The sequence below is a fragment of the Tympanuchus pallidicinctus genome, unplaced genomic scaffold (genome assembly GCF_026119805.1).
Source record: "Tympanuchus pallidicinctus isolate F22 unplaced genomic scaffold, pur_lepc_1.0 scaffold16, whole genome shotgun sequence".
NCBI lineage: Eukaryota > Metazoa > Chordata > Aves > Galliformes > Phasianidae > Tympanuchus > Tympanuchus pallidicinctus.
The window spans coordinates 5,041,551-5,155,348 of NW_026294679.1; the positions used below are offsets into that span (position 1 = coordinate 5,041,551).

At 39.5% G+C, this 113,798-nt stretch overlaps 3 protein-coding genes and 1 long non-coding RNA gene across 7 annotated transcripts; 2 read left to right on the forward strand and 2 right to left on the reverse strand.

Moving 5' to 3' along the window:
- Nucleotides 1–22,894: 22,894 nt before the first annotated feature.
- Nucleotides 22,895–44,529, reverse strand: SEC23IP (SEC23 interacting protein). Its single transcript, XM_052676621.1, is given in 19 exon segments — nucleotides 22,895–27,668; nucleotides 29,015–29,109; nucleotides 31,164–31,326; nucleotides 31,565–31,750; nucleotides 32,696–32,798; nucleotides 33,289–33,444; nucleotides 34,072–34,278; nucleotides 34,462–34,557; nucleotides 34,880–35,050; nucleotides 35,637–35,755; nucleotides 36,404–36,612; nucleotides 37,096–37,237; nucleotides 37,674–37,763; nucleotides 38,070–38,190; nucleotides 39,405–39,494; nucleotides 39,743–39,936; nucleotides 40,136–40,331; nucleotides 40,618–41,147; nucleotides 44,043–44,529. Coding segments are annotated over 18 exon segments (3,342 nt in total). The 3' UTR covers nucleotides 22,895–27,668; nucleotides 29,015–29,027.
- Nucleotides 44,530–45,096: 567 nt separating this feature from the next.
- Nucleotides 45,097–57,151, forward strand: MCMBP (minichromosome maintenance complex binding protein). Its single transcript, XM_052677394.1, has 15 exons — nucleotides 45,097–45,146; nucleotides 45,256–45,391; nucleotides 46,166–46,306; nucleotides 47,040–47,132; nucleotides 47,998–48,157; nucleotides 49,419–49,570; nucleotides 49,828–49,928; nucleotides 51,644–51,813; nucleotides 52,681–52,804; nucleotides 53,589–53,706; nucleotides 54,099–54,264; nucleotides 55,466–55,599; nucleotides 56,171–56,335; nucleotides 56,686–56,774; nucleotides 57,025–57,151. Exons 1-15 carry the CDS (start codon nucleotides 45,097–45,099, stop codon nucleotides 57,149–57,151), a joined length of 1,926 nt encoding a protein of 641 aa, XP_052533354.1.
- Nucleotides 57,152–59,235: 2,084 nt separating this feature from the next.
- Nucleotides 59,236–97,242, reverse strand: INPP5F (inositol polyphosphate-5-phosphatase F). Of its 3 annotated transcripts, none has more exons than XM_052676618.1 (20): nucleotides 96,974–97,242; nucleotides 82,825–82,905; nucleotides 76,446–76,582; nucleotides 75,570–75,698; nucleotides 74,832–74,999; nucleotides 74,491–74,547; nucleotides 73,264–73,462; nucleotides 72,780–72,959; nucleotides 72,416–72,483; nucleotides 71,950–72,074; nucleotides 70,735–70,812; nucleotides 70,162–70,282; nucleotides 68,578–68,706; nucleotides 66,996–67,113; nucleotides 66,261–66,459; nucleotides 65,647–65,718; nucleotides 65,487–65,560; nucleotides 64,224–64,352; nucleotides 63,425–63,512; nucleotides 59,236–61,894 (listed from the first exon to the last, which is right to left on the reverse strand). In XM_052676618.1, exons 1-20 carry the CDS (start codon nucleotides 97,068–97,070, stop codon nucleotides 60,760–60,762), a joined length of 3,384 nt encoding a protein of 1,127 aa, XP_052532578.1. In that variant the 5' UTR covers nucleotides 97,071–97,242; the 3' UTR covers nucleotides 59,236–60,759. The 3 variants fall into 3 exon arrangements, with proteins under 3 accessions (XP_052532578.1, XP_052532580.1, XP_052532579.1); XM_052676620.1 differs by lacking the exon at nucleotides 96,974–97,242 and adding an exon at nucleotides 91,091–91,104; XM_052676619.1 differs by lacking the exons at nucleotides 76,446–76,582; nucleotides 82,825–82,905; nucleotides 96,974–97,242 and adding an exon at nucleotides 76,047–76,339.
- An 86-nt stretch (nucleotides 97,243–97,328) lies between these two features.
- On the forward strand, nucleotides 97,329–112,820 carry LOC128077686 (uncharacterized). Of its 2 annotated transcripts, XR_008205129.1 has the most exons (4): nucleotides 97,329–97,478; nucleotides 97,708–97,880; nucleotides 108,040–108,099; nucleotides 110,632–112,820. It is a non-coding gene; the product is annotated as an uncharacterized LOC128077686 (long non-coding RNA). The 2 variants fall into 2 exon arrangements; XR_008205130.1 differs by lacking the exons at nucleotides 97,329–97,478; nucleotides 97,708–97,880 and adding an exon at nucleotides 101,623–101,862.
- The last annotated feature ends 978 nt before the right edge of the window (nucleotides 112,821–113,798 follow it).

Genomic DNA, 113,798 nt, shown 5'->3' on the forward strand with positions numbered 1-113,798 from the left:
TGCTTAGTTTGAGAATAATTACTTTTAGCAAATCTATTCAACAGAATAGCTGGGGCTGAGCAGGGCATTTGACAAAACTCCATCTGCTCCTGCTTTTGGGTAAGGTGGAGGTGACAGGACAGCATCTGAGCATTCTCTCTCCATGAAAGTGAAAAATAGAATGATACAAAGAGCCTGAAGAACAAAAAATTAGGTTTTAATATGATAAATGGCAAATTCTTGTATTCTGAGATGGGCCTAGTCGTTTTTGGGCTAAAAAGAAAACTTGGATTGCTACAAACGTTTTTTTGCTTCAGTTTCTTTCCCCAAAAGCTAACACTGTTCTGGGGACAGAAAATGACTGAAAAGGGAAACCAGGGACATTCTGTAGACTTCATCTTTTAAAAATGTGTTTTTTTCATGTCATTGAAAGTTAACTCGGACCAGTTCCGGTTTCAATTATTTGATCTGTCACGTAGACATTTCCTAGTCTTACTTTAGTAAAACTGTTGTTTTTCCAGAAGAAGATACAGTGAGCAGAGCATTTTATTGGCTATAGCAGAGTGCCTGGCAAAATCCAAACCCATCAGAATTACAGACAAGTTTCCCAGTACTTTTTAGATCTCTAGATTTGTCATTCAGACTACCTTGCTTTCAGTGATGGATAAAGTAGCAAAGAATGCAAGGCATAAAGGTTTCCAAGAAATTGCAGTAACGATTGTGTGCAGTGCTGTGATGAATACATAAAGGCAAAGCAAATAAACATAGTGGAATAACGTTCCTGAGAGTGTTTCATATGTCATATTGCATTTAAATTGATGGAAGGTGCCGTGGAAAACACAGCTTGCTTTGTAATTGCATACTGATCGTTAAATTAGAAAATATTGTTACTGAGCATATTATATTTTGCCTATTTTAAGCAGGCAGTTACATTTATGTTTGTTAGATATTTTTAAGTGATTACTTTTTAAAACCACATAACTCATTTTTGGCTTTTGCCTTGATTGCATAAATTGACAATCATTTTAATTTAAGGGAAAAAGATTCCGACTTCAGACAAAGAGGGCAACATTTCTGGCAGCTGAAACATCTCAAATGGAACTTTAAAAGCTGCATATTATTCACCCTGTCATTTCTCTTTACTTCAGCGGAGAAAGTTTTTTGCTCTTTAATCCCATTAGCCCCACTGAAGTCACAGGCTGGAGCCTGCACCATCTGGAGCCAGCCAGAGCTAAATGAGCAGCTCTGCTGCACTGGCTGCTCTGCTGTGCAGCCCTTCAGATGCGCTGCTGTGCAATTTAAGCAATGTTGATCTTTAATTACTCACACAGAAAGCAGAGAGAGACGACAGAAGCAGATTCCACCTTCCTCCCCCTCATCTACAAACCCTGCTCTAGGGACTGCCAGCTATGATGAAGATCTTTCCCCATCAAAGGTATTTTCAGTACCAGGATTGGCTGTGTGCTGAGTACGAGCTGCAAACCCCAGCAAATCCATCAGTAAATCCATGACTAACTGGGACAGTTGGGACAGTAGCTTTGTCTTGGTTGTAGCCACCTAAGCCCAGAGTTGGGCTGGGTGCCTGCAGCCAGCAGGACTGGCCTAAGCAGGAATTGGAGCTGGGAGCAGAGATGAGTGCAGGTCTTGGGGAGGAAGACGTGTGTGTGGTTTTGGAGAGGGTGTGATGGCACATGAACAAGGCATATCAAACTGCAACAACAAAATGCTTTCTACTACCTGGTTACTCTTCGAAGATTTTCCAATGAGGTATAATAGCAATTCTCTCTAGTTTGCAAAATTATTTTTCTTTCTCTTTAGTTTTATCTTCTAAATTGCAAGGGAGGACAAAACCCACAGGATAGTGCTGAGTGAGAAACAGCAGAAGTGCAGAGGAAGGACCAGTGCCACTATGCCATGTCCAGAGCCTGAGCTATGCAGTTCCTGTGCCCCCCACATGAGTTACCCTTCCCACACTCACTGTATTCAACACATATGCCACTGCCCAACACTCACTTCTTCTGCTCTTCCATTTCAACCCATTGCATCCCTTGTCCCATCAGAGTGGTTTAGCTTCCCGTTGCTATATTCTTTCTCCAGTCTGTTTTCTGGCTGAATTAACCACTTGTTCACTAGAGCCACAGAATCATAAAATATCCCAAGTTGGAAGGAGCCAACAGGAATCATTGAGTCCAATTCCTGGCTCCACAAAGGAATACCCAAAATGCAAAGCCTGTGTTTGAGAGCACTGCCCAAATTCTCTGCTGAAGCAGATATTTATACTGAGAGAAGAAATAGATAACAGTTTACCCATAAGATTTTGGACTTCTCTTTCACTGTCTCTCATTCTATGAGCACATAGATGGTTTTGCCATGAAATCAGTTTAGTTATACTTTACAACTGTACCATGTCAAAATTATCTTCTCTAAATCACCAGTGCAGGAACACTGATCTATGTACAACAGATTCCCTTTCCTTCTTTCCTCTCCTCCTCCCAATTTGTAATGATTCTCTACTTTGCTGTCAGGCAGCATCAGAGAAAAAAGTTGCAGTTACACTTTAGGATTCTGACACTCCAAGGATGCATCCTTGTGTTTCACTTTTCCACAGTCTCACTTGGCTTCCCTGAACTTATCTATTACATTATTCCTCAGAAGCTACCAGCCTCAATTCTGATTAAAGGTCTGAAGAAGCATGGTCCAGCTTTGAGAGCTTACTAATTCTACCAGCTTTTCTAGTCTCATAATGTAATACTAATAAATCTTGTTTCTTTCTTTCCTTTTCTATTTTTCTTTCATTTATTCCATTTTCCTTCAGGAACAAAATATGAAGCTTTGCTTTACTGAATTTTCACAGTTTTTCTAGATCTTCTTCCCCAGAAGTTTATCCCATTTGTTTTTTGAATGATGGATAAAAATAAAGAAGGAATGAAGTGAGTGTTAAGCTCTTCAACACTTGTTTAGAAATGAAGTGTGTGCTTTCCACTCTGTCTAGTGGCACAGAGCTACAGGGCCAACATGGGACAATGGCATGGATGCTCTCTGCAGCAGGATGCTCCTCATGGCCAGAGCATCACTTTGGCCATGTCTAGAAGTAACCAGGCAGCCAATTTATCCACTGAGCTGGTGGCAGGTGCTCTCCTGGCTTATGCCATCAACAGCCATCGGCCAGTAGCGTTTTTATAGTTAAGATTACTGCCAGCTATCCCAGAGGAATTTCATTTGGCACATATGTCCTCTTTTACCATCTCTATTTCTCATCTGCCCCCTTGCCAAGAGAAAATTATCTCTATGGGACTCAGATGAAAAAAAGGGGAGATGAGTTTTCAAAAAAGAGGTATTGCTTTCATAATAAGGGCTTTGGGAATTTATTTATTATTTAAAAAGAGGTTTAAGTAGAAAAGAACGGTAAAAGTCAAGATGGGAGAAGTAAATACTGCTTGAAATATAGATGCTTTCAATCTTGTTATTGTCATGAGATGATAGGAACTTATTTATACACCATTAGTATTTCCTTTCTCTTTTAGCAGCAGTTTCCTGCTGTGAAATGTTTGCTTTGGACTGCAGGGGAATCTGCCCAGTAAAGATGTGTGAGGAGGCAGTGTGTAATGGATTACTGCCTGCACACACCCAGACAGGGCTCTGCCTTGTGCAGTGAAGGCTCAGGAAGCCCTAAAGCTCAAAGGCCCACACTGCAAACAAACCCCATTAAAGGGACAAAACCTCTCCCTAGCAGAGAATCGCATCTGAAACTTTGAGTAGCCTGCTTGTAGACCAGCCGCTGATTTATTTCAGATGCAAACCTTTTCTCCTGTGACAAATGGTCTATGTGACACCACAGGCACCAACAGCCATCACATGGTAAGCAATGGATGACTCCATGCCTACTGTCCAAATTCCAGTTTCAGGCCACAGCTTCAGAGTGATGCTGTAGATCTGCACAGCCACAGAGGAGCCTAGAGAGAAAACTTAGAGAAGCTAAAAGGTTTGGCCAATTAGTGTTTAAATAAGCTTTAACGGAACAGAAACAGGGTTGCACTAGATGTTAATTTGAAGCAGTTTTGATCTATACCTGTACACATTTCTGACAGGAAAAGGAGAGCAGAGGACTAGTAGAAAGGGAAAAAATACTGAGTTGATCAGTGGGAAAGAAAACAAAGGTAGAACATGGCTTTAATGCAATAAGATCTATCGGGCCGAGTTGAAAGTCTGGCTGTGGAAAGCCAATTAGTGCACTGAATTTGAAAAGCACTGGAGTTAAATATAGGGAAGATCATCAAAGAGAGATGAAATATGCAGGCATAAAAGTGTTGCAGTCAAGTATATGAGATTTTGAAGAAATGAAATGCAATAAGAATTAAATAAAAACAAGCTCCTATCCTGTAATAAAGGGAAGGAGGTTCTACAAATCATTACTGAAAATTAGCCCCAGATTTATCTTTAGTTTTTCAGGAGTAAGAGAGAGAACGCAGCAGCAGGGTAACAGGCCAATGATAGATTGTGAAACTAAAGAGTAAAAGCCATGTATCTATGTAGTGTCAAACATCAAGATGAGTTAAGGTTGAGTTTACAAGGTCTAGCGCTACAAACACCACAAATAAAAAACACACCATTGAGAAACCAGCTTTCTATTTAACCTCTTTTTTGTTCTTGAAACATTAATGAGCAAACAGTTGAGTTCTACTATGATTGCAAGGTTCAATATTCATCTTTTAAATGAATAAAAAATGTTTTGAAAATGGTGACCCCTGTTAAGGAACTTGGGTCCTTATTGTGTCTGAACAAATTGAGAACTGCTTTAAAATAAATATTGAATGTAGGGATTATTCTGTGTTTAAAGTTTTCATCTGCTGACATTTATTCAAGGAAATCAAATGGGTGTTTTGGTCTCTTGGAGAAAAGAAGCTTCTTGGCACTATGGCAAGCTTTCTCATATTACAACTGGAAACAAAATCTTGCTTGAGTTTCTGGGAACAACTCACAAAGTTATGCTCAAAATCTCAATATATCATGAGAAAACACATTGGCAAATATTTACACTGAGTTAGAAGAGCCCTGAATTCAGAGTCAGGGAGGTTTTGCAGCCACAAGCAGCGCATGGCAACCAGGCACTGTGTCAGTATGCTGGGTAAACTTTGTGCTGTAACAGCCTTCCAGGGGGTGGGCATGGAGATCTCTGGATGAACAGAACGGACAAAAACCCTTGTGTGTGAATCTGCCATTAGTGCCTCAAGCTCACCTATTGCTCTGCTGAAATCTTCATGGAACAATTATGCTGGGGGATCATCCAAGTATTATGAGCAGAGAAGCTTGTAGTAATAAATAAGCTACTAAGGAGACTTTTTTCCACCCCTCCGTTGGTCTATTTTACATTTCAGTGGCTCAGAAAGTTTTTAATGAAATGCATGTAGGTATTGTATTTTTCTAGCCTAGGGGAAATTATTTCTGTGTTTTGAATAGTTCAGTGCTGCAATTTGAGATCCATGTTTAATATGCAAGAAGAAAGTGCTTGAGCATCGTGATCTAATTTCTATTTTTCAATTCTATCTCACTCTTCTCAATATCAGCCTAAAAATACTTGCCCGTATTTAAAAAATTAGTCACTTAGCACAAGTACTTTATATTTCTTAGGCAGTCAATACCCCAAGCTAATGTCAACATCCAGGATTCCTGTCAAGCTGAAGTTCATCTTTTAGTTTAGCCATTATGTCAAAAAGCTCTGCAGAGGATGTGAAAATGTGAGATCCTGTCCTTCAGATGAGGATTTGTTCTCCCAGATAATAAAATTTGTACATCTAGAAGCTGGCTTGGCAATGCTTATTCATGGTCCTGTGAATACTAAATAGGTAAGAAATCTAAGCACTCATCTTAATCTCTAGGATGTTTTATTTTTGAGTGCTTAATCTCTGTGGATCTAACTGCTATCGGAAAGGCTTTGCTCAAACTTTTGGGTTAAGACTGATTTATGTGGCTAAAATAAATTATATGCAACATATTCCTCCCAAACTATTATTCTTGTTTATAATTCATTGTGTGTCATTTCTATACTGGAAATAAAAAGTATACATAATTGGAAGCAGATGCTATCCTTTAATTTCCAACGTGAATTCCATAGAAGTAAAACCAGCTTTAGTACTATCTGAAATTATAAGAACATTTATGCTATTATCTAGAACTGTTTGTTCATCTATTGGCCTTTTCCAAACCTAGGCACACCCTTTAAATACCACTAAATCTGGTAATGCTGCTTCTAATATGGATCACACCCAGGTAACCAAGAGCCAGTTCCAGTGAAGATCTCCATTTCACACAGATTTCTGCTGATTAGTAATGGTCAGCTTCTCAGAAGTAACTCCACAGTGATCCAACTCCATTCTGCCAAGTGCTCCCCCCACCCTGTCCCAACAATTTCTAGGGAGCAGAAATCACATAGGACATCACTAACCAGAGCAATTACATTTCTCACTCATCCATCCTCGCTCTGATACACCAGAAATTGTTTTTAAATCCTGGCTTGGAGCTAAAATTGCATCATGAAATATAGAAGAGCTGGCAAGCTGCAGTTTGTTGTTCAGCACAACGAACTGGGAAATCATAATGCACTGGGTGTTTCACTTCCAAATGAAAGCTGTTCCATGAAGATCCTTCAGACTGAATAATTGCTAATTCTAGCTTTGAGCTAACAGTGATGGAACTGCAGGTCAATGAATACCTGAGTGGTCTTCATTGCTAACTGTGTTGTTCAAAGCTCTACGTGGGTCTGGCTGAAAACTGCCAGGTAACTACTGTATGCCCTGGCCATGGCTGAAACCTCAGATATTTGGTTCTGCAACTTCTCAAGTGTTCTTCTATAGCTGCTGATTGAAGACTGTATTTAATTCCTTGCCCATATATCTTTTAAATTGTTCCATGCACAGTGATTTCAGAAGTTTCCTGTTTTTCTGTGACTGGCTTTTTAATCATTAAAGCCTTACATTACTAATAAACACACTACTGAGGTCTGTGTTAATTTTCTAAAGAATTTACATACATGTGTGCTTACGTGTATACATCTCTCTGTATACGTAACTTACGTGTATACATCTCTCTGTATACGTAAATATACACACACATGCAGTAAGAACATCAAATATCTCTGGGATGGAAGAAATTCACTCTCTCCTGGAAGTCTATTTTCCTGACTGAATTTCCAAGCAGCACTGTTTATTCTAAACTCAGTATTAAACTCACTGTATTTTACAGAGCAAATAAAAACCATACCAGATGGCTGGCCAAGGCTATTACAGACTGCCATTACTTTCCACACCCACCTGTCCCTCCAGATTAGGAAATATGACTGAAGAGTTGGTTTTCCTCATATGCTTTCATTGCAGTGCTGCCAATGAGCAGATGATGCCTCGCAGTTATCTCTGCTGCCGCTCGGTATGCTTTGCCTTGCTCTACTTTCTCTTTCCTCAGAGAAGAAAGAAGTGAATTATAAAGGTGTATGCCTGCTCAGAGCAAAATAGGATCCAGTTGGGAGTGTAATATTTCATCACAGGACCAGAATGTGGATATGGCAGAACTTGTAGGAAAAAATAATAGGTTTGAGTCCAAAAACAGACGTGTGCCAGTCATCTCACTTCTGCAGTCAACTGCAGGTTTCATGGTTTCATGTGATCTGAGATGTGCTGCTCTGTGTTCGTTTACAAAATAGACACAGAGGCAGTTGTAACTGAATTCTCAGTAACTTCGCCAGTTTCTCATAGACCACACACTTCCATTCTCATTACCAGTTCCTGCCCTCCCTCTACCTGCAGCTCTGCAGAACATTGATGCACAGCATCACATCTCTTCCAGAACATGAAGGAAAGCCCTTAGCATTCTACATATGCTCACCATGCACATTCCTTGGACATTCCAAGCCATGTTTAAGGCTGGAAAAGCCCTCTCAGAATTCCATGCCCAACCCCAGCCCACCCCACCATGCCCACATCCCTCAGTGCCACATCTCCACAGGTCTGGAACACCTCCAGGGGCAGTGACCCCACCACTCCCTGAGCATTCTGTGCCACTGCATCACTGCTGTTTCTGAAAAGAATTATTTCCTGATGTCCAACCTGAACATCCCCCAGCACAACTTAAGGCCATCTCACTTAACTCCTCATTTTATCACCCAAAATGATCAGCAAATTAATCTGCATCCAGCCCTTAGTTCAGCTAATTGCTATTAATGTGCAGTGTGTGCTATTACCCTAAAGCAAGTGGCAGCTGATGTGAGTTAGCGTGTGTTGGTGTTCAATAAAAAGAGATCCATTTCAAATCATGTCACATTTGCTAGGGCTACGTTCCCAGGCAGTTAGTACAGATGTTGTCACATTCTAACTCATCTTTTCATGAGAGTTTAGAGGCCTGCTTCATCTGTCTTATTTTCCCTGTCTGCACAGATGTACACATGAAACATAATTTTGTCCTTCTTTTGCAAAGTACTCTAAATGCTATTAATTAATTTCAGACTGCGCAGCTGGATTGTAAGCCCTGTGAGTGTTACAACTGCTTTACCTTAAATCTTGCTCCACAGAGCACACAAACACACTCAAGTGCTACCAATCAGCAAACATAAATACAGCAGTTTTTGAGGAAGAATCTGGAGGAATTTGTGTACAGAAAAGCAATCAATTCCAACACACATAGTAGTTTAATTTCTATCATGCTGACGAGGACTCATGGACCTTCTGGCAGAATGGGGCTTCTTGTACAGCTTGGGGAGTCCTGGAGTGGTTTCTGAGCTATGGAGAACGTGGATGATGGTTAGCAGGCTCAGTGATTTAGTGCTTTGCTAGCAGGCAATAGCTGCAGAACGCCCTCCAGGTTCTCTCTCCTCCCTGTATTTGTCTATTTAATCTTAAATTCAGACAGTCAGTTCTAAGTTACTGCATCACTATGTAGGGGTGGAGAAGGACAGGGCCCTTAGATTTTCTGAATGAATTATTTTATTACGTAATTTGAGCAGCCCTGAAGTGACCCCAAAAGCTGTTGTGGTCACATGGAACTGTTTCACTTAGTGGAAAGGCAAAAACAGCTGCCAGAACAAAATGATGTTTTAGAGGGCTCAGATGTGCAAATGGATGATGGATAATTAAAGTAATCTCGGATATTTGTTATGTCTTGGTTTATATCCCAACACTTCTCTAGCTGCTGAGCTTGTGTAATTGGAGGATTAATTACCTTAAATTTAGCCTAAAAAGTAAGTTTTTCTTTTAAAGGACTCGGTTAGATTCAAGGAAATACAACAGTGTGTCTAAATGCAACTTATTCTGCAGTAATTTATCTGAGGGATTTTTTTTTTTCCTCTTTTTCCTACCTTCCCCATTTTGCTGTGTATTTGCATGCTAAAAGCACAGTGATCACAAGAGCCACTGAGAGCAACAGGTTACCCCTATGGGCATTCAGCACACATTGAAGATTTTTAAGCTCTTCGTGGATTCTGGCAACAGAGTCTGGTTGAAATCACCCCTTTTTATTCTTTTTTGAGGGTTTTTTTCATCATTGCCATTTCTTTGGTAGCCATCCCAGCTAATTAAGACAACAGAGCTACAAAAAATTCTGCTGTGTAAGCATCTACTGCCACCCAACCTATGGATAAATCATAATTATTTTGTTTTCATTCATATTGATTAAAGACCTGAGAACTAATCACTGCAGGATATATCACACATATATCAGATATTGATAGTGGTTTTTCAGCATGAGGGCTAAGAACACATGCAAAAACTTGCAGAATTAACTCCCAGATAACTGAACTCAATGTAGAAATCTGCATAGCAAGCCATGGGTATACGTTTAAATCAGGGCTGCAATGGGTACCTTTCATTTGTGTTTCTGACCTTGTTCAGTGGTGATGGGTCATAAGCAGTGAAGAATGTGGCTTAACTTCCACCTGTGCTGTTTGTAAGACAAGGAGTAAGGCAAAAGCAGTTATTCTTTGTTCATGAATTGAGTAGTTTCATCTGCGAAAATGATGGTGGTAAATAAATGTGCAATTTCACATTGCCACTGTTAGAGTGACTTTTCAGAAGAGAACATCATACTTAGATTGAAAGTATCTCTGTCAAGTAATAAATATTAAACAGTGTAATTTTACTTATAGTTCATTTGTTTTTGTTTACTGCTTCTAGCTCCCTTAGAAAGTGCTGAGGAGCCACAGCCTGCTCTGGCATTCACCGAAGCCGTGGGATGGATTGTCATTGACTTTAATGGGGTAAAAGTGATCCCTTGAAAGGCAAGTGTTATAAAAAATTTAAATTGTGTTTTTTAATTCCCTTTCTATCGAAAAAAAATCTTTTTCACATGTTTCTGTGAATTCAAATGTCTTAAAAATAACTATAGTGTAGCCAGTGACAGCTGAGTTTAGAGACAGATACTGCATGAAAGCAATTAAAACCTTGAAGTTTGAGAAGAAATCTGACTGCCTTTCATGTTCAGAAGGTCACCAAAGTGAATTTGAAGAGAGTGTGATAGAAATGAATGGCTTTTAAGTACAAACTTGACACAGAGCTCGTGGATTTTGACAGTGAGTGTCAAATAATTTCTGTAGAGCTCAAAATACTTCTGATTACTCAGGAAGAAAAATATCATAAGAATACGGAAGTGCCTCTTCAAAGTTAGATGGGGGGAATAAGCTTTAATATTTGGATTAAGCTCATCCATGCAATAAATACCAAGCAATTTTTATTGTGGAATTTCCAACCCAGCAGAAGAGGCAGTGCTATCTCGGTGTGCCAAAAAAATGCTTTTGATAATAGCAGTGACCTTTAAAGCTCTAAGGATACTGAAAAAGATAACATCAGCTTTTAGAAACTATTTGAATTCAAAGAAATTGCTATCACACAGAACTAAGAATTGGTATTACCATTCCTCTATCTTGCCCAACCAGGCAATTTAAAGCTGCTGCTGCTGCTGCAGAGGGAGCCTTACTTCACAAAACCACAAAGCAATGTTCATAGTTTCCCAGTAAGGAGAAAAAAAGTGAAAAAAATTACCATGGCAACAGAAAAAGCTTGTAATCTAGAAGGCTTTACAGAGGCTACACCTAATTCTGGGCCATCATCAGCCATGAAAGGCCAATGACTGAAGGCTGAATCTAGTAGAGATTTTTCCACTCTCTCCCTTTCTTCCTCCATTTGCCCTCTCCTAGCCTTTGTCACAGACAGCAGTTCTTTTCACTTACCTATGGGGTTTCTCATTTTTCTGTCACCAAAAAGCAACATTGTCTTTTCTTATTCCTATTAGTCCAGCAGACAAGAGAAAGTTGGAGAGTAGTGGTGAGTCCCTTGATAGAATGCAACATAGAACAGAGCAAGTAAGCAAGAAGGCTGTCTCCTGTTACAAGAAGAATTTTGTGGAATTTTATAACTTTGCAGTTAGTTATTTGATGCTGCACTCTTTCTATTACTGGTGATACATCTAGTATAAATAAACATAAAGCCATTATATCCACTTACTATAAATAAATATATTGACATATATTGAAATTGTGTCATTAAACATTCAAATGGCTGTGAATTTGTGATTTTGCCACTTCAAATATTTTTGTTCCTTTCAGGTAATCTTGCAGTGCTTATCTTTCTTTAGAAGTAAATCTAACAGCAACAGACCACAGTTTCGCACCTTCTCTCAGGCAGCGACAAATTGAAACTGCAAAAAAAGGGTTCCTACGTTCAGATAATTCTGCATTCAGAGAATTACAGAAAATCATAAAACACTGAATCATACAAAACAAGTTCATAAGAGAGCTCAAGAGACAATTTAGTCCATATCCTACTTTGCATCAGAGGAATTTACAGAAATTAAGTATCTATAAATTGGTAAAAAGTGGCCTAAACTGAATTTACTGAGGAAAAAAAACAGAGGAATAGTTTTCATGGGAGAATAAGGAGGTTAAACAAGCTGTTATTGTGATTTAACATTTCTTATCCAATGCAGCAGCATGCAAAGTTGATGAGAGCCCCAAATCCATACTGTAGACATGAAACTCTACACAATTTCACATTGCTCTGAGCAATCCTCTAGCAATGCAAATTGCCTATATAAGAAAGTGCAACATCAACATCCATGTACCACGTAAAATAGTCAATGCCTAGATTGGAAGAAACCTGATTCTTTTCCTTTTCTAGCAATACTAAGTAATTGCTTCACTCAAAAGCATAAAAGATTGCCTTACACTTCTCAAAATATACTCAACTTTCAGGACACTTGAATCAGTTTCTAAAAGAATATGAGCAAACATGAGGAAAAAAAAATGACAGCAATTACAAAAGCCCAGATTATTAAATGGCACTTTAAATGAATCAAAGCTTCTGTGAGCATCGCTCTTGACTTCAGAGCTTTTAATTAGGTCTTGTTTAAAGTATATCAAAGAACAGATGATTGTCAACATTAATAGACAGCATGAAACCATTAAATATTAGTCATCTGTTTCTGATCTGGCCTCTCTCTCCAGGAGGAGGCAGCATAAGGCTAGACTAATATACCCAAGTGGACATGTCTGTGGATGTTTGTTTTCAGTCTGCACAAATGGCATCTAGGAATGTCTACAGAAGAACTGTTTGCATGTAGTCGGATCTTTGACTTTTTCCATTCTGTGGGCACGCATACCCTCCCCTCCAAATGTAACATATCTGAAATAAAATAAAAGCCAGTATCAATCAACTGTATGGAACTCATTCTTTCTTTCAAAAGACAATATTAGGTAAAAGTCTTTGGAACAAACTACCTGAAGTAGAAAGCTTTAATTCCAGGGCAGTATTCTTAATCCATTTTCATTTGCATCAATGGAACGGATCCTTGAACGGATCCTTCAACTTGCTCCATTCCTTATTCAGTTGACTCAAGAATTCTCAGAAGAAAAAACTGGTTTGAAATATTTCTTCAGAATGAGAAGTTGCTCTTTGATTCTCCTTCCCTTATTAGCTATATACTCCATTGCTGAGCTCTACTACTGATCCTGTAGGTTTAATCTCTGTATTATAACTTAGAAGAAGAGTTTTGCTTAAGTTTAATCATGATTTGTATTCCCTTGGTTGAATTTTTTTACTCCTGGACTTTTTATTGGGCACTAAATTAAGCAGTACATAACAACAAAGTCCCTTTTCCCTTCAATATCCTATAGATCTTAATGAAGCTCTGCTTAGTAGCAATAACTTTTCTCCACGCTAATGAGAACTGGATGTGTCCTGACACCAAAAAGATTCAATACTCGGGAGTGAGAGATCTCACAGTAAATGCTGAAGACATTTCTCCCTACCACTGCTGGATTTTTATCCTGTGATTCATTTGTATCCCATTTTTTTGCACAAATTATGTATTCCTACCTTCTGAAGTGAGGTGCACAGTGTACACGTGTTCCATGCAGCTAGGGTTGTGATATCTCAAGTCAATATTAATGCAAACAGAAGAGCCATTCTGCAAAAGCTGTTCCTAGGGGTAGATCTGATGGAAGATGAAGTGTCAAGTGTCACCTTCACTGGTGTGTGGGGCTACTTCTTTCAGCTGAGGGAAAAGAATTATTCCTTTATTCCACCACAACACTGTGGAGATTCTTCTTCCTTCAGAAAGGGCTACCTGAGCCCTCTCTGGCAATAGAAGCAGCAAGATAGAGACAGATAGGATGAAATAGGATGGAAGAACAAACTCTGTAGGTATTGTCATGATAGCTCACTGTAACAGTCAAATGTAGAGCTGTAGTTTTTGTTGCTTCCAAATTGCAAAGAGGTACATGGCCTTTATTTTTGTAATTGAATTTCATCCAAAACACTAGGATTTAATTGGCTTTATTCACTTTATTATTATTAAATATACATGGTTCTGCTATAATGATTAAAAAAAAAGATTGGTTTTAGTTTTGGTCAGTTGTCCTGATAGGGAAAATTGGAGCAGGTCTTGCTGTTGTGTTCCAAGGTCACCTCTTACCTGGGCATGCTTGATCCATGGCAGTATCTGGTAGAGAGCGCCCCAGTGTTCTAAACAGCCTCTGTTCTTATTTCAGTCACAGCAGGGCTGGACACAAGCTTTCTTGTTTCCTTTTTCCTTTCTTCAGCCACTTGCTGCAGTTGTTCAGATCTGTTCGTGCTGTCAGTTGCAGAGTATGAGAAATGAAGCTCAACAGGTGGCAGGATTGCTACTGGCAGCCTATCTGTTATCATTAGTGGGTGGAAGAAAAACATTGCTCAAGTAGTTTTTCTAAAGAATAGCAACTGATGGGTCTCTAATCTCTGTGCATGGCATGGGTCTTAAGCAAAGCCTTGTGTTAAATATATGTCAAATTTTTTGCCTGAAGAAATACATTCAGAGGATGGAATACATAGCTGAAGGTTTCCTGAAATTGTACTTATTTGGTATCTATTTAGAACAAAATACATCTGTGTCAGTGTAAACGTGTTCATCGTGTCAGTGTAAATCAAGAGGAATGCAGTGATTCCTACTGAGTCACACCAGAAGACCAAAGACATACAATAAACACGTCAGGATTTAGCACAGCAGAGCTAAAATCAGCTTGCTAGAAATTTTAGTGTTGTTAACACAAGATACTGGGCTTCTTGGAAATGCAGTATCACAACTTGAGCCCTAGACCCAACAGTGCAAGTGTAAGTGGCCTTCTAGGACAGAATCTTACACTCTGAATGAACCAATGTTTGAGTTAAATAGTAAGGGGAAGCATAACTCTAAATGTTCAACAAATCCATGAAAATAATAAAATCATCTGCATAATGCAGTGCATTTATAAGCATTGTAACAAAATTAATTAGCTGCTGCCACTGGAGAAAATGGAAATATTGTATTTTGCCATGTGAGACACTTGATACAAGTGGTATCACTTACCAACAAAACTGAAGTGCAATCTGACTGCTGAAGAATAATGAGACAGAATGTTGCCATTATTTTCCTTCTGTTTCCAAATCTACTATTTGCAAATGAGCAAATACTTCGTTCCAATGCTGGATCTGCTTTTAGGTACTCACTGCAAATAACCTTCCCTTGTGATACTGTATGAAGGAAATACCGAACCCAGGTTGGAACATCCATGTGGGCTGTCTCCTGGACTCAAGTACACAGAATTGCCCATAAATAACCTACGGTGATGAGAAAATGGACCTATTTGAAGACTAAGAATCTGGCATGTAGTCATGTTCCTAGGTTGACTTCAGAGCAATAAACTGAAGACTGGTTCCAGATGAGAAGCCATCCCTGACTGCTTTAACTGCGTTATTTGTATAATAACCCACGCAATTGCAATAAAGTGAGCAGTAGCAGGAAACAAATCAAAACTATTTTGGGAGTGAGCCATTACCCTCAATTTTCAAGCTGAATCCCAAACCTTCGATGTCAAGATGCAAATTGCCAAAGTCACCTATGAATCCCGCCTGCCAGAGCAGCAGGCTGCTAATTCAGTTCTGCTAAGACCACTGCAGCTGCAAATCTACTGCTGAAAACTTCTCCCCATTAGTATGCTGCTCTGGTTTAAATGCCAGCAGCAGAACACATAGTATATGATGAATTTAGAGAGAATTTCAGAGTAAACTAAAATGAGCCATCCTGGGTGGCGGGTGCATTGCTCTGAGTGTGACAAACATTCATTATAGCAAATCACCAGTTCCCTAAATACCTCCCCCTCCAACTTTAATGATACATGGGTACATCATCATAATCATCCAGGATATTTTGCTATAACTGCTTCATTTTAGCCTCATCATATATCATATTGTCTGAGTTTGTGGTGGCTTCATACTTGTTCATGTTTAGGGGCTAGAGAATGCCTTCTTAGTACTGAAAATTTGTCCCAAAGTCATAACACCTCTGAATATCTGCAGTGGAGTAACTGAGCTGCCAAAGTTACTCTTGAAGAAAGAAGCCTTGCACTGACTTCCCCAGGTTTACACCTTCGTAGCCTGAAGAAACAATAGGTGTACAGATGGAGCTGGTGTACAACTTAGCAGTCAACAATGTATCAGACACAAAAAAAGCCACAAAAAACCATTAAATATTATAACACCTGAACCAAACATAGATTATGCACGAGAGTAGGGATTTCTTGTGTTTTCTTGCAAGTAAGAGACCACTGAAATCAGGGTGGCTGTTAGTGGAAGCATGATAGTTACATGAGCTCTGATTGTCCTTGGGATTCATAAAGCCATAGTCTGTAAAGCCAGAAAGGATTATCATAGCTTTGGTGCAAGCTGCAAGACTTCTCCAGTTTTAACAATACCTTTCCTCTACAGAGGACAGCTGATCTGGACTTTCAGGCTGAGCTTGGTGAAAAAATCTCCGTCAATACTTAAAATATCATTCCAATGTTCAAAAATAATTTGTTAATAATGTGTCTCTGACTTCAGCCTGGCTTTGACTCCAACAGGCCAAATATTCTCATCCTCCTTCATCATTAAGCTTTGAGACGCAGTGCTGGATTCTACTCACAGGGTTTATCATTTACAGAGAACTTGCAGAAACAAACTTGTTATTAAATAGATTTTTGAAATCAAGACCTCATTCTCCTTAGGAGAGGTGTTGAGTTAGTCCCAGGTTCTGAAAGAGCTTCTTCTTTTGTGACCAGGGAACTCTTACACCTCACCTGCTGTGAGAAGAAAATGGAGCAAGGAACAGTACTTCAATTTTCTGCCTCTCTGGAAATAGGAAAAAATATCAGTAGATTCTAAGAATCAGTTCCTGTCTGTATTGCTGCTCATAAAAGTGAGTTCTCAATGGTCACATACTTTCAATAGTTCTGTCTTTAACTCTTCAGTATCCAGACACCGGTGGGTGTTTTTCTAACACAGCCATAACTACTTTTAAGTTCTGTGAGTCTCTCCATGTATTGATTTTCCTAAGCTTTAAAGGAAGTCCAGGGACGCCCCACCTTTCGAAAATGGGAATGGCAAAGCAAAAAGAATTTACTTGCTTTACCTGAATTGCCCATGAGTTACAGATTGGCTGAAGGAGCTCTGTGGCCCAACAAGGCACAGCTGAGGCCAAACTGAAGACCAGCACCCTTGTAGCATCATCTGGCCAGGAGGTGATGTGCCCAGGCTGAGCTTAAATACAGACCCGGACCCACCAAGATATTGTCTGAAAGTGGAATTCTTGCTCCTATTTAACCAACATATCTGAAAAATAAGTTTTGGCTAAACTTTTCAGATCTCCATTTATAAAGGAACTTGATGACATTATAAAGTTATCTAATTCTTTCTTGCATACAAAGATTGGATTTCAAAAGTTTAGATTGTCAGTGCTGTCACAGCCACTCTGTATAGATGAGTTTATAGCCTAATGATTCAGCTGTGCTGGGGAGATAATACGCTGTGCTGAGTGGTAATAGTAGAAGCTGTGCTTTACTCATCAGTGTTAATGTATTTCAGTAACAATTTCTTTCAATACAGTTTGAGAATTTTATCCTAATTCGTTAGTCGTGCTCTAATGAGGTATTTTGAATGAAGTTCAACTTTCATGTGCATTAAGTTTGTTGTCTTAATTAGACCAATTGCATTTATTTAATATAAAAGCTTTGGATTTAACTTTATACTTTTTTCAAGAATACATTCTAACTGCTACATCCCAAATCTCATGAAATACTAGAAATGCCACAATGTTCTGCATCAGGTACAAACAGAGCTGTCATGCAATATTCCATTTCTGACCAAAAAGAAACCCAACAAGCAAAAGAGCAGACCAAGAGAAGAAAGAAAAAAAAGCAAAAAACCTGAAGTGGTTACTGATGGGCAACAGAACTGAGCTCAGATTGCCATGAATAATGTTAGTTACACGATGTGCCAAAAGACAGAGCTACCAAAGGGAATGATTGTATGATTAGATGTAAATTGCAATTATGGCTGGTATAGTTCTAGGAATTAAATGCTGCTAAGCATGGAAATTAAGAAAAAGGATAACCATTCTCATTTCAAACAGAGTTTTGTTTTTCTTGGCATCTTATTTTGTGGCAGCTTTCCCGCCTATAAATTATGGATTTTTATTTATTTTTTAATGGGCAAGTGCAAAATCTCATTAAAACAAAATCTACCTGTGCTGCTGATAATATTACATGTTATTGAATCTGAAAGAATTTTTTAAAATCTCATTTACTCTTCAGTAATTTACCAGTCACACAATGGATGTACTGGAGAATAAAATTATCTGTGGTTACCTGGGATGTTATGTTTTAATGGGGTTTTGTAACACAAGAGGTGCTTGGAGAGGTCCGCAAGCAAAAGTTTAATTCGTTTCACTTCAACAAAATGAAAAAAAACATTAGAAGAATTTAATCAATATTAGAGCCTGTGAAAATGTGTTCTACCTTCCCTCCCCAAAAACCCTAAATTATCTGAAATTAATAGAGGCAGCTGCAGTGCTTGAGAGAGAAAATCTCTGAAATCAGCTTTTAGTAGCAGATATAACAGAAGAACTATCTCAGTCCTTCCAAGTGTAATATAATGGCATCCAACAGAAGCTGTGAATGGAAATGGAAATTCAACCTTAGGCCCAATCCATGTAAACTCCTAGTAGGTCTCCAGGCAGCAAGAAACCCATAAGATAGGCTTGGACTTTAGAAAGTGTTGGGCAGTGCTATAGGTAGCACAGAGGATGTACAGGACAGCAGTCACCTCACTCCTCCAAGCTGCAGCCCAATGTGATGAGATACATGCAGAAAACAATGTTTAATACCTAACATTTGGGACACCGTGGTATCATGAAATATGAATCTACTATAAATTATGGGCGATGTTATTCTGTGTGCTCGGAGGAGGGACTGCATAGCTTTCAAGTAGGCTGCTTGACTCTCTGCTTGTAGTTCCATGTGGAATTAAAGCTACAGGAGAACAATATGCCCATTTTAGGTTTTATATCTCACACACAAATGATCTCACTACAAGGTCAATTTTGTGTACATCGTGCTCTCGTGGATTGTCTGTGTTTGCTGGTAAGTTCATTTTCTGCTTCATCAGCTTTTGCTTCCAAGGGATTAAATGTCCCTTACATCTCCTCAAGAAATATGACGGAGCGTGATTGCATCTGGACGAAAAGGATGAATAAATGGAATGGCTCTTACCTTTCCCTCTCTTATTTCTGTGTTTCCCAACAGGTTGCACATAACAGCAACTAGCTGCCAGTGCAAGTGGGCATGATGAGATCAGAACCAGCCCACTGGGAAATTCTGCTCTCCCCAGAATGTCTGAGGGCAGGTAGGTGCTGCTGCAAATCCAGTGGTTGCATTAGAGCAAGATGTTATGGAGCATATTTCCCTGTGCAGAAGGAGATAGCATCCAGGATGATCCTGTTCAGTCAGGTTCCTAATGTAGGCACAGGAAACGTGAAAAACAGATGACTTTATATTAGAGTTTCACTATTGCTCTTTCACATTAGGATTCTCTGACAGGCCTGGGCTTTGTGCCACGCTGGATTCTGTAAAGAATAACAGTTGTTCTCAGGCAGGACTTAGGGACATCCAGTTCTTTCTTTTGTAAACTGACTGTTCCAAGGGAAGAAGGGTAAGAACTTTTGGACAGAACTGGCTCTCCAACAGCATGGCAGGCCAGATCTGAGGTTCTGCCCAAGCGCTGACGAACTCCTCAAGCACTTTGTCTGCCAGGAAAAAATAACTCCTGTCCAATTGTCCTTCAATTCCTGACACCAATAATCATCACTTTGTGTACTACTCACCAGTCAGTGCTGGGCATGACAAACAGCCATACAAACACATTCAAAATAGACAAAACTACAACAGGTTCTCTGTTGTGTATCTATGGACAGTATCCCCCAGTGCATTATACCACGGGATCAGCAGGGCCCTAAGAGCTGCTGTTCCTTTGCAGAGGGAGCAGCAGGGCCATCAGGCTGTCCCCTGTCCCATCTCACAGGCATGGTTGTCTGCTTCCAGTAGCTGGAGCACAGCACGGACAGGGCTGTGGAGGCTGCAGATAGAGCCAGAGAAGGCTGCTGTTAACATAAGTCCTGCTTTTCTGCCTAGAAGCAGTGAATGGCAACACCCAGTCTTTGCCTGAGTACATAGCTCAATGCAGAGCCGAGCTATGTGTAAGCGAATTCATGTTTTTGCAACCTGCACGGGATGTATTCACAGCACTCTCAGCACCAAGGTCTCCTTATTGGAGAGAAGGGTATCTCATGAACACACTCTGCTTGAGAATAAAGCATTGTTATCTTTTGTTAAGAATGCTATTTAGAATCAGTCTCTTGCCTATATTAATAATGACACACTAATTGAATCTGGAAACTCATTGCTTAGAGGATTCAGGGTTAATAGCAGTGCAGGGTTTGCTTCTGCTGCTGGCAGGTATTGTCTGAGCTCTGCTGTTACAGCAGAAAGCTTCACCACCAGTGCTAGAGGGGAAGGCCTACAGAATCTGCCCTGAAATGTTGTAGCTAGAAAAAATTTTCAGAAATCCCTTTGCCTCTTCCTTTCTGAAGGAGTTATTTCTTGGACAAAGATTGGGCGTGGATTTTGTTGTCCAAAAGTGCACATGAGGATAAGAAATGAAAAATTTATCATCTTTCTGTTCTAGGTTGCGACTGGTGCCAGGAGTCAATCACCAGGTAGTGGGGAAGGTCAGATGGGGACACTTTTTCACAAGCTAGCCCTTGTCAAAGTATTGGCAGCATATTTTTAAACCAGACGTGACTGTGTGCCAAATGGTGCACAAGGCACGAAGAAGGCTGTGTCAAAACCTTTACAGACCATGCTGCTTGTGTTTGTCTTAGGAAGTTGTGTACATGACTCCCTTGGTTTAACAGACACTTAGACCACTCTTTTCTTTCCCCTCTATAATCCAATGGGATTTTTCAGTCACTCTGTTAGGTGCCTCAAAACAACGTCATCCAAAATCACCTCTTCACAGAGACCTCAAACATCCACCTCGTCTTCACAGTTCTGGAGGCAGCAGCTCTCTAACATGTCTTGGCAACAGGTTATGTGTTCATTGCATTTGAAACCTGGTGTGTTCCCAAAGGAGCTGCTCTCAAAAAAGGCAAGCCATCTGTCCCTTCTTCTGGTGTTTTTTCTCTTTCCACATCCACATTTTAAAGCAGAAATAATGTTTTCAACTCAAAAGCGTAATTTAGTCTGTAAACTTTAGATTTGTAACGATTAAATCTAGTTTAAGCCAGACAGTGATGTTTTTTTCCCTTACTGCTGATAGGAATTCCTTCTTCATGTGGCTAACGACTTGCACATTGCTGCTCTGGCACTTGCAGTAGTATGGTGTATTTTATCACCACCAGCCCTCAGATCTGGACTCCTGCTTTTCCCAGCCAGATCTGCCATCACTTCCAAGAGCCATTCTGCTGAATTGGCCTCTCACTCCCAGGGAAATTTCTATTACAATATGCAAGATAAATGTGGGCAGTGTAAACAAAATGTTGCAAAATATTGCTTTGATTAGCAAAGTGCTGCAAGAATGCACTGGAGAGTCTGTTATGTATGTAGGCAACAGCAGTGAATAGCAGTAAAACGAAAACATTATTTCATTTCTCTGCAGACACCCTGTTTGTGGGCAGAACCAAGGCCATGTTGCTGCCTGACTCTGTGACCAAGAAGAAATGAGCTCTGACGAGATGCTGCAACTCCACACCAAGCAAAGCAGGCTCTATGAATAAGGCTTTTCTCACTGCAGAGTAAGGGCATAAGAAGCCCAGAACATACAGGAACTGTTGGGCACATTTGGAAGAAAAGGTGGCAGAGAGCAAATTGTACAGCCTGACTTTTACTTCTGACGCCCTGAGGGATTAGCACATTTAATGACAGCAGAAATACCTGTGGAGATGTGGTCCTCATGGCTGCAGTAGGTGGAGGGACAACGTGGTGCTGGTAGCTGGCTGCCCAGCTCTCCCACCAAAGGTGTCCTCAAAGGAAGGCTCAAAAGCCCATCCATCGATGTTCATCCATCCAAGAGCTGCTCAGGCACAGGTCCTGCTGGCTGCAGGGACTGCCTTGCTCTGAAGGGTTCAAAAATATTACCCCCAATTCCATTCTACATATTGACTTTCCTACTGATTTGCAGTGGTTAAAGTTGTACAAGTTTTTCTTTTTTATTTTCCCCATCAGCTTCAATTTGAAATGAATTTGGTGAGCATCATACTTCTGACATCTTGGCAGGCAGAAGCATTGGATCTTACATGCTTCTCCTTGGGGCTCTGGCTGATGTAACTCCATCGTAATATCATAGGCATACAACATAATTCATTTCCATATATACATATATAGGCTCAATGAACTGAAAATATATGCATAGGCTCATTGAATTTATGCTGGTTTTGAAACACATTTGTCCTTCCTACCAATACTCAAAGCTTCACAGTTGGCCAAGCACATTCCTGCAGTGTTGTTAGCCTACAGATTACTTTAACTTGTACTTAGCTGAGCCATAATTGCTTTACCCTCATTGCTTCCATTACAGCATCTGATATGATTAGCTACACCATTAATTATCTTGTACTTTAACTATGAGCCTCCTGCTGAAAACCAAGGAAAGGTCAATGCACATATAGTGAAAATCCTGCCCAACAAGATGCATTTATCAGCAAATTAAGCACATTACACACTCAGCACATGCATACAGTCCAAAGGATTTTGCTGGTGTGCTAATGATACCTGTTGTTTTACTAAGGATATCTGCTGCTGGCTAACACTGCTGGTCTCTGGACACTGTGTGGCTCAGATCTCCCACATGCTTCAGCATACAAAAATCCTTTATACTCTACAACAAGTAAATCCAGTTAGGCAATGCAAAAGATATTAGGTACATATTCCATTCAACACAGATACTTCTCAAGTGATGCTTGGATTTGTTGATACACTGATTTGATTTTTCACCCTTCCATTAGATGTGCCCCGTGGTCTCCTCACTTTAAGTAAGTTTAAGGAACAATCTCAGGCTGCGTCCTATAAATATTTTAATAAGTTTCATTTGGTTTATTTCAATATAAACTATCATCATCAACTTCTACTTCCATATGTATTTTTCACAAGTTGACACAACTTCTACTGCTCTGCCAATATCTGCATGCTTTCAAACATGAGCAGCATGGCTGGAGGTGTGGAAACTGTTGTCTGAGTTTTCCCAAGTAGATGCCACAGACTGAACACCTCACACTCTCTATCCACATCATCAAATGAGAGGAAAAGTGTTTCTTTCAGTTCACACACACATCATACATAAGTATCTATACATGTATCTACACCTGTTAGCCCATAGAGTCGCTGTCTCTGTTCAGCCACCAGTTTCTGTTCACAGCTTTCTCTTTGCAGTGCTCTCTAAGCAGGTTCTCTCCTTAGAGAATTTCCCAAATCATTCAACAGATGTCATTATATTTCAATCAATACTGAAACTTGCACTGTGATCCCATTAGCAAAGGATCTTCCAGCAGCTTAAACCACCTCAATGTGTACAAAGGATGGTCTGAAACTCATTATTGACAGGGCACAATACTTAAAAGCATCAAAGTCCCTTAAGAAATCATTTAGCCAAAATACCTTGCAGACAGTGCTGCCCTCATTAAGGATTTTTTTTAAGTAATTTTCTTTTACGTTATGTCTGAAACTTTATTTTTGCACTCAGCAGAACCATCATTATTTTCTCTACATCCAACTCCACAGAGAAGCTAAGGGAAAAAAAAAAAACAAGAGAGAAAGTATTTGTCATGACATGGCTGTGCTCCTTTTTCCCTGAGGCTGCAGAAATCTGAGATCTGTTTCTCCCTTAATTCCCTTCTACAACCTGCAACCCATCTCACTTGTGAGAACCTCCCTGGAGGCTTATGGGAAATTCAAAGCTGTACTCTTAGTCCTTCACAAAGATGGAAAAGTGGGGAAAGGACAAACATATCCAAACACAGATAGAGAAAAATCATGAAGCCGCAAAGAGAAGAATAACCAAATGTTTCACTATGCCCAGAACAAGCCTTAGCTTAGGAAAACGTGACTTCTGGCAACCAGGCTCCTGCTGGAGAAGCTCACAAGCAGTGTCTGAATCAACCCTTTCCCTGCTCATGCATTCAAAGCAGTCTGGGGCAAAATTATTGCTCTGCTTGCATTTCTGAGGCCGTTTTAACAGGACGAAATTACAAATTATTTGAAGATTTTTGTGGCAAAAGGAGAAATACAAGGTCAACTGCTTTTCTTTTTTTCCTTCTGCCAGATCTTTGTTCTTGTTGTCATCCTTAAACAGACACTTCACATTTGATTGCCTGAATTTGTATGGATCTGAAGCTATTTTATTGACATATGAAAGATACTGTTTTTATAGCCTTCATGCATAAAAGGAGTCTGGAGAGCTCCAGGTTTTGAAAGTCATCAGGCAGAAAGCACCATTCCTCATGCACATGGAGAGCTGCACTTTAGCTTCAAGGTGCATCACATGGGGTTCTCACACCCTCCACACAGCTTAGCTGAAGTGATTCTGCAAGCAAAATTGTACTGATGAACAAATCCATGCAGGTTATTGAACGTTCTCACTTATTTGGGCTTTGCAACAACAAGGAAGGAAACAGAAAGGAAACAGAAGTTTTCTGTGCACAGGTTGCTTTTTGAGTTACCAATTCTGAAAAGAAGCGCACATGATACAAGACAGTCAAAGGGATTCTTGGGTTTTACTACAGCTTACAATGCAGCGAGAGCACAATGTTCACATAATTCCATTACTGGTCATAACCCTGTGCACAGGGTCAAGGAGGCCTAAACAGCTCCTGGTTTTGATCCACCAGCTCCCAAGCAGCATTAGCAATGCTCAACTCTTCAGCCTCGTTCCATGCTCCAGCTGGGAGGCAGCCAGGAGCTCAGTGGTACCCACAGCCCAGCTCCTGCTTTCCTTCCCCTCCTTCCTTTCACCGTGGCAAACTGAGAGCTGCTCTTTATCCATTCTTTAGAACACAACTGCTACCAATCAAAGCAAACAAAAACCTCCCTACCTCTGTAGAAATGAAGAGTGAACAGGTATGTTTGCAATTTTATTTACACTGGAGTAGATCTACTAGCTTTTAGGAAGCTAATCCTGATTCACAGTTAGGAAAAATCAGAGAGCAATCCAGAGCCACGCTTGTATTTTATGCTAACAAGTGCTGTTACAAGAGTCTGGAAACAACCAGCAGGCTGCTCTTACTACATCAAAGCAAACTGTCAATAACTTACATGATTTCACTTAAAAGCAGATATGCCAAGAACGTATTGAGTACTGAAATCAGACCACGTACCTGGAGCAGGTATTTCTCAATTTTTCATCAAGAATCCATGGAATGCCCCTACCTTTTTTGTTTAACATTTAGGGAACATATCCTAATTCAAAGCTGATAAAAAATAAATGCAATCTAAGAACACTTGCTTGGTCAGAGCAATGCAGCACTTCAAAGGGTGGCTCCAGAGTGCTCACTCCTGTTAGGCCTGAAGCCCAGCTCTCCACAGACTAACGCTGTCACTGGCACCAAATGCTGAGAGTTAAGGAAAAATGAAATGCAAGACTTTATTATTCGTAACAAGAAACAAGATGACATACAGAGAGGAACTGGGGAAAACATTGTTATGAAAGCATCACTGTAGACAGAACTTGTAGCACATTTGTCAAACTGCAGACACAAAGTTATAAATATTAATTTAACATTCACTGGGAAAAAAAAATATATATGTATCAGGACAACTCCAGAAGCAGTTACTGAAGATTTCAATACTATACAAAACGTCACATAGCACAAGCACAATTTGACTACACTGCTTTTACAAACAGAAGTGCTAGGAGAGGTTTCCAGAGGGAGGAAACGCTGCCAGCACAGACAACAGCTCCTGAAGCAGAGAGGCAGAAGTCAGCCCTCTTTGCTTGAGTTAGGCAGAAGTATTTTCAAAATAATTCTGTTTTCAGTGAAAGATTCAATTTCCTTCAAATGGGAATCTGTTGGAAAAGCAGTGCATTTCTTAGAGAGGCTCTGATTATGTTTTTTTTTCCCCTTAGACTTCATTTATAAACATTTGCACTGGAAAAAAACCAAACATACAATCAAGCCACAACCCTTTTTTTTTTCTCCTCTATTTTCTGGTTATTTTCCTCACACAGAGTTATTAATCTTCATGCTGTGTACTTTCTTTCATTTGTTGGCTTGTTTTAGTTTTGTGCTTTTAAGATACATATATTTGGATTTACAGCACTCTGCGTGAAAGGAGATGCCTGGAATAAAGTGTTCAGCCTTGAGAAGCCAACAGGAAAATCCCATTGTTGTCCTCAACTATCCCATGAAAAGGTGCAGAGAGGACAGAGACAGACTGTCCTTGGAGATGCACAGAGAGGACAAAAGGCAGTAGACAAACTCTGCCTGGGAAATGACAATAATATATTAGAAAAATATCTTAGTAATAGTAGTCAAACATAAGAATAGAGCAGAATCACCAGACAGGTGATGGAACATCATCCTTGAATAAGACCCTAAGCCACATAATTTAAGCTGGCCCTGCTTTGAGCAGGGGAGTTGGACTAAACCTCTCCAAAGGCCCCTTCCAACCTACTCTGTGAAGAAATACAGATTTTTTGCTGTAAAGACCCATGGGAAGTATTTATAATTACAATAACTAAAGTATTTACACAAGAATGTGTATTTTACATATACTTAGAAAAAAAATACTGCATTTCAAAATGCATTTATTGCAATAGCAGAAGCAAACAGTCAGTAGTAAAGTTAAGTTATTAAGAAAAGCCACAATTTGCATGTAAGCTGAAGCTAGAAGAAAGCTACAGAAGCTCAGTGTTCAGAGACACAAACTCATGATTATTACATGCAACCCTACTCATCTCAACTTCATTAAGAGATACACAGACTGGGCTGCTGATTTAGACCTAGATTATTATCTCATGTCCATATGCTTCAGATGCCTGTACTTCCACTAAGTATTTTGAGAGACTAAACTGCAATGTCAAGGTAAGTATTTCAGTTCTCACAAGTGCAGCCTAGTTTCACTAAACTATCAATCATTTGACCAAAACGTGGTTTTAAACTGCTCTTTTCCAGAGGTGTGAACACTGAACTACCAGTAACAAACTTCTAACTTTCTTGAAATCAAAGGTTCATTTCTACTTAAGCAAAAACAAACAAACAAACAAAAAAAAAACCAGCAGAAACTTAAAAAGATCTTTATAAAATCTCCGTAACACTTACAATAGTAAGGAAAATTATTCTTGTTGCTAGTTTTTCGTACATAGGAACAGCTCTGTGTAATCTGTATTAAAGGTGGTTATAACTGCAGTTCATGTTTTATTACTAAAAGGTGGACCAATAAACACGTCAAGAAAAGCAGATTATTGCTGTTTCTCAACAAGTCCTTTTTAACAAGGACGTGCTGCCTTGGTAGACAAAGCATGTTTGACAGTCAGCTGAGTTAGGAGGGAGAGAAGTAATGATTTGCATGCCAGAGGACTCCTCAGTGATCACTTTATATTTGGCAGCTGTACAATTTAACTGATTTATAAGACCAAAATCATGTCATTCCATTCATCTCTTGAATGACGGGGCTGATCTTTTCAGAACTAAGTTTGCTTGAAGCGACACAGGAAGGCAGAATCTGAGAGAGTTCTGGACTGCAGGGAAAGTCTGATACTTATCCTGCCAGCTCTAACTATGCAAATAGCAGGTGTTCTTTGAAGCAGCTTTCACCAGGTCTGTCAGACCAACAGGTATGGCTGTGCAGAGAAAGCAGAACATGTATATAAGAAAAATGTGAAATATATCAAGTTTTGTATTCCTGTAGTAGCACTAAGAAAATGAGATATGCCAACATTCAATTCCAAGAGGATTCAAAAAGATCTATAAAAATCCATTCTCTTTTCTGATCAGTTTCTAAACACAAAAACCTCATGAAATGTACTTGTTTTGGACACAAAGAGGCAATTACAAAAAGAAAAAGCTTACAACTGCTCATAGGATGTCATACACTATACACTCCAATTAGCTACTAGATCCTTATGCTTCTAAGTTATCCTACTGTATTCAGAGATACTGGTAAAGATGCTTCGTTTGTAGCTGAGCTTTTAATATGTTGATGCATTCCCCCAAAAGTGGAACATACAAAAGGAGTTACTACTTACTAAAAAGGAAAAGGGCATAGTGACTTAAATCTTCCAAGTTACACAGTGGAAGATACTCCTCTGAACATAAGGATAAATTGCTAGTGGTATCCATGCTTTAATAAAGAAGGACAACATTCTCATTTGCAAGAGAACTTTAGAAGGGTCTCAGCATTTTCAACCAAGTAATCAAATTTGATACAGGAGATGAAAACACTTCCACAAAAAATGTCTTCAGTTCACATATTAGAGTTATATCAAACATTTCTTTACATTTCTTATATGAAGCCTTTTATTACTGTTACAAGAAGAGCAGCCTAAAGATGACCTAGAAATAAATCATGGTACTCATATAAAAGATTCTTTTTTAATACCATAAGTATTATTGCAGTGAGTAGAAACAAACAAATCCTGGTAGCTACTCACTAATTGCTAGTGCAACTGATTCTTGCATGTCATTTTAGCTCAGTTAACACTACTGACTCAGTAACTTACTAACAAAAACATCGTAAGACAAAATGCTACACAAACATACTGTACAGCACTGCACCATAAATGAAACCTCATCATATCCAATATCACCAAGTTTTCCTATACTTCACTAAACATTCACTGAACAGCTGGACTAAGAAGAAATAACATAATAGAGACCACATTTCAGAGCTGTGCTGGCAATTATCGCCTCATATCAAGAACTCTGACATAAAATAGCTTTTCAGAAGGGAAGAGAGAGCACTTAAAGGTTTCTTCTGCATTTAAACATCCAGGAATTGTTTTTTCAGATCAAGATGACACTTTGCAGCTACCTCCTTCGTAATTTAAACTCCAGAGAAAAAAGGGAAAGTAAGGAGATCTAAGCTGCAGCTGAGTTTGTTATGAATATTTATTATCTTAGAATAAACTTACAATGCATCTATATACAGTGTATCTATGTATTCTATCTTACAATAGAATAAACTTACACGTATCTATGCATCAATGTTGTGGCTGCTCAGGATTGATATTCATAGTCCTGTATATTTCTTTGAGAAACAGCAAGGCAGTGTCTTCAGATTCCCTATAAAGTATTACCAAAAAAAAAAAAGTTAATTTGGCACGGATCACATTCTAACCCTTGGAATACTTCATCCCCATCCCAGTTCATGCAGACTGTTCAGAGAGTTATCAGCCCAATCTCTTTTGGGAATGTGGCCTTTCTTCTATCAATCTCCTTTCTGAGTCACAACTCTGCATCAGCTTTACACTTCCTCTGCAATAAGCCAACATGCTTACCTTTTACTGCTGCATTTTCCTTTCTGTGTTCTCCCTAACTCTCACTACACTGCAGTTTGAAATCCCCTTCTCCATCCATTTCTTTGATGTTATTCATTTGGCTTAAATCTCCTCAAACAGCCTATCACTCCTGCCCAGTTCTATCAGCAATACTCTATTTTTCTGCTAATTGGTTTGTGCTTTCTTGTTGATAGGCTGTAACAAACATCCATAGCCATCTTCTGCACCTTACTTCCAAGGAAATGAAAGTATTTTTCGTGTCATTTAAAGACTAGTATAATTCAAGTGCCATGTTTCAAAATTGTTTTTACCAGCTTTTCTTAAAATCAAAGCTTCAGGTCATCTGAATTTAAATTCAGGAAAAAGAATTGTCCGTGTTATGTCTATAAAGCGTTATATAAGCACAAAAACCAATACCAATCTAAGAGAATAACAACCACTGTAAAAACAAACAAACAACAACAACAAAAAACCAGCAACACAGTTCACCAGGCAAATTTAAATGAAGTTCTAAAGCTGCAGGAGTAGCTGCATTAGAGTTAGCAAAGACAACTTAGCCAGAACTGCGACCCTCCAAATGCAGCGAGCATCTTTTACAGAAAACCTGTACAGCTAAATATGCAAGCCAAGGATCTACAGACATTTCCAACAGTCTACTATGGAGATAGCAACCACATTTCTCAGTGTTCTCTACTGAACAAGCAAGCAAACAAGCAAGCAGAGGGATCAACATGGAAGCTCTGAACCCTGCAACACACAGACTGTTTTTTTAAGGCATTTCTCACCACCTCCTGAGGAAGAAACAAACAAAAAAAAACTCACATATTTGGGTCATGAATGACCAAAAAAACCCAGATGTGGCTAGATATGCTTTTAAAATTCAGCAGTGACTGGCTGCCACCTTGTGGAATAAAGCTCCTTTCCTTCAGTTTTAACTGCAAAGCAGCAGTGCCACCACTGGGTCTCCAACTGCTTGGGAGCTCTGTCAGAGCAAGCCAGTGCTTGGCTGCACTGCAGCTTTGATAAACCTTTCTGCAGGCAGTTAATGATCACTGAAGTTGTTGCAGTATTACCAGATACAGCTTACACACCCTCTGTTCTACCATTCCATAATCTGTGTATTTTCATATGTGCTTAATTATAACATCATCCCTTTGAAACATAATCACTTAAAAAGCAGCAAGTTCAAATGCAGACATGGCAACAGCATAATGCAGGTCTACACGATGCCAAAATCTGCACCTTTTCTACAAGTTGTTCTGTATAAGAGCAATCACTGTCTACAAGTGGTAGATCACAGTCATCCAAATGTACAGGAAAACCTGCTATGCCTTTTTCTTTGCTTTGTTGAGCTTTAGCAGCACAGCATCAATATCTGATACTTTCACTTCAACACAAAGAGGTAATTAAGTTTTACTATATACTGAAGTCTAACACAGTTCCTTCACAAATAGTTATAACTGAAAAGCTACAGATGGCAAAATGCTCATTAACTTCTCCCTTTAAAAGGATTGTACTAAAAGTACGTGCTTTGACTTTCAAGGTTCAATAGACCAATATGCAACATCCTGATAGCAAACAGGACTATAGAATTGTTTACATTGTGCAAATGCAGACTATTGTACAATGAAACTAGCTAACAGGAAAATCCAGGTAGGACATCTTGAGAATGACATCCTTGAGTAATCATATATTCTCTCTGCCTTGACATTTGACTTCTCTCCATTATTTGATCATCCAGAATACAACAAATTCAACTTCACAATACAGCCTGAGTGGGAAGAAAACATCTTTCCAAATGGGAGACCATTTCAGAGTGAAGTTATGAGGACCTCTTACCAGTAGCACAAATGACTCTGTAAAGCAAAAAGGTATTCATTGAAGCTTTCTATTGGTTTTTCTTGTAGAACATAATCAATGCGTCGTCCTCCATTCAGCATTCCAACCTTCACTGTAAAATCCTCATCTTTTGGAAGGTCTGGACTTTCAGTGATCTTTTCAGCTACAATTAAAGATTTTAAGATTTTAACTATTTTCAAGCACAGCCTGCATAACTATAATTATCACTCCTTTTCCCTGCTACAATTTCCAAGCACTTGCAATTAGACAATTATAGCAGTCTCAACTGACTAGGATGGCATTGCATAAACCAGAAATTCAACAGCAAGTGCTAAGATACTCAAGCTTCCATTAACTGGAAAACAATAAATAATAAAACCAAAAAAAATGTGTCCACATACCTTCTACCACTTGCTTTTCCTCTTCCTCTTTAATTTGGTTAGCAACTTTCTCCAGTTCCGCTTGTAGCTGAGTTGAAGACGTATGAGCACGTGCAAATTCATTGAGGGTCTGCCACGCGCTCTTCAAAGAGCTGATAAAACCCTGTTTCAGATCAGATCCCATTCGAGACAGAGAGTCTTTCAACTCTAGAAAGAGCATCACAGCAAGAATATTTACAACATTCAACTAAAACCAGAATTATTAAGCCCCATTCAACAAATATTTCAATTACTACCAGAAACAGGCTTGTTATGTCATAAACGTGTTTCTTGCACCCTTACTCTATTTAAAAGGATGATATAGAATTAGTGCATCATTATTTCTCACTAAATGGGTTAATGAACTAACACAATAAATGTGTTAACAGCAACTAAGTTGCTATTCAGTACTGGTAGCAAACAGTGAACAAGAGAGGGCTCTCCCAATAGCTCCTCTAACACTCAATTGGTTGATGGTTTAATGGTTAGATTCACACTGCTCTGTTACATCAGGAATCAGAGTTTTCCATGGAACATTCACCCAGATCTAAGAAAAATCAGTCTTTCTTGTAAAGAGATAAAGACCATATTTTTTTCCTTTATTACATACATTTTAAGAGTTGCAAGCTAAAACATTCCTAAGCAAGTACCTCGTCTAGCCTAGGAAAACAGACTGATTCTAACATACCATCCCTAAGGCACAAATACTACTGAATTTCTCTATCCAAGACCCTGAATGAAGATGGACTTTCAAAAGGGCCCTGAACTGTAGCACTGTTAGCTGAACAGTAAAGCTGACATTCTTTAAGTATGCAAAATTTGAGTCACCTTAAGTCACCACTTGTACTCCTGAGCAATAAAATCCCAACCCCTGCATTGGGAAAAAAACCTGCATTTTTTTCCCTGAACATTTCCAATACTGAAAAGACTGGTTAAACATCTAATGGAGGTCATCTGGGACAAGGTAAAAAAAAAAACAAAACAATAAAAGCTACCTAACAACACAAAGACAGGCACCTGGATACACTGTCTCCTGAAACTGTATGATACTCTATTGCCTCAAACAAGGAAGTTGGGGGTTTGATACATAGTTTACATAAGTTTACTTTTTACCTAGATGAAGTCTTTTTCTGCCTTTGTGGTGTGGAATAAGAACTGGTTTTAAACTCAAGTCTTCAATGATCATTGGTTCTATCCTGTAAGCTACTGGATCAAGCTGTTAAGAAATAACAAAGTGATGTTAGTTATCTACCAACCTGCCAATGTTTAATTGCTAATCAAGACAGGACAGAAAAAGACAAACATACTGCATTTACAACACCTGTTAGAATTTTTTATGTTTCCCAGAATTTCTCTGGAAACTAAAAAAAGCCTTGTGAATAGCTCAAATAAAACATTTTTACAAAAGCATGCTGAAAAGTTTGAAATTAATGAAGGAAAAAAACCAAAAACTTTGGTTAAGCTCTAAAAATGAACAGGACAAATATTATCAAGCCATACATAGGCATGGAACCTGTGAAGCCAACTCTACTTTTTTTGTAGTAAATATCGTAGGTATCTGGAATAAATATTCCAGATGGGTTATTATGTTTTTTGAAAGTGTACCTAGGGGGAAATGAGGTGTAATGCTCTAAATTAAAAACTGAGCATTCTGTATTGTGGTTTGCATCAGCTAAAATCCAGACTCAGAAATACTGCTTACTCACTGGATGATAGATGTTGAAGAAACCCTTGCAAGTAGGAAGCCTGTAGTTCTCATCAATCTTCTCCAGTCCTCGTACAGTTAGGAACACACCAATAGGGGAACCAAGAGCAAAGAATGTATCTGGTTCAAAGTCCAGTGCACTGTAAACTACTGAAACCTATCAGACAAAAGTCAGAAAAATAATCACTCAGTACTGCCAGCTAATTGATATAATGCTTAACGAGGAAGGAAAAACAAGCCATGTATTAAATCAAACACATGCTGACAGGTACCTCCAAGACATTTCAGCTGCACTGTTCCATTCCATACTACAGTGTTGTATATGTGTATTACTATAATGTGATTTTATTATTTTTTTTAAAACTTCACACTATAGGTAGATACAGAAAAATTAAAAATTGGTATTTATTTGAATAGGAAGCACTCAAGGCTTGTTTCTTGAGTTAAGATTAAGTACAACTTAAATATAACAGCATACATGAACCAGTTTAGGCCATCCAGTACCACAGCATTCTTACCATTCTGATTTTGGAACAGGACACTCATTGGTGAAAGTAGAAAAGTTAATTGCATTGGTATCTTCACTATTATAGTGTTTTTCAGTAATCTGATCCACTCTCCCAGCACTCACTCTCACCAAAAGTTCCTTGCAAACATAACATCTGCACAACTATCAAGGGATGCAGCTCAAAGTCATCAATGTTGAATGAATGAAACAACACACAAAAACAAGCAAAAGGACAGCACTGTTCCAGATAGTTTGTTTAAATTTATGTAGTCTCACCTGACCAGTTCCAACTTCAAAATACTCATAGTCAACGTTCATAGAAGAAACAGATGCACCAACTGGAAGCTTCCTCTTTGAGTGCTGCTGACCAGACTCTGAAGGTGAGACAGAAGTAACTGTTTCTTTTGCTTTCTGAGAAGCTTCTTGTGTTTGAAGCATGGCAGCCAATGCTGCTTTCTTCTCTGCTGCAGCTTTCTTCTGTTCCTTTTGAGACAGGTTTCAAGACCAGAAAAAAACAAATAAATATTTTTTCCACATTTATCAAAATTCTTCCAATATATTCATGTTGTTAACAAGTGTGTTAAAAAGCAGAAGTTACTTAATAGCAACAAAGTCAGTTACACTTGCTTAACAACTTTTTATTTCACTCCTGAAAAGTGTATTTACCTGCTTGGCTGCTCTGTCTTTTACAAAATTGGCTATTTTCTTTCTTGGTCCAAGAGGTATCCCCATTTCCTTCAGGTCATCAATTGTACACATCAGCTTAATAACAAAACCACAAATATACACAAAGTACACTTAATAACTTTTCTAGTAACATATATCACTTCTTACTGGCAAATGAAATAATTAAAAGACATTTTACAAAGCTACAGAAATGTAAGAATACAAAACATAGTGACATAATATAATTGGAAAAAAAAAATCCAAGTCATATAATATTTAGTCTTCATGTCCAGCATTAATTATGTTCATGACTACTTTCATGCCTGACAGTATGCTGAGGCAAAAGAAGAAAACAGCAAACAATAACAAATCCTACACCCTGGTATAACCCCCATGATCCAACTGAACATTATTGTACCAGAGATTCCATGTCAATCCGCTCCTTTTCAAACGTGCTTGCGTACTCTGATAAACTCAGCATCTCCAGAGTCTTCTGCAAAGTAGGAACATCATCATCTACTTCAGGCTCACAAAGGTCATCACCAGAAGTGGTAATTGATGAGCCCAAGGAACTGGTATCTTCAGTCATCTTAAAAGGACAGCATAGTCACATCAGACAGTAACAAGTCAATACACAGCAAATAAACACAAATTCTGTTAATTGCTCTTAGAAGCACTCATGCTATATAAGCTTTGTTAATCTAAGCTCATTTTAGTAAAATACAGTACCAGTTTTCTGTTAATAACAGACTAAGAAATTATACATTTAAAAATTACTGAAACAAGAGAAAGGTTGCTTGAGGTTTTGAACACTTAAAAACGTATTTCCATTAACGACCAAACAGCCAGACACTGCATCAAGCTTGACAACAAATAGATTCATTCTTCTCCTCTTGGAAATCTCTCAACCACTCAGGTTTACAAAGACAAGTTATGCATCCACAAGTCCAAAGATAATGCTCATGATCAAATACCACTACTTGGAACTTCAAGGAAAGGCATATAGTTTGTACTGAGATTTGACAATGTTTACAAAATGGCACATTACCATTAACATGTCAAAACATACCATCAAAACATGCAATACTGTTTCAGTCAGTGAACTCTGGCCACTAGAGAAGAAGATGCTAAAATTATCAGATCTAATTGCCTGGGAAGATTAGCATGCAAGTTACCTGTTTATCTTGAACAGGCACATCCTTTTCAGTCCCATTAACACCAGAGAAAGGTTCAGTATTTACTGATGAAGCCAAGTCTTTCTGGTTAGATAATATGTCAAACAGAATTAAGGAACCTGGAAATAGAAATTAAAGTTGCCTTAAGAACAGTTTTAGATACTTCCTGTGCCAAAGTAATCAGTAAGAATTAGATACAGCAGTTATAGCAACATACAAATTGACCAAAAAAAAACACCAAAAACTGCTGAACTTAAATACACACATACTGACATAGCAGTAAAATGCAAACAAGATCTTTTTCATCTTTTTCTGTTCAAGTGGAATGCAGTTGCCAGTATTAAACTACCTTTTAATCATCTTAGACTGAAGATGGATAGATCTTACCAAATGGAAGGAAAATCCCAGCCCAAACCAATGTAAAATAACTTTTATGAAGTCGTATGTTGTGTTCCAAAAAATGACCTTAGTTTTACTGAGTGGGTTACCTGCCTAAGACGACACTAGATAACCAATTAACTTTTAAACTCTGATTAGATATTAAGTCCTCATAAAGAAAATTAAGACAGGTCAAACATACATGTATGCCAGAGTTATAAACTTTCTTGCAGAGCTTTATAAATGCATCTATTGAGAAGGGTTTTATTTTTAGTCTGAAAAACACGCATGAACTTTCAGATAAGTTCAGCCTTCTGCTTCACAGAGGTTCCACTTCCCTTCATGTAGGAATGCTGGTTTTATTTTCAATCAGTGCCTTCAATAATCACCTAAACTGTGTCCAGCCACAGAGACTCCTCCTTTGAAATCTGGATTGCGACTCATGAAAAGTGCATACAGGCGGTTCATTTCCATCCCTACTTTATCCACAATCGTCTGACAGTAGGTGGGGCTGTTGTAAAACAGGATGTCGAGCAGGGTTTCGTTGGTGAAGTGGCGCAGGCGTCCAATCGATGGCAAAGTGATTTTTTTGATGTTCCTACTCAGAACAGAGAATCGTTAGAAGTAGAAGATAAGTAGTTTGTTAACTTTTGAAACAACAGATGGCAGAGCTGCAATCTAAATACTACAGGAGGGTCTTTAGAGATATTTTCAATAGCATGTAGCTTTCTGGCCTCACTGCAAATTCATACATTAGTGCTCAAGGAACAGACAAAGGGCTTGGTGCCTTCCTCAGAAAGAGGACCCTGGTATCTCCTAGAGTCAGACTTGAGACTGCAGGAAGGCACAGGAGAGACAACTATCCACTGTGAATGAAACACACCTGTTGCTGTACTACACATTCACTCTCATAAGTGTTTCATGTATCAATTGCATTAGCCACTCCCACAGAATCACAGAATCACAGAATCACCCGGGTTGGAAGGGACCTCAAAGATCATGCAGTTCCAACCCCCCCAGCCTCACAAGCACATTAATTTCTCTAGTTGTTTCTACAGAAAAAAAATGAACATACACTCACCTGTCCACACCTGTTGCATCTCCGTGCAGAGAACTATGCCAGTGAACTGGAAGGAACTCCACCCTGCTCACTTTACCTTCCTCTAAAGATTTCTTAAAGTGAGTCTGCAGCAACTTCAGAGAAACGGTTCTAAAATCATCAACTGTAGAGAAGCAGAGCAATGAAAACCTGACAGTAAAGGTATTCAAGTAGTACACAACTACAAGCATTCTTTCTTCCCCCCTCAATTGCAACAGACATAATCAAAATACAAATTAAGGGAACTGCAAAGTGGAAAAACCTTTCCAAGAATTACTCAATTATTATTATTATTTTTTTAAGTGCCTTTCTTGTAAGCTTCTCCTTATCTCACAACAGTGCATTTTTACTCTAAGATCAGACCACACACAGCCTTCTTAGCTCACTCAACTGCCTTAAATAAATGAATAAACCCAAAGAAATGCACACACAACCAAACATACCCCAAAATCCACTAAAATTTTTTTTTTTTTTTTTTTAAAGACATACTTATCTGAAAGATAAGCTATCTGCACTCAACAGTTAAAAATAAAACTGCAATTGAACAAGGGAAAACGTACCACATTCAACAATGCTTCTAAATCTCAAGTCACACACAGGCCCAATGCCATGAACCATGAACACCAAATGGTCAACTTGGGCCATTTCTCCTGTAGAAAAAGAAAAGGAAAAAATCACAGTACCAATATTTACTACACTAGTGAAATTTAGAGTCAAGCATTCTTAAACTGCTTCAAAAGCCTATTACATACCATGGTTCAAGATATCACACAGTCCACAAGACTGCTTTGATTAGAGAACAACATCAATGGATTGCAGCTTAGATTATGGAGCAATTCTAACCTTTAGACTCTACACATGAACAGCGTTTTGCTGCTCCACTCACTGTCATCCAACTTTTGCACTGAACCAAACCCACTGCTCAAGATGCAGCCCCGCATACACTAATCACATACCATCAGGTATTTCATCATGGTCATCATCAATTCCACGTTTTACTACCCTTGGTCTTGCCTGACCATCTTGTGAGGTGCCCCATTCATCTGATGTAGCAGAAGGTTGGAACTGAACTATAACCTGAGAATGAATACATTTACCAGTTATAAATACAAAAACAAACAAAATCAATGAAAAACACAACCTTTTAAAACCCTATGAGCTTCTCCACAGTTTTTCTTAAATGAGACTCTAGACCCTGAATTAACACAGATAATTCTCATTAGCTTGAGAAGCAACCAGATGACTTACACTGAAGTAAAACCACTAGTTGAAGGTGCTGGCTTGCTCTGCAATTCCTAACAATTTCAATTCCTCAGACAAGCATTATTAAGGTGCCTCTTTCCTGATCCCAGTGCCACTCTTCCTTATCAGTTGGCTATTTTTTGTGAAGAAACTAACTGTTCCCCCTATTTACAATTATTCCAATTTAAGGCAAAAAAAAATTGATCAGTCCTCATCAGAGAAGGAAAACATTTAAAAGGAGCATAAAAACCTTAGAAAACAATTAATTCACTAGCATGACTGTTTATAGTCACTAGCACAAGTGTCACATCATATTTATGACACTAAGAATTTTAAGTGCTTCTTCTCTAGGGTTTTTCCTGGATGAAACTTCTTAACCTACATTAGTGGTAATAACATTCTTAACCTACATGTGGTAAATGTAGGAATAACTGATTCTGATAAATATTTTTTTAATTTTATGTACTACTGCATCTGTGATAAGAGAACAGTTAACAACACTGCACAGTAAGTCTGAAGTCCACAGTTAAATCACACGACACTGCTAGCAGAGCATTTACAGTACAGAAAAGATTTAGTTAGAAATTCTACTTCCTCGTGGCCTAGAAATAGCTGCAGTGGAAGACTTTGTGGCTAAAATATTCAAGCTAATTTTTACTGTTTGATTAATGCTCTTCTTCCCATGAAAGCTTAGCTTTAATTAACCTCAGACAGTCTCTACCAACTGGAAAGTAATTTAAATTACCTCCTGCTCGCTGCCAGTTACACTTAGCAAATATTTCAGCCATTTAACCCTTGTTCTTTCTAAGTACCAGGATGCACTGTATTTTAATCAGGTCACAGCACATTGAAACATGAAGATTTTATAGCTTATTTTATAGAATTTTAATAGAAGACTTTATAGTATATTACATATTACATTTTTATCTTAAACGCACACATACTCAAAACAATTAAGAAGTCAATTTTAAGCAAAACTAACACTGCATTATTCTTATACTCATTCAGCCCAATGCATTCTGCAAGAACCAGCTGCCAGAATCTATTACCTTGGGATTATGCATAACAATTGTCTCCCCATTTGGGAATTCAAGTCGACGATGCCATTGATTTGTAGTTACAGCCCTTTTATATTCTGCCTGAAACAGTAAACAAGTTTAATTGAGAAATCTCATTTCATGTCTTTTTTGGCCATGCACATTATCTGTAATGTTAACATTAGAAGCTACATAGTTGTACCTACACTATGAGTGACATGGCTCAGTACACATGGTGGGGATGGTTTGAGGGGTGGACTAGATGATATTAGTGGTCATAATATCATAATATGATAAATAAAAAGTACTTCCAAGTTCTTCATGAAGCTTATGTAAAAAGTAATACCTACCTCCAGCTTATCACTAAAATCCTCAGTGTAAGGAATAAAGCGGCTGTCCTTCTCTCCCTTATAGAACCACATGCATCGTCTCACTTCTGAAGGCTCTTCTTCCCAGTAAACAGCCTTCCTCATTCTGTCATACAGGTACACGTCATAGCGCCCGCCATCAGTGCTCAGAACCACGCTCTCAGGATCAGGCTGGACTGTGACACAAAAGTTACCCTCAGTTACAACACGAACGCGTGCATTCTTTTTTCCCCTCTCATTCCAAGGCCCCAGTCACTACTGTGACTGACACTAAGTCATTAAGGCAGATATTTATATCATAGAAGTTTAATATCTTCCATCTAGTTCCTTCTGCTCACCTCTGAAGAAGATACGATTAAAATCTTTATAACTTACCAGAATTATAGACTTCCTCTAGTTTTGCAGAATCCAGAATGCTGAATGGCATCCATATTTGCTTGTCTTCCACTTCTTTACAGTAGAACCAGTGTGGCTGAACAGGCTCATATTGGTTCTGTGGCAGAACAGGAGGTGCTTGGACCAATGGACCTGCAGGCCTGGGAGCTCGGAGCTGTGACTGAGACTGAGGAAACTAAAAAAAAAGGTCTCTCTCAATTTTACAGTTGTTTTTTTTTTAAATAGAATTAATTCATCCTTTGCAATAAAGAGCACTGTGAGCCTTTATTTCTGTTTTCCAAGAACATTCTCTTTCAATCAGAAAATAGTATATAGACAAGTTGCCCATTGCTTATGTTTTCGAAAACTTGCATGTTTCCAATTACAGGATTGATCTTTAAGGTAAAACACACAATTCAAAAAGGAATAGAGTCTTAAATTGTTAAATTCTGGCAGCACCACGTCAGGAACAATTTACTTACCTGTGTCAATGGCCCTGGAGGTGTCTGATACATCTGGACAGGTGGGACAGAGGCTGGTGGGTGAACAGGTTGGGTTGACGCGTGACCCTGCTGCAGTTGTGGCGGAGTAAGGTATGGGTTGGCTCTGCTGCTCAGGGTGGTGTGGCGATAAGGATTATAACCCTGCTGAGATGGAAGAGCAGAAGCATTTGCAGGTGGGGGACAGCTCTGTTGAGGAGTCTGATAACCTGCAATTCCCACCTGTGAAGTAGGTGGAGGACCAGAAGAGGACTGTGACTTGGGAAGCTGTGGAGAAAAGGCATTTTGCCCATCCTGTGACCCAGTCACAAGAGGAAGTGAAGTTGGAGGCCTGGAGAAGGCTGCTGCTCCAACAGGTGGTGCAGAAGATGTTAAGGGCAGCTGCCCAATGCTTCCAAACGGATCGCTGCTACTGGACACTTGAGAGAAATAGTTGAAAGTCTGTGGAGGATTAGGGCTGGCAGAAGTCTGACCCAAGAAGCTGTCCTCTTCGCCAACATCTGCAGAATCATCTGCAAGGACATACAAAACAAAAAGATGTCCAGAGAGGTTCCAACAAATCAGCACATGTAGACAAGATGTTCTGTAATGTTACAAGCTATTTCCAAAACTCTACTGGACTATATGAAACCAAAACTATTATAAATCTTATATATCCTTGAAGATTAAATGTGCCATAAAGTTAAACAAAGGATGCCAAGGTCATTCTGTGTTCATAAAGCAACAAAAACTAAAATTTTAAATAAAAGACCAAAGTATAACTTAAATTAGGACCTTTCCAAGCCACCTTGTCAAAGAAACATGCTTCCATGACACTAAAATCCCCTTCAATCTCCCTTATGCCTACCAAATACAGGAGTGGGTTTGCTTTATTTCCTCTTGCTACAAAAACAGATTCTAAGAATAGGACCTTACTCTCTAATGTCTAGGCTTCCAATATCTCACTTAAAAGTAGGGATTAAGGACATTCCCAAACTGACTGTGCCTACTGGTGATGGCTCTTAGTGGCTTAAGGCCATCCTCACCTGACCATCAGCAATGCCCTCTCTCAGTTTCCCGCTTTATTTGCAAGGTGGCCAAAACTCATCACTCCAGTTTCTCTGATAAGCCAGATTCATCACAAGCAAGAGTTAGTCCAGTTCTGTCTAAGAACCTTACTGTAAATTTGTGCAAGAGGTGAATCTCTGGTACAGAAAAACAAGTCACCATCCTGTGTAATTGCAGGAGAGAGCTTAAAATCCTGTCATGTCTCTGTTTTTGCATCTTGAGAAAGAACACATACCAGCTCCCTGTCAGTTTCAGCTTTCTGCTTTGCACTGATCCAGTAGAAATTGGAAAACCAAGCAGTTTGACCTGAGTCCAGCAATAGACTCAGCTGAACGTTGAACTGTCTGAGTATCATTGCCTGCCTGCTGAGGAAACAGCACCTTACAAGCACCCAAAGCAATTTATTGGAAGTCATAAGAGCATTGTTTCTGCTCTGGCAGTCAAATAATCCCCAGACAATGGGGATGAATCCCCCTTTACTGCTTCTCTGCTCCTCAATCCCCAGGCAATGAGAGACCAGCATCTCCAAGCGGCCGATAACAAACACCTTTACATCTTTATCTGCAGCCAACATCACAGGAATACAGAGCATCGAGGGAGCACTGGGGAATCCATAGAGAAGTCCCTGTAGGAAGCTGCCGTTCTAGTTAATCAATCAGAATTGATGGCAGAATTTGCCATGACTAAAATGTTTATTTACCAGTCTTTTCTGATGACAACAATTTTAGGCAAGCACCACCTGAATTTGCACCTATGGTACCACTTTCAAGAGCCTTTCAAGGCCTTTACCAAAACCCTATTCATAAACCACTTTAAGAATATTTGGAAAACTCATTCTATCTGTGCATTTCCTAAAAGAATGGACAGACAAAACCATATATATATACAGTTTTCAGATACAATCTCTACATTACCTTTTTTGTAATTTGCACAAAGTCCATTGAAACACATGCATAGACAAAGTGAAGCACTTTGTACAAATGAAAAAGAAATCCTGCGATTCTCCAGCTGTGAGAAACAAGGGCAGTATTCCTCTCACATTCAGTGACTGTGTGACAGCCTCCTGTGTCACTTGCAGACTGCCATCTGACAATCCCTAGTGACAAACGTCCAAGTCCTCATTGGGAACACTTCCTACAGTAAGGATGTTAGTTAGTTCATCTGAACCAGAGAACACATCTTTTGTCTTCAAACCGTACGGCACAAACCTCTTACTGCTACTGACTCTTCGAAATGCAACAGATGCATTCATGCACACAGCCTCCAAACATCAGCTTTCACATGGATGTCAAACAATTCCTGACGTAGATCCTCAAAACAGTTCAGGATTCAAACTCAAGGGCTCATCCCTTCCTGCTTCACACTGTGATTCAAGATGCAAACTGCTCTATGCATCCAGGTCCTTGTGACAGCTGGCTAGTCAAGGTGAATGGGAGGCATGACAGAAGTAGAATATAACAGGATGCCCCTCCCTTGAACGTGGCATAACCTCAGTAGATCTCCAGCAATTAATTTCACTCCAGTTGCAAAACTATGAACCTTCATCCAATCAAAAATTCAGCAAAAAGGAGAGCGCACAACTAATCTCATCTTATTACTGAAATCCCATCAACAGATTTCCTTCCTCGCCAGGAAGCTGCCACGTGAGAGCCACTCACATAATGCTAATTTCCAGACCTGCACTTAAGAACTGTAAGGACTGTGCAAGCTCAGTTAGTACGTGTATCAGCCACCTATCTTAGATAAGTAGGAATGATATTTTAATGTCCTTATTCCCTCTCTCTGCCCCTGAAAATGTGGATCATCTAAAAACCATTCTGAAGCCACACTTGTCAAGCATGTTTGTAAACTCACAGTGATGTACTGCATTCTTTTCCCTAGCTAAGGCATGTCAGCGTTGAAATCAGCGTTGGATTTTGAACTGAGTGGGGAATCACAGACTCATTAAGGTTGGAAACGACCACCAACACCATCCAGCCCCCCCAGCAGGCCCATCCGCACACCGCTCAGTGCCACAACCCGCAGCTCTGTACTCCCACAGCTCTGTACACCCACAGGCTCAGCGACCCAGCACTGCCCGGGCAGCTGCGCCTTCAAACATCCCACCTCAACCTTCCCTGATGCTAAATTAACACGGAAATCTCAAGTTCCTGCTCAGCGCTCTGTATCCGCACGAGGAAAATGAAAGATGACGTGGGATTGGCACACGCTCAGGGAAGATGAGGGTCACAGCGAGACAGGAGCTACCGAAGGGAAGCGCAGTTTGGCCGAGCACAGCACGGAATCCCGAGCACAGCGGGACGAGGAGCGGCCCCTCAGCCCCACACGCCATAGCGCCCGCCCCTCACAGCACCCCATACCCGCCGTGAGGAGAGCGGGGCCCGGCGGCGCGGCCGGCGCCTGGCTGACCGGGATGAAAGGCACGGTGAAGTTGAATTCCGTAGCGGAGGAAGCGAAGAGAAGGTTGGTGCCGCCACCGGGCTTCGCCGCCGCCATGGCTGCGCCCCGTCCACGTCCCTTCCCAACGGCAGCCCGGCCCCTTCCGCCCTCATCCCGCCCGCCTTTAAGATGGCGGCCTCACGAGCGGGTGCGGCAGGAGGAGAAGGGAGGGGCGAGAGGAAAAGGCGGGTTCGGATCGCGCCGCCATTGCTGCGGCCGCTCTGAGAGGAAGAGGAGGAGGAGAAGGCGGAGGGCGGAAGTCTGCGGTCCCCGCGCTGGGCTGGCGAGCGGGAGTCGGCGGCGGCGGGGCGCTGGGGAGGCGGCGGCGGCGGCCTTCGCCCGCTTCTCTCCCGCCATGCCGTGCGTGGCCGACTGGCTCAACAGCCCCTTCAGCATCGTGCAGGGCATCTTCGGTGAGCGCGGGGCCGGGCGGGGCCGGGATCTGCCAGGAGCGAGCCGGAGGGAGGGCCGCGGGCCGGTGCCTCTTTCCCCGCCGGGAGCGGCGCGGGGCTGAGGCGCGGCGTGCTGCCGTGTGCTGCGGGGCGGCGGCCGGCCGGCCTGCCTGCTTGTGCCGGAGCTGCGTAGGGCTGTCCCAGCTGGGCGATCCGCTTCGCAACTTAGCATAGAGCAAACCCACGTGTGTTTTTCGGGGTAGCGGTACTGCTGCCGTGCGCTCCTCTGGCAGCAAGAAGTACTGGAAGCGAGACCCGAGCGCGTGGGTTTGGAGCTGGAGGCAGCACGGAGAACGAGGGCTCTTCTCGTGGAGAATGAGGGCTCTTCTTGTGGCCTTGGCCGTGGGGCTTGCTGCTCGCTGTACCCCCATGAACGCTAACGCTGCCATAGCTGAGGCTCGGTGCTAGGCTTGATCTGAGCTAAAAGCTCGCTGAAATAAAGAAAACTTCCTCACGCAGCAGAAAGCGGCTCCTCCAGTCGCACGTACCCGGGAGTGTTGCTGTCTTTCAGAGCCCTTCTGCGATGCCCAGCCTGTGTGTTGTTTTCTCAGTTCGCCCGAGGGGCGTGGGATGGTGAGCTGGGCACAATGTAACATTCATAAAGTCGTCTAGAACTCAGCTGTTTGCCCAGAATGGGGATAAATGTTTGAATTGCTTACTGTGTTGGCACGGTGCTGAATAGGAGCCTGTTGTGTGATGCAAATGTTGATGGAAACGTGCCTTGTTTTGTAGCCCAAAATACTCCAAATTCCGACTGGGAGAAGAAGGTAACTGACTACTTCAAAGAGAAATTAAAGGAAAATAATGCTACTAATTGGGTAAGACTATTATTCTCTTCGAGTTACACAACTCTGAAGTTACGCTCTTGTACCTCCTAAGCGTTGCAGTGATATATTTTTAAGAAGTTCTTCCTTTTCATGATATGCACTTCTGAACGTTAGGCCTTTGTGATGATTATTTACATTTCAGTTGCTTTAGTCTGTATGTAAAACAAGATGCAAATTCCTGACTGATACTGCAGCAGCCACAGTCCTTGGCTCCAGTGTGCTGGTTTGCCTTGGGCCCCACCTGCTGAGCGCTGCCTGCTGGTGCTGGGATCCAGTAGGTGGCAGGAGCTGACAAACACTGTCATATTTGGAGGCCAGGCCTGTTGGTCTGCAATAAATGTACACAGGAAGTGTTCAAACTGTTCTTCTTTCGCGTCCTTCTATCATAATGCTGCAAAATTCGGGTGGGTTGAAGAAATATCTGCTTGGATATTCACGTTTGAGGAAGAATAGCATCTGCTAAAACTTCTAGAAGTTCAGCAAGGGAAAACCATGCTTTAGATTTAAAATAAAGTGTACACACTTGAGTTCAAATGATGCTTTAGTGTAAAAGGCTGACAAAAATGGCATCCTGGAGCACTGTTAATTGGATTGAAACAACACTTCAAGGTTTGAGCCAAGCAAGTTAGCAGTGGGATATATAAGATGATAAGAAAGGGGCAGTGGCAGCATTTGCAATGTGTTTGTTTGGGGTTTTTTTTGCTTATTTCATTGTGATACTTAATGCTTATATGGCAGTTGTTTAGGAAAAACTTTCTTTTACAGGTCCCATCGCTGAATGATGTTCCTGTACATTACCTGAAACCCAACAGTCTAGTGAAATTTCGCTGTATGGTTCAAGATATGTTTGATCCTGAGTTTTATATGGGTGTATATGAAACAGTTGACCCAAACACAAATGCACGTGTAAGTGATATACCGACTTGTTACTTCTGTAAGTGCTTAACATTTTCTTCTTCCAAGTCATCGTATTTCTCAACTTTCAGAGCTAAAGCTGTGGAGTCTGGCATTGTCTGGCGGTAGCTTATTATATAGCATCAGTAATATAACAGTATTTATAGTTCTCTTGGGAATTTGGGGAATAAATATTGCTTTAAAAATATATATTTTTGAAGGACTTAAGTGCAGTAATTTAGATGTAAATCATATTCAAGCTGCTGGCACAGAGGGAATGATTGCATTGTTTTTTCCTTCTTGACAGGTTTTGCATTTTGGTAAATACAGAGATGTGGCAGAATGTGGGGTAAGTTACACAAGTTATATGCATTTTGGGATGAACTATTAGTTGAAAAGATACAGTTTATGAGTGCAGTGTAACTTGGTACTCACAGTGGGCTCCTGGAGATAAGTTTCTTAAAACTGAAAGTTAATCTCAGATTAGGACAGCAGAGTATTCCTAATTGTTTATCTGCTTTCGAAGTTCAGCACAGTTGAAGTCCATTCTGTTTTAATTAACATTTGTTCTACTGGGTGGGGTGGGACAGAAAGCACTTCAGACTGTTTAGATTCACTGTTTCATAGTATGTAATCAGGCACATTGTGAGTTCTGGCTAAGTAGCTGAATGTGTGAATATTTAGTTTTAAACAGGAAAGACACTAATCTGGGTTTTTAATGTTGTTATTTCTATTGGCATTCTAGCCACAGCAGGAAATTGATATGAACTCCTCACAAACAGTCACCTTGGAAAGACAGACATTCTACTGCGTTCCGGTGCCTGGTGAATCAGCCTGGGTGAAAGAAATATCTTTTTTCTCTGAGCTAGTGCTGTGCTATGCAAACATTATCACCAATTAATTTGTTAGCTGTAAGGATACAAATTTATGGAATGCTTCTTAGTTTTGGGGTTGTTTTGTTTTTCACTTCAAGGGAATCAGGACAGGTAATGATTGGAAGGCTCTTGAAAATTGCTGATAATTCATATTTGTGCATCTTTAGAAAATGGGAGACTCAATTTGAGCTCTGAGCGTTCACTGATGTTTTCTGGTGAAACCAAGACATTGCTACATAGTAAGAGTCTGACAAAAGCCCTTGTAGAAACACTTGCAGCATGTTAGACAGTAATTCTTGGAGGGGATATTTTGCATTTTGTAAAATGAGCAGAATTTGATGTTAAATCTGATGACTTGGTAACTCACATTTTGAATTCAAAATTTAAGAAAACTACCTGTCATTGGCACAGAATGCCAATAGCACTTGAATATGGTGGGGTTGTTGTTCTTTGGTGAATAGGTGATCGCTAGGAATTAATTTGGGGGGAATGTTCATGTCAAAATCTTGCAGCAGTGGAAATTTCAGGTGAACCTGACTGGTGTGAAAATGCCTGAAAGTCATTTCAACGTTTGTACATCGCATGCTAACGAAAACACCACTATATTAGATGTTGCAAAACTCATTTATACCTGCAGCACAGCTGGCATCTCACAAGTACGTCAGCATCTGCTGTGTATTTCTTTTCTAAGTAGTCCTAATAACTGCATCAGGTAGTCTTGCTTTGACAACCAGCATGTTGCCTGGGCCTGAAGAAACTTCTAATACTTTGTTCAAAATAGGAGATGACATCAGCAGAGCTTACTTCCCCTGAATTTTTCTTGCTGAGTGTGGTGTTGTCCTTAATCCTCAATTTTACGCATATATCAGTGCCAGCCAAGCTCGAGTTAGTCCTTCAACATCCTACACACCAAGTCGCCACAAGAGGAGCTATGAGGAGGATGAGGACATGGAACAACATCCATCTAAACAGAAAGAGCAGCACATGGGTAATGGTCTTACTGATGACTAGATGTTAAGGCATTTTGCCAGGCTTTGCAGAAATTCAACTTTAGAAATCAAAGTATTTGCAATTGCTTGAATCAGCATTGGTTAATGCAGCCTCTCGTAACCAACTTGGTGTTTTTGTAGACATCATCAGTGGCTTAAGTAATGAGGGAGACCTTATGGTGTTGGGCATTGTATATTCTATGGCTTATTGGTTTTTATTTCCCACAGTTAATAATTCCTAAAATAAATATCTTGTTCAGCAGCACTTGTATGCTGCCTTTTCTGGGAGTTCTCTTTTAATTTCTAACTGTAAAGCATGTTTCATGGTAATCTTGAGAAAATGAGTTTCTTTGGAAGTTACTCTTTAAATTGAGGCTGGACTGCATCTTAATTGGGTGCTGCTTTGCTGCAGAGAATACTGTATTTCTGAAGAATACCCTCTAGCCTCACCTTCTTCTTTTGTGAGACTTACAGATTCATAAAGGAGGCAGATTAATACCAGATGCTTTGTAGCATGCTAAGGAAGGCTCTTAGACCTTCTCAGAGGATGATATTTTCAAACAGTCAGTGTTAGGATGGTGTGCACTGCTTACTGATTTTGCGGATGACTTGTGAACTGCTGTTTTGTGGAGACACCAACTGGCATAGGGGCCTCCTGAACATTTTGACACCTTGTCTTTTGAACAACAGCAAATGGTTAGTTCAAAATGATGAATCCCATTACAAGGAAAATAAGTGGAAAAAGTACCTTCTGTTTGGTCTTACGTGGTCATGAGGTTCACTTGCTGCATTTTTGGTTTTTCTGTTTAAATGGATGAATTGCAGAGCAGGTTTTCATAATGTTTCTTTACTGCTGAAAATCTAAAGATGATTAATGCGACCTGCTTTGTTGATGTATATTCTCACATCTGTGATTATCTGTTTTTCAAACTTGATATGCAGAAATGTATTGCCTTTGTAGACCTGCACAATTTAGAAGTGTTTAATTGATGGGGTTGAAGCATCACATGTTGAAACTGATGTGGTTTGATCATGTTTGGAGTTTTTAAGACATGCAGATTTTACCCACTCTCCTGTTTATCTTGGTAATGTAAAATATGCTTGTGATACTTTGCTACTTTGAGTCAGAATATCCTTTGACAAATATGCTCTTTTTTTTGTTTGGCTTCTTGTTAAATTAGTGTAATTCTACGTTGCTTGGTGCAGTGAGTTGTTTACTTTGCTTTTCTATTAAGGAGTGTGTGAATCCTTTGCTTTCAGGCAGTGGAGGTGATAGTCATGGATGTGGGGAGCCGAAGAGATTAGAAACTGAAGCTTCTGCAGGACATCATCTCATTTCTCCCAACTGTTCACCTCCTCTTGACTTAAATTTTCCATTGCCAGGGGAGAAAGGACCAGCATGTCTTGTAAAGGTAAGAAAAGTAGAGTGATGATGAGCACAGTTATAAGGCAGACAATCTGAAGTGGCAGGGGGAAAAGTCTGTTACTAACTGCTCAAATGTCTGGCAGAAACTGGCTTCTGGATATTTGTTTCTAGGATTTGCCCTCTTAAGCAGGAATTTGTGATGGGAAAAAGAAAACACAGCAGTACCTCTGTATTGTGCTTGAGCTGGTCTTTGATTCTATGCTGTCTATGAAACTTCTAACACTGCTTCCTTCTCTCGGACAGGTATATGAGAGCTGGGATACCTTCAAAGTCAATGATGTTCTGGAGGTGTATGGTATTTTGTCTGTGGATCCTGTGCTGAGTATAGTGAACAACGAAGAGAGGTAAGGCTTGGGTGGCATGTGGTTCTGAAGTGAAGTACATTTATGTTAATATGCCAATTATTTTTGTTTGTCCCCTTAATACAGACAGGGAAGTATGTGATACATAATATTCACCTCTTCAGTTGTTGCCTAAATGCTTGATATGGAAAGCATTAGATTCACAGTCCTGTAAACTAAAATCCCTTATACTCTGAAGCATCCATGGCCTTGGATTCATGATGCATGTTTTCCTACGTTGTTACCCAGTCTTTAAAGCAGAAACTATTTCTGTAGCTAAGTTCTGTACGCTTTCATGCCTATTAAAATCTCAGAGGCTGAATGAATAGTGAATAAATAGGGAGCAGTTTTTGAGTAGGCTTTAAAAAGATAAAATATACTATAGTTAATACTATACTTTTGTGAACTGTAGAATACTTTAAATTTAAACTTCTGTCTCTTCATAAATGTGGAATGATTGTAAATAGGGTTGGGTTCATTTTCTGCTAATTAAGGTGTATTATTATACTTCTGAAGTTTCTGGTTTCACCTTCTGTTCTGTGACTACTTGCTTGAAAAAATGCAGTTCTAAGCAAATCAATTGTAAAAAGAATCTTAATGACTAATCTAACAGAGATGATACTACTAATGCCTTGAGCAGTTGTGCTTCAAGTAAATTATTTGTGTTAGTGACTTTGTTTATCCTTTTAATAAATCCAATATCAAGAGTGCAGTATGAGTCCTCTATAGTGCCAGCTTCTTAAAAGTAACTCAGCCTGGTCAGCTGCTTTTGGCTATCAGCTGTCTGACAGAAAGCTAATCCTGCACTGACAGATCAGTTGGTGTCATACAGTTATTTATTTGTTTTCTGCATGTCATTCTATCACAGATAAACAACGTGGTGGCATTTAGCAACATCTTGAATGCAAAGTCTAAACAAAAGATTTTTTCTTTGATAGAAAGAGACAGAGGGTTGTTGGAGAGGTCTTGAAGTAATGAAGCCTTTCACCTTAAGGCTAGTAAGAGTTCATCAAATTTGTACCAATCCTTGCCATCATACTGTACAGTCACCTTTAGATTTTAGTTTGTACATAACAAATGAAAACAGCCTGAAAGGGATTTTGTCAGGCACCACTGAGAAGAGCAAACCTTGTGTAACTGAACTCTCAATTCAGAGGTAACACATGCAAGCTACAGTTGAAGTACACTCAGATTTTTTTTCTCTCAGCTGCCAATACAGCTGTTATGGGGCTGCCTTGAAGCTCTCGTTGGCAGTGCCTAGAACCTGGCAGAAAACAACAAAAAAGTAATGCATCTTTTCTGAAAAGTTGCTGTATGTATATAATATCATCCATATTTGCTGGACAGAGCAGTGTGTAACGCTTGATGTGAAGTTGCATCTGATTAAGTGGTGCAGCAAACAATGTGGTCTGTTTTGGGTGGTTTTTTTCCCCAGGAATGTAAGAATCCATTATCCTCCTGACACTAATAGAATCCAACTTCCTCTGTCAAGCATGCTTTGGTGTTTCTATCTCACTGGTTATAAACTGTGATTTTTGTATTTGATGTTAATAAAAACCCTGAAGACAGTTCCTATAGTTGGAATACAGAAGTTACCAAGAGTTGGGAATAGATGTTGGGAAGAGACATGCTGTGTTCATGCCATGGTTCCAACAGCTTGTGCTCAGGTGGAGAAAAATGTTTGGTGTATTTTCAAGTCTGCTTGTGCCCTTTCCTAGGGATAGCTCAACCCTGGATCCTATGGACTGCATGGACACAGCAGAAGAGCAGAGAGTACACAGTCCTCCATCCTCATTAGTCCCCAGAATCCACGTGATTTTGGCACATAAATTGCAACATCTTAATCCATTACTGCCTGCTTGCCTTAATGAAGAAGAGAGTAAAACCTGTGAGTACACTTCACTCTACACACTTGTAAATGTGCAGTTTGCTGGTACATATGGACAAGGATTTCTTAGCTCAGAGACAAATGCATCAGTATTAGATTTGTTTTTAAGTTTTGTGGAAGTAGAAGAGCCATTCAATGCCACAGACAGCTCAAAACACGAGTTTGTATTTATGTGATGCTTATGCATTGCTTTTTCTGAACTAAATGTAAGTTAAATGAAACCTACTTAGCATCTACAAGCTCAAAGACTTCACCAAGCCGTTTGGCTGTAAGATTCCATTTGCTTTCAAATGCAGTAGTGAATTGCTGGAAAACTATATCTCCAAATTAATACTGCAGTGTAAGTAAATATATGTGCAACATAAGGAATCATAATGCTGTGAGAATAAGCAAAAACAGTTCTGAAGTAACTGTGTCATTCTTTGTGGCTGATTTAACTATTAGTTTTCTTGTTAAGTATTGCACGTTAACAATGATGTACTTCATCCCTTCCTTGCAAACATTGTATTGGTTGTTTTGAGCTCTGCTGTGTGTAAGGGGATTTTTTGTTTCTGATTTGGTATGACTATGCTATATATCTCAGAAATTAGACTCCAAGCATTATAGACTTCTGCAAAAGTATTGTTTGCATTTATAACATTATTTAATTTAATAAAAAAAAAAGTATTTCAAAGGAAATGCTGTGCAGCTGAAGTTACCTGAATCCAGTAATTGCTTTGTGGGCAAACAAATGAATGTTTATTTTTCTGTCTTGGAGTAACCACTCTTCTCCATCTGATTGTAATGGAAAACAAGCTTCATGTAAAGAAAAGTGGGGGTGAAGAAGTGCCCATTCTCTGACATTGTTGTCTTCTGCTCTTTTATCAGTTGTGTCTAATTTCATGTCTGAGCTGTCACCAGTTAGAGCAGAGTTGCTTGGGTTCCTCACTCATGCCCTCTTAGGAGACAGTTTGGCTGCAGAGTACCTTATATTGCATCTCATCTCTACAGTGTAAGTATTTAGATGTTCGTCTTTCAAAAGACATTTCTTTTTTGGGGTTCTTCACCATTCTGTAAGTGAACATCAGAAACTGTTTATTCCAGCAGTACTTTGTCCAGATAGTTATCCTGTCATAGTGGGCAGTATTAGCAGACTGCATTCTCTGGAATACCAGAAGGTTTTGTTCAAAGGCCAATTTCATCCTTTTGGTGTTGCTTTGAGAGCTGGAAAAAAATCTCCTAGATAAAAGTTTAAACAGAGGTACAATATCAGTACATTTGTGTGCACGCACTGTTCTTGCTGGCTGTGAACGCTCTGATGCTTGGATCACACGGTAGTTTTTTTCCTCTTATCACAAAAAAATGTGAAACTTGTCAAGAACTGGCAGAAGATGTACAGTAAGAAAAGGGAGAGGAAAGCTGAGGGCAGGTAGGGGAGACGAACAAGCATAGTCAGTAGGGAAACTGAGCAATAAGAAAGGGAAAGCATGGAGTATTTGCAGTAGAGCAGAAGGAAAATAGAACATATCACAAGCACTATAAATGTACTGCTTTTGTACAATGCTGCAAAGCCTTCCAAAGCAGAGTTCAGTCTAATTTAGTTCCATGGGCACTGGAGAAGGAGCAAAAATGAGCCTATTATTTATGTATATATCAGTACTGAAATCTCCTGCTAGCTATCAGAGATTGATCACAGATATCACTCAAACAGAGCAATCTCTCTTATCAAACTGAGCGATATCTCTGATCACTCCGTTAATCAGATACTTCCCTCACCATGTTTCTTTTTGATTTAGTTACGCGAGACGAGATGTGCTTCCTCTGGGAAAATTCACAGTCAACTTGAGTGGATGTCCAAGGAACAGCATCTTCACAGAGCACATCTACCGCATCATCCAGCAGCTCGTCCCAGCTGTAAGAATAACATCAGCGTTGCAGTGTTTTTAGTTGTAGATGTTGGGGTAATTGGCCAAAAGAAAGAGACTGTAACTTATTAAATAAAGTTGCTGATCTCCATCTAAGGGGCAGGTAAAAGTGGAGATGTCCTAGTTGTCTAAGATGAATATGGAAACAGGTCCTCTCCTCGTATGTGTTGAACTGTCAGACAGATGCATCTACCTTTACATAACGCATCCCTTCTTAAGCCTTTAGTATTTGGATGTTTGGAATAAAATGTGTTCTGTATTATGGCAGCAAATTTTATTTTACTTCCTGTGGAGGTTCACAGTTGCAGTTCCTGCTAAAGAAAAAATTACTTACCAGAGAGGTGAGAGGAGATGTGTGAGGATTTTCTTTTCTCATTGCAGTCCTATCGCCTCCAAATGACGATTGAAAACATGAACCACTCACGATTTATCCCACGCAAAGACTACACAGCTAATCGCTTGGTCAGTGGAATACTGCAGCTCGCCAGCAACACTTCCCTTGTCATAGATGAGACTCAGCTTGAGCAAGGACAGCTTGACACAAAAGGTAACTTTTTTTATATGTATGTATTTGAAGAGAGTGGTGCTAACTGTGTCCCATGACAAGTTTCTGTTACAAAACAGCTGGTGGTTTCCATATTCTGTTTCGTTGCTTGAAGTAGAGCGCTGCTAGTTCTGCTGCCTTCTCAGACAATTTAATGCATGATCTCTCAGTTTTGCTTACTGGAAATTTCTGCTGTTTTGCTCAGAAGTGCTTGTATGGAGTCAGAACGAGTAGCTCTACAATTAAAAGTCCTACAGCTATTTTTTATTTTTTTTCCCCCCGAGAATCCCTTTATTAAGGAGTACTACCTGTCCCAGACCTCAGGTGATCTGCAGTGAAACAAAATGGTATCTCATTTGGTATGATTGTGTCATAGAGTGCTCTGGGCAGCGTGTCTGACGCTTGATGGAAGAGGCTGCTGGTTTGAATGAGTCTTCAGACCGCATTACCTCTGAACCATTACAGGCGAAGAAGGTGGGGGGAGCATTCACTGCCTGATGCTTTATACATTTACTGTATATATGAAAACCATCCCATGAAACCTGACTTAAATGTGGGGCACACAAAATTAGCTAGTGTCTCATAGGAAAAAAGGGTGGTTCTGTCATTTCAGCTGATGTAGTGTTGCAGAGTGTGCTTTCTACAGAGCTTTAAGTAATAACCTACATAAAAGAGGAATTGTGGTACCTTCTAAAGCTCAATAACTGGAGAATGTATAGCATGGCTACATGTGATGTTTTGAGGAAAGACTAATGTCACTGGAAGTGACTTTTAAAAGAACAGTACTACCTTCATGAGTCTGAAGTGTAATGCTGCAAGACTGCTGGGCCTCCTTAATGAGTGGTTGGTGCTCTGTCCCATTGCAGCTCAAAGTTTGGCAGAATTAGCCAGGTCGAGATTTCAGGTAGACACTATTGAAAAACATAACTTCTTTTGAAATTATTAATACTGAAAGTTACTTATTTGCTTCTGAGCCTTTGCATCAGGGAAGGCTGTTAAACTGGCTTTACTCAAGCAACGAAACTTTAGTGAAGAAAATATTTAAACTATTAAAATTCTTTTCCTTATTTTCCAAACAGAATCAAGATAACCACAGCATCTAACAATTAAATGCTGCTCGTTTAAAAACATTGGGGGGGGGGAATCAGTTTGAAAAAGTGGTCCAAGTCAAAGCTGTTAAGAGTTTTTTTTCTTGCTCTTCTAGGTGTGCACAATGTGAAAGCCTTGGGTAATCTGATAACTTGGCAGAAAGTGGATTATGACTTCAGTTACCACCAGATGGAATTCCCATGCAATATTAACGTTCTTATCACCTCAGAGGGCCGATCGCTCCTACCGGTATGGCAAGATCTTCTTGAATTTGGGGAATAATTACTGTTAGTAGATATTTAAAAACACTGAGCACACTGTTCCAGGGACAAGGAAAAGATGCACGTGAAGACAGGAAGACTGTCTTATGAGCAGTGATGTAAGAGAGCCACCTTTCTTGCTTGGTTGAATACTGATGGCAAGGTAGTGACTGAAGTTATCAGCAGGCATTACAACATTGGGTAGAGCCTGCAGGTAGACCACTGCTCTGAAAGCTTCATTGTAAAACAGCTTCAAGAGGGGTTGGGTGTATGAATAAAGAGCAGTTTGTCTGGAATTGCCCCTTGAAAAAACAGAGTAGCCTAATGTTACGTGTCTCTGACCACTTGCAGTCCAGCTTTATAAACTGAGAAACTGTGCACTTGTCTCAAAGGGAAACTGACTTATTGAATAAAACTCCACGCTGGGTTTCACAAAGGGAATTGTTAAGTATTTAAAGAAGGAATTGTCTTGCCTAAATTCTGAGCCTTTTGCCTTGGAGGTTAAATCTTGGAGTAGAAAAGCCATATGAAAAGGGATGATGTGTAATTTTGTTTTCCAGTCAGATTGCCAAGTCCAGTTACAACCACAGATAATTCCACCAAACATGGAGGAGTACATGAACAGCCTCCTAACTGCAGTGCTCCCTTCTGTGTTGAACAAATTTCGAATTTACCTAACTCTACTGAGACTGCTGGATTACAGCATATCTGATGAAGTGACGAAGGTATGGAAGATTTCACTAGCTGATTTTCAACTCCATCAGATAGAAAGTGCCTTACTATGTTACTGTACTTGCTCATTTCTCTCCCGGGCAGTGACTGTTGGAAGTTCTTTAAAAAGGAAGCATTTTATTGTCATGGATATGCGTGCCTTCAAGGGTTTGTACTCACGAGTGCTTCAGTGTATAGAGTTCATACACATCCTGCTTGCTAAAACTCATTTTGAAAATAATTATATTCAAAGATGAGCAAGCCTGTTTTTATCCAAGCTGATTTCCTGACGTTTCTCCTGTAATCTGAGGATAGTTGTGGTGTTTGAATACTGAAGTCCTTTTGTTTGCTGTACTGTTTATAGGCAGTTGAAGAAGACTTTGTAGAAATGCGCAAGAATGACCCCGAGAGCATAACTGCTGATGACCTGCACAGAACTCTGCTTGTAGCAAGGTGGGTAGTGCTCTTAGTTTGGATGGAAGACTTTGAAGCAAGCTGGAGCCAAACTCATTTAATGCTGACACTTTAAGGCAGGTGTGTGAGGAATCTTTTTCCTCTGTTTCTGTCAGTTTCTTAACCAGGTAGAGTTCATCCTCTGATTTCCAGTTTCTGAGATACTGACAATTCTTCTTAAGCTGCTTTAGGTTACCAAATGTGAAACCATCACCAAGTTCTTCCTTAACTGCTGTTTCTGCTCATCCAGGTTCCTGTCCCTCAGTGCAGGGCAGACGACGCTGTCAAGAGAGAGGTGGCTGAGAGCAAAACAACTGGAGGCACTGCGTAAAGCCAGGCTTCAGCAGCAAAAGTGTGTTAATGGAAATGAACTTTAATGTTTTGTGGATGTCATGATAAAAATTTGTCTAATCCTAAATGAAACCCATACTAAGATTGGGATATTGTTTATACCAGTTTTTTTGTAGATAATTTATACCAAGATATTATGGATATTTACCCTTGCAATCTGAACACACTATCTCTGTTCAGCCAGCTAAACATATTTTATGAAATTTTTTTGGAGCCTGTTTTGTAATTGAGAATTGGTAACACTGAGCAAATGATTTGATATTAAAGTTTAATACTGAATTTGTGTAAGCTCATTTCCTTTAACAATAGGAAAATGTAACCCGTTGCCCTCATAGCAGGGGTAGAGTCTGCTTGGGAATAAGTATGGTGTGATTCTTCAGCTGTGTGAGTTGGAGGACCAGAGGCTGCTGCTGAGCAGTTTCTGTAAGTTTAACTTTGGGCTTTAGGCAGCCAGGGCTCTGCAAGGTGTGTTGTTGCCCTCTGAGCAGCAGAATAATCTGATTCTCGTGCAGTATGAAGAATCAATTTAAAATTAGCTAAGATTCCAGTATGAAATTCATCCTTACTGTACTTAAAGACAACTCTCACTAACCTACCAGTCCCTCTCATGAGCTTTACACTTCAAACTATTTCATACAGGGACAACTGATACGTAAATAAGCCACATCTTACTATATTAGTATGTTATTAATAATGCAGGGTTTGTATGAATAATATCAATTAAGTACTAAGAATGGTCTCTATCTTATACTGTACAGTTTGCACTGATGGTCACAAGAATCCCCCCTGCCCTAATATGATTTGCAGAACTGGTGGAACAAGGGTGGTTTGAGTGAAATAAATACTGAACTCATACAGAATAATCCATAGAGATGGTACAAGGGTAGGGCTTCTGCCCCCATGGAGAGCTTGAAGTATATGAATCACAGTTAATTCTAGATAAGACTAAATATTCTTTTGTGAACTTCACGTTAAGCCTAAGCCACCTTACTTTTTGAGTGAGACAGTGTTAACAGGAAGCTGCTAGTTTATTGCCTTTTCTGTTCCCAGCACAATGGTAGCTGCACAGCAGAAGCAACTTGAAATTGTTTTTTTTTTTGTCTGCAACTTAATGGTACTCAATTATAAAAAGTTTTTTTTATACACTTTTGACTTCAGCCAATATTGTTTTTTCAGCTTAAAGATGCGTTTGTCTAAAACCTGGCTCCACTCTGGGGAAAAAATGCAAAAATACAGCCTGTAAATGTTCTCTTGATGATGATTTTGTTATGGTACTGTCTCTTCAAGAAAACAAGACAGCTTATAGAAGTGAGCTCTAGTGTGCAGTGTCACATGGCTGCTTCCTCTACTTTCTGAAGCTGCTAGATAAGCTCGGCAACAGCAACAAAGGCTAGTGAAATTTTCAGGGTGGGTGTATGGTATGTACACTGGAGAGTGCTGCTCACTTCATAGTGAAAGGTATGGAGGGAGCATGGAGAAACCCTGTTTTGGCTGCACAGTTGCAATGAGGTGTTTTGTAGCTTCCTTTTCCTGTTTGCAAAGCCTTGAGAAGGCTAGCCAAGGCAAGGTTAGTCTTATCACTTTCAGACATGCCCTTACCTCTGCCTTGGTATCAGGCCTCCTTGAAACTGAAAGCTATGTCAAGCATTAAGAGTATGTTAATGTTTATCACGCATTAATTGACAGATTCTGAAAGCGGTCAAGGCCAGGTCGGATGGTGGGTGCCATCAGCCCCCAGTAAGAGTAGTAGAAGCAGATGAGCTTTAAGGTTCTCCCCAAGCCCCTCTGTGCTTGTATGAATGCAAATATTTGCATGGGTCAGTTTCTCTTTCCTACCAAAATAATGACAAAATTTCTTCCAGCTACTACAGCTTTGTGGGAATTCTCCCTCCCCCTGAAGCTGTGCAAGTTCTGTGTCATTTTCAACAGTTTCTTAGGAGTATCTATGACTTTTCCCCTTCAGGCTAATGTTGTAGCACTGCAGCTCCAGGAGAAAATGATAAAAGGTCTCTGCCAGATAAAGGGTCAAAGCAACCTACCCCCTCCTTTGAAACTTAACATTCCAGACTTACATAGTAGCATGTACCTTGATAACATGCAAGGAAGCATCTTTGGGTTCTATTTTTTTTTATTAAAATATCTCATATATATTGCTTACATTAAAATACAGCAGTAGTTTAATTTTAAATAGAGCCACAAGTATAGACACTCAAAAAATCCCAAACCCACATCACTTCAGTAAAACAAATAAATAAAGTTTCAGACAGTTCAGTTTAGATGAAGGTCAGACGATGATCTCAGATGAACAAGTCCTAAGATGCTGTACTAGCCTACCCATGACACTACTTCTAAAAACACCACGTGCAGCCTACCTACAGTACATGGACTAGAACAGAGAGGCACTGGCTCTATAACAGTGGTTAGAGTAGGTAGAGTTACGAACCACAGCATAGCGACATCTGCTTTGGGGTAATGTCCTGCACTAGGATGGCAGTGCAAGGCATTTCTGGAAGAGAATAATCTTTTGACGCATATATGTGCTGTTTGGTGTTTTCCTTTTAAACCTGGTTCCCAGCACGAGTGGAAGGTTAGCCTTATTCTGCAAGTATGCAAAGCTTGAGCTGGTAATGAATTTGGTTTTGATTAGATGATAAAGACAACTATGCTCTGATGTCAACGCTGACTTTATGAAACATTTGCCTTCTGTTTTAAAGGTTACATCTTTCCAGCTGGACAGTTAGAATATACAAGGAGAGTGACAGCATGGGGGGGTCACAATGCTTGAAGTTCAGGTATCTGGCTGGTCTTGTGTTACACTAACTCAAAATGTGAGCGTATTGTCACTACCTAGAATTTGGATAAAGGCTGTGGAACAGCTTTAATCTGGAAAAAAAAAATAGAGCATTTGCCTCACTTCCCTTTACCTCAAATCTACAAGATAAATTTGCACTGCAGGATTGCGGATATTTCAGATTGTATCAGGATATCATATCTTTACTGAAAGTGGCCCAGGCAGTGTGGAAAGAAAAGAACAGTGAGAAGTCTTAATTGCTGATTAACATAATAAAATACAAAAACAAAAAACAAAAAAGCACATTTCTCATTGTAGAGGCACAATTCATAGAAAATTGCATCTAAAACTTCAATGGAAACAAGTAAAAATATTAGTCCAAAAATAAATAACATGTAATCTACTATTAAGAAGTTATTTTGCTGGTGCAGTGCAAGGTAAGTAAGGTCACAGAAGTGCAGTACAAGAACCATTTTAGTATAAATATTCTCTACATAAGTCAGAAGAGCTACAAAATTAATCCCAAAAAAACACCTGTGCAACAGATTTAAGATAAACAGCATGCTTACTAAGTCCCAGTGTCTAAACTACCTGTTCAAACATGATTTACCCTTCTTTTGTCTCAGCTGCCTAAGGGAATTCTGAAGCCAGAACCAAATTCATTTGCATCTCTTGCACTGTAAACAAGTTATCCGTATTTTTGATCCCGTTATTCATTAGCAGTTAATGCTACAGTGAACTCCAATATAGGGTTCTTGGGTTTTTGTTGGGGTTTTTTTTAGGGTTTTTTTTTTAAGTATTGGTATATTAGAAGCCACAACAAGAAGAACACTCCATTAACAACTAAATTTGAATTATTCGTGTCTGACATTGTGTAAACATTTCTTTCAGTTCTTTTTGTTTGATTTCATGTAGAGCGTCTGATTCTGCAGGGCTCTTCTGGACCTTTGCCACAGCAAAATTAATTCCTTGAGTCAGTCCTGCTTGTGTGATGTTAGCAACCTGGACCATGGAACTGCGAATTTTAGCAAAAGGAGATACAGCTCTGCTGCTGCTACTGTCAGCTGGAGAAGGAGTTGTGTGGAGTCCTGTCTCAGGGATACCAGAAGCAGATCCTGGGCTTCTGTGAGATTTAGTAAAGTCAGTCCCATCAACAGCTAAGAGCTGAGGATTTGGCTCAGAAGACTGTACATCCAGCTTGGATGGCCTGGAAGGAATGCCTGTGGTAGTTTCAGTCTTGTTTTCTGCTTCCTTACACACGTTATTGCTGGTTTCATGTATTGCGTGATGTGGCTCTTGAGAGCAAGTCTCCAACTCCAAAGCATCTGACATTTTATTTTGAGCATCCTGCACAAACCTCTGGCAGTACACATCAATAGGTTTAGCAAATTCCATCTCTGCACTGTCAGCAGAAGGTACAGGTACATCTTCACAGTCAGACTGGTTAGCTTGAGTGACATGAATCTCAGTTGGAACATGGATGCTGATGTTCATATCAGTGCTGCTTACAGACTGGGACCGACTGCCCAGCCGTGGAGCTGAGGCAATGATGCCACAGCTAGGCAGCACGTAATCTATCTGCCCTATGTTCTCTAGGGAGTCAGTTAACTGGTTGTCCTCGTCAGATTTAGAATTCGTCAGAAAATCATCTGAGTGGAAAGAATCATTATCTGACATTTCTGTATCAGATTCAGCATGGACTTTAGTATCTACTGCTGGATTCTCCAAAGTTTCAAGGCTGCTGTCTGATTTCCAAAGATTAACTTTCAAATTCGGTTTTAAAAAATTAACTTTCACTTCAGGTTTGGTGAAGCTGCCTAACTTCCGAAGATTGCTGATGTTCACGTTGGATTTGGTTTGTTTCACCTTCTGATTGAGAGACGAAAACTTGCTGAGTAAGTAATTCTTGCCTTGTGCCAGGGACCCTCTGTTCTGAGAGCGAATGCCAATGATGTCTTCGTGAGGTTTGCTGCTCTTCCTGGAAGAAAAACCAATCTCTAGTGTCCAACTAAGTGCATTTCATCTATAAACACCAAGTATTCACCATTTTCCAGTCTATTTCCATAGAGATTGGCACTTTACATAAACTGTACCCACATCAAAATAAAAACAACAAGAACAAAGGTGTGACAGAACGGCATTCAAACAAGGCAAAAATACGCAAATACTTGTAGTTTCAGATGAAACTATTTGATGTCTGTGTCCTTATAATTCCTACTCTGTTTATGATGCAATCTATATTGAGATTTAGGAAAAAAATAAATAGATCAGTATTTAGGGCCTGTAAGCAAAATTTTCTTGCTTCTTTTTCCAGCTGAGCAGAAATTGAAATGATAGCCCAGTAATCAGATGCGTAAGAAAGTTACTGAATGCATGCTCTGATGTGTTGTGCAGCACAGCAGTAAACTGTCAAGCAAAAAACATTTTCTAGCTCATGCAGTTTGAACTGGAATGAACTAGTAAAATATATTAAATATCAAGTAGCTTTCCTCTTATTTGTACTCCACTGTTCTTTTTAAATGATTTCTAACACCTCACCAGTATTTGGAGATACAAAATACTTTTAAGTTGATTATATCTCATTAGACAAATTATCCAAAAGAAGTACTTTAGAACTGTCCTCTAAGTGAGCTTGCAAAAATGAAAACTGATGTGCCATTCTGATTAATACACAGGTGTTCATTAGTTCAGATTCCAGCCATCTCAGAGAACAAGCTATTAACTCAGGCACAAAAGTCCATATTTCTTGGGATAAGAAATTTCTGTTTTTAAAGCTTCATACCACAGTTCTTGCGTTATCTGTTTCTAGACCATACATTTAAGCAGTTTATTTCTTGTAGGAACAAAAATAAAGCCTTGGACACTTCACATTAACTCAGACTAAATACTTGCATCCCTACATTCTGGTGTACAAGACATTAGCAATTTTTCTCTTTTCCATTTTTGTTGCTTTATAAAGAAATGTAAATTCTAAAAACACCAACTCTCACACTGTCCACTACTCTAAGACATTCTTAAGAGTTGAATGTTATCTCTTCTTCTATCAACGTTCTTGACACAAGACCCAAAACACTATCTGGGGTTGTTTAACATTTCAGATGATTTAATCTAAAAATATTTTTTTCCTAACTACAGAACTAGTAAAACACACATCAAAGTTCAGCTAGGAATTAAAATTCAGACTAATCATGAAGCACTCAATTTGCAGTATGTTACTTACTTTTGATAACAAATATTCCGTGTAGTCACAAAGGTACAAAATAGTATTCTTGTTTGTACTTTTAAGAAAGCATCTGTAGATAGCAACCACTGAAAGCATGATAACACATTAATATCTGGATCTAGATGTGCTACTTCCTGGTAGGTACTTCCTAGTATGCTACTTTCTGGTAGGACTCCTACTAGAAGCAGGATTCTTTCTTTTAGGTAGCACACATTTTACTGTTGTAATCTTAGCCACTGAGGACAGCAAAGCTGGGACAAAGATTTGTATGATTAAAGCACTCACCTCTCCAGCTTTTTCTCAATAATAGGCACATCCAATCCCATTGCTTGCTTTGTGATTCGCAGCATTTCTGCTATGCACTGAAGAGTGTCTGAAATCCAATTAGCAGCCTGTCAGATTTAAAAACTTGACATCTCCACATCCCAAGATCTAAAATCAGATTATTTTTTTTTTTGTAACTTAATTAAGGTTGGGTTTTTCCCCCCCTATTCTTTAGAGTTGTTACACTCAAGTTGCAACTGATTAAAAGCTTACAAATAAATCTAAGGAAATAGATGCTACTTAAGCACTGGGTGTAAATGAATCACTGCCATAATACATTTGCAGAAGGAACACATACAATTGCACTTAATCTAAATCCTTGACTAAATTCAGTGCTCCAGGTAAAGAGTGATGGTTTTCCCTATTAGAGTTTCTTTTATTTAGTTAAACAAGAAGCAAGAATGTTTCTAGATGTTGCTTTCAGTAACTAAACCAATTTCTTATGCTCATTAGGAGCCAATATGAAGTCTGTTTTATCCTCATGTCTACATATTCGTTACTCCAAAATTGGACTCTTCATTCTAGATGAAAGTATTGCTTTAAAACCACATCTGAAGCTTATTTTTCCTCTGTTAAAATAGTCACAGTTCAGCGTACACACAGGACATACAGCTTTCTTCCCCTTCCTCCAGTAAAAGAGTTAGTTATATCAAAACAACCTATGGTGGATAAATTTTAACAGCTATGGAAAAGGTTTTCAGAGGAAAGCTGGTATAATTAGTACACTTTCACATACAAAGCTTTTACACAAGAAACAAACCTTTTCCATCTTCATCTGGGTTGCGTACCACAGCTCGAAGGGTGTGAAAATATCCACTTGTGTCCTTGTACTTGTAGTGCAGCCTCATGCAGGAGAACTTGGGTTTGCCAAAGAGAGTAGGCTCAGGCCCTGAGAAAAAACAAAATTAGAAATACCCTTGAATGGAATAATGAGAAAGGTATTGTGGAGACTATACCTAAACAAGTAAGAAACACCTTCACGTTTTGTTTAAATAGCATAGGCATTTTAAATGAAAGGTTTTCCACAATAACTAAGTTATCAATTACTTTCAAAGAGCAACTGGACTTCACGCAATTTGTTATAATCCTGCCTGTTTATTACAGACCATCCTCTCAGAGAGGAGAAAAATTCTGCATCTATTCCATCCTATGTCCTAGGAAATGTTTCTGAGAAGATTAAAGAGAGAAAGTTACGTATTCACCAATAAGTTTCACAATTTAAATCAAGTACTTCAACTTTTCAATGCACTTCAAAGGTGCATTGTTCCTATCACTGGACAGCTGGAGGTGTTAGGTGTTTTTAGCAAGGTATTTGCTCTTGCTGTTTCAACTTTAATTGGTAAATCAAGGTGTATTGTGGAAATCCACAAGTGAGGCAGACTTTTCCAAAGAATTCTTAGGAATTCTACACACATAGTGAGAGTTACAGCAAGGAGGTGATAAAATCAGGAGGCGTTCTGTAATGGATGATTGAACTTCAGGAAGGGGGGCAACAATGGAAGTTAATCAACATAAAACAATTCCGAAATAGAATTTTCCTTATCAGACCGTACTGAAAAAGAACAAACTTTAAAAAGCTATGAAACAGATCTGAAACACAACTGAGAGACAACTGCTGTATTTGGATCAAATAAAGAAGTCCACCAAATACACATACCTGTAACTGATTACAGAATTTGATTAATCAGTTACTGGCATTTGAGAGATTCATTTTGCTTTGATGAATTGATGGTGTTGGCTTTGGTGCTCTGGTATTTTTTTGGAAGAGTTTGAGAGTGCATTTTTGTTGCTGCTTTGGAGCCCTACCAGGGATCAAAGCTTCCATTACAAGCAGGACCAGAACAAAAGATTGTGAAAGAACTCTGGAGTCTTATCAGCAAGAGAGCAAATGTCTAGGATGCACTGCACAGGATGCAACACGTGTGGAAGCTTGCTGTTTCTATTCAAAGCAAACTACAGATGCATTAACTGGGCGAGCTGTTGTTAAGAGCATTCAAGAAACACATGCATTATGTATTCTTACCTATTTCTATTTTTTCCAGTGCTTCAAGGCTTAGCCTTTGGTACTGATTCACCTTGTCAATTTCATCATCATAACTAGAAAAAGAATCAGAGTTTTGTACTAATTTGAAACAAAGCTAGTAAAAGTAAACTACACAAAGTAAGAGAAGCTGGTAACTTACTAGGCCACGTAGTAGGCAGAATTAGAAAGCAACAGCAGAACATCCACATCTTTATGAGTGGCATCAATGAGACTGAAGGAGGAGAAAAGATAAAGTTTAGCCTGCAGAAGATCTGACCATTGTTTATCTATTATACTTCAGCATACTCTGAACTCGATAAGGAGACTGATCAACGAAATCAGAATTTATTTATGCTCACTATCATCATGAAGAGCCACCTAGGATTGCCTACTACTCATCTATTACACCAGAATTTAACACGATCCAATGAATTTGAAGTCAAGTTATTGCTTTGTAGAGGAAGAATAAGGAAATACAGATCAAACAGCCCCTTCTGGAACTAAGGGGAGTTAAAAGTCCTGTCTACCACATTCTCCACGTATAGCCAGATGATTTTTCAGAAAACTCAAGCACCCACCATTTTTATGGCATCTGAGATAAAACACAAGGTTTCTAAGACCTTTACTCTTACAACTACTCAACTGTAGTTCACAGTTGAACATCTGCACTTGTTTAACATACCAGTTATCAAAGTTATATAACTTGTCAGAAGTAATTAACAGAAGATGTGATAGCAGCTGGTCAGTTATGATTGGTCAGTTCACTCAACAAACCTTGGGTCACAGTCAATAAGTGCCCATCCTCCATGGAATTTTTCATCATCTGGTAAAAGCAGTTTCATGTAGCTCTGCAACAACTGACTAATTAATTCCTGATGGCTTCTCAGATTCTCTCTGTGCAGGGCTTCATGTTCTTTCTCTTTTGTAAATATGGAGTAGAGATCCTCTGTTACAGGGATACCCTGCATCAAGTCTAGATATAAAAACACAAGATATCAGTAAGAAGCTGCCAACAGTTCAGCAATATACAACAGTAGTCTGTGAATTGCTTTGTCAGTTCCTCCAGTGGTTCTTAAAATAGTGAGCTGTAACCTTTTTTGCTGACAGAGGACAAAATTATACCTACAGAGTTCTCAATTCAGGCAACATTCTGTTCAGAAAGATTAATTAACCACTTTTCAAGTATCTACAATTACGAAAGCTTTCTTAAATAAATTTGAACCTTCCTTTGTTTAAGAGATGTCACAAGAGAATTAATGCTAAAATTAAGTTAGGAACAAATTCTATAGTGATTTATCCTACATATTGCATATGCTACAGATTCCATGGAACTGAGTTGTGTTTAATGTCCAAATGCTTGTTTCCTTTGGTGTCCACTGCAAAGAAATGAATGTTATGTATGTATACACACACCAGGGGCACATAGAAAAAGCAGTCAAAGATAAAGCCAAGATGATTCTGAACAGACTTCAGCACAATAATCTAGCTTAACTGAAGTTTTATCCTTACCTATGACTGCTTGCCTATAAGCATCCCTGAAACGATTCAGGTAATATCTGTTTGCAGAATTTACTCCATCCTTCATTACTCCTGCCAGCTTTCTTTCACCAGTCCTTGTGAAGTCACCCTGTTACAAGAACATGCAAGTCATGCACACACACAGCTTAGAAGCAGCAGACTTAGCTCAAAAGCTTTGGCATCTGATACTCCAGATTGAACAAACAACAGCTCAGCAGTGATGTTCAAGTAACTATTTCCATAGACAAGTTGAAAATAAATGTTCTTAGAAAAGCAAAGTATTTCTCGTGGCATCATTTGACTCTTCAGGGAATCTCACACTTTTGACAGAAATATAATTCTGTGTATAATTGTAATGGAAAGCTAATCAGATAAATGCCCCCTAATATTCAAGCCAGACGTTCAATAGCTCAGTTTGGGATGCTCAAACATCTCAAAAAAATTGTCCTTTATCAAACAAACATTATTGAAACAAGGGAGCTTACTGAGAATGGTTTGCTTTTTTTTTTTTTTTGCCTCTGCTACTAAAGCAAGCTAACTTCAACATACTGAAAGAAAACAGTAGATAACCACACTGCCTCAGAAACAAATTTCTATGCCTTCTTATGCCTTCTGTGATCTAGAAGGTGAATAAGAAGCAGCCTTGGTAGTCATACCTCATTAGAGGATTCTGATTATTTTCAGAGAACTTGAGAACTGATATAGAGTAGTTCTAAAAATCCTGATAACTACTATTATGAACATCAAGTATATTTCACCTTTAGTTGAAAGAAATCTCACAATCAAAATGTTAACCCCAATAGTGGGTAGAGATATCCAGCAAGCAGAAGAACTAAAAATTTATGCCTGTAAATCAAGTTTTACCTAGTTAAAGCCAAATACTAGTAGTAAGACAAGAGTGTTGGGCATTTTTGATTGCAATAAAAAGACTAGTGTAACAAGATTTAAAAACAGATCTAAATGTAAAGCATTCCTCCTGCATAGATTTTCTCCAGTACCAGATAGCAGGAATTGTTCCAATGGAACACACAGGAAGTAGCTTCAATTCTACGTCTGTGGTTTTTCAAAGTCATCTAAAAGCTTAAGGAGTGGACAGGAATGGACTTCACACCTGATTCTTTTCTTGTTAGATCGTACTACAACTAATTAAGTAAACTTATGGAACAAAAACTAAATTGTTATCATCCTACTATGTACAGTAGCCTGATATTAAGTCGCTCAGAGTACTTTTGAAGTACCTCAGCTGTGCTTAAAAGTACTCTAACTCTGCTTACTTAGAAGTAAAGCATATAATAAATCTTAAACTCTTAGCTCACCTAAGAGCAATGCATCTAGACACGAAACTAACAGAATAAAGTTATCTAGAGCCAGCAGTTCCACAAGACACCTGGACACTCAAGCCTTCCTCAGCTTTAGTACAAAATGTTCTTCTGGTAAAAGGCCACAATCTCTGCCAGGAAGACAGAGTAGGTGGATAATTCTTCTTCCATAAGACAACAGCTTTCCATTGGAGGTAAAAACTACAATGTAGCACACAGCTCCCTAACAAAACAGGTAACAGTTGACTCTTTACCTTCAAGGCTGCTGTGCCAGCATACTGCCGGCTTATGGCATCCCCGTTGTTTGCCCATATTATCTGGTAGATCCTATTGCACTTCACCGGCAAAGGCTGCTCTGGAGGCATCACACCCAGTTTTTTGAGCTGGAATTTGACATACTTGTTAATATAAATCCTTCTTATGGAAAATATCAGGAGAACGTGACCTGCTATCCATGTTAAAGTTCTAAAAGGTTAAACAAGCTAATTACTTTTATTACAAAGGTACTCATAGAGTCAAAGGTTTGGAAATAAAGTGGAATCTCTTTCTAGTTGCAAGAAAAGAAGCATGCCACAAAGATTTTTCTTGTAGACACTAAAGCCAGTATAGTCACTCCATTTTCAGACTCACTCCTTCCCCAAAAGAAAACTTTAATGGCAACTTGGCATGTTGTGTTTATAATTAAGGCATGTTCTTCAGAGCACCCAGTACTTTCAGGTTTTCCCAGATAAGTCTCAGGTATAACAACTGAAGTCCACATATTAAATTGGTAAAGCTGTAGAGTTTCCCATTCTGAAATTAATACTATTATACGTAACTGCAGGAGACACTAAATGTTAGACCTACTGCAGTGATACCTGGACAAACCTCAATTTGCAACTTAGAATTAAAAATGCTCAAGTATGTATGTTCGCAACATAGGTTAAAATTGATACAAGGCTATTCATTTACTTTGCAAACCCTATTAAGTTCCCAACTGACGTAAAGTTAATCCTACAGTTCCTAGAAGACACAAAGGAAAGATGCATGTAATTGTAAATATGCCACTTCCCGTCAATCAACTCCCAGTGTTTTCTCAGTTATGAATTGATTCTTAAGTGCTTTGGCTATAATTTGGGAAGGACAGAGCACATCATAGCTAATATCACAATAATTATTTAAAAAGACCTCCCCATGTTCCGTGCAATCACCTATTTAGAAAGATGGCTTTTGAATTTACATTGGTAATGGAAATAGAAACCTGTTTATTATCTGCAAATAGCAACTGCCAGATAAAAGGCTTAGAGCCATTCAATCTTTGTATTTATGGAAGGCCCACCCTATTTTCTATCCCTTGCTTAAGTACAGCCAGATTTGTTCATTATTTTAGAAGCTTCAGTGATTCCCCCAACCTACGTTACATTTACAAGTACTATTACATACTGGAGAGGGCAGATTATCAAACTGTCTGGGACACTAACTTTATGTTATGGCACATTTCAAACTGAAATGACTAAATCCAAACAAAAGAACAATCAAGATGTGGACAGTCCCTTCCTCTCTGAAGAAAGAGAGTAGGCACCACTGTTTTCAAACGATTTTGAGTTATATTAGCAGCTTCATGGCTCTCCAAGCAGTTTGCAAAGATCCTTTCCAGCAGATGTTAATTTAGCTTTATTCAATAACAAAAACTTCACTGAGCTGCAGGGGTTGGAAGGGACCTCAAGAGATCAAGTCCAACCCCGCTGCTAAAGCAAGTACCCTGGAATAGGTCACACAAATAGGTGTGTTTCCCTGTGAATAATAGCAAAACTTTGAGGAGCTCACTACTTAAAGAAAATGACATTAGTTATACATGCCTGCTGTTCCATGACCACTCTTGCAATAGCAGCCTGCACTACGTTGGTACGATCCAGACAGTCCATGCAGTTAACTCGAAAAATTCCCTCCTGTTTACAAATCACACCAGCTTGATCAACCCTTTCAAGATTTAAAAAACAAAAAATTCAGTGAAAGCAGTGTAGTTTATCAGCCCCTACAGACACAAAATTTTACACATGGACTGTAGCTCGATTTCACTCATCATCACACCATGTGATGCTCAGTTTTAATTATCATTTCTCACTTATTTGAGAAAACACTGTTTTCAACAGTAGGGTTTTAGCTCTAGGTTTTATGGGTCAAGCAATGAGCATTTTCCATAAATGTAAGAAACCTTAGAAACGTTAAACACAGTAAACCTCAAGGAGAAAATAGAACCTGAGAATTTTTGCTGTCAGGTGTATAGAAAAGTAATGCTTCTGAACACTGAATACAGTGATGCACAAATTTGGAACCACAAAACATACAGTTAGAACAAATTCAAGGTTCTGAATAGGCACTTGTCCCCCTGAAACAACTTAATACAAGCTTGAAAACAGTTAAGTACCTACCAGCACCACTTCATGTCAAGAATAATGTCATGAATGGCATCAGTCAGTGTTTGAACATTTTCAAACTTCATTCCTCGGCTAAAATACAGAATTTCATACCAGTTAGTTTGAACTGAAGTAGTGATTTTCTTTGGCATTGCAAGTAACAGAAAACAAATGACATGAAGCATTTAGCTAAGTGGGAGGTAGCAATCTGACAAATGCTGATTCTATAAGGAAAAACAAGTATGCAGCTATTCAGGCATGAGAACCGTTCTGTAATATTTATGGCAGAGTCAACAAAAATGGATCTGAAGCTGGGATAGCCTGCCCTGCTTTTCCAGCCATCCTATAATAGTAACACCTGCAGACACACCTTCTGACAACCTCTGCCAAGAGTTGTGCTTTCAGTACCCCATTCACTTATGCCATGTGAACAACAGTACTCATTACTACAGTTCTTGGAAGAAAAGTAAGCAAACAGAAATGAAAACTCATTGCTAAGTGTCAGTTCAGGATGTTTACAGAGAAAAATGTGACCTTAAGGACTTTCAGTACTTTCCCCTTTCCCCACTTTCAGATAACATCTTGTAGTGACAGACTAGGTCAATAAAGATTTTCCAGGCCAGATCCATCCCTTATATTAAGTTCGGAAGCAAAGAGTAAAGTGATTTTAGATAATATATTTGTCCACAACTGCAGTCTGCTTGAGGGAAGCAGGAAAAATACGTGGTTATGCGACAGATCACATGTAGGGGCAGGCCACACAGCACTAGATCATGCCAATGTCAGAGCAGAGTCATGAAAACAGCAGCTATTTGTACTGCATTAAAGTAAAATCTTGTGTATTTTATTAAATAATCTAAATATGTGATGGGTTCTTCTGGAAGAAAAATACCTTATAGCAATGAATTACATGCAGAATGCTCAACTGTTAGAAAAGCAGGTCAGCCACCAAATCACACTTACAGCATGTAAAGAAACCTTTGCTTTATAAAGCACAGCAACATTAAGTTTCACATAACAGTGCATATTTAACCAAGATCAGTGACAAAAATCTACAAAAAGCAATGCTTGTTAATCCCAACTTGAACTTTATACATTGCTTTACACAAGATATTCTCCCTATTCAAAAGGAAGTGCGTTGCACATGCAGAAGTCAGAAATAACAGCTTTTCTCCACCCTTTTGTTCTTTGGTTAATAAAAAATGCAAAGCAATTAAGCATGTTTCTTACCAGTGCTCATGGAAGTCAAATGAAACATAGGTCAAATTTGCATTATTGTACAGAAGAACTTGTTTAAGGTAAGCATCTCCAATAATCTTCTCTCTGCCTGTCTGATCCACCAGATTAATAATGACCTGTTCAGAAATGTAGATTTAACACTTGCTACCCTTTGCAATGTGACTCATATAATGCAGTAAGTAGTACAAGAGTCAAAAAAAGATTTGTGATAAGCTATTGTCTTTGATAAGTTGTACTTGAGATCAAATAAGTTCTAGACATTAGCTGAACGTTAGCACAAGAGCTATAAAATGCTAAGGACAGGTATATAAAAGCAGGCTTAAACATCTTTGCAAGTTACCACACCTGTCAGGTAACTCTAAACTGAGATAAGATTCTATTTACGTAGCATCATTCCGGTAATCACAAGAAGCATGCAGAAAACCTTTTGTGAGCTATTTCACCATGTCACACCCACCTGCTTTTTGTAATTTTTCAGCTGTTCCTCAAAATGTGCACGAAAACAGGACACTGTTTCATTTTCACCTACAAAGCAGAGCAGTCTTAGACAAAAACAGTCTGTTCAGCGTAAGTTCTCTTAGAAGAATTAATTCATACTCAAATCAATACTCAAAGACAGCCTTGCTTAAAAACAGCACAATACATTCTACAGAATTACTTTTGTGGTCCATCATGAGTTCTATCAGCTCCAACATTGCTGTTCTACTACTACATTTTATTTGAAAAATCATTCTTCAAGTTTGCTTTCTTTTGCCTTTGAGTTGAGAGCAGGGTGGTGTGGAAGAAACTCTGATTTTGAATTATTCCACTTAAAAACTCACTCTTGTCCAGACGGGGCCGTGGGTTATATCTATATCCAACTTGGCTCCAGAAAACAGGCACAGAGCCTCTTGTTTGTACAAACGAAAGAGTATGATTATGGACATGAATCAATTGCTCTGTCTCAACATAATTTGCCACATTTCCATTTTTATCAACACCTCTTCGCTTATACCGCATTCCTAGGAAGAACAAGAATAACAATCAATTCACATTTTGAGTATTAAAATGGCTAAATCCTACATTACTGCTTTTTTTTTTTCATTCCCATCCCAACTCTAAAAATAAAAATAAAGGAACTCCATTCAAAGCCAATGATCAATGGCAAGAGTTTCTCTTATAGGTTTCAAATGTAAGCGTTCTTTATCAAGATGGAAATTCTCAAAACTATCACTCCCAAGGATACATTTGATGCACAATAGAGACTTCCAAAGCTTAGTTTCAGTAACTGCTCTCCTATAAGTGGAGATGGGTACATTTCTTTACCAGCTCTGTGCCGACTCCGTCGTGAAATAAGCACCACGAGGAACGTTGGATGAACATCATCTACACAAGTTGATTCCTGAGGTGGCGTTTCAGGACTGCTCTTCTCATCATCAGAAGATTCACTGTAGTTGACTACAAGTTCTTCAATCTGCACAAATCCTTGTATGATGGGCATAATCCAGAAGTCCACTTCAGTATTCTGAAGGTTACACCAAAAAAAAAAACAAAAAACATCACATTACATCCCTGTTGGTTCTACATTGTCATGCCCATTATTTCTCCCATTTCTCATTTATATACAGCTGCTTCACATCCCCTTCAATTTTTAAATAGCTTTTGTCATATCGTTGTCTTATTTCTGTAAAAGGTATCAGCATTTTTCCCTATTAGTTGGAGGACTTTTAAACTAGGAATAAGATAAAGAAAGCAACTTAAGATTTTTTTTCCTCCTGTGGAAATGAAGCAAGATAGAACAAGGCTAAGCAGAAATTTTTTAACAAATGAAGACAGATACAAGACATACAGTAAGGTGTCTGCTAGCATCTTTAAAAGAACCTATTATTTGGCCTAACCTCAAATGGACAAAGTAGTTACAGTTCACTATTTTATCCAGGAGACCGTATGCTGAAGAAAAAGAAATAAAGTATAGAATCATAGAATCCTAGAATCACAAGGTTGGAAAGGACCTACAAGATCATCCAACCATAAGTAGTTACTGTATGTCTCTCTTCAATTCTGTTCATTAGTCAGGAAACCTCATCAGCTTTATCTGCTCTGAAAAGAAGTTCAAAATAACTTGTTCCACACTACTGTTTATGCTGATCAGCTATTCTTTGCAAGGATAAAAGCAGTATTCTCCACTTCAGGAGATAAAAATCATTCCATCATTTAAATAAGAAAAGCTTTAGAATAGATCTGAAGTTTACATTCACACAATAGCACAAACTGGCATATCACAGCTTATTCTGCATTGTTTATTAAAATAAGCCACCTAAGGTGAGTTTATTTGTTAACTAGCACGGAACATGGGCTAACTGAAAGTTTGGCTGGAGGAAGAAGGGAGCATCACTTGCCTGGTAGGTCAGTTGCAGAAGGCCAGCTCTGATTGTGACCAATCTAAACATGTTTTTAAGTCAACTTCTATGTGGCCTTAAAATACACATTGTAACTGAAATTCTTTTTAGAAGTAGTACTTACAAAAAACAGCTTTTGTTAGAAATAACTTACATCAGTGACGATAAGATCTTCAATCATGTGTTTGTTCCAAAAGAATCTGTCATCAACCTGTTTAAAACAGAGGCATTTTTTGCAACAGTATTCAGAAATACTCCTAGCAAAGACACCAACATTATTGACCACAACTGCACATACAAGTTCAGCATTCACTGCTTTTGAATATAACAGCTCAATTCAGAGCATGCTGCTAGAAACTTTTACTTCATTCTCATGCATTGAATCCAGCAATAGGGCAAAATCTTCAGTTACTGTGCTACCTGAGGGTGTGATGAGTCAAGTTTTGACCAGCAATTTTTCCATTATGTGTGCAGTTCAAGATGTAGAACACTTACTTTTCGCCAGAGTGGCAAGTCGGTTTTCTCACACGCACTCTGTCTCTGCACAGAATTTGTTAGATCATAGGTAAGGCTGTAGTAAAAAGAATCTGAATCCATGAACATTTTGAATAATTCCTCCAACAGTCTCTTCTCCAACCTCTCTTTCTCTTTGCTTTCTTTAATCTGAAAGGAAAGTAATGGCTTTATGTCTTATCAAAAGAAGATTCTAGCCACATTTGCAAAATATCATTTCTAAACTTGTGAAACATTTTCTCATTCTCTGTTCTAATCTTAATATTCTTTAGATTTTTCAAATCCAAACAACAGTGTCAGAAGTGTTGAGTTTGTTGGGTCTTTTTTTTTCTTCAAGATGGTATGAGGTTCTCTGAGAAATGGCGTGCCAAAGTTTGTCTAGCTTTATGGTAGTACATATACATGCAGAGCATCTTGCAGAAGTTTAGAAACCCACTAGAAACAAGTCTGGGTAAGATGACATTTCATTAGAAAATGCTCAGCAATTATATGGTTACAAAATATAAAAACAGAAGAGCAACAGTGAAGTAATAAAAAATGAAATCAAGCTTAAGACAAGGTAGATATACATTTTAGTCCTACAGATTCTCTTTCCAGGTCTTACTACTACTTACTACTTGATTACCCATCCATCATAACCTCTGAGTTACCAAATAAACATTTTGGAAGGAAAATAAAATAAAATAAAATAAAATAAAAATAATCAGTAAAAAGCCTTACCTTTTTTTTATTTGGAGCAGATACATTTGATTTAATTTGTGTAAGAGTCTTCAGCAGAAACTTTGAGTCATCTGGGGACTGCGTAATCTTCTCTGGCTTGTTTATTCCAAAATGGTGCTTTTTACAAAGCTAAGTAATAATGATATTGAATTAAAATCAATATATACTCTGCATAAAATCCAATGAAATTTTAATTAAAGTCTGCGAAGTCCACAGACTTGGGGAAGAAGCTCTGTAACACAAGAGGAATGTACAGATTTCCATCTACAGCATAATTCTCTTCCTCCTTTTTAAAAAGCTTTTTTCCCCTGTGATTGTTTGTCTGCTTCTATTTTACATTAGCTGAGTATCCAGACCCACCTCAACTTATTACCAAACCTTTAAAGTGAATTAGTATTATTCAGTTGAATGCTTTTAACCATTCACTTTATGAAAAAGAAAAAAAATGGAAAAAAAAAAAACAAACACAAAACTTACACAATGTTTAAAGCAAGGATTTCCCTTGAAGCCAACTCATGGAATTAATATCCCATAGCAAGATGGAAACAAGAACATCCATGAAAAAGTATATGCTCTTCTGATTCAGAAAAGAAAAAACATGTTCTCCTTGCAAAAGGCAAACACATGAAGTCCTATGGATATTCAGATGATCTGAGGAGCAGCTGAGTTGAAGGCACACTGGAGATCTGAATGTTTACACAGGCTTCTACATACAGAAACATCTAGTGGATGCATACAGTCAGTGTGCATCACTGTAAAGTGATGGGCTTTACTGAAAATCCTGCCACCTTCATTCTTAAGAGGTGGTCAGCAGAACGTGTTTGGTTTTTTAAAAACGAAAAAAAAGGAAAGCCAGTATATTGAAGATTCTCATACCTCCAGTTCCAGATCCTGAGGTTCTGTTTCAGAAAGTGGAATCACTGCAACCTTTGTTATTTTGTACACCTCGTGATCTCCTGGAAGTTTGCCAATCAATGCTTTCTGACGAATTAGAAGTAGCCACCATGGTAAATCTGGAGAAAGATTAGTAAAGCCTTACTGTAAAGTTATTTACTTCAATTAACCTGTCAAATTTTTTCTCACAGTGTAAAATCCTCTGCCAGGAATTAATTGATGAGAAGAATCCAGTGAATGATGATTTGCTGCTGCCACGTTTTGCCTCTGCACATTACAAGAACAAATCATCTCCTGAAAAGATTACTTATTCTCACAAAGAGGTAGCGTAGTTGCCATCAGTGAAGCAGAGAGACATTTTCCACAGACATCCATCAAAGGTAAAATTACCTCTAGGATGACGGGCATCCCCAACATTCCAAGTGGCAGCACAACTTGAAATGAACGGCTGGATCTCACCAGGCAGCAATCTATGCTTTTCCCTTCATAACTTCTCTTGCAGAGAAAAACAGAAGACAGACTACTTCTCCCACCTGAGTTTAAGTGGAGAGGTCCTTTGCAAGCATTAAAAGCTTGCTGCCATAGACCGATATGCTTCCACAACTGACAGTTCACAGTATTGTGCTTTGAAAAATATCTATATTCCATATGCTTTACCTATATTCTATATGCTTTATCTAGTCTGATTGCCTTGCACAGTAAATTCTATATCCAGTTTAAGCCCCTGAGTTCCTTAGGGGAAAAAAAAAAAAGTGTTAAGTTACAGTAAATTCTCAATGTACTTTCGGCTTAGAATCAAAGCTTCCAAGTTAAAAGCATCTTTCCAATAACAGCAGTTCAATCTTTAATGTTTCTGCCCAAAGCAGATGATGTGTTTCAGCAACAGTTTGCTCATCTAAAAAACACGCACTGTGACAACACACTGTTTCAATTGTGTATCACCATCTTTGGAATAATATCAGCCTGTAATACAAGGAGCACCATGCTTTTGTAAATTACAGTTTCCCAAAAGTACAAATGTGCTCTGACAACCAGGGAAGGAGGATATGAAGTCATGCACTGATTGTTCACTTACGCCAACTTCCAAGAGCATTTCTGCACTACTTCCTGAGCACAGAATCAAAACCATCACCTCTGGAGTCACAGAGGTGGTTCAGGTTGGCAGGGAACTCAGGATGTCATCCTGCTCTAACAGGGGAAGCTTTGAGGTTAGACCACATTTTTCCACACTGTCACATAATCACAGCCTCCTAAAAAATGAGTTAACTGCACAAATGATGGTCAATGGATAAAAGATAAGGACATGAGAATGAGAGTGGACACCAGCAAAAAGGTTATCCTTACTGACAGCAGGTGTGAAAGAGCTGTTTAGTACACGTACAAGCAACATGACTGACAACCACTCTTGCCTTCAGCTTGACACCTCATAACCATGGGATAAGGTGACAGTAATAAATGTGAGTTTTTCATACTTTTATCTGTAAAGTAGCTCTAGGTTTTTTAGATTGTTTTCTACTGGGCAGAACAATCAGGTTTCTGCAAATCCAGTTCAATCCAAGCTTAACACAGGGGTAGAAAACACAGCATCCAGACATTCTCAGTGAACACTATACTCTCATTTATTCCCCCTTATGGAGGTTTAACCACACAATTCAAACCCATGAAGAGATCAGCATGTCAACAAATAAAACAGATTTGTAAAGAAAGGATACCATCTAAATCTCAAGCAAAATAATCAGAATGACACCACTACAAAAAATTAAAAAAAAGGTATCTCATATTGCCTTAATAGCAGTAAACAAGAACTCAGCACAGCCAAGTGAGTTCTGTTACCTTGGAGTGCATTTTTTTAATAAAGACATGGTTATCTTGGCATGTGTTTCAAAACTCCATTTATATTACAGCCACAGCCAAGGAATGTTAAAAAATAAAAAAAAATAACAGGAGTTTCCTGGCAGGCCAAAAGAAAACGGGCAAGAATCAAGGTATGCAGATAAAAAACGCCCCCAATTAAAAACTACAGCAACAACCACAGAAACTCAGTGTTATTGCCAGGAATGTCCAGATAAGAGTAGTGCTTCTACAGTTTAAAAAGATAGTTATGTAAAACTTTTTCATTAAGAACAGAAGGCTATAGCTACATGTCCTTCCATAAGCTGCATGTGTTAGGTCATCCACCAAGATCCCACAGTTTGTTTTTGTTGCTTTTCTTTTCAAAACCATATTATGAACTATGGCAGAGCAGCAACAACTGATGTAAAGCACTGCATCTAAAGTAACCCATCACCTCTCATTCCTCACTGAAAGAGGAATTTAGCTCTGCTTTTGCTTTACTGCCAGCACACCACTGCTGTGTAATTTATTTTCTAACATTTCTCAAAGCATTTCATTTCTCCAAGTGCCTTTTAGCAATGATTAGTCTTAAACTGTGCATAAGTTTAATACAAGTGACACTTCTTGCAAGTATTTTGATCCTAACAAAAAAATACTATGGTATCATTTTCTATTTGCTAATTTAAGAAGATGAGATGAAAGCCAAGAAAATGTTTTAAACTGTTGACTGGATTAAGTTAGAGGCAGCAGCAGTTGCACTTCAGTGATGGTATTTCAGATGCTGAACCACAGGTCTCAGTGGCATGGCAACAAAAGAGCTTTCCCTTCCTGGAGACAGGGAGGGAAGTATTTCACTTCCTTTTTGCTTACAGAGTCTAAGGAAACTTGACAGTAACGTTTTATTCAGGTCTTAATCAACCCACATAAGAAAACCAAACTGATAAGGGTGCATACATTAAACTGCATTTTAATTACAAGATAAAGAAATGTTTGATTGCAGTGTGGAGTTATGCGGAATTTAGCTGGCACTAAGAAGTCCAGCACTGGGTTATAGTTTGATATATGCCATTAACTCTGAGCATATTCTAATAAATGTTTGATTAACTAATCTCTAATCAAAACTGATTACAACTTTTACATGGGATCTTCCACCACTGAAAAAAAAAAAACAAAAAAACACGTGGACTAGCAAACAACAGCACCAGTAGTAACTTCAGTGGTCAGAAGCCAAAGTCATACTAACAAAGTGAAGGAAATCAAAATTGCTAAAGCAGATCAGAAAATCTCAACTCAGAATTTGATTCCAGGCTACCAATACCACTTCAGTGGTAAAAGTAGCTACTTTCACTACTAACAAGAAATATGCTCTAGTCATGTATTGGAATTTCTGCTAAAGGAATTTGAATGGTTATATTTTGTACATACATAAATAAACTGGACAACAAAACATTATTAATATTCTGTAATTGATAGCATGTCTATGCAATAAATGTTCTTCCTAAATAGAGGCAAGCACATGCACATACTATTCTAATGATGCATACCAAGAAAATGTGCAATGTTACACTTCACACATTATCTTCATAATATATCCTGAATCCCCTCCCATTTGTATTCTTATTTTCAACCCATATTTTCTCATAAGTCATCCTGGGATAGGCCAACAGAGGGTAAGAGACCACATCCCAGTATTCAAGGTGTTTTTTCCTTCCTTAAAAACCATCTTATTGTTTAAGGAACTTCAGTACTAGGGAAGAAGCAAACTATAACTTAAGTAGATTTTATCTTAATTGAGCGCACAATTATGTCCAGACGTACAATTGATTCTCTCAAGCAAAAAAATGTTTCAAAGAATTGAAAAGGACAACCACGCAATATTGGCTGGTTTCTCACCAGACTGCTTCCCTGCCAAGAAACCTTTCCTACACATTCTTCTGTGCTAGGCCAGCAATAAAGGCAGAAGATTTAAAGTAAATTAAATCTCATCCCTAGTTACAGCAATTTGGCAGATTCCAATGCTAAATTAAGAACATCCCTGTAGTCAGTTTTAGGTTATTTCAAGGTCACTTCAGCATTACTCCGCTATTCTTGCATTAAGTGGATCTTTAGAGAACATGTAAGGATCTGTGTCTTTTGAGAACATGTAAGGATAGGGAATATGGGCTTTGGGCTTACTGACAGCTTAATAGCATACTGGCAGCAACTTTCATTCTTAAGAAAGTATTTAAAGTTTACAGTATTAGTCAATAATCACAGAATCACAGAATTGTAGGGGTTGGAAGGGACCTCCAGAGATCATTGAGTCCAACCCCCCTGCCAAAGCAGGTTCCCTACACCAGGTCACACAGGTCGGCATCCAGGCAGGTCTTGAACATCTCCAGAGAAGGAGACTCCACCACCTCCCTGGGCAGCCTGTTCCATCTAAGATGCTCAGCAGGACAATCCCATAAAGGAACCTAATTATCCAAGAGTTCAAAATAAGTTTTCTGATCTTTCTTGTCCAGGTGAAGGAGATAGGGAAAGAAAAAGGGAAGAAATCAGAGCAACAGGTCCTCCTGATCCTGCTGACACAAGTGAGGTTTGGAAGAAAAGTATTTCATCCAGCTTGCACTGCCCAGGACTCTTATGGAAATAACGGTCCAGCACTTAAATATTTATACAATTCTTACTGATAAAGTTTCCAGGTGACAAAGATTGATACACAAATAAGTAATGAAGACAGTTACTGTTACAGTGTTAGATGACTCAGCTGGAGGACTACATAGAACTATACCTGAACATAATCAAGTGACAGTTCATTGACAATAACTGGTTTAAAAAGACCTACTTAGGCCGTTTCAGTCAGTTCTCCTATTTTGACTACAGTGCAATGAGGATTCTCTCTTAGTGGCTGCCCACTAGACAGCTACATCATTAAAGGCCTCAACATGCACAAGAACAGACCATAAGCACTTTGTGTGTTATTTAAAAAAAGGCAAAGAAACAAAATGCTAGCAGTTGCCTAAGCAGCAACTGGATGGAGTGCCCGGGTGGGCATAATTGATAGAGTAGCTGTAAAAAACATGGAAAGATATCAGGCTTATTACCTGATAACCTTAATTTACCTGACAACAGCAAGCTGGCACTTTAACAAATGTCACATGCTGGGGATAGTCTCATTGCAGCTTTCATAAGCAGAATTGTCTCACAGTAAGCATAGATGCAAGAATATTCAGTTGCCATGATACAGGAGAACTTTCAGAAAGCATGTATCAGGGTCTCTCCCTTGAAAGGCTTTGATGTGAGAGTCCCTAAAGAGAAGGGGGAGGCCTCTGTGTACGAGAATAGTTTATTAACAAACACAAACATGTCAAAAGCAACCATGAAGCATTTTCCCACAGCAGGAAAAAAAGGTCATTACTGGAGTTCAGCAATCGTTCATCTGTTTATTATGGACAGCACACACTGAACAGCACAAGCTGCCTGGATGAGAAGAGAGTGTCAGAGAAAGGCAGAGTCTGAACCACCTTGTATCATCAGATCAGAAAGAACTGCTGAACAGATCTGCAGAAGGAGGACAGAAAAATATCAGGTGGAAGTCAAAGAAGATCAAGCGATGCAACTGGAAAGAGGAAATGGCCAAAAGCTTTATGAAAAAAGAAAGGCTCTGAACTGTTCTCTCAGAAGTGAGACCTAGCGGTTACGGTAACTATGGAGCCAGCCACTTCCCAGAACTAAATCCATCATACCCTCACAGCCTGTTTTCCTTCTTCCTCTACTGTTAGTGTGCCTCTGCTATCTTGACTCAGCTGTTCCTTTGTGACAAACATCTGATGCATTTCAGCACTCAATCCATCCTGGCATCTTGGAACACACTTGAAACTTTACTTACATTTACCTGCATCTATTCAAGAATGACATGAAATACTAAAAGGTTTACTAAAAGGACAGCACATAGAAAATGAATTAGAGTTTATGGCTAGCTTTTCTATCTGACAGTAAGTAGACATTCAGAGCTCTAAAAGATCCTTTCTAGTTAACACTGGTTTATTCAATCATAAACAAGTTTCCAAATGTTTCTTTTACTTTTAAATATGTTTCAGTAGTAACCACCCTCAATGCACTTAATTGACAAAAATCATATTTTCAGATATTAAAAAAAAAAACTTTTGTTCAGTATTAATAATGCTGCAAAGCACTTTTTTAAAATTGTGCAAAAATTAAATGAGTATCTCACATGGAGCCTCAGGTGGAACTTCAGGTACTGACTTTTATTCTTTGTGGATGCAGTCCTCTACTTTTACAAGACAATTAAAAAATCAAATCAAATCAAATCAAATCAAATAAATCTATGCACCAGAAAGAGGAATTTGCATGCCACAACTAAAATGTAAACGCTTTGATGAGTTCACATAGTTGGGAAGTTCTACACCATTGCAGAGAACACTACATAATCCACTTGAGTTACGCAGTTCTATTTACAGTATCAGTGCCTTTAAAACAAATTGAGCAGTATAAATAAAGCAATATAAAATAAAATGCCACATACCTGTGTGAAGCTGGACTTTACCAATGACTCCTTCTACCAGGCCCAGGCAAATAGGATTCCATGCCAAAAGAAGATCAGTAGCTGAAAAAAAATAACAATAATAATAATGCATATTTTGTAGTAAACTTAGCTGGACAATTAAGCCAGCACATCATTCTTCCTGCTTTCCCCGCTCAGATGATAGAAAATATACTATGACTCCCATAACAAGAGTAAGATACATAAGCTGTTCAATTTTTGCTTGCTAATAAGTAGCTATTTTAATTAATTGACCAAATGATTCCTTCTGTTTATAGTTCTACTCCTTATCCTTCCTGGTTATTTCAGAAAAAAACTATAAGAGTGTTTTCAGCTACCTAATTCAGTTTAATGGATGTTTAGTTCTCCTAATATCCACTGGAATTCACAACTGAACTGAAACTTTACATGGTCGTAGTGAAATTAAATACAGGTCATTAAGCTGCTAACGTAGCCCCAAGAAGACCAAGCAGATGTTAACACTCAGCTCCAGCTCTGTCGTATCTGCCCAGCTATTATTCATTCCACAACATTTTTCTATATACATATAGATGCACATTTTCTTTTGGAATAATACTGAAGTATATAGGCTTCATGGTTTCTAAGAAACCATATTAAGAAGTGCCAACGAACCACAGAGGATGTATAAAAGCAAACAGGAAGGCAACGCTACCACCTTCATCATTTGCAAAAGGTATTCATCTCAGCATGCATTCAAACTATTGTTAGATGGAAGTCAGTAAGACAGTATCAGTGTGAAAAGCATTTGATGGTAACAAGATGCTAATATTCATTTAGAGTTTCTAACAGCAGTGTAATACCTGTAAAGTTCAATGCGGTGGCAAAAGAAATTTCAGAATTTTAGCTTAAGTCATTAAAAACAATATTTGTGTGGGAAAGCTGAGGTTTTCTATTCCAATAGTTTGATATTAGCTCAAGGGAGGAAGTTTCTCCAGTTTACATGTAGGAAAGTTACATATCTTAGATCCCATATGTAAATATTTTCAAGAGCAGACTGACATAACATCCCAAGATAAAGAGACCAATCATCCACCCACACCTTACTCACAAGAACTGAGTTCCTCCTTTAAATCTGCAGATAACAACCAATGCTATTTTATTATTTTTAAACACAGTTATTTTTAAACGCTGTATTCTCCTTGAAACTTATTCACAACTCAGCCTGCTGTTCCAAGAATGCGGATTTATTCTGAGCTTTCAGTTTAACACATTTCATAGTAAACCAGACCTCATTAGTTTAATCACAGAATGCAAGCATTTGTATGAGACACAGAAGTCAGCATAGATCTGAACTTATTTAAAAGGAGTTTTCTGCACCATGCTTTCACAAAGAAAAGCAGGAACTAAGTGCATAGGCTATCAAGATTTCAAGATGTTTGCAGGAGGTGGTACAAAGTTGTGGTTAATATATGCAACCAGGCTGTGCCATTTAATGGTAGATATGTGCAGAAAAACACCTGATTGTTCCTGTTTTACTGTGAGAGCACTAGAGAAAGTTACTTGGTACAGGAGCCAGTATAAAAGAAGTGAATTATGCCATAACTGAAGTTCCTAAGGAGACTAAAATAGATGAGCACAAGAAACTGCAGTAGTGTGAACAGGGATTTATGCTCAAGCCTCTCTGAAGTGATTCAAACTCATTATGTTTCTATATACTGAATATCTTTTCCTTATACAAAACATGTTCAAGTATCACCTGAGCTCTTCATCTCAGAGTTTCAGTTCAAATAATGCAGAGGAGCATCTTTGTGCTGAGTAGATAGGAGCTTACAGGTAAGAGGCACAAGGAGCCATCCCTGCTCCCAAGTTTTTCACCACCTTCCCCAGCTCAGCAACACACCCTGAGTTTCACCTTCACCTCAAGAATCTTGTAGAGCTATATTTCAAATTTAATCTATTTTTGCTATCTTGGACACTTGCAATTTACTTTATCCATGTGCCAATGAGAGATAAAAAAAGACACAAGCAGATAAAAAAAAAACTAATAAACCAGGCACATACAGCAGTACTGGTAGCAATTTAAAGTATTCAAATCACTTCATATTTACCATAGCTACTACAGAAATAAAAATCTGAATACTATCCAGGTCTTTTTAAGCCATTTGTTTCCTGCTATAGCAAGATATATTAAGAACAGAATCATTAAGGTTGGAAAAGACCATTATGATCATCTGGTCCATCAACCTCACCTGGCCATGTCCACTGACCACATTCCTCAGTACCATATATTTATGTTGCTTGTAAACTCCCAGGAACAGTGACTCCATCACTTCCCTGGGCAGCCTGTTCCAATACCTCACTACTCTTCTTGAGCCAAATTTTTTCCTAATAGTCAAACTATTAGTAGGAAAGCTGTCAATGGTGAGTTCGTTCCAATAATGCACAAAAATGGGAAAAAATGTTTAAGAAGATTTACTTGTAATTACAGGTATAAGGAAATGACAGTTTACACTTGCCTACCAAGAGAAAGATGTAAAGAAACTGATCCTGGGGACTGTAAAACAGAAAGGTTTTTAAAGGAGCCTTCATTTTCATGCTCTGACACACACAGCCCTGGACGTGGCCAGGGAACATTTCTCCCACGTAGGGCAGAGAATGAGAACTGACCAAACTTTAACTCCTGTGTTCACTTACAGCATAGCCAAGCTTTGGAAAAATAGGAGCTATTGGGAGTCAAATATACATCACACTAAGACCTCAAAAGGTAGCAAATACAGATCCACAAGCTGGGAAGCAATGACTTGAAATAAACCTGACTATCAAACTACATCAGTGAAGGCATGAAAGCCAACCGTTCCCAGGGAGTTGTGACATGGTGGGAGGAAAAGCCACATATTTAGCAACGTTTGAGGAGAATGACGTGTTTCCTGCAGCATCCAGCAAAATTTAGCTATAAAGAACTCTTACAGGAGAAATGCCTGTAGGCTATGGAAAAAATATCAATTGTGGAATCACACTGTTTTGATGACAGTATCACAAGATTTTTTTTATTTTTATTTTTTTTTTAATAAAAAGAACCTTCTAAAAGAAGGTATGTGTGACAGCACAGAAGCAGGCAGCTCAACATTGTTCTAACCAATAAAATACATCTGTTTTGACATTCTGACTAGAATGTATTTACTAGTTAGAGCTCCAGTTCCCATATGATGGTGTCCTCTGGACTCAGAGCCAACAGCCAGCCATGTTGAATAAATATAACTGAAATAAGCACTGATACGAGCTTGCTGCTCTAGAGAAGTACACTCTGATGTACCTACATAAGGTAGATGAACCAAATTATTCAGCAGTTCCCCCTACCTCATCCTCCAATAAAAGAGTACAGGCCTTCATGTTAAGTGCAGTCGTGCTTACTCAGCTTCAGACAAAGCAGCTCTCAAGCTTATGTACAGTACTGCAAGATTGTCCAAGACTGTTCGCTGTAATTTAACCTGCTGCCCAGCAGTTCTGGCAGCAGCTATTCCTTTAGCCATCATCATGGGTTCTTAAAATTAAAGCAAAAGTTACATGGTTATGAAAGAATTTTAAATATACCCAAAAAAGTTAAATGCAAGCCTGTAAGATTAGTTTAATTATGACATGCAGTAAAATTTAAGAGGCAACAGAAGTTGGTAGATAGCAATACATGTTACAGAAGATGTTCAAGTCTTTCTATAGCCAAGAAAGCAGCAGTTATACCAAAAATAAGCAAATGCTCAGATAAAGTTTCCTCTTAGCATACACAAAAAAACATCTGAAAATATTTGAATACTGAATACCGAAGCCATACAACAGCAAGCATGAATTTATTTTCTTTTTTATTTTTTAAAAGTCTCTATCAGTAAGCATTACCTACCATGGTGCTCAATCGAGCAAAGCACTGGAATACTGTCTGTACCCAAACATAATCAAAGTAGCCATTGTCCACCAAACTGAAAAGTTAACTGTACAGAAAAGTCCATAGCAGCAGTGAGCTAAGCCAGGTGGAACATCTTCCCCTGCTCAGGGAGTTTGTGGTGCCCTCGGTCAGCTTCAATTTAAAGCCCTGCCAGGTTTGATAAGCCTTAGCACATGCACTTAATACTTTGGGACAGAAACCTGGTCCACAAATACATACCTTTAAGTATAGAATTTCCCATTCTTTCCCTTACCCCAAATAAATTCAAGCCATTGGAAGAAAAATTGGCTCTTTTTGCTGATTGCTGTCTGAGATTAGTGATAACAAAGCATACATTTACTCTCCACAGTGACTGCATCAGCATTGTAATCACAGCACAATAGGACTTCCACCACAAACACAGAACAAAACCAGCTCTGATGTGATTATTTCCACATCAGCTCTCTGAACTTACCAGCAGCGATGCAAAGGCAAAAACATCAGATAAAGCTTCTTGAACTGTTTGTGTTTATACAAGCATAACCCTGGGAAAGGCGATATAAAAGCAACTTGGAAGACTGTCAAAAGCCAAAACTGCTTTCTAGCTCTTTCTCCATTCTACCCCCAGCAGATTCTATCCAAGGTCAGGCACGAGCTCTGACAAGGAAACAAACCACTGCTTTGGGACAAGACACTGCTCAGCAGCGAATGGCTACTGCCCAGTCTGATGGGCTTGGGGAGGCAATCAGCCTCCTTCAGGCAGGAGGCAGGAAATTAAGAAAAAGATTTCATTTAGAATCCCTTGGATCCAGCCCTTACCACTGAGCTGCTGTCAGGTTCAATCCATCAGATAACTACAGCCATTTATCTTCCAATTTCGCTGGAAATCAGGCGGATACTTCACAAACACTGGGGAATTTCAAGGAATGGACCTCAGCTAGGATGTGTTCTGCCAGTGTTCTCAGTATGAAAACCAAGTGCCACTGAACTTTAAGCTCAATTTATGCATGCTTATAGGAGCTCCATGTTTATATAAATAAGCATGAACTGTATCAAGACAAACATACAAACATACTCAAAAATTCTTCCCATGGCCTGGCAGGGTAGCAATTCTCACAGCTACTTTCAGCATTCAATAAAAGCAGCAGATACTTATATATGAAAAGAAAGAGCTCAGAAGCAACCTATTGAAAATATTCAAAGTAAGTTTTCCAGCTAATACAGCACCAGACACCTGAGGAGTTAATTTTATTAAAATTACTTCAGTTTCTTCCTCCAGTTTTGGCTGCTTCAGATCAAAGGCAACAAGCACCACCTGACCCTCAGGGCTTTTCAAAAGAAACTATTTTCAAGTTCCAGTCAACTTCTAGCAGTGTTCTGAAATACTAGCCAGGATTAAAAGATTACAAGTTAACTGGGAAGACTTAAGAGTATAAAGCATTTCCTAGAAAAGAAGGGCCTCGAGTACTACTTCAGCAAGCAAACTTCAGCTAAGTTCTTACTGGCAGATTCCTAACTTCATGTTTAATTTACTCTAATTGCAGAAAGATGGAGGAGCATTAAGACATTTATTCTTGCAAGTACCAACAACTAATGGTCACAAAGCATTAGCTATATTGACTTGCTTATTTCCCATTTCAAACTTGAAACAAATTATCTCTTCAGCTAATAACTCATTTAAATCATCTTTAATTTGCCATTTAGACTGCTTGCTCAGCCTGTTGTAGACTTAAGCCCCCAGCCACTTAGAATTGAAATGTTCTTCTTTAGCAGAGGAACCAAAGCATCACCATTCATCACCCACTGTAAAAAAAACCCACAGCTATAGTCCCTTCTAGGAGGATAGTTTTTTTTTCTTTTTTAAATCCCAGCAAGTCTTCCCACTGCTACTCCACCTTACAGCTTTCTTTACACCAGTTCATTCCCCAGTCCCTAACCATGAGAAATATACCATCCCAGCAAGTATTCAATGCATGGCTCAACCATAAGAGCAGAGACACTGCAGAGCACGCATCCATCCCACTCGTTTTAAAGAAAATGAAGCAGTTCAGTAACCTTGAACATATTCTTTATGCATTTCAAAACTGGACCAGATGAACAGGAACAAATTCACATACCATTCAGGTTGGATAGTGACAGATTTAAAATGAGGGATGTAACAACACAATCTTTACCTTACTGCAGCAAAACATTTTTTTTAAAAAAGAGTAAGCAGGATATTAAGCCCAGGAGAAAGGATGTCATGAAAATGAATCCTTCTACTTGTAAGGATAACGAACACTTCTTTGTACTCTGCTGCAGCTACAAAATTCTGAGTCACCAAGCACTGCTTGGGAAACCATAAAAACATAAGGAAAAAAACATTCATTTGCCTAGAAAGCACACAATATTACAAGTAATTCCACTAGGAACTCCTAAGCTATAAGCAGTAACAAACTACCATTGTCAGTTGTTCCAATGCCATGTTCTAAGGCATACAAAGTTGATGGGAGCTGCAATTAAATCCAGAAGTATTCCAATTGATAATTATAAAATTATAGGGACAAACCAAAGAGGCTACACTAGCTGCACATCCCCCATATATTCATTACTCAAAAACAAAATTATTACCTGACAGTCCACTAGTCTGCTCTAAAAAGCCATTCAGCACACACACAATCCCTAGGCCACCTCATTAAACGTAAACTGAACTTTACATTCACTGAATTCAACCAGTAGCTCCTTCCACTTTGGAAGGATTTGTTTTGTTCCTCCTTAAGTTGTTCATGAACACCAAATGTGAGGAGCACGTGGCCATGCCCATCCAATCCCAGAAAAGGTTCTGTCATTTGAGAATGCAGGCTCCCCTCCCAACCATAAAGAAAGCATCACTTCAATTCATTCCTCACCTGTAAAGTCTCTTGACCCCTCAAAAAGCCCGAGGAGGAAGCAGCTTAGAATAACATAGCAGACTATGCTTCAGTGGCTAAGAACCCTTGACTCTTAAAGTTACTTCTAGCCAAAGGCTAGAAGTTAGAATTAACTGTTCAATCCTCTTTCCTTGATTTTCTCAGCCAGAATGTTTTGCTCAGAAAGCACATTTCTGCATCAGACCATAAGCATTTCAGATAATCATACAGCTGCTAGAAAAGCTTGAATTCCTGCAAAGCAGAGTGTTTCAGGAAGTAACTCTAGCAGTATGTATACTTCATAACAACTACTCAAACGTCTCTTATGTTGTAGCATACAGACTTTGGAAGTGATTTTCAACTTTATCTTCATCCCTTCATTTAACAAGTCTTCAGGATTGCAAGATGCTCAAGCATTAAAAATAATACCTAAAACACTGAAAGAATACAGTTGGAAAAGCACCAAAATAGAAAAGCATAACCCAAATACATAGAACTGGCTGTGAGTGAGCTGAGGCCTTGAGAGAGCATACATGCTGGGACTGCTTCAAGTCATGAATGACCACCACCTCCGTGCAACAGCACTCCATTCAAATGTATTCGGTCCTGCCCGAGAACAATTATGAGATTTTAGAATTACAAATGACAACTGCAAGGGATACTGCAGAAAAAGCTACATTCGCATATTCTGCAGTCCTTAATTCATGTATTTGAATAGGAAGTAAAGAATTTGATGCCATACCAGATAGGCCTTGTTACTGTTTAACAGTAGGGACAAAGTGCTATGCTTTGCCAGGGACAAAGTGACTGTTTAGTCACATGACAACAAGCAGTACATCCCTTAAACATTCCTAGAACACATTTCAGCACAAGGAAATGCCTACAACAGATGAATAGACACTGCAAAAAACCAACAACAACAAAAAAAAAAACCAACAACAGAAGTGAAAAATTAAATGATAGCTGCAAAACGTAAATGGCCAGCAGGGACTCCCTCCTAGGCCATGCCACTTCTAAATTTGATTTGAATGCTGATTCTTCTTTAAATCACTGCTGTCACGTTTTATGCCATCTTCTTCAGAATGTTCATAAGATCTTCCTGAGTGCCCCAGCATATTATCAGCAACTAAGGCTTACTGCACTACCCAACAAGAGAACCTGAAAGTACTTTGCTTGAAACTTAATGCTGCTTGTTTCCAGTTTCACAGACACAATGAACATCATTTCAGGGCTTCCACTGATGTCAGATTTCTTTCTTAAAAAGAAGAGGAAAGTTTTTCAAGTGGAATTTTATTAATTGCAGTTCAACTTTTCAGAAAATAATTCCTGGTTTTATTTTTCAGGGAGTTGAAGTGATTGGAACAAGAATATGCAACTCATTGAGTATTAATACGCATTTATTAAAGCAGAGCTTTCGTGAAAGAAGTTAATGCATTATTTCCAAATTGCTCCTTTAGATATATATATACATCCAATTGTTTCTCACCTCTTCTTGATACATGTTCCTATTATTGACTGCCCATGAAGACTCAAGTGCAGCAATTCTGACAACTGAAAGATAAGGATACAGTTAAAATATGACCAGCTGATGGAGATGAAGACCACCAGCTGGAAGCATTAATCCCACTGACAGGAATTAATGCACTGCACAGAAGATTTACAGAGAGGTAAAAAAAACCTGTATGCATCCATCCACATTCCCACCCCTCCCCCCATGTGGGCTCTTTGTTTCCATGTTCTCACAGTAGCAGTTTCTTGGTTAAGATTTTTTTTCCAACTGATATTTAGAACAGTAACCAATATTGCTAAATTGTCACTGAAAATAAACTGGTAAAAGCTTTATCTAAAATGGTGGAAAAGTCACTTAATAATCTGTGATCAAATTAGATTACTGCATCAGGATGCTGGGTTTTCAAGGAATACAGGCTGCTAGTTGCAAGTGGGGATTTCTCAGTCAGCATTTCCACATGCATTTTTAGAACAAAATACAGAACGTTCAATGAAGACAGGAGTTTATAGCAAATTTAACACTTATGAATTGAGCTACCAAATTTGTATCTTGTTCTCCAAAACCACTATATTAAGAAACCATGTTTTTGATAATATTAAACATTAATCATGAAACCTCCAGACACTGACAGAAGTGTTTATCTGCAGCTTCAAATTTTTGACATATCTGAGGGAAAAATTACAGCCTGGCAAACTCTGGTTCTGAAGTCTCAATATATAGCTTTAAAAATGAGTTTCTGCAACACACTCAATGTTTCATTCAGCTACACTTGAGAGCTGTTCGATATGACACTGTAGAATTTGCCTCTAAAAGGAAACTTTACACCACTATCCAAGAAGTCCCACAGGTCAAGGGAACTGTTCAGTGGAAGTGCCTTGACACTGCAGGACTCCAGCTGTTGTTGGCATGCAATACAATTTGGAACAGATGCAAAAGAATGTTTTCGTGCTATTGGTCCCACTCACATTACGAGGAAATGCCCAAGTGTCCACCAAATCATTTCCTCGTGGCACCCAAGGCCTTCAGAGAAGCATCTTAATTCTCTCAGTTTAAGATGAGCTTCAACCATTTATTCATAACGATAATTCCATCATAAAACACCTTATTTTTCAACAGAAAAAAAGCCAAGTGTTTTCATCCTGCCCACTGACACCTGCGCCAGCAACAGCTCCACATCTCAGTCAAGGACAGGGCAGACAGTGCATGAGTCAAAGCAAAGATTTACCCCTAAACACACATGCAGTGTTGTAATAATGTAAATCCGGCAGCTCGATGTCTCTCCTGTACACTTAACAGTATCAAATGTAATACTGATAATAATAATGATAAAAAAGAAGAATTACTTTGAAAGAGCACAAGTAGCATATCGTAACCTCAGCACTCAGACCAAAAAGCTTGTTTTATGGATGCAGACCCCTCTTAAATGAAGGGATGCTTCAGTTTTAAATATTTTCATCACAATTAACTCTGCAATTTCCTCTTTACCATTATTTAGTTAATTCTAACCTGTAAAGATAAAAGATATCTGATTTCTGCTATCAAATACAAGCCTAAAATACATCTGAATTACAGATTCATTTTAAATGTGGGAAAAAAAAAGCTTTACTCCCCCTGCATAAGCTAACAATTGTCAGCTCACAAGAAACAGCATATGAAGCTTAACAGCTTTTCATTTATTTAAAACCAAAGTCATTCCAGGGAGGGCAGGAACTCCAGCATACCTCTGCATTTGGTCTGGGACAGATTTGACAATTCCAGGCGTCCACACGTAAGAAGAAGAGAGGAGAAGACAGGAACAGCCCTGTTATATTCAGCTTCTCCTCTGCCACTGAGATTCAGAAGGAAGCAAAACAAGCAACTTGGCACCTCGAGATGTATTTGTTTGCCACCAGGTCAACACATAGCAGGCATCTTCCAGTCTTAGATATAGGTTGACTACATTCTATTAAAGAAAGTGGATAAAACTAAAGGAGATCTTATCTAAACATAGTAGAAAAATACTCCCATATTGAAGGTTTCACCTCACAGTCAGAAGGTACAAAATTGATGTTTCATACATAAAATAATCAGAGCAGATGAAGACTATGCAGCAGCTTACCCCAGCCCTCATCCTGTTTCCCTTTGTTAGAAGAAGCAAGCAGCAGCAGCAAATTAACTGCTCAGTATTCAAGCCCTATTTCTGGTGGGTTGCATTTAATATATATCAGTTTGACATCTGGTTTGTCACATATGCCACAAGGTATGTTGTGCTGTCAGCTACGAGCACTGAAAGGAAGGAACAGAAGGGGCAGGCGTAAGGGAGAAACAGCCCAGTAACCACTGCAGCTAAAACAAAGTATCAAGAAAACAGCTGGAGGTCCCTAAGGAAATAACCTGTAATAAAGAACTTTCCCAAAGCTGCAACTCTCTTGTGGAATATATTCCATAACACACATTTCTAAGACGTACCACCTTGGGAAGCCTATTTTGCATCAAGAATCTAATTCAGTAGCACTAGCTAACACACACATCATCCCTCTACTGTGCTCAGAAGGGCTCTGCAACCTTCAAGCAACTGAAGCATCAACCAGCATCGCAACATTAGTCCCTGCATGAAGTCAAGCATGGCCTCCTGCTTCACTAAGGCCTCTGAGCATTTATAGGCACTGGACTTCATATAAAGGAATTTTTCCTCACAGCATTTGACTAGAAGAGAAGAATACCAGAAATTCTAACTAGTAATTTTCCCCATGAGCTCAGTAATGGCTTTGAGGTGTAAGGTAAGTACACACAGCTACGGTGTTAGATGGCATTATGATTTGTGAGTCACTTCAGATTTCATGCTTTCAGAGACACTTAACCTGAAATCTCTTCCCTGATACTCAGAAAAAACACTGTTTGGTAACAAGCTTATCATTAGAAAAGAAATATATTTAAAGAGGTATTGCTTCAGTTGATGATTCACAACCATTTTCAACACACGAAAAACAATACTGTAGCAGTAATTTCCTGAATCACTTAATAATACATGAATGCTCATTTGCCTCTAGTTAAGCTCCAGAGGTGAGGCGCATCTTATCACCACCTTACACTTACAAGCAGGTCATGGAATCTGAGCATGCAGTGCCCAGAAGCTGGCTCTGAATAACACCACTTGAATGTCACTCCCACTTCTGGTAGTTGATTCTCTCGCAGGGTGGAGAGGACAGCATCACCGCCCCAGTTTAAGCAGCAATTACTTCGGGCCATGCTCAGTCTGGCACCAGTGCCCAAAGCATCATCAAAGCCAACACTGCATGAATTAGAAGTTTTCACCCACGGAGATTCTCTCATTCCCTTTTCTACTGATAGCAAGGAATTCAGCATCTTTAAGCATCTTACATAATTCATCTCCACGACAGCAATAAAACCATGCTGTAAAATACACGCTACACTGTGCTGCCAGGAGTAGCCAAGCAAAGCATAAACAGGGTAAGTTGGAAGTAAACAGCAGATCAAAATCTGAGTGCAAGGCATTTAAAGCAGGGCTGAACAACATATTTTGTCACCACGCTGAAAAATAGTAACTGAGGACAGCAAGACACCTAACATAGACTGCAATGCCAAATGATTCAGCTTTCCTGCAAGTGACTCAATTACTGCTTTCACTTCACACAAACACCACCACGAGATATCTTGTAAACGTATGAAGACATCTTTTAACCTTGGGCCAGCCTCAGACTTTGCTTATAGCAAACATTTATCAGTTTACAGGTGTTTTGTCTGGTTGTGCTTTCTCATTTTGGGTTTTTGTTGTTTGGTTGATTTTTGTTTTAACTCAAGTTATGTCCATGATTTGAAGAGGTCAGAAATAGAGCTTTCAAGATCAGCAAGTTTTTGAACATGCCTTTATACTTGGGGGATGAGAGCACTACAAAGCTCAGCTTCAGCCCTTCAGACTTCAACTCATCCTATAAAACAATACTTTGCAGGGTTTGCCAGTATTACCTGTTTCAATCCATAGGTGTGCAATGATTAATTTGAACAGCCTTCTGGGGACAGAGTAAAGCCAGTTTCCAAAAACTAGCAGAGACACATACTTAGGTGATAGCCTTTTCCTGGACTATTCAACATGCCAACGAACACAAGTTACAGCTTGGTTTTTTTTAATACGGCAGTGACTCATCACACACTAATCTATTTACTCATTGCCACTCAGTGGCCTTGATTATAACCGGTCAAATGGCCTGCTCCAAGGGTCCCCAGCTTTGTCTTAATGCAATCAAGTTACTGATCCAAGAAATTCTTCTGTTACAGAACTATTCCCTTCACATGTTTACTTTCAACACAGCAAGTACAGCACTTAATTCACAGCACTAGAACATACTGAGATCAACCAGAGCCACAGCATTGGAAAAACAAAACTGAAAATCCAGCCAAATAGGAAAGCATGACTAACAAGTGTCAAGCAGACTAGGAGACTTAACTATCACATTACTCTTCGTTAATTGGTGGATCACACACAATAGGGATCACATTCATAGTGACTGAAAATTTAAAGTCACACTGCAGACAGAACCCTGGTGAGCTACACAGACTGCAGAGCACTGGCAGAGCCCCCATGAAGCTGATGGGCTCCAGGAAATCACAGCAACAGCTGCGTGACAACAAGTCTGAAAGCTTGGGTTTACATCAATCACAACAGCCTCCAGAATTACAGTTTTACACATTTATGTTTTTATTACTTTTACATAAAAGCAAGAGCTTTTATGACAATACACAAGACGATAATTATAGCTATCTGAGTTTCTGTGAAAACATCCATTCATCGACTAGCAGTTTGCTAGCTTAACATCACCAAGTATTTTGTAAACGTGATTTATAAATTTAAGTTCTGCCAGACCTTCCACCTGAGCAGAAAAGCAGTCAGCCACGTTACACCGAGACAGACCTCAATATTATCTGAGAGATGTGAATGAACAGCGCTGACCAGATAAAAGCACCACATAGCTGGAGCATGAAGACGTAACACAAGACAGACCGGTACAAAAAAGCAGCACTGTTGATAAAACACATAGAGACATCCAATCCTACCATTAATCTAAGTCAATTCCAGCCTTGTGAAAGCTCATTAAGTGCACCATACTGAGCCAGCTGCGGCCATATACGTGCCTATATGGCTTTTTCAGCCTAGTCGCAGAGAGCTGTGAGTAATGCCATACGTTTGGTGGAATACGCAGTGACCAGGGCTATTTCCAGACTTTAAGCAGGAGATGTAGGGAACCGGGGGTCACATCAGCTTCGCACGTTCCCCAAACCAAACGCGCTCCTCGCTTCACACCCTGTCGGTGAGCACGAGGTACCGCTGCCCAGCACCGCTGCAGCGCCTCAGCTGACATAACTCTGTGCCCACAACTTCTGCTCAGCGCAGCCCGAGCCCAACCTTGGCTGGGTTACGCAGTCGCTAGAAACGTTCGCGAGCCATTTACTGCAGCGGCTGTACTCGTCCAGTTTCTCCTAGAAGAGAAAAGTGCAGAACACCCCTGCGAGCACCATCAGGCACCGCTTACATAAGGCTGACGCCAACGCAAGATAGATGGTCACTGGATCGAGTGATGCTCCGGGGGTGACCAGAGGTACCTCGGCACCGCGTTAAGCGCGCGAAGGAGATCGGCTCATCGGCTCCCCTTGGCTCACCGCGCTGCCACCAGCCCGGCCCCCGCCGCCATTCCCAGCGCTCCCCTCAGCGACCCGACCCCCCCCCCCCCCTCCGCTGCCATCTTCCCTCACCGCCCCCGACCGCCGGCACGCAGCCAGCCAGCCAGCCAGCCAGCCGCCCTCTCCTCTCCTGCCCTCTCCTGCCCTCTCCTCTCCTCGCGCGCTGCCCTGCGCCGCACCCACCGGCTCTCAGCTGCAGGCTGCCGTCCCTCCGGCTGCACCAGAGCGCCCGCTCCCCGCTCTGCAGGATGTAGTGGTCCTTGGCTTGGAACAGCTCCATCCTCGCGCCGCCGCCGTCCTCCTTCACCGTCCCCGCGGATGGGGAGCAGAGGGAGAAGCGCGCTCCGAGCCGGGCAAGCGCGCCGCCCCTCACAGAGCCCGGCGGGTCGCGACGGCTCCGCTCCGGCTCGGGGCGCTTCCTCAGACGGCCGAGAGCGCGGGTTCCGGCCCCAGCGCCGCACGTGACCGTGCCCAGCAGCGCCGCCCCGCGCTCTTAAAGCTGCAGCGCGACTCCCGCCCGTGGGGGGCTTTCGCGCCGTCCGCTGCTGGCGACGTGAGGGGCTTCTGGGAGGGGAGGGCTGCCTTCAGCGGAGCGGTCTTTTCGACGCCAAGTGGAAGTAATCTGTGGAGCTGAGGGAACCCGGCCCCGATGCGAGCCCTGAGTGAGGGGCGCTGAGCGGAGAGCCCGGTACGATCCCGGAGGGGCGAGGTGTCCGTCTGCGCTCGGTGGCGGCGCCTGAGGGCAGGGACGCCAAGCCCCAGGCCTGTCAGCCTTCCCTAATCGGGTCGTTAGTTGGAGGTGGGCAGGGGTTGGTGGGGCTCTCAGTGCCACAGCAGGGCTTCCTTGTGATGCCGAGTGCTTTAGATGGGCGTGCACCTCCTGACGCGAGGGTAACCGTGCGTCTTTCTCCCTCCAGGCAGCACCGGTTGCTGTGTGCTGGTGCCTGAAGCCCTCAGCAGAACCCCGCAGAGGTGGGCTGGAGCCCTGCTCCCCATAACGGCACTGCCAAGAGCATCCCACCATGCGTGCAGCCTTTAGGAGCAGCTGGGCGTGTTGAAAGACCATCTTCAAGGTGTCTTGAAAACTAATGTAAGTAGCTTCACACTGTGCTAGAAGGCCAATTTTCTCGTGATTTATCTCTGTGTGCCCTTCTTTCTTAAGAGAATGGTATCTTCTAAGTTCCTAGAAAGAGTTCCTCTCCAATTTTGTATTTGGTCTAAGATTTTTCTTATAAACACGATGTCAGGCCTCTGATTTGTTTTGTGCTTTTTAAGCACGCATAACTAATAGGGGAGTGGTATGAAGGAGCCAAACTCCATTTGATTTGGTAATGGATGCCCCTATCTGTCAATGTTCTCCCTAGGGTGGGGATGCAGAACACACTCTCCTTTCTTGACTACAGATCCTGGTGTTGGAAATGCTGTACGAATGCCCTGCAGCTCCCAGTGTGTCCTGTCACATTCCTGCATGTAGCAGTCAATGTCACTGGCAGAGTTATGCCAGTAATTCAGGTCACTCCTGCAGGTGCTACGCAAGAGAAGAGCTTAAATGGCTTCTCAGCATTTTAATGTATCTCTTTTGAATTGTTTTATTCTCAGTGTTCCCATAAGCACAATGTCGTGTACTTGCAAAGGCATCTCAAACATACACAGAAAGGCAGTGAAGGGATGGATTACCCTATAGATCTAATACTGAAAGATTTCCTTTGAGGAATTATGTTTAAAACTGTGCATTTAAGTAAGCACAGGCAATCAGAGCTTCCTCTTAGCATTGCCATACATGTATGTATCCATAGGGACTGATTATTCAGCTTTCAAATGCAGATTGCTGCACTACTTTCTTCTTATTTCATTAAATTCTAACAGTACAGTGGAAAAGCAGCTACTTTGTGCAGAAAGTAATATATTTTACTTGCACTAGTGTAATTTTTACATGGAATTACTGTTCAGATTAATTGTTCCACGAGGAGGTGAAGCTTTCTGAAATAACTTTTAGATGCAGACTCACATTCCAACAGACGTATAAAAATTAGATCTATGTTTTATGTCCTACAAGGAAGGCAAATGGGAGTAGTCAAGCTTATTAGCTTGTTTCATCATTGTAGGCAATAGAAAGTTTCTGGGAGGAAAAGATGGCCTTCTAAGCTCCAGAAAAAAAATAATAGCTGATGTCATGTTTAGAATTACTTCATCTTTTGCATATTCATTTATAAATAAGCCAGCATTGGAAAAAGTCCTATCAAGAAGGATCACAGAATTGTAGGGGTTGGAAGGAAACTGTGGAGTCCAACTCTCTGCTAAAGCAGGTTCCCTTCAGCAGGTTACATAGGATACTCTAGTAATTTTAAAAGTACTATAAAAATTAATTTATAGAAAGCTAGAGAGTATTCCTTTAAGCACAGAATGTATAGTGAGAAATAAAAATGTGTAGTATTTCTGTGAAGAAAAATTATTTTTCCATTTAAATATGAATATTTTTTTCCTGTAGTTCACATTGGTGTTCTTACAACTCTTACAACTGTTGGTATTTTTTTCCTGCAAAACATCCTCAGCAGTAGCAATCCAACCTCACTATTGCTCTGTGAGAGCAGCTTGAGAGTTGCAAATGATTTCAACAGTACTGGTCAAATTGACTTCTGTTTTACACAGTATCTACAGCTCATGTTTCTACTCATGTTTCACTGACTTCTAGAAAATGAAGCCACAATGTAGAAATAGCGGTATAACATGTGGGAAGCAGATAATTTGGGCAGTGGACAGCACTGGCAACCTAGAACTGTGGACAGTTTTGACCTGTTCACAATACATTATAGCTAATAAAGCCTACTGTGCAAGTTAAAATAGACAAAGCAGAGTTTACAAACGGCATCCGGCTCATAGATTTAAAGTGTCTCTGTATAAAGTGGGAAAGATCCTCACTTTAAGCCTCTTCTTAGGGTCAAGAGAAATGATATATATTCAAAAAAGTTTAAGGCTTAATGTTACACTGGGATTCTTCCTCCAGCCCACTACCATTTCCTCTATTCTTTCTTATGCATTTCTCTTTCTTTCCTGTGCTCACCTTATTTAATAAGCACTCTAATTTCTTAACATTACACACAGTACTGAAGTGTTCTATGCAAACACTGTAAACAGTTACAGTTTTCTGTCCTACTTTAATTCTTTTCATTTTTTCTGACTTTATCCTTTTCCTCTGCTTTTTCCCCTCATTCTTTTCTCTCATTCGCCTGAAGAATCTGCACTAATGGAGTAACTCCTATCTTAGTTTCTTTCCATTCTTTCTTTTCTTGCTAAATAGAAGTACACTCGGAGCAGATTTGGGAGAGCAGAAAAAGCATTTCTGATGCTGGAACACTATTAGCAGCAGGAGGTGTTTATGTTGTTACCAAATCTTCTTCTGTAGTAACTATCAAGCGAGTTGGAGTTTCAAAAGTAAAATTACACCTCATTTTCTGTACCTATTCTGATATAAGCCTTTACACAGTGGATGCTGAAACTTGCATCTCCAGGCCATCATATTATGAACATCGGCTTCAAGTACAGTCTTTTCAGCCTGTTGTGCATCTCTATTGTGAAACACTTGTTAAAGTCATGGGAGAAGGCAACAGCTGATTAAAAAAAGCAAGCTCTTCTGATTTTCTGCAGGCAGTCTTTAATCTGACCAGTGATTCCCAAGGTCTGCTTGAATGATGCAAGTTGGCAGAGTTTGGGAAACAATAGTGGTTTTGTACAACATTACTTTAAAAATAAATACTTCCTTCAGACAGAAAAAAACTGGGATAACACTTGGAAAAAAAAGAATGGCTAAGTGTAGCAAAATCTGCACTGAATCAGAGCACAGAAAGAAATAAGGTTGTAAGTATCAGCATGCCTTTTTATTTGTTGATTAGAATTGAAATTACAGGGATGTAAATAGGAAAATGATTAGGAAGTGGAGGAAGGCAAGCAGACAAAAAGGTTGTTAGAAATAGAGGATGCAGACAGTTTTCCTAGCAGAACACCACAGTGCTGGTTTTGTTTTTTTGTTTTTAATTGCAAGTGATATACTTTGTATTGCAGTAAAACAAAGCCTCACACAAGAAAAGAAGGTATTGTAAAACTTCAAACTGAATGAATAAATTGAGGAGCTAACTTGCTTGGAGACAATGTATGGCCAAACGCAAAGTTCCTGGTCTGCCAAGAAAGCTGCTTCTTTCAGCTTTTGCTACATAAAGAGGAAAAGGTGAGGAGCTGCACTGCCCTCTGGTTTTCCAAATGCTCTCCTCAGTAAAATCGTTTTTGCAGCTTCTCCTACAGAGAAGTCACCCTGTGACCCTGCAAAGAGGGACAGCACTTCAGTTACACAGTGAGTCACAGGCAGCAGGCATTTTAGTGGCAGTAGCTGCAGCATTCCCAGCATTCTGTTTCACTGAGAAATGTGTGATGAAGAAAAGAAAGATTTGAGAGTGATTTGGAGCTGAGATTCACTCAGATGAATGATGAGGCAGATATGTTAGAATTTAACTCTCAGTAGGTAGAAGGCTCTCTTCAAGCTGTCAGCTGCACACAGCTGCCTACCTGAAATATTTTGTTGTTCTTTTCTACACAGTGCAATTAGATTTCATATTGAATTTTACCCTTCCTTCCTTTCACTGTGTAAATATAAACATTTCAGTTTTACATATACTTTGAATTAATTTCCTGGTAAACCTATGAGGACTTTCAGCTAAGGTGATTACTATCGCTCTGTGAGAACAACTGACAATCAGTTTTAAAGTGACAGAAGTATGTCCTGCACCCTGCTGTGGACTTCACTCCATCGGTTAAGGAGCGGCTCCCTGAGCAGTTGTTGTGCTGTTTGTCACATCAGAGGAGAGTGGGACTCCCCATGCGGGTCATGGGACCAGCAGCTGAGGGCAGAGCTTTCCAGAATGAGTCTGTTCTGTCAGTGGCAGATCCATTTCAGGAGTTTCCCTCCCCTGCTAGAGATTTCTGCTTGCCCTTTGTCGTGCCAAATCAAGCATTCAGTCTGGACATGCTCTAGCTTGGAGGAAAGAAACCTCTGCTGACAGTGGGGGTGGACCACTGGGGAGGTAAGCCTCTTCAGCTCAGAAATAAAAAGATATACCAATTATTATTAAGCTACCAAGCATTAAACAGCATTATTTTAAAACCATGCTTTAAAATGATTGCTTTCTCTATGACACAACATTTCTCCATTAGTATTTTAATCGTGAATGTCTATTAGTTATTCTAACGTGATGTTCAGAAATGAGAAATCTCCTTATTAAATATCAACATTCAAGACGCAGGCAAGTGCTTGATTTTGAAGGGCACTAAACACCAGATCTAGAAAAGCATTTAGCTTATGCTTGACTTTGTATATATAAATGAAACATTTTTCATGAGACAGAAGCAGCTTTTGAGGTGAGCACTGTCTTCAGAACTTCTGTGGTTTAAAACTAGGAACTAAATACCTCGAAGGGTCAAAAGATAACCTTTTACTTTCATTGCCCTCTCTTCCTGAACAGTCTGCACCTTCATTTAATATACATTTATCATTGCCATTTACAACAGCATCTCCATTCTGCATGCATTTGCTGAGTAATTTGGTGATGTAGTGCAGTGCATAGGGCTATGCTGTTAAAATAATTCAGAGCTCCTTGCTCTGAAGGAGACAGAGCAAGGTTGAGTCTGAGTCTGAATCTGAGACAAACTCAAGGACAGACTTTGCTTTGCCTTTGTCCACCATTTGGTTAGGGCATTTTTTTCCCCTTGGGGAGTTTTCTTTTTACATTCAGCATGTTTTCCTGAGATCCAGAGAAGGGCAATGTTTTCATAAGCCTCAGCAAGAATAAAAAAAAAGAAAAAGGAACTTTGCATTTGCATTTTTACAGTTCATTGACAATAGCTAATGGGAAGGAAATGTGTGGGCTGGCTATTAGTTATGCACTCTCACTCTCAATATTACCCCATTGCCCGCAGTTTGGTTTCAAGTTTAAACGTTGATTAATGGGAGGTGATCTGATTTGGCAACAGTCCACACTTGAAAGTACAGCTAACTGAATAGCTTATATAAATGCACAACTCCTGCTGAGACGAATGGCATCAGTTCTGGAAACAACACAATGGAGTGTAACATGAGGATTTTTATTTATAAATCCCCATGATTTGTGTGTGTTAGGAGCTACATGCTCCTGGTGGCTTCCAGGTGAGCAGAGAAGTCACCTCCAACAGGCACCATGCCAATAATAGTATTTGAAGCAATCCTATTTACCTGTTTTAGCAAAAAAGCATGAGCTGAATATGACATCAGAGATACCAGTTCACAGGTGAAGTTGGTGGAAGTTATGTAGTAAGCACATTTAGTGTGCTTACTTACTTTAGTGTGCTACATTTACTTTAGTGTGCAACATCCAGTTGAGCTGTCACTTATTTAACTACCTGACAATACAGGGAAGTAATTTTTGCTGCTCTATTATTTAAGATATATCCCATCTAGTTATTTACAGAACTGTCAAGTGCTGTGGTAAGTTCACTACTAAACCGTAAGCATGAAAGGCCTTAAAGCAGATCCTCAGAAAAGGCCTCAGCCTTTTCTGTGTCATCATAGAGTTGCAAATCTCTTAGCAGTGGGTTCACTTTTTGCTTCAGTCATCTTTTTGATGCCAAAATAGTTAAAGAAGCCTTTCTTATTTCACTTTATACTCTTTGCCACTTTTTAAATCTAATGGCATTTTGTTCTTCCTACTTTCATCCTTCTGTGCCCAGGGAATGCATCTGTAGTCCATTTGCATTCATGTTTTCTATACACTCCCTTTTTGCATTAGGGGCTGGTTACGTGTTCTCCATTCAGTCCAGCTGACCTCCTGTTACACCTGCTGGTTTTCTGGCAAGATAGTTATTTGCAGACAAGACAAACTTGTTTGCCAGTTTCTTTGACACATTCCTTTCAGTAGAGGAGTATGATTAATAAATTCATGCTGCTGTGCTCTTACTATCTTCAATCACATCCATGGACAAGGATGCCTGCAATATTGCAATCGTATTCTTTAATTTGCCTAATTCTTCATCACATGTTGACTAACTTGATATGGCAGCTCCCAGCTATGTGAGATGGTTAAGGGACTGTGATGGAAGAAGGTGATTTCCTGATTCAGAAATATATTTGAAATGGCTTTTCTGTACTTTTTGGATAGCTTTACTCTGCTTTGAGATGGAACAGCCTTAGAATAACAGTAACACAGCAGGCACTTCTGATTGGCAACTTACAGCAGATAAAAAGAGGTTTGTGACAGCCAACAATTGGCACCAGAACACTTCAGGAGTACCTACATACATCTTAGTACTAAATACTCTGGGGGAAAAAAAAAAAAACAAACCTTTTTTATGACAGAAATTTACAAAGCCACTGTTCTAATATTAATTTTTGCAACAAAATGAAAATCCCTCCAAACCAGGGAAAGAAGTTCAGCATAAGAATTTTTGTTTGCATTTATTTTTAACTTTTCACTGGAATAGCTTTTCCATATGGCAGTTGTAGTTATCTCTACAGGGAGAAGGATTCTGGCATTTCCTCCTTCCCCATGGAAGTGACTTATTTACCAGTGGGAATATTTCCACTGAGCCTCACTCAGCACACAGGAAAACAATAAAATCCTCCTTTCAAAACTATGTGTGTGTGTGTGTGATTAACATCTGCAGTGTATGACATGGCTCACAGATAATATATTGATTTCCCTCTTGCAATTACTGTTAAGATCAAATCAGTGAGATTGTGTGCAAAAAATGAAGGGGAATTTTTTTTGTGCCTGTGATTACTTTCTTTTATTTCATTCTGTAATTGCAAATTCTACCTGTGGTCTACCAAGCAAGCGTAATCATCCATGAAAGGATTCCTTATATTGTTGTTGGTCCACCTCAGTAAGTTATTTTTTATAATATATATAATACATCAAGACCATATTCAATTCATTACTTTTTTGAAGTTAAATGACAGGTCACTCCTTGCCACCACCATAACAAAATCCAGTTTGACTACAGCCAATTCTGCTTGTTTTTCCCAGTCTGATAGCATAGATGTACTACTTTGCTGCTAGTTTTGCAAGTGCACTGAGTAGGCTATTTCAGATACAAGTGCTTCACTAAATAGATTCTATGTTCTACTGCACAGCTCTATGATAATCTTTCCATTTATTAAGGGCTGACTGAGCATTAATCCCATCATCCAGATGCACCAAGGAGGTCTGCACAACACCCTGTCCAGACCTACATTTACCAATCCTTTGGCAAATGGAGCTTTCAACATAGGTGCTTCTGAAACATGCTTCCTCACATCCATAGGGGTTTTTATTAAAGTGCTGTGGGATCTGAATTTGAAGCAGAATTTCTGCAGAAGGGTTTCAAAGACAGTACTGTCTTGCTCACGCTTCTATTTGTGAAGCGGTGTTCAACTCAGTGTCTTGGAAGAAGGGTAAAATGAATTTAATGGAAGATAGGATGGAAGTCTACTGGCACTTTGTTAAGAGATACTCAATAAATGAAATTTTAAAATACTCTGAAAGCAAATTAGAAGTTTTACTCCTTTTGGAAGAGCTTACCTTCATTTTTACTTTTGAATTTGGGTTGCTTTTTTAAAGGCAAAAATAGTTCATGTTTTTAAAGAAGTAGATCGGATTTTGCTGCTAGTGAGGACAAAAGCTAAGTTATAGGACCAACAGAACTTATGTCTTTTAATAAGAAAACAAAACAAAAGAAAAGGAAAAATCCAGAGGAACTTCTCAAAGTTTTGACACATTTGTGACATTCACTAACAATAGTGCTAAAGCCAACTTAAATAATCATTTCCTCCTACCCAGCTGTTTCTATTCCTGTACATGCCTGCACTGTATAGCCACAAGCATTTGTGCAGCATTCTGTGAACTGAATTCAGGGAACTAATGCAGCTGCTGAATAGCCTACTAAAGTGTTGTTCATGAAACCAGGCTCCAAATGATCCTAACTAGAGTAACAGTGAACTTACAAGGCTGAAGGGAAGTAGATTTACTTTAGTGTCACTCATTTACTTATGAATTGTCAAGAAACAATTCATAAGTAAAAAATCAGATCATGTCTATAGTACAGATGCCAAACTCACCTACTTCAGCAAGCAGTATAGTCAAATAGGAGAGGATCTGGAGAACAAAACAGCTGGTGCTGGGAAACCAGCTTCTGCACTGTGCACATTCCAGAAGCTTTATTTGAGACCAACCTGGCTTTGCCCTACAGACCTGTAATGCTATGATGTGATGGAAAGCACAGCAACAATAGCAGGGTATCAAAGCCCTAGGCTGCAGCAAGCAAGGAGTAGCCCAAACACAGCAGCTGGGGATACAGAAACAAAGGAAAGAAACTGCTTACCTTTTAGAAGGCCTCAGGTACACAGGGATCTCCAGCAAGATCCCCTTAGTTCCACTGCCAACCCTTAAATGAGGCTGGGAAGGAGTGGATCCTGGCTCCAGCCGTTCCAGTCACTCAGCAGCATTGCATGCACCTGAGCTCCCCTGGGTTGGCCCTGCCTTCCACCAGGTGCTCAATCACTGCTTTAAGCTGTGACTTAATGTTTCTGCTACAAGATTCCTTAGAAACCAGAACACATTAGAGGCAGTCCTGAAGTGCAATTCCTGGTTTTATTTCAACTTTAAGCAGTACAGTTCACGTACTCTTCCATGTTAAAAGCAGTAGAGCCCTGTGTTGAGACATGCGGGATGCCATCCTAACGAGCTTTTCCACTGGCATAATTACATCACCTTTCTAAATGACATGAGCTGGAAAAGTAAAAGGGGTCTTCTGTAAGTCTTCCTATTATCTAAACCAGATTTCTAGTACAGCTATGCTGCAGCAGAGGTGCTTATTTCTAACACTGCTAATATAATTACACTAGCAGACATGTAAAAACACAATAAATCTCTCAACTTGTCTCATCACACAAACCCAGTGTTCTCCATTAGAACCCTTGTTTACAGAACCTTGACCTCTACGTAGAGCTGCATTTATATTGCAGAGAAGCCCATCTGTATGTAAGAAAGGAATAGGGATATGTGAAGTTCTAAGAATGATGCTGAATGCTTTTTCTGTGAGAGCAGAATCTCTTGCTGCTAGGTGGTAATTTAGGTCAAAAATGCTATCAACTTTTCCTTCATCTGTGGCTTGTGGATATAAAAAGGCATGTATGGAATTTGCAGGGCTCAAGCACTCGCTGCACAGTAAAGTACCATACTGGTAATTACAATTCTTACGACTCTCTGAGGGCTAAACCAGAAGATTAAAAGAACTTTATTTTCCTGAGAGATTAAATGTTTTATACTTAAATAACTGGGATAGTTGATCATTGCTATAAAGAGGCTGATAGTGTTTATTGCTGGCTTTGCACTTCCTGTGCAATGATATGTAGGTCATTGTAAAACCTAGGGAAGATAGACATGAGACTGAAAAAGAGGGCTGAAAATCAGAAAGTCTGAATCCTTGCTGAGCCTTGGATAAAAAACTTCTCTTTCTGTTTTGCACACATAACTAAAGATAATACTTCTATAATGTACAGTGGTGCTATATATGGCTATTCTGATATGTGTAAAATATTTTAATGCGTTGGTATGGAAGAGATTACAGTCACACTAATATGCACATAAATGAAAGCTCTGTGTTTTATGGGAATAATAAGAGGGGGGAAAACAGATGTAAGACTGTATGTTAGAGAAACGTGGGAAGTTGTGTATTGCCATTGCATCAGCTGAGTTTTGCATTTTTGAAGGGAAATGGCAACGAGAAGCCAAGGTGAAATCAGAGCCTCATGTAACATCTGGCAATTACTAATATATTTTTCACTTTGACATTTTAGTTATGTTTCAATGTACGTGTTTGTGCAATATATATATATACATATAGTGTGCATCCATGATAGCTCTACACTCTAATTCTGTGAGTACATGCAATAAATCAGAGAGCTGTGATTGATACGTAGCTACACAGATGACTCAGCTTTATCAGAAGATATTTCTGAGAAAAGTCAAAGCCATTCCTAAAACTGTTCTATGTCCTAGAGGCTACTTATAAATAATGAATTATGTCTTTGGGGGGGGGGGGGGGGGGGGGGGAAGAGATGCAAATAATTGCAAGGCATTCTTTCATTTACGAAGGCACCATAGGCCTGCCATACTCACTGTAGGAAGAAATAGCACTGTCTCTGAGCAATTATTGAAGGGAAAAATTACAAGTGTGTGTTGTAATTGCAGGAGTCTACATTATGTCATCAGTCTGGTAGGATTGGGTGGAGACATGACAGCCTTGGAATGGTAAGTACTGACCTTTGAACACCGACAGAGGATGAGCAAGGCTCCATAAAGCAGGGAATGTATTTGGCCTTCTAAATTACCATGATTTGCCACTATTTCAGAGATCAATGGAAGGTTATAACTTTATGTATAATGCTGAATCTGTACCACCTTAAGACTTCAAAAAAAAAGGCAAAGATGACTTTGAGAATTTTAGATCAAATTGCCTCATTCCTTAAATGAAAAAAAAATAGAAGAAAAACAATCAAAATATCTACTCTCAGATACTTGCAAGATAATAAAGTGTTATGAAACAGTTAACATAATAATGTTGAATCAATCCCCTTCTGACAGTCCAGCAGTCCTGGGCAGATAGAGTAAATCTCAACTTAATATGACCTGTGATCTTGCCTCTTGTGCTTTTCCCACAATTACCCAAGGAAATGCAGTCCAGTCAGGACACCTCCACAGCCCCAAATAGTTGGGAAGTTTCTCCTGTAGATTGGTTCCTAATGGCTGACTGTCACCCGATACTGTGGAGGACAGGCATCCTTGGCGGAATGAGAACTGGCCACAGGGTTGTGGTTATAATTAGACACTTGTTATTATAAATTTAGGTATCAACATAGCTTATAATCTATAATTTCTAGGGCCTAACATAGCTTACAGTTGCACAGAATTTCTAGAATTCTCAGTTAGGCACACTTTCCAGTTACCCACGCCCTCTGTAGATCCAGTGAAATTCTTAACACCTGGACTCAGGCTTTAAGTAGAAGATCACAACTCCAAGGCTCAATCGGTCCTCACAGGAATACCACAGAGGTGCTCCTGGCCTCTGAAGGATCCCAGGTTTTGCTGTCCAGATGTGGCACCATTCGAAGTCCCACTCAGGGTTTGCTGCTGATTCATTTTATAGAGAGTGCTCTCTATACTTTCCTGTTCCATGATGGGTGTCACCACATTCTGGCAGCTCAGCAGCTGGGGCTTGATAATGCTTGTGGCCTTCTCATCCTATTTGAGAGTGTCCCTCCATGCTGGTGCCGGAGAGGAGGAGAAAGAAAGGTGAAAGGTAATACATGACCAGCCTCCTTATGGATGTTTACCTTATTGTTCTTTATGCTGGCTGTTATCAAGGAGCACTAGTACTAAACTCACAAGTTTGGTACTATTCTGTATCTTTACAGAATCATGAAATGGCCAATATGTTTAGTAAATTATCAGACTAGGAGGGCATGAAAGCCCATAGGTATCAGGATTTGGCTATGATATTCTTGTGGCAAGCTGAAGAAATGATCTCAAAAGCATGAAATGGCAGGCAAGAGAAAATGCCTCTGGCTATAAATACAAGCTAAGAACAGCTGGTTAATCAGGAGTTTTGGGGTAATCCTAGATCACAAACTGATGAACCATACAGTAGGAAAAAGGAAAAAAAATCCAGTTATGCTAAGATGAATACACAGGAGCATTACACATAAGATCTATGCAGTAATCCTTTTGCTCCACTGCTAGTAAGTGAGAATACTATGTTGTTTCATGCTATTGTTTCAGTAATTACATAAATTCACTGAAAATAGGCCAAAGTATCATCCAAACTTTAAAAGATGTGATTTTTGATTTGAAGAATTGCTGTTCTTTGGAGTTGTATGGGAAAGAGGAAAACTGTTTTGAAATAAAAAGATAATGCTGGAAAGATAACAAGAATAGCTGTTGTCTTTGTCCTCTGTCACTGAATCATACAATGTCTGAGGCTGAAAGGCCCTGGTGGTTCAACCCTCTGCTCAGGGCAGGGTCAGCTACAGCAGGCTGCCCAGGAGCATGGAGCTCCGAGTATCTCCAGAATTGGAACTCCACAACCTGCCTTGGCAAGCTGGGTCAGTCATTGTCCACTCTCACAACAAAAACGTTTTTTCTTATCTTTATGTAAAATTTCTTGTATTTCAGTTTATGCCCTCTTGTCCTGTCACTGGGTAGCGCTGAGAAGAGTGGCTCAGCCTTCTTTCCTCCCTCCCATCAGTCACATAAACACATTGATAAGGTCATCCTTGAGCCATTTTTTTGTTTTTGTTTCTGTGGGTTTTCTTTTGTTGGAGGTTAAACAATCCCATCTTTTATCCCAGATAAGAAATAACGAGCAGAATTGCAGGAAAAATGAGTTAGATTAGACAGAAAGTCAGAGTCCAGATAAATAAGTATGGGAATAAGCTGCTCACTGAAATGAGCTGTGCTTGCACACACCACCACTGGTTTTTAAGAACCAAATGGTTCTTAAACTGGTTTTTAAAAGCCAAAGTAGGTTGAAATATGAGATTTCTGGGCTGCGTTATGCATGCAGCTGTTCTGCAGGCTGATTTGATTTGCCTCGAGCCTCTGTGTTAATTACAATGACAAAGACAAAATTTGCCAGCAATCTTAAAAATAGATGCTACTAACCTACCTTTAATCAAGCATCCACAGACAAATGCCGTTTAACAGCACCAACTGTGGTCACAGCTTCGATTCTTAATCGGAGCATCCATTTATCCTTTGGTTTTGTTCTGTTTGGATTCCGCTTAGGGAAGATAGAATGGAAAGCAGTCATTCTTGCTGTAAAAGGCTTCCGAAAGGACCGGGCTGAAAATGTTTGCATGCCGTAAGAAGGCACGCAAGGCTTTCAAGCAAACCGGATTCCGTTCGGCTCCGTTCCGTTCCGCGCTCTCCCGCGGCTCACAGTCGCCCCCTGCCGGCCGCCGCCGGCCGCTCGCTTCCCGGAGCGGCGTCACGCTGCTGGTGGCGTCACGCGTAGAGCTACGGCTGGAACGAGTGAAGTCCGTGTTTTCTAAGTGCAGCAATGCAGCTGGTTCAGCTGGCCTGGAGAAGATAATTCTGCGTTTAGTAATAGTGCCGCAATAGCGTGTTTTCTTGATGTAACTCTTGGCTGCACGGTGAGTGTTAAATTCTCATTCCTTCACATCGTGAGTTTCTTCCACTGACTGCGTTTTGCTGGGATTAAGGTTGGTGGGAAGCTTATTTCTTGACTCAAGCCCAAGTAACTTCAGCTTTTAAATTTGGAAGTTTCTTAGAGCCTGGATTTGCCAAGAGTGCCTGCTGCACATAGCCCACCTCTATCATGTGCTGAATTGACCAGATGAACTAACACAGAAGTTGGGCCTTTCTTCCTCTGTCATTTACACAGCACACTCACTTTAGTTCCAACTACTTTCAACTTCGGCTATGCAATCCTTGAGACAGAAAGTACAACAAGGAAGTTCCTAAGCACGAAAAGCTCCTTGGCTTTCCTGCCTCGGAGGGAGAGGAACACTACAGGAAAGAATACATCAGGAGTGGACGACTAGTGAATGAGGCTCCACTTGGATCCCATCTGGAAACGGCTATCAGCATTATATGGAGCTTGAAAAGTGTTGTGTGCAAGTAGGATTCTAAAAGCCTCACTTGGAACCCAAATCTGAAAGCATCCTGTTTTGTTGTGTTTTGGGTTTTTTAGTTTTTGTTTTGTTTTGTTTTTATGCTAAATGTTTCTAAGTTGTTGGTTTTAACTGGAACTGCAGGAACCCAAGGCTTTCAATTGCATGCAAACCTGCCCTAACCTGACACCTTTTACGAGCTTAAAAAAAAAATATCAGAGGAATGTAGGCTTCTACCAGAGCCTGCCACCAAAGCGTGGAAACATCCTGCCAACATGTTTACTCACTGCTGTAATGAACACATGCAAGATTAGAAAGTTTGTTTAGGTATTACTGGAAACCTTTTTCCATTACAATCCTTTCAGCTGTTTCACAAGGACTGAGCAGGAAATTTGGCCTTTGGGCTCACACGTAAGGTACGTGTAGTGGTGAGGGAAGACTTAGCAGTGCCAGCTGTAACCAGGGAGCTGCCTAGTGAGTGCACTGTGGGTCACTACCAGACTAAGGTACAGGAACTTGCAATGACATGAACAACAGAGGGAATTAAGAGTCACAGCCTAAATTGGCTCTTTTGTCAGTGTCATGTAATGTGCTTGGGATAGTTTGCCTGTGTATGGCACAACTGCAATATAATTGCAAACATCAAGAAATGAGTATGTAGACTTATGTGGGTTGGGATGGCTGTAACATAAATCTGAGGCAGGGGAGGAGCTGCAGCCCAGTGATGCAAAGAGTTGATTTCTCTGCTGTATAAAACACATCCTGTGATTTCCTACTGCTTCTTAGTGTAGTCAAGCACAAACTATTTAAGGCAGGGATTCACTGTGCGTGCAATTGTGTGTTATGTAATAATAATGATGTGTCTAATTGCTATTGAAAAAAAAAGTAATAATAATAATAATGGCTGTGATTTCTGCCTCCCAAAGTAGTGCGTATTTTCTTTGAAGTAATCAGGGACTTGTTGCTAGGCAGTTAATATTTAAGGTACCTTAAATATTTTAATGCGTCTATGCCTGCTGTTTCTAGGCACCAATATTTGTTTATGTTATCATTATACAACCCTTTCTACCTTATATCCTTTGTTCAGTCTAATCTAATGGATCCATACAGTGAAATTTCAGTCACGCTTTTTTTTCACAGATAGCAGATTTACTTTACTACAGTTGAGAATGATAAAATCCCTCTGACGCAGATTTCTTCTTTGTCAGGATGTTTTGCAGTAATGTTTTGCACTGATACCATTTATTCTTTCTTTGCACAGTCCTTCTCCCAGGTGTGTTCTGTCTTTGTAATGGCTTGGTGTGTAGGCATGTAGTGATTTTAATAAAGGTTTGAATTTAATGGTTGAGAATCAAGGTTCAAGATCACCTTTGATTGTGGATGTAAACTAGGAATTGAAATACTGACTTTTTTTGGCCAAGCTCTAAATTTTTAAGAAAAGTCTTCACATGTGATCTCTGGTAAGACAGTGGGCCAAGAGAAACAGAGATTTCATGGTAGCTGGAAGGCAATCAAAGAGGGTGGGGGGAGGTATAAGATCTCATCAGAAATTACAACTTTGAGGGAAGATCCTGGGAGCAAGTAAGCACTAACAACTACTGAAATACATAACTAGGGGAATGTGCTGCCACTACTTCAATCCTTAGGAAGAATCATAGAATCACAGAATCACAAGGTTGGAAAGGACCTACAAGATCATCCAGTCTAACCGTCCTCCCATTACCATTGCTACCACAAGCTACTAAACCATATCTCGTAGCTCCTCATCCAGACAGAAGTAAAAATATCAAATCCTTTTGGCAGCTCTGCAACACTGCTTTAGATTTTCCTTGGTTTCATCTCAATTTTATTCAAATAAAATAGAAAAATTCCTGCTGGGTAAAGTGTTCTTACATGCAAAACGTAAGCTGCAAGCTGTGTGCTTGGAGAGCCGTGAGACACTGTTGTCTCTTTGTGTTCTTTGCCTCAGATCTATATGGGCTGCAGAAAATATCCATTATCTGCTTGCCAGCCCTATGGGAAATACACCAAAAGAATTATTCCAAACCTTGCTCATTTCTGCAGAGGAGCTGAGCTTTCCTGATAGAAATGGATGAGAACTCAAAGTTCACCAGATGATGAAAGGCAATAAATCAGAGCCTGAAGTAATTCATGTGATGATTTTGCAGACCCAGTCTGTTCATTGCCAGGTATACAGAAAGTTCCATACCGCTTTGTTGCTAAATTCAGCATATTTCTTCCATTGTTTTAAAACTGAGATACCCCCCCCACACACACTCCTTATTTGTAATGGATTTAAAATTTGTGAATGCGGCTGAA

Bases quoted from the DNA above. Each gene is read 5' to 3' on its own strand.
- INPP5F (XM_052676618.1), bottom strand. From the start codon at position 97,070: ATGGAGCTGTTCCAAGCCAAGGACCACTACATCCTGCAGAGCGGGGAG. The intron at 72,960-73,263 runs GTAAAGAAATGT...TGTTCTTCCTAG, and splicing joins ACGGAGTCGGCACAGAGCTG to GAATGCGGTATAAGCGAAGA. The intron at 61,895-63,424 runs GTGAGTGCTTTA...TTTTTCTTCCAG, and splicing joins ATTGAGAAAAAGCTGGAGAG to GAAGAGCAGCAAACCTCACG.
- MCMBP (XM_052677394.1), top strand. From the start codon at position 45,097: ATGCCCAGCCTGTGTGTTGTTTTCTCAGTTCGCCCGAGGGGCGTGGGA. The intron at 49,929-51,643 runs GTAAGGCTTGGG...GCCCTTTCCTAG, and splicing joins ATAGTGAACAACGAAGAGAG to GGATAGCTCAACCCTGGATC. The intron at 56,775-57,024 runs GTGGGTAGTGCT...CTGCTCATCCAG, and splicing joins AGAACTCTGCTTGTAGCAAG to GTTCCTGTCCCTCAGTGCAG.